This window comes from Pelophylax lessonae (genome assembly GCF_965119305.1).
Source record: "Pelophylax lessonae genome assembly, chromosome: 1".
Taxonomy (NCBI): domain Eukaryota; kingdom Metazoa; phylum Chordata; class Amphibia; order Anura; family Ranidae; genus Pelophylax; species Pelophylax lessonae.
The window spans coordinates 304125226-304269404 of record NC_138768.1 but is presented as its reverse complement, the minus strand read 5'-3'; positions in this window follow the sequence as shown (position 1 = coordinate 304269404).

The window sequence follows — 144179 nt, the reverse complement described above, 5'->3', positions numbered from 1 at the left end:
TGTACTTTGCTTTGCTGAAGAAAGCTTAGTTTCCTGACTTTTGAATAAGCAATAAAGATTGTGTTACTTTCACAAATGGCTGGCTGGTGATCTCAGCTCCCCGTATTAGAGGTCAAAAGTGCAAAGATGGTTGGGACCACATTGATGCATAGATGGTTGGGAGAAGCAGCAGGGGACAGAAAAACTGGGTGTAATGTGCCAACTGGTAGGTTTTAACTTTGGAAAATTCCCCCCAGGAAAATTCCAGAGAGAGCAAAGATTGATGACCTGCTGTTCACATGGTAGAGGCTCTAGTAAAGCACTGATGTACCTAAGTCCTAGTAATTTTCTGTCAACGGCCCTAGGCTTTATCAGACCTATCTAGAGCATGAAGTGCTTACAGTAAAAATCTGGAGAAATTCTCTCTCTGCCATAGTATGATCACTATCTAGAAAAAGCTTTCCCTCAGTTCCATGGCCATTGCCTTGTGAACCCCTTGTGATATGTGTTAAACCCCTGTTAAATTAAAGATGCCATAACAAGGTACTCATAAGTGGGTTCCGATCATAGAACCTGCATATCTAATGGTGTACCTAAGTTATTATTAATGTCACCCTAAGGCACCCCTAAGTGGATACTGATCATAAGAAGCTACATTTTTTAACAGTGTGTCTCAGTTACATGTCAGTCTATTTGTCAGTGTATTACATACAGTACTTTCAATGAACGGCATGGAAAACATGTATAAAGTCACATCAAAAATAACTTTCAGGTAAAATTTGCATACACTAATAAATTGCAAAATGTATTCAATGAAGAATAGGTATAGCAATTGGTAAAAGTCGCCCTTAAAATCTGTGTAGATCAGTGAATAAAATAATCAAGGGATATATGTGGTTGCTTGTGTTCTCATGTTAGCATGGACATGTGAGCTTTCTCTGTCCCTAATCGTTGCTCAGAAGCCACTAAAATCCTTGTGTTTTTTCATTTTAGCACTGTAAAGTGCTTATAAGCAGAGAAAGTTATATTAGCATATTGTATTCAGCTGAAGGCAATCATTTTGTGGTTCGATTAAATATGACTTTTGTCAGGGACAAGAGAGGCCGAAATGTACTTGTAGATCCAAAAGATAATTTGTTGTTTTCTTTGTTAAGCATCAAAAGCAGAACAAAAAGCCAATAATTCCAGACTTACCATGATGTTTATATAGTGTGTTTAAATAGATAGACAAGGAAATATCAAATATAAAGGCACAAATGTAAATGGAAAGTAACACAGAGATCTAATTTTAGGTATGTCAACAGTCCTTTAGGAGTCTGGCCAGTAGTGGCATCTGTAAGTGGCCACTATGTAAACAAGAGACACAAGGAAACAAAGTAAGGTTCTTGATTTAGCGCTGTTCCCTTTTTATTAATCGTTGCACAGACTATACATGTCAGAAAACAAATTAGTCATTCTGAATTTACCACCCCTTCTTTTTCCTGCATATTTTTAAAGAGACCTATGTTATCATAGACATGCACTACTGTCCACTCAATTTTGTGAATGAAATCAGGTTGAAGGTGGTTAAAATTGCCTCAAAATTGCCATGGCTATTGTTAACTTCAGAAGGTATGCCTACGTGTATCCAAAGATGCTACACATTAGGTGCTGTGAGATATTTCTGACTGCTTTGCATCAATCTTCACTTTTCATTGGAGCACATAGTTTGTGTACACAGACAGACAATGATCAGGTTACCCTATGGGTATCAGTTGACTTAAACTAAACAGATCACAATAAGGACAAACCCTAGAAAGTGGGTAGTCTTTTGCTAGTGGGCCCCTGAATGTTAGAAAATGTGCCCATGCCCATCTGTGTCCTCATAGAATTTTCCAACCACATCTCAGTATGGCAGATTTGTTGAGTATGTTGAACACTTTTTTAAAAAAACTTTATTCTTAAAGTTTTTCCAAAAACTTTAACAATCATCCAACCAAGAGTATGCAGAGCTGGCTTTTGGAAATATGGTTTATAATGGATTACAGGGTACCCGCAAAAGCAGGCTGCAAATCACACGATACCATGGTTTATACACTACTTAAAGCGGAACTGCACTTTATCTGAGCACTACATACCAAAAACGCTATTTCATTCTTTTTAATATTCAAAGCAAGCTCACCCATCCATCCATGTCTCTATGCTTTATTCACTTTCACAACACCCATTAGCATTTCCAGCCATGGCCATCTTGAGTAAGGGCAGATGATTAATTTACTATTTACTTTCTGGGACCCATCTACCCTTAGCTACGAAATGCAGGGTCTACTTAGCTGAGAAACCCCCCCCCCCCCCCTACCCTCCTGAAGACTCCTGGGATGTATAACATCATTTGCCTAGGCCTGGAAACCAGGAAGTAACAAAAGAAATGTAAAAAAAAATTAAAATAGGTAAATATGATATACTTTGCTATCCATTTACTAATGCTAGCAGCATAAGGACAGAGTAATTGTGCACTTTCTGTTTTCAAATGTTTAGTTTCAATGTGCTGCTGTAACCCAAAAAATAAAGAAAAGAAAAAAGTAAAAGGGTGTGGGGGTAAAACAGAAACACCTAGCATACATAAGTACATATACAGTATGTCTGGTATTACAAAAAAGGCTTCTCAACCTATCTCATGCCTCCTTAGTGCCCCTTTTCTGGTCTGTCTCATTCCAGAATCATCTCTGGGTCTAAGTGCAGGTTTGATATACTGAACACTTGTTCACTGGAAGCATTAGTTTGGCAACATGGACTGTCTAGCCTTAACCACTTGCCTACTGGGCACTTTTACCCCCTTCCTGCCCAGGCCAATTTTCAGCTTTCAGCGCTCTCACACTTTGAATGACAATTGCGCGGTCATGCTACCCTGTACCCATATGAAATTTTTATCATTTTTTTTCACACAAATAGAGCTTTCTTTTGGTGGTATTTAATAACCTCTGGGTTTTTCATTTCTTACAAAAAAAAAAGAAAAAAGACAGAAAATTTTGAAAAAAAAAGTTTTTCTTATTTTATTAGTACATTTTGAAAATAAATACATTTTTCTCCTTCACTGATGTGCGCTGATGAGGCGGCACTGATGGGCACTGATAGGCGGCACTGATGGGCACTGATGAGGTGGCACTTATGGGCACTGATGAGGTGGCACTTATGGGCACTGAGGAGGTGGCACTGATGAGAAGGTACTAATATGCCGCACTGATGAGCACTGATAGGTGGCACTGATAGGCGGCACCGATGAGCACTGATAGGTGGCACTGCTGGGCACTGAGAGGTGGCACTGCTGGACACTGAGAGGCGGCACTGATGGGCGGCACTGACGGGCAGCACTGACGGGCTGCACCGATGGGCACTGAGAGGTGGCACTGATGGGCACTGAGAGGCAGCACTGATGGACACTGATGGGTGGCACTGATGGACACTGACGGGTGGCACTGATGGGCGGCACTGATGAGCACTGATAGGCAGCATCATCAGTGCCCACACTCAGTGCCCATAGTGCTGCTAGTCAGTGCCCATCAGTGCCTAGATGAGCAGGCACTGATGGGCACTGACTGGCAGTACTATGGGCCCTGATTGTGGGCACTGATGGGGGGCACTGTGGGCAGTTATGGCATTTTTTCCCCTCTTGTGTAATCACGGCACTGGTGATCAGTGCCGTGATTACATTCCTCTGTGTCCCCTTACCGCTGATCGTTTCTCCTCTTCCTCACACTGCAGTCTCTGTGTGAGGAAGGAGAGCTGGCGATGAGAGATGATCTCATATGTTTACATTTGAGATCATCTCTCATTGCACAGTCCGATCACGTGGTAAATGGCCGCTGTGATTGGCCATTCACCACGATCTGTGATTGGCTGTGTCCAAGGGATACGGCCGACACAGATTTTCCCCGATTCGCGCTCGAGGGAGCGCACAGGGAGCCTGTTACTGGGAGGCCGTTTAAAGACGGCCTCCCGGAAATTAGAGCCCGTGCTGTAGCCATCTTTCGGCTATAGCGCGGGTGGAAGGTGGTTAAAGTGTAACTAAAGGCAACATTTTTTTTTTGTAGTTTTGGATAGAGTGGAGATGGATTATAACACCTGTCATTGTTTATTGCTGTCTGTGCCCCCAATAAGGAGATTTGCCCTCTCTATTTGTCCTGTTTACCATTATAATCGAAAGTAAAATTAAAAGTAAAAGAAAATCCCAAATTTTGGGTTGTCCCCATAAAAATAATAGAGGAGAAATCTTCCATTGGGCACACTAGTTCTGGTGACCTGGGGGTCCCCACAAAATTCCCTTATTTTGCAGAGATTTTCCTCCACTTCCAATTTGGCTATGGGACAGGAAGTGAATGGAAATCTCTGCAATGAAATAGAGATGACGAAAAAAATCTGACAGGGGTTATAACCCTCCCTTGCTCTATCCAAAATGGAAAAAAAGTTTTGTCCATAGTTCTACTTTAAGTAAACAATTGTACTCTTGTACTCCTTGTAATGGTATCGTGCATTGGCACCCTAGTTTGTCAGGCCGCCATCTCGTTCAAACGCTGTCTCAAGCATCCATCTTGTATGTCGAGCTTAGTTGACAGTGTTACAAACCAAATGGGTCATTCTTACCAGCCTCATCCCCCCAGCCTTTTGGCAGTGTTAATGACCCCCTGGGTCACTGAATGCCAGGTTCCTGCACAGCTGACACTTTTCACACCTTTAATATACACAAGCAGACTGACCGCCCAGACATTCCGTCTCCTCGTCCTTAGAGTTAATTGGTAATCTGAACACAGCATATGGCTCCTAGGTCTAGGACACAGCTAACCCCAAACTTCATAATTTCATACACAAGCAAGATATGTCTCTAGAAAGTAGATATTTGGATGCCACATAAAATACTGATCGAATCAAGATCAAACATGAACACCTTCATGCCTAGGAGAGACAAGCTAGTGGTCAGATGCCTTACAGGTCAGAGGTTATTCTGAGATAACCCATGTTTAGTGTCTAAAGATAGGACATGCACGGCCGGACAATAACATATCAGTTTCAGGCATGTAACCAGATATGAGTAATTTTAATAATCTGTCTAAACGGGATGTGTCTTAGCATGTGTGAGCTTCCAGGGAAACCGCCCATAGACTCAGAGCCTATTGGCCAAGTACTTTTGGTGACACCCCCTGGGAGGTCAGAGAAAAAAGACAGGAACTGATCGAGAGCTCAGTTCTCATCCTACCATCCAAGCCACAACATCGCTCAAGGGGAACCAATCATACCTGTTCAGCTTCTGAAATTAAGGTAATACCAGGACCGTTTTAATGCAAGTATTTTCACTCTTCATATTCATATTTCTAAATTGCTGTATTGTGTCTCTATTTCTTTGTAACCCATTTTTCTGTATATATTTTTATCTGCACCAATCTTAACCTTTCTTTTAATTAAACCTTATTTTGAAAAGTGTTAATTCTGTCTCTAAGCTCTTAAACGCAAACTGACCCAAAGAACCTGTCTCCTGAAAGCTCGCTACTGTTTAGGCTAACCTATCTGAAACATTCTTGTCTGAGGTGACAGTGTGTGTTACAGACGGTTATTCTAAAGTCATAATTGATATTTGTAAAATCATGAGCGTCCTCTAGGCTCATTATAACGTAGAGGTGGTGACAGAGAAAGGGTTAATTGTTTAATTAGCTGTGACAATCGCTCTCAGTCTGCTGGCATCTAGATTGTGGTCCCGCAAGCTAGACAATCTGTGTGCCGGGTGCAGATGAGATTGGCATTGTTACACAAGTGACGGCAGGGTGTGAGATTGCTTGGTCTTTGGTCACGAGGTGGATGAGAAGGCCAGGGGTCTGATACCCGCCACTGTCACACTCCTAACTTGCAGGGATTTCCTTCCACTTCCAGTTTGGCTATGAGACAGGAAGTGAAGGGAAATCTCTGCAATGAAATACAAGTGACAAAAAAAAATCTGACGGGTTATAACCCTCCCTTGCTCTATCCAAAGTGAAAAAAAAAAAAGTTTTGTCCATAGTTCTACTTTAAGTAAACAATTGTACTCGAAAAAATATTCCCAGGGTTTTTGATCACTTCTACTATAGTGCTTTATTGATTTTAGTCCCAAAAAAACTGTAATAAAACATATGGAAGTGCAGATAAAAAAAAAAAAAACAATTAAAATTTCAAACAATGAAGAAAGAATAGTCCATCATATAAAGTAAAACACAAAGTCCAGAAACCTGCAGCAGAGATCCTCCACGTGTGGAAGCAGAAAACACAAGAATGTGTGACAATCCCTCCACCTTAAAGATGCCTTCTCACTCACCTTATCAAATGGACCCCTGAGCAAACAGGAAGTTAATAGCGCATGTCCCCATTAGGGTAAATAGTGGCCAAATCGTAGATAACGATCTCCAAACAATTCCCCCTGACACATGCAAATAAAAATAGCATCTAAGTGCTCACTGATTAAAACTCTTGTATCTTTAGTGAATGTAAAGAAACGTACTCACATGCATAATGATAGGAATAAGCACAAAAGCATACAGAGCACTGTGTACCATTCGTCTCACAGGATGACAGTGGGTGAGGTCATCCGTACGGAGCTACAAGATACAAGAGTTTTTATCAGTAAGCACTTAGATTGTGATTGAGGAACTGGTGTAGAAAGTAGGGGTTCGGGTTCCTGGAGAGCTGGGCCGACTTTTCAGTTGGTTAGCGGCTCTTTAGAAGGGACGGACTGCACCTAAATGGGGAGGGTTCAGCCAAACTGGGAGAGAAATTGGGTGAAAAGTTAGAGGGGCTTTTAAACTAGGTGATGGGGGGGAGGGCAACAACAAAAAAGGGGCGCAACAACCTCATGCATTAGCACTAAAAAGGTTTATTAAAATCCAAAAACAATATAAATTGTACTCACAAATGATGATTGCACACATATAACACAATGTAACGGGTCATCTTCAGAGTAACCAGGGAGCCCCTGTGCTAGATGACGTGCTGGTGTCCTGCAAATGTCTTGCTGGACTGACGTGTTTCGAGGGAGAACCCTCTTCCTCTGAGCCAAAAAGTGCTACTGGATCGGAGGAAGAGGGTTCTCCCTCGAAACACGTCAGCCCAGCCAGACATTTGCGACACCAGTACGTCATCCAGCACAGGCGCTCCCTGGTTACTTTGGAGACGACCGGTTACATTGTGTTATATGTGCGCAATCATCATTTGTTTGTGAGTACAATGTATGTTGTTTTGGGGTTTTAATAAACCTTTTTAGTGGTGGTAATGCATGAGGTCGGTGCGCCCTTTTTTTGTTGTTGTTTTTCAGTGTATTTTGGATACTCTTGGTCCTGAGGGTGCGGCAAGACCTAAGTGGTGCATATAAAGACCATATAAGAATACTCATCCTTTGTCACATACCACCCGAGCGCAGGAACATTTTGTTTGATAGGGGGGAGGGTTCAGATGTAGAGCTAGCCAGCGAGGAACAAGGTTCAGCAGGCAATATTGGGGGCATTAGTGATCGGGTGACCAGAGATCCAAAACCCAAGGTAGATAAGTTGACAAACGCAAAATTCAGCCTCATAATATCTAACAAGGGTATCGTATGCGACCGGATAAAATTAAGAGGTTTGTATGCTAATGCTAGAAGTCTGGCTAACAAGATGGGAGAACTGGAGCTGCTAAAGTATGAGAAGGATTTTGATTTTGCAGGAGTTTTAGAAACTTGGTTTTAAAGCTCTCATGATTGGATGGCAACCATTCAGGGGTATTGCCTTTATCGCAGAGATAGGAAGGGTAAAAAAAGGGGGAGGAGTATGCCTGTATATCACAAGTGAATATCACTAATGGAGCTAGGAAGGAGGTGGAATCCCTAAGGGTAGAGCTTCAAAGGGAAGATAGTAAGGGGAAAGTAATATTGGGCATATGCTATAGCCCCCCAACCAGAGGGAGGTGGGAGAGGCAGACCTCCTATCACAGCTTGGAATGGCAGCAAGGATGGGAAATGTAATTAAAATGGGGGATTTTATTTATCCAGATATAGACTGGGCAGAAGGAACCGTACATTCATCTATGGCTGGCCATTTCTTAAATGTTTTGCAGGACAACTTCATGGGTCAGATGGTGAACACACCAATGAGAAACAATACGTTACTAGACCTACTAATTACGAATAATACAGACCTGATTGTGGATGTAGAAATATGGGGCAACGTAGGAAACAGTGACCATAGGGCAATTAGTTTCAGTATAAATCACAGAAATTGGAAACATAAGGGTAATACACAGACAGTGAACTTCAAAAGATCTAATTTCCATAAACTGCGCTCTATGCTAGATGATATTAATTGGGATAGAATCCTGGGAATAAAGAACACTGGGGAAAAATGGGAGTGCTTTAAGAACATACTTAAAAAAGGGATTGGCCGTTGTATTCCGACTGGGAAAAAGTTTAAAAGAGCTAAAAAAAAAACCCTGGGTGACTAAACTCCAATGTAAAAATTAATATAAAAACAAAAGAAAAGGTCTTCAAGAAATACAAAGCAGAGGGGGCATTGGCAACATTCCGGTACTACAAAGAATGCAACATGAAATGTAAGAGCGTAATCAAGGCGGCTAAGATAGAACACGAAAGGAACATAGCGGAAGAGAGTAAGAAAAACCCCAAGAAATTCTTTAAGCATATAAATAATAAGAAAGTGATGCCAGAACATAGTGGCCCCATAAAGGATGATGAAGGGAATTTGGCTATAAACGACAGAGAGAAGGCAAGGGTTCTAAATAAATTCTTCTCCTCAGTCTTCACAAAAGAATTGGGGGGGATACAGTAACCTAGACTGTAATGTTAAAGTTAATAACAGATCACACTTAACAGAAGACAGACTCAGAACTAGACTCGAATAACTTAATACAAATAAGTCACCGGGACCAGATGGCTTACACCCGAGGGTCCCTAAGGAACTCAGCCAGGTGATAGCCAGACCATTGTTCCTAATTTTTAAGGACAGTCTACTGACGGGAATGCTACCAAATGATTGGAGAAAAGCCAACGTGGCACCAATATTTAAAAAAGGGCCGAGATATATCCCTGGGAACTACAGGCCGGTTAGCCTAACATCAACGTCTGCAAGCTATTGGGGGGATGATAAGGGACTATATACAAGATTTTAGTTATAAAAGCGATATCATTAGTAGTAATCAGCATGGATTCATGAACAATCGTTCTTGCCAGGCCAATCTATTAACCTTCTATGAGGAAGTGAGCTGACATCTAAATAAAGGAAGGTCTGTAGATGTAGTGTAAATGGACTTGTCTCGATTGTAAGTTTACCTTTGCTTCTGGTATCAACCAACCAAAACAATAAAGAGGGTGAATCACAGAAGATAGCAATATAAATCTGACAATAAGTTATTTTCGCTCCCTGCTCATTATAAAACAAATGATACACTTAATAAAGTATATTTTTTTAAAACAATCAGTGTGCTTATTATTGACTTGGTAACCCATAATAAGGACATTTTTAAAAACAATTAGTGTACCTTTTGTTGACTTGGTATCAGCCTTTTATAATCCTAAGTACAGCAAAGCTCAGACTGCTAGAGGTAAAAGGAAAACTGGGAGCCAATCAGTTGTATTGTGGTGTTTATGTGCCAACACGGGGCACGCTGATAGTTGTAGAAAGCAGAGTGACAGAGGTAAACGTATTGAACAGCAGCTTCCCCTTCACTGTCCAGTTTTGAGCTGTGTGTAAGCAAAAAACCTTGTTGTATTACTAAAGGGCAGAAGAGAAAAGGCTGGTTGTGAACTGTGGTAGGGCCAGGGCTTTTTTTCAGCGAGAACGTGGGGGAACACAGTTCCAGCACCTCCAGAACTGAATGTATGTTATAGCAGGGGGTGTAAGTTGTACTGTAGCGTCTATTGATGCTGGCTGCTGGGGGATCTATTGTCACTGGAGGGGATCCATTTTTGTGTGAGGGTCTATTGATGCTGGTGGATGATTTATTGTTGCTGGGGGGTCTCAAGTTGCTGGTAGGGATCTACTGTTGAGGGACAGGTCTATTGTTGCTGGCTGCTGGAGGGTCTATTGATGCTGGCTGCTTGGAGATCTGTTGTTGCTGCTGGAGGGGGGGGGCTATTGTTGCTAGAGTGGGGTCTATTGTTGCTGGGGTGAGGTATTTTGTTGCTGGGTTGGGGTCTATTGTTGCCTGGGGACATTTTTTTGGATGTGGTCTATTTTTGCTGGGGGAGTCTATAATTGTGCGAGGGATCGATTGTTGCGGGGGTGGGGGTCTATTGTTGCTGGGGAGATGTATTGTTCCTGGCTCCAGGGGATCTATTTTACTGCTTTTCTTGGTATTAGACAGGAACAAATCCCATACAAATTATTTAGAACCACAAAATAATATTTGTAGTAGTACTGGGAGGTGGAACCAAGGGACGGTCTTCAGAGGAGGGCAGGGGGCGGAGACAAGAGGGGACTCAGAAGGGGGAGTTCCTACACCTACAGTATTCTCTGAGAAAAAAAGCCCTGGGTAGGGCTGTGTTAATCTCAGGAATAAAGGGACAGAAATACAAAATGTTTGGCAGATTAAACAGCTCGCTTATATGTCTGTCAAGCTTTTGTTCAGGAATTCAGCTTTAGGCCCCTTTCACACTTGAGCAACTTGTCCTGCGACTTGGGACTGCAAAGTCGTACTCCATGATTTCCAATGAGTACCTCTCATATCTGTGCGACTTCAAGTCACAATGACTTCAAAGTAGTCCCTGCACTACTTTGGGCCGATTTTAATGCATTTTGAGGTCCATAGACATAGGCATTGCTTCAAGTCCAGTCAAAATTGCGTCAAAATCGCAGTAAAATTATGGCAATATCGCGATAAAATCGCTTGACTTTTAGTTCGCATAAGGCGCCATTCACAGATAGGCATCTCTCGAATTGCCACGATTCTGCCCGCAATCCCATACTATTGCAAGTCGCGGGACGCCCAAGCGATTCCCGTGACTTGCAATGGCACCCCAAACGTAGCGCGATTTTGACGCGATTGTATCGCAGTAAAATTGCGCAAACAGAATCGCGGGACCAAATAAAGTACAAGAACTTCTTTTGGGCGACAGCCGTCCCTTGATTCTGTTTGCACGATTTTACCGCAATTCATCGGAGCGACAATCGCGGCAAAATCACAGCACGTTTGGTGTGCCATTGCAAGTCATGAGAATCGCTTGGGTGTCCCGCGACTTGCAATGGTATGGGATTGCGGGCAGAATCGTGGCAATTCTGCCCGCGATCCGAGATGCCTATATGTGAATGGAGCCTTAGTGTGAAAGGGGCCTTAGTTGTTTCTCTAATACAGAGGGAAGTATTTTGTAAATGATGATGAATGAGTGTTTGTGTCGGACCATGCAGAAAAAATGGCCCTTATATAATAAGAATGTGGCCCTCATTTTTATTCATGCTCTTATTTTTTTTTTTTTTTTTTTTCATTTCTTTGACACCATTTTCAGTATATGATCTTGTTTCATTTGTGTGCCTCCTTCATGGACAGCCAGCCACCAAGACTGCAGACTGTTATGATTGGTTTACACTGCAGTAAGTTCATAGAAGAGAAGTGAAAGGAAATATTTCCAGTGTCGCTCACTAACATGAAACATTGAGATATCCAAGGCCCAGAACAAGACAGAGATTTCCAAATGTTTCTCATTTTTGCTGATTTTGGCAGCGCTTGAAGGAAACCTGAAACAGAGGGAATTTCAATAGCCTGGCAATTAAGCATAGTGCTGTAGAGGCGGGTTTCATTCATTTTTCCCAACCTATCACAGTCTCCTTTTCTCTCTCTCCTTCTTTCTGCTTCTCATCTTACTATTTCCCTTTCCTTTCTCTGTGTGCCTTGTTTATTCTACAGGACTTTTTTCCTTAATTTCTCTTTCAGTCTTGAGTTTCATTCATATTAATAGCATAGTACTGTTTTTTTTTTTTTTTTTATAATGGAAACCAGCATGTAACTAATTAAGCACACACATTGATATCAGCAAGTGATTGATATCCAATTAGCTTAATAAATGTTCATGTGTTTAGACATTGGTTAAAATATATTTCACTGCTTTAATCCAAAAAATTGGTGTAAAAATGTGAAAGTAGATGTACAGTAAACCCAAATAGAATGACATTTAGTTTTTTTAAAGCCCTATGGGGTTGATTTACTAAAGGCAAATATGATGTGCACTGCAAGTTCACTAGCTCCAGAGCTTAGTAATTAAGGTAAAGCTTCACTTTGCAAAGAATACCCAATCACATGCAAGGAAAATACAAAAAACAGCATTTTGCTTGCATATGACTGGATGATAGAAACCAGCAGAGCTTCCCCTCAGATCTGGAGCAACTGCACTTGCAGTGCACGGTATAGTTGCTTTTAGTGATTCAACCTCCCCGTATCATAAACAAATGCCACTTTTTAAGAACGAAACAAATTTGTTTTAACTTTTTTTTAAATCCTTGGTTGCATTTCAGTGCTCCTACTCTCCTGTGGCCTTTTTGTAACCACTTCTTGTGCTCCTTCACTCCAGCAATGGCTGCATGGCATTTCCCCGGTAAGGTTCATGAGGGGGATAACAGTGGATTATGCCTGTACAATGTATTTTGAAATTTCCACTTGTATTTAAAAGCCTGTGTGTGTAATGTTCTGGTACCTCTGGTACCCTTGTTCCATATTTTTCCTTTGCTAATTGCGTCCCATCTTGTGTAACAAGAGACGCATATACCTTTAAGACCGGATGACATCATTGCCGAGCGCCGCTATGAGCGGCTATTTCAATCGCCGGCTTTCTCTCACTCATCGCTCGTTCAAACCACATGTTCACCGCACCTTCTCCTGTGAAGTCGGAGCTGCTGACATTTCCTTTGCTGAACTGACGCCGGAACCTCGCCGCTGATCCGTATCTCGCTACGGGATCACCTCTCTATCTATGGACATTGTTACTACTAACCTATCTAAGTGATAAGTACCCCACAGGGGATTCCTTACTAACCAATCTCCTACTCTCATCTACTGCAAATACCAGGACTATCTATCTATCTATTCCATACCATCTGCATAGACTGTTAGCTCTTGGGACTACCTTCAACTATCCTTGCACTAGGTTACTCTGTCTAAGTATACTCCATCTGTGTCCTCTTACCATCTGCATTATACTAGACATCAGAACCTATCTGCTTTACCATCACCTGCAACTCTCCTAATATTACTCCTAGTAATCACCATACAACCTGTCTCTCATCTATACATTCTCATATGTTCTATCCCTCCACTAAAACATCTGATTGAGTATATGTATATTGCATAACAGGCTGTACACCGTGATGAAGTCCTGAGAGTTGGATAGGTTTAGTCAACAGTATCTCTACAAGGCTACTGAGTGTGGTAATTCTGCAGCTGAAAATCCATCCATTAACAAAAACGCATGAACGTTACAGTGTGACAGGGTGATGTAGAGTTGCCACTCTATAACAGGAAATAAGAAAAAGTGGTTGAGGAAAAAACTTCAAACACTCGCCCAGCGCTCGTGATATCAGAGATATTCCATAAAACTTAAAATCAATTTAAAACATCATATGGTTCACTGATAGCAGCCGCTGTAAAAATTAAGAAATCTCAATAAAATGCAATAAATATTATAAATAAATTATTTAGCACCAATAGCATTCAGCAGCGCTCAATATGTAATTGTATATTGTTAATCATAAAACATTCTCATGAAATAAATGAGTCACAATAGGAGGCACAATAGTGTAATACTGTTTTCTAGTTTTATTCCATAAATCAATGTACACACACCAAAGTAACCCCCCTAATCCAATCTGCTTACATCAAAAATGTAAAGAATTCTTATGAACCACCACCACAGAGGGTTCAAACATATAATAGGTTTGAGCCTCTAAGAGTGGAGGAAGACTACCCACATAACTATCAGCAGCCTTTTTTATGGAGAGGTTGGAGGGGGAGAGGCCGAGGGAGGGGCCGAAGACCAGGGAGAGGAAGACCATGGAACAATTCCAGAATGTCGAGGGACGAAATGGAACACCATCATCAACAAGGAGCAAGAAACAATTTAACAGACGAGTATTAAACAGAGGATGCAGAGAAGGACGAAGGGTCCAGGAAAAGAAGACGAAAGATGGATTAAAAGGGCATCTATAATCTGGCAGGAATCGAACTAAATAAAAAAGAAGTGAACATTTTGAACGCAGGTTTAAAATGTGGAATAAAAAAACCTGTGAATAAATTTAAAATCAAACCAACCAGAAACGCCAACCCAAGATATATCCAAGAGGGCATAGAATCTTTAGAGAAAAGAAAAGACTTGATAATCCGGTCCGCGGATAAAGGGGGGGGGGGCGTGGTAATTTTGGAAAAGAACTATTATCACAACCAATTGATGGGAATGCTTGGTGATTCTGAAGTATATGGTAAACTAGATCACGATCCCACCCTCTCATATAGAAAAGATTTGAACCTTCTAATCGAAATTAGGTTTCAATAAAAGGGTAATAACTAAAAAAGAAATGAAATATCTAGTTCCAAGTTTTAGCCGTATCCCAGCGATATACACACTTCCGAAAGTGCATAAGGACCAGGTTAATCCCCCAGCTAGACCAATTGTCAACAGCATTGGTTCAGTATCCACAAGGGTAGGGGAATACCTGGACCATTTTTTACAGGAAAGTGTTGTACAGATACGTGCATATTTAACCACTTTACGTCTGCTCACAGTAATACTACTGCGGCAGAGTGGCTCGTTATCGTCTGACGACGTAGTATTAACGTCGTCAGACACTTCCCCTTCTGGGCGGCGCTTGCGCGCCGCCGGAGGCGCGCTCCCGCTGTTTTCATTCACAGCGGGAGTCGGGCCAGGGGAGGAGCAGCGGCGATCGCTGCTGCTCTGCCCCGATCGCCGGGGATCTAGTGTGGAGATCCGCCCGCCTGTGTAAACACAAGCGGACGGATCTCCATAGTGACAGGGAGTGACAGATCGGACTGTTCAGCATAGCTGGACATCCGATCTGTCCATGACTCACTCAGTCACCTCCCCCCTACACGTCAGTAAGCACCAGGCATACATTAACCCCTCCCTCTCCAATAAAATTAACCCCTTCCCTGCCAGTGTCATTTTTACAGTAACAGTGCATATATATAGCACTGATTACTGCAGTAATGTCACTGGTACCCCCAAAAGTGTCAAAAATGTCAGTCAAGGGTCCGATCTGTCCGCCGCAATGTCGCAGTCCCGCAAAAAAAATCGCAGATCGCCGCCATTACGCGTTAAAAAAAAAACACCAAAAATGACAGAAATCTTTCCCTTTGTTAGTAAACGCAATAACTTTTGCGCAAACCAATCAAAATACGCTTATTGCGATTTTTTTTACCAAACATAGGTAGCAGAAAACAAATTGTCCAAAAATTTTTTAAAAAATTGGTTTTTACATCTTTTCTGGGGGGAATTTCATATAAAAAAATGTTAAAAATATTGTTATTTTTTCAAAATAAACGCTCTTTTTTTGTTTATAGCGCAAAAAGTAAAAATCGCACAGGTGATCAAATACCACCAACTGAAAGCTCTGTTTGTGGGAAAAAAAGGACGTAAATTTCGTTTGGGTACGGCGTTGCACGACCGCGCAATTGTCAGTTGAAGTCGCACAGCGCCGAATCGCAAAAAGTGGCCTGGACGGAAGACAGCAAAATCCTCCGGTGGTAAAGTGGTTAAAGGACATCAAAGATTTTTTATGTGTTTTAGAAAATTTGATCCTGCCAGATGTATCGGAAATATATCTAGTGACTGCTGATGTATCATCGCTGTACACGATTATTCAGCATTAAGATGCAATTTTATCCTTAAATTGGGCCTTGAGCCAGCGCACAGATCTACCTCATATACAAAAAAAGTTTTTAGGAATGGTTTTAGAGTATTGTTTGTCCCATAATTATTTTTGGTATGGGGGACAATTTTACAGCCAAAAACGAGGCATTGCGATGGGTGCAAAGTTTGCACCCAGCATCACCAATTTATTTATGGGTGTATGGGAAGACAGAAGCATTCATGCAAACCGGAAGAAGGAGTTTCTATTGTACAAAAGATATATTGACGATATGTTCTTTATTTGGGCCGGGGATGAATCATCCCTGATGGAATACATGAATGACCTTAACAGCAACAAACAAAATATTAAGCTGGATTTTACATGGAGTTGCAAGACTCCATGTAAAATCCAGGAAAAGAAGACGAAAGATGGATTAAAAGGGCATCTATAATCTGGCAGGAATCAAACTAAATAAAAAAGAAGTTAACATTTTGAACGCAGGTTTAAAATGTGGAATAAAAAAACTTGTGAATAAATTTAACATCTACATGGACATTCAAAAGTATATCAGAAAACTGAATATGAAGAAATATTTTCTAAATACCAACCCTACTCAGAATAGGGTGGAAAATATTACCAGTAGACCTACCACTATAGGGGTTAATAGGGGTTTAAAAAATAATTCACTTTTCAACCCACCACAAACATCTAATCATAATATCGATGTATTTAAACAATTGTTGATAAAAGATCTGGATAAAATCAAACCAACCAGAAACGCCAACCCAAGATATATCCAAGAGGGCATAGAATCTTTAGAGAAAAGAAAAGACTTGATAATCCGGTCCGCGGATAAAGGGGGGGGGGGCGTGGTAATTTTGGAAAAGAACTATTATCACAACCAATTGATGGGAATGCTTGGTGATTCTGAAGTATATGGTAAACTAGATCACGATCCCACCCTCTCATATAGAAAAGATTTGAACCTTCTAATCGAATTAGGTTTCAATAAAAGGGTAATAACTAAAAAAGAAATGAAATATCTAGTTCCAAGTTTTAGCCGTATCCCAACGATATACACACTTCCGAAAGTGCATAAGGACCAGGTTAATCCCCCAGCTAGACCAATTGTCAACAGCATTGGTTCAGTATCCACAAGGGTAGGGGAATACCTGGACCATTTTTTACAGGAAAGTGTTGTACAGATACGTGCATATTTAAAGGACACCAAAGATTTTTTATGTGTTTTAGAAAATTTGATCCTGCCAGATGTATCAGAAATATATCTAGTGACTGCTGATGTATCATCGCTGTACACGATTATTCAGCATTAAGATGCAATTTTATCCTTGAATTGGGCCTTGAGCCAGCGCACAGATCTACCTCATATACAAAAAAAGTTTTTAGGAATGGTTTTAGAGTATTGTTTGTCCCATAATTATTTTTGGTATGGGGGACAATTTTACATCCAAAAACGAGGCGTTGCGATGGGTGCAAAGTTTGCACCCAGCATCACCAATTTATTTATGGGTGTATGGGAAGACAGAAGGATTCATGCAAACCGAAAGAAGGAGTTGCTATTGTACAAAAGATATATTGACGATATGTTCTTTATTTGGGCCGGGGATGAATCATCCCAGATGGAATACATGAATGACCTTAACAGCAACAAACAAAATATTAAGCTGGATTTTACATGGAGTCGCGAGACAATTAATTATCTAGATGTATGCATATCTGTAGTCAACAAAAAGATCTGTACAAAAGCATACTTCAAACCCACCGATCAAAATGGATACTTACCGATCCAAAGCGGACATCACCCAACTTGGTTGAGAAATATCCCGAAAGGCCAGATGCTTAGAATCCGCAGAAATTGCACAAATGATGAAGACTTTCTGACACAATCAGCCATAATCACAAATAAATTTGTAGAGAAGGGATATAAGGCAGATATTATTGATCAAACAATTCAGGAAGTATATGGTACCCCCCATACCGAATGCCTAGTAACAAAAGATAAAGTGACCACTGAAAGGCACCGATGGGGTTTCATTACAGAATATAACGTGCAATATAGAGAATTTGAGGAGATTTTTAAGCAACACTGGGAAATTTTAAAAATGGACAAAGTTTTAGGACTGGTTTTACCTGCTAGCCCTGTATTTATTGATCGTAAAGCACCCACGATTGGTGATAAAATTGTGAAAAAAGTTTTAGATCCACCTAAAACACCAAAGATGTTTTGGAACACTCCTGGATTCTACTCATGCAGACGATGCAAAGCATGAACACCCACTTTAGGAGGTTGACAACCTTTACCTCAAATGCAAATGGTAGATCTTTTGAAATCGAAGAGGTGATATCGTGTATGTCTACCCATGTGGTATACGGTATGGAATGCCCATGCGGTCTGATATATATCGGCCGCACAAAAAGGAAGTTGGGCGTACGCATTTCTGAGCATATATATAAAATCACCGCGGGGTTCAGAGAGCATAGTGTCCCCTTACATTTCAGAGAGAAGCATGGGAGGGACCCGTTAGGTCTGAAATTTTGGGGAATAGAGAAAATGCCCCATTCCTGGTGAGGAGCAAATAGAGTAAGAGAACTCTCTAAAAAAGAGACCCAATGGATATATTTGACCAATGCTTTGACACCTAATGGATAAAATATTGACCTGGATCTAAACTGTTTTTTAAGCAATTATTAATGGGGATTATTCTTTTGGGTATTGCTTCTTAACAGTTTGTATCAGTCCTTACTTTTCTCTCCGCTTTTATTTACTACCCCCTTTTTTTACCTTGGGATGTTAGCATACATATGGTATGTGGTTTTATTAGGGACATTTTTATCTCTCATATTTATTTGTTTTACTTATATGAGGTTATTGCTTTTATCATATAAGTTTATCATCTGAATAACTAATATTCTTTTAGATATTAAATATCCGGTATGGAGTATTGGTACATATATGTATACTCTTTAGTTTGGTGCACTATTTTTGGTTTTAATGATAATAAGTTTTGGAAAATATTTTAACTTATTATTTTAATTATGTGATGCTATTTGGTTTTTATATATGCACTGTTTGCACCTTATCTGCTGTGTTGTGTAAATGGCATGCTTGTGCATAATTCGGATTCCGCCCCTGATATTAATGACATCCCGGAGTAGTCTGCCCATTTGTTTACTATTGGGTATATGAGAATATTCCGGACAGCGATGGCTTCCGGTTGGGGGCGGTACTAGGTGGACGCGAAAGCGTCATCAAAACTTTACCAACAATTCGCATCTACATCCGGGGATGGTCTCCGGGTGTAGGCGGAGCAGTAGAAGCGGAAACGTCACTCTGTTCCGCCCAGGGAAAGACGTCTCACAGATGTAGAGAGCGGAATCCGAGTTTGCCGGGTATAAAGTGGAGCGCAGCGCAGCGTGCTTACGTCCTCAGTTGAAGTCCTCTGTGACAAAACGCGTCAGGACGTAGGAACGCTGTCTCCTTGGCAACCTGAGTCGTCACGGCCGGAATCCGGAACTCGCCGCGGACAAGCTGTGGGAGGGTCCATCAGCAGCGGTGAGCTGGCCAGAACGCCGTGGTTGCCATTTTTACGATTATACTGCTTTATCTTTACATTTTTGATGTAAGCAGATTGGATTAGGGGGGTTACTTTGGTGTGTGTACATTGATTTATGGGATAAAACTAGAAAACAGTATTACACTATTGTGCCTCCTATCCTATCTTTATTGGTATGGTCCGATCTCTGAGGAACACCAGAGAGCAGTGGTCATCCATTAGGAGCGTTCCTGTTTGAGGTTATCAAGGGTGCAAGCAACCTATGCTTACAGGCGAATGATCATTGATTTTCTGGTGAGTGCCCATTCTTAAGGGGAGCGGTTATGGTGTGGTGAAGGCGGACGCCAGATCTGTGTGTGGAGCACTGGGAGTACCGACGTTTATTGTGGAAACCTGTTTTGCCAGCAAAAGACTGAACTTACATAGACTCATTTATTTCATGAGAATGTTTTATGATTAACGATATGCAATTACATATTGAGCGCTGCTGAATGCTTTTGGTGCTAAATAATTTATTTATAGTATTTATTGCATTTTATTGCTATAACAGGAAATACCTAAACAAGGACTTTCATGGCAGGATCAGCAGGCAGTTTTTTAATAAGTGAAGATTAAAAACTATTGACAATTACTTTTAAAATGACATTAACATATTAAAACTTTTATTCAATTTTTTCACTTGGGTTTGCATAAACTTTAACCTCTTCCCACCATTGGTACGCATTTATGCAGCCTCTCGGTGGGTGGGCTTTTTATATGTGTCCCTATGTAAACACTTTTCTGTGCTGATAGCAAATGCCATTTTATTTATATTGATGAGGAAAAGGGAAGCAGCCATTTTATTTATATATTGATAAATAAAATGGCTGCTTCCCTTTTCCTCATCACTTGCCTCCGCCTATGCTTCGAGCATTTAGAAGCTCTTAGGGCCGAAAGGCAGTGATGGGAAGGGGTTAAAACTGTGTCTTGCACTCAAAACATTATTTAAGTTTAGAATTAAAGTGATTGTCAAGTCTGTTTCTTTTAAAAAAAAAAAAAACAAACATGTTATACTTACCTGCTCTGTGCAGTTGGTTTTGCACAGAGTGACCCCGATCCTCCTCTTCTCAGGTCCATGGCTGGAGCTTCTGGCCCCTCCCTCCTGTTGAGTGCCCCCACAGCAAGCAGCTTGTTATGGGGGCACCCGAGCCGAGCAATAGCTCTGTGTGTCCATTTAGACATGGAGCTGTGACCCAGCTCCGCCCCCTCTCTCTCCTAATTGGCTCCTGATAGAATACATTAAGATAAAAAAACCTTCTGCCTTTACAACTTCCTTAATGATTGTTTACCTTTGATTATCTTTCAACATTTAACATTTTTGTGTTTCTTTCTGATTGGCCCTCACACAGGGCACTTTTATAACATATATATCAATTATAATAAAACAATTGAAATATATAAATTTTGAAGAGATATTGCTAGAGATGAAGTAAGAGGCACCACATCCCATAAATTGAGTAACTACAATAGAGGGGGGCAAGTGGGACTTTAACGGTGCTTAAATGATGGAGAAAAATCTGAATTCTCAAAAATTGTACATTTTATTACACATAGAAAGTGAGGACAAGACAATACATCAATATAAAATGATAAAATCAAAAAAAAAAATGCACTCAAAATATCAACTCTACATGTTTTCTCCATCTTCATAGTAGCTTCTTCAGGAGTTTTCATAGACATTTCTCGAGAGTGAACATTTCTAGGTAACAAAGGGAAAAGACATAAAAAACATAGCATGTGTATGTATATAGGGCTTATCTCAACGGTCCTAATGTTGAGTGCCCAATTGATTTGCATAATTGTAAAGACAATGATACCAATAAAGTACCTTAAGATGACCTGAGCCCTTTCTTATGCCGAAGGTGGAGGTAATAGAGGTGACGCCACCAAAGCAAGCACAGAGGGGGAGGGGAGCCGAGACCTTCAGACTCCTAGAGTTGACCCATAGAGAGGGTGACAGCCAGGCTAGAAATGATAGGTAGAGATAATAAAACCAGAGCATAGAAATACATTTCAACCAAAATTGCTATGTCTCCAATTGGTATAAGGTTAAATATCAGGTAGAAAAGTTACCAAGATAATCACCTGATTATGAGTAAATGTGCAGTTGATTCCCTAGGTACCTCAATGTAACAAAGACAGGAAGGGAAAATGAAGTCCCCTTAATATCCCCCAAATGGGAGGTATCCCTTGAAACAAAAAGAAATGGAATTTGTTGAAGATAGTAATAAATATAATGAGGGTCTGTCAAGTTTTGAGGGTATAAGCACTTACCCAAAATTGACAAGATTCAGCACCTAAATTGTCATGCAGTATTCAAAAATTCACCGCCATTTCAATTCAGCAAATCTTCCAGTAGTACACAAAAAATGAAGGAGACTGCACGGGAAGAGAAAGAAAAAAGCAAGGAAGGACATCATCAGCGTTAAAATCTACCAGAGATATATGGAGAGAAGCAGGGTTTGAAAGATTTCATTTACCGCAAATGGTCTTCAAAGATCATGTATCGTTCCCCGGTGGTCTAGTGTAATACTGACCTTGTGGCGCCGGCATTTATACACCCCCTCCACTCCCTCGGCGTCTGACGTCACCGAGGGAGTGAGAGCGAGGTACGCCCAGTGGTCCAATGGAGGCCAAGAAGGAAGTGCGTCATTAAGACGCGACCGCATCACGTGATTCCGCCGGAACCGGAAGGTCGGGGATGACAACATCCGGTCCGGACGAGAATGTAAGCAGAGGAGGTAACAGATTGCCGAAGGGCAAAAAAGGAATCCAAGATGAAACTGACAGCATCGCCAAAGACCGAACTTCAAGGAAATATATCCGCAATGCCTATACAATGGGAAAAGAATCCAAAGACACAAAAAGGTCATAAACAAAGGAAATTGCCCCATCTAATAGATAAATCAATGTATGTGATACAGATGACAATTAAATAGAAAAGAGATGTTAGTAAAAACTCCATAACAGGACAACTGGGCATTTTGAGGCGGTGCTGCTACTAACCAGGTTGGACCATTTTTCCTGGAAAATAAATGTAGGGCACCGCGGGTGCCCATATGGGCAACCATAATAGAGGCTGAAAATAGGCTCGAATCCAAGAGGTCCCCCAATGTGCCTGCCCCGGGGTGTGCCACCTACAATCGCATCCACACAACGGCGGGGGTCAGGAAAAAATATAATGGACAATTCACAGAATATTCTTGTTCTTTAAACGGTAATTGAACCACATCTACAAAAATAAACGCATGTAGGCAATTTTGCCAAAATATATAAGATGTGCCAATGAAGGCACCTAGAAAGAGAGGACTTTGTAACCAGAGTACAAGATCCAAAATGCTGACCAGCTACAGAAATCCTGTGCTGAATCAGCAATAAATACAGATGACATTATCTAGCCTAGAAAGGGTTTGAAACTAATGGATTCGTTTATACCTGGATACTGAATAGCTGATAAGTTAAATATCCACTTGGTTTCACGTTGCAATAAGTTTCTATCTACACTTCCACCTCTTTCATTCAGTGGAATGTGTTCCAAAGCAAAAAAAGTCATCATCCTATCATCAAAGCCATGGTATAAACCCATGTGTCGGCTAATGGGACTTGCGAACTTTTTGTTTTTGACAAGTTTGACATGGTCACGAATTCGATTAAAGAAAGGCCTTTTTGTTTTGCCTATATAGAAGGCTTTACAACTGCAATACATTATATAGACAATTCCTACTGTTTGACAATTCGCATAGAAATTCGGTCTATACAGTTTTCCATTTGGGAGAATAATTTCACTTACATTAGGTAGATATCTGCAGAAATTAAATTTTTTGCAAGAATATGTGCCTGTGAGTGTTTTTTTGGGTTTGTTTGAAGGAGCATAATGACTGTGAACCAATTGGTCCCTTAAAGAACGAGATCTTTTGAACGTTATCTGGGGGCGGACATCAATAAATTTGGATACCTTTTCATCTGCCTCTAGGAGGTACCAAAATTTTTTAAGAATTGACCGTACCTGGTCATATTGACCAGAATATCGTGTAATTAGACGTACCCCATCAGTATTGGTTCTATTCTTCTTCTTGCCAAAAATCAAATCAGTCCTGTTCCATTTTTTCGCTCTATGGTAAGATTTTTTCAAACAGGCCCTACTGTAGCCTCTTCCCAAGAGTCTCCTCTGTAAGCTCTTAGCTTCTCTCTCGAAATCCTTGGATTTCGTACAATTACGTTGTAATCTTAAATACTGGCTGTATGGTATACTAGACACTAAAGGTTGAGGGTGGGAGCTGTCTGCCCTCAATATAGTGTTGCCTGCAGTGGTTTTTGCGGAAGAGGGTGGAGCCCAAAATGCCATCTTCATCTACATAAATGGTAATATCCAAAAAGTCCAAAGACCTTTGGCTATAAGTGTGGGTAAATTTGAGATTGAAGTCATTGACTTTCAAAACCTCAAAAAATCTCAAAAGCATACTCAAAGGACCTGTCCAAATCATGAAAATGTCATCAATAAATCTTCTCCAAAGGAGTATATGAGATAAAAAAGACACCAGGTTGACCCTGGAAAAAAGGTCACGCTCCCATCCCCCCAGGTGCAGGTTGGCATATGAGGGGGCACACTTGGTCCCCATAGCCACACCCTGCACCTGGAGGTAATGGGAGCCATTAAACAAGAAGACATTGTTGGACAAAATAAATCTAAGAAGTGAGATGACAAAGGCATTATATTCCACTGAAGAACCTCCTCTTTCTGATAAGAAGCCCTCCACAACTCGGACCCCACAATGATGTGGGATGGAGTTGTAGAGGGCCTCTACATCGATACCCACTAGCCACGCCTCCTCAGGGACCTGGATGCCATCAATGGCTTTGATGAGATCACTGGTGTCCCTGATATAGGAAGGTAAGGCCAGTACATGGGGACGCAGATAATCATCCACCAGTTGACTCGCTCGTTCCGTTAGGCAGCCATTGCCCGAGACTATTGGTCTCCCAGGGGGTTTTTTAAGATTTTTGTGAACCTTGGGTAAGGCATACATAGTAGGGGTTTTGGGATCCTTGATATTCAAAAATTCCCAAGTTTTCTTGTCTATCAGGGCTCTTGAATAGGCTTCAAAGATAAGCTGACGATATTTGATGATTATTCTTGCTAGGAAACTTTCAGAAATTTTTCTATACCAATCTTTGTTATTCAAAATATTCAAAACCATAGCTTCATAACCTAATGTGTCCATTACAACGACATTTCCACCCTTATCTGAGGGTTTAATTGTAAGGGAGGAGTCGTTTTGAAGTGATTGAATAGCCCTAATTTGGCTATCACTGAGGTTGGAGGAATTCACATCTTTCCACTTAGTCTTCTGAATTTCCCTAATCACTTGTTGGGTAAAAGCCCAAATGTTAGGGTTAGATTGCAATATAGGAAAAAATTGGGATTTGGATTTGTATGAAGATGGAGGAGGAAAGATGGGTTCCACTTCACAATTTTCTGAAGTGGCCATCTGATCAATTAGTTCATCAGAAAACGGCCAACCTGATGAGTCTCCTTCTTCCCAGAGTTCCATCAAATCATTGAGTGCCTGCATTTCGGCCAGAGATAATTCCTGGTCTTGTGCAGGTAGACAATTCGATTTGGTCAGTTGATCTGCTATGGATTGATTGTCTTTGTCATAAATTACTTTAAACATCAATCTACGAGCAAATAAGTGAACATCCTTAATTAGTTCGAAGGTATCAATTTTTTGCGTAGGACAGAAAGTTAGACCAAGGGATAAAACATATATTTGAGTTTCATCAAGTTTTTTACTAGATAAGTTGATAACTTTTAAGGCATCAGAATCTGAAGTCTGAAGCTCAGAGAATAGTTGCTAACTAGATGGGTTTTTTGAGGGCTGAAAAATAGGTGCAGTGCGAATTTCATTGTTCACCACTGTGCTGTGATTCATCTTAAAGGAATGTGTAGCATTGAGACTTGGGGTAGCAACTGAATTTTCAATGGCTAACTCACCAAGATTTTGTGATGAGTGGGAAGGGGATTGGTGAGATTGTTGGTGATGTTCCGAAGGGAAAAGTGGGGTGCGTTTGGAAGAAGTGTTAGATTCTTTTTTATTTTCTATTTTACGTTTGTGAGAGCCATTCATTTTAATGTGACATTGCGATTTAGTATGGGAAGATGATGTAGATGATTGGGATGATAAGTCCGAATCACTCACATCATTAGTGTGAGTTTGTGAATGAAAAGAGCTAGAATAAGGATTTTTGAATGTATTTTTTGTTATACGTTTATTATTTCTTTCTCTGGTCCAGTGATAAGCTTCATCCTGTTGGTATGCTTGCTTATCTCTGGCAAATTTCTTTTCTTTGGTCTTAATCAAATTGCCTACGAAAATTTCTAATTGTGGTTCAATTACCGTTTAAAGAACAAGAATATTCTGTGAATTGTCCATTATATTTTTTCCTGACCCCCGCCGTTGTGTGGATGCGATTGTAGGTGGCACACCCCGGGGCAGGCACATTGGGGGACCTCTTGGATTCGAGCCTATTTTCAGCCTCTATTATGGTTGCCCATATGGGCACCCGCGGTGCCCTACATTTATTTTCCAGGAAAAATGGTCCAACCTGGTTAGTAGCAGCACCGCCTCAAAATGCCCAGTTGTCCTGTTATGGAGTTTTTACTAACATCTCTTTTCTATTTAATTGTCATCTGTATGACATACATTGATTTATCTATTAGATGGGGCAATTTCCTTTGTTTATGACCTTTTTGTGTCTTTGGATTCTTTTCCCATTGTATAGGCATTGCGGATATATTTCCTTGATGTTCGGTCTTTGGCGATGCTGTCAGTTTCATCTTGGATCCCTTTTTTGCCCTTCGGCAATCTGTTACCTCCTCTGCTTACATTCTCGTCCGGACCGGATGTTGTCATCCCCAACCTTCCGGTTCCAGCGGAATCACGTGATGCGGTCGCGTCTTAATGACGCACTTCCTTCTTGGCCTCCATTGGACCACTGGGCGTACCTCGCTCTCACTCCCTCGGTGACGTCAGACGCAGAGGGAGTGGAGGGGGTGTATAAATGCCGGCGCCACAAGGTCAGTATTACACTAGACCACCGGGGAACGATACATGATCTTTGAAGACCATTTGCGGTAAATGAAATCTTTCAAACCCTGCTTCTCTCCATATATCTCTGGTAGATTTTAACGCTGATGATGTCCTTCCTTGCTTTTTTCTTTCTCTTCCCGTGCAGTCTCCTTCATTTTTTGTGTACTACTGGAAGATTTGCTGAATTGAAATGGCGGTGAATTTTTGAATACTGCATGACAATTTAGGTGCTGAATCTTGTCAATTTTGGGTAAGTGCTTATACCCTCAAAACTTGACAGACCCTCATTATATTTATTACTATCTTCAACAAATTCCATTTCTTTTTGTTTCAAGGGATACCTCCCATTTGGGGGATATTAAGGGGACTTCATTTTCCCTTCCTGTCTTTGTTACATTGAGGTACCTAGGGAATCAACTGCACATTTACTCATAATCAGGTGATTATCTTGGTAACTTTTCTACCTGATATTTAACCTTATACCAATTGGAGACATAGCAATTTTGGTTGAAATGTATTTCCATGCTCTGGTTTTATTATCTCTACCTATCATTTCTAGCCTGGCTGTCACCCTCTCTATGGGTCAACTCTAGGAGTCTGAAGGTCTCGGCTCCCCTCCCCCTCTGTGCTTGCTTTGGTGGCGTCACCTCTATTACCTCCACCTTCGGCATAAGAAAGGGCTCAGGTCATCTTAAGGTACTTTATTGGTATCATTGTCTTTACAATTATGCAAATCAATTGGGCACTCAACATTAGGACCGTTGAGATAAGCCCTATATACATACACATGCTATGTTTTTTATGTCTTTTCCCTTTGTTACCTAGAAATGTTCACTCTCGAGAAATGTCTATGAAAACTCCTGAAGAAGCTATTATGAAGATGGCGAAACATGTAGAGTTGATATTTTGAGTGCATTTTTTTTTTTGATTTTATCATTTTATATTGATGTATTGTCTTGTCCTCACTTTCTATGTGTAATAAAATGTACAATTTTTGAGAATTCAGATTTTTCTCCATCATTTAAGCACCGTTAAAGTCCCACTTGCCCCCCTCTATTGTAGTTACTCAATTGAAATATATGTTTACAATACTGGCTAGTCAAATTTCTTCTGCTTTAACCAGAGAATAAAATAAGATACCTAATTGGTGGTTTTGGAAAATGTTCTACTTGTTCTGTCAGCCCCTTGCATATAGGACTTGTGTAATTATATATAAATGGAGGCAAACAAATCATACATATCAAGATTGTGCTTCCTATTTGGTAATATTTCAGAGTCAAATTATTTTCATTTGTTGTGCCCCACTGCCAACAATTGAATTCAAAACTGCAAAAAAAGAACAGTGTAGCCAGTTTAACTATAAACATATATGAGGCCCTTTATGTCTATGTCTATGGTTGACTAGTAGGATTGCTAAATAATATTCTGCTAATGTATGGTTAGACTCTAAAAGGAAAATCAGTCTGATAATAAATCTGATGTAAAATATAATATCAAAATATGGAAACAGCTATTTCGCAATTAAGGTGTAATTAACATATGATTTAATTTTTTCTTTTATATTTTGCAGTTTTCATTTAGTATACAGTATATATATATATATATATATATATATATATATAAAATAAAAAACTTTTCCAACAACAGTGTAACCATAAAAGGTTGAAAGAATGAAAGAACAAATTACAAATTAACTAATTAACTAATTAAAATTTACATATCGTGAAGTAGCCTATGGCGATCTATCAGAATCAGAGGATAATTATATACATTGTAAAGATGTGGAGTTTTTGCTTCCCAGCATTTAAGCCCTTAATGATTTATTTTTACAGATTGTGGAGCAGATGAAGGGAAAAGACTCTAGAGACCCACAGATTATTTTTATTATGATTTCAATAATTTGGTAAATGAGGTGGAATGGTCATAAAAATTAGGATTACATTTGCCGAAATCTTATATTTGTGGATTTTTTTTATCACTTTAAACGGGTTGATTGGACATTTTTTTTAGGTCAACACAGAGGGCATAGCAACTTAGTTGTCAGTCGGGGGGGGGGGGGGGATGTACATTACTCATAGATCAGCCCAGTTCCGTGTTATTGATTACTCATGGTCATTACTCAAGAGTCTTGCGTCTGCTAGCACTGGACTGGTATATAGACCATCCCAGTTGGATACTCATGGTACATAAGATGCTTCTGTCTGCTAGCACTAGATTGGTATATTAATAAACCACCCTAGTTTCAACAACAACTCATTGGGGACGTGTGGTACAAAAGAGTCTGCTAAAAATGAACTGGTAGAATAAAATACAGACCCATTTTTGTGGAGACACCCTCTTAAAATATGTGCCTGGTGCAGTAGGAAATATGGCATGGTACCTGCATGACAGATGTAAGAAAAGGCTTGCCAATATATTGGATTACTCCTCTGGACGGCCTTCTGTGCAAAGGATAAAACATGTTCCCTTTCATACTCGCAAGAATTGAGCACTGGCCAATGCATATGAGCATACTCTCGTGAGCACACTAGCCCTCACGCCGGCGCTCGTGTACACCTGTGATAGATGTTGGCTCCAAATGGGCTATTAAAACTTGGCCAGTGCTCAGGATCAATGCTGCTTTGTCTTCAGCCTCCTGTGTATTCTGAGACCTGTGATTCTGTATCCTGATTCCAGTTGTTGACTCGGCTTGTCTTGACCACTCTCTGAAATGCTTCTGTCTACTCAATTGGCTCCTGCTTTTCTGATCCATTCCAGACCCGGCTTGTTTCCTACACTACGCACCTGCCTGTGCCCTGTACCTGATCCATCCTGTCTGTGTATGACCAGGCCTGCCTGACTCTGCTACTCTAACTGCTGTCTCCAAAATTAGCTGCCCACCTGCTTACTTGAGCCATCTGATCAATTCTCCTGCCCAGTATGGACATCTGCCCTACTACTAGCAAGACCCGAAGGCACTCGAGCCACTCTGTACTCCTGCGCCTACTGTCTACTCTATCAGGGGCCCCAAGTCAGAGGTGTAAGAGAGCCTTTTTCACTATATCAGATTCTGCTTCCAGGTACGTGATAACAGATCTGTACTCTAGGCACAGGATTATTAGACCATATGCATAGTATATCACCTTTCCTGCTCATATTTTGTAGTAGAAGTTGACATCACAGTGCAAGAGCATATTGGGATCCTCACCATTTTCAGGAGCTTTCTGGAAGTTTTGTGACATAACCTTTGCTTAATCGCTGCAGACAGCATCTGAGAGTAAGTTAAGTATATTTTCAAACTTTTAAACCACTGGTGATTATACATAAAGAAAGGTGGCGGTTGGCGACTTTAATAAACAGATCTTCCTTTTCCATGCACAGTTTGCTTTTAATACAGGTGAATCTTGGCAGATTGAATCACAGGAGAAATCCTAGCAAATTTCTGGTAGAGCAGATTTGTAGTCGTCGCCAATTGTGAATGTAAAATAAACACACATTTACATAAACAAATTCATCAGCCAGTTCTGGAAACATAAGAAGTAGCTCTTTGTTAATGGAGCACATCTCATTAACGCTTTATTATAATTTCTGTGGTTTACTGTTAAAAATGTAGGCACATTTGCAGACTCCGTGTTCTCGGTTCAGCCTCAATCAGACATATTTTTTTACATTTGATTTATTTAAATTATTATAAATATATTGTTACACAGACAAACCCAAATCTTGAATCTGAAGTTTTGTTAGTGGTATTTTACTTCATTGCAGCTCTTTTTCAAAAAATGAAAACACAACATGGAAGCTCTTTAAAGCTCATTTATTTATTCAAGTGCATTTGAACGCAAATAATTTTAAACGTTATTAAACTTGTAATGGCAATAGAGATTACTGAACACTGATACTGAACACTGATACTTTATATCTGGTACCCAAGGACACAACTTTCCGGGCTGTAATTCCCATATTTGCACTTGTGTCCAGTGTCTAGTGCAACAAGGTAAGAGTGATTATTTTTTTCTAATCTTGTTGCCCCCTTCTGTCTCCTTCTGTACATGTGTGGCTCTTGAAAGCAGTCAGAAGACTCGCTATAGTTCAGGTGACATGAAACCATCTCTTCTTTCTAGTATGTGCAACTAAAAAGTAGCTGTGAATATAAAACTGACAACAAGTTGCTCCCAATAGTATATTTTGGCTACTTTTGCTAAATTATTAATGATAAAAGGGACAAGAACTGTACAAAATGATATTATCATTCAGGTCTTCCTAGGATAGTGTAATGGCTAAATACAACCCTTTGGCCACATCTTATATTCACACTGCCTGTAGTGTGTCACTGCTGCTCCTCAAAGAGTCTGTGTAAAAAATGACATAAGAACAATAGGTTATCCATGTACAAAGCACTGTAATATGGAGGCAGCGTGCCTGTCTTTCCTGTTAGTAGAAGTTCAGGTCTTTCAATGGGCACTAAACATAGGGTTTGGGACTGTATACATTAGCAGTATGGCTTTTTATTTTTAGTTTGGATAAAGTGGGGGAAGGGTTACAACCTTTGTAAAGTGTTTTTGCTCCCTGTTTATTCATTAAACATATTTAATCTCACTATTTATCCACAGAACCATGGACACTGCGTAAGAAAATAATGGGAATCCAAATTTTTACAGCTGGAACCAGAACAAATGTAAAAGAAATATCTTCCAGTGGGTGACAACAACAATAAGATGTTTGATTTCCTCGCATTTTAGGGAGATTTCACTTACTTCCTGTTTTGTCTCTGGGTATAACCAAAACCCTCACTGTATAGCACCTACTTTTACCACCCTGGCTGCTATACAATATAACATGCTGTTATAGGTTTACACATAATCATCCACCATTGTTTTGGGCTTGGCCCATCTGTGGCTGCTAAAGCAGACCTCATTCTAGATGGTCACAGGACCTCTTTCAATGAGCTAGAGGTCTGCACAGGCAGAGCCAATGATTTTTTACCTGTAAACACAAGACTTCTCACCTCATGCACTACTGCAATACACTGGTTTCAGTTGGACAGATCCTGAAGCATCGGATGGAAGGGTATCTAACTCATGAGGATTTGGAAGCATGGTATATTTTAGGGCAGGAGTGTTGAAAGATAGTGGCATACAAAAAAATGATCAAAATATGGTATATTCAGGGCCGTCTTTAGCGTGGGGCAAAGGGGAAGCTGCCCAAGGCCCAGCCATTGTTGTGGGGCCCAAAGCAGCTTTCTCTGAAGCCTGCGCTGCCTGCCAGATTTTTTTCAGCCGGAGTTTTGCCACTTCTGGGCTCTGGAGCTGGTCAATTGCTGGCTGCTGATCTGCTCACTACTGTCACTTGTTGATACAGAAGCGCTTCTTCTGTTTTTAGAAGTGACAGCGCTTCTATCCCGGCGGCCGTTCAGAACCCTCCCTGCTATACACATCGATCTCTATACAAGAGTAGAGAGAGAAGAGGAGGGAGGGGGCAGGGGAACTACACAGACAGAAGCTCCTCCATGGACATGCAGTAAGTTGCAGCTGCTCTTCTGCAGCCCCACTTTGATGTTTTTTTCAGTGGTGGTAGAGGATTTGGTGCGGGAGGAATGCTCTGTAGTGAAAGGGGGGGTGGGAAGGGGCGGTGAGCTCTAAACTGTAATCTGGGGGTAAGAGAGCCCTGTACTTGGGGGGGGGGGGGACTTCAATGTACACAACACACCCCTAGATCCGGCACTCTGTACATAGCACACCCTTCAACTCTGTACTCTTTACGTACCGCGTCCCTCAACCTTACACTCTATACAAAGGGCACCTCTCAACCCTGCACTCTATAAAAAGCATACCTTTCAACCCTGCACTCTGTATGTAGTGCACCCCTCAAACCTACACTCTATACCAGTGATGGCGAACTTTGGCACTCCAGATGTTTTAGAACTACATTTCCCATGATGCTCAACTACACTTCAAAGTGCATGAGCATCATGGGAAATGTAGTTCCAAAACATCTGGGGTGCCAAGGTTCGCCATCACTGCTCTATACAAAGTACACCCCTCAACCCTGCACTCCATACAAAGCGTACCCCTCAACCCTTCACTTTGTACATAGCGCACCCCCCAACCCTGCACTTTGTATGTAGTGCACCCTTCAACCCTGCATTCCATACAAAGCATACCCCTCAATCCTGCACTCTGTATGTAGTGTACCCTTTAACTATGCATTATGTAGAGAGCAAATTTTCCAATGATAAGGGCTGTTCTCCAAAACTTAGACTGAGAGGGAATATTGACATCGATGAACACAGAACAGAAATGGGAATTCTTCAAAAAGACTGTATGTGAACACACTGCAAAGTATATTCCAAAGTTTAAAAGCCTGAAAAAAAAAAACCTATGTGGCTCATGGCCAAATTTGAAATAGCTTTAAACAATAAGAAAAGAGCTTTTAAAAAATATAAAATTGAATGAGCACAATATCGTTTAAATGTTACAAAGAATATAACAGAATATGTAAAAAGAAAATTAAGGCCGCAAAAATTCAAAACAAAAGACAGTTTGCAAAATATAGTTGGACAAACCCCCAAAAATTCTTCAAATATATTAATAGTGAAAAGGTCAGGTCTGAGCATGTAGGCCCTTTACAAAATAATCTAGAGTGAGTGACTGGGGACAAAGAGAAGGCAAATGTATTAAATACCTTCTTTAGCTCTGTGTATACAAAGGAGCATGGGGGAGCTCATGTCCATATTGGGGATGGTATTTACACAGCCCCAACTGATCCACTGATGGCTCAAAATGGATATGGACAGAATAAAGGTGAATAAAGCACCTGGACCAGATGCATATACCCACAGATCCTAAAATAATTGAGCTCTGACATTTCAAAGCCATTGTTTCCAATTTTTAGGGACTCCTAAATGACTGGAATAGTACCACTGGATTGGCGTAAGGCCAATGTGGTGCCTATATTCAAAAAGGGATCAAAGAGAGTTTAATAAAATACTACATAGATGAGTTCTTGCTGGAAAAAAATATTTTAGCCAACAGACAGCATGGATTCATGAAAGACAGAAGTTGCCAAACAAATCTTATTTATTTTTATGAGGAGGTAAGTAAAACCTTGGACAGAGGGGTGGCTGTGGACGTAGTATACTTAGATTTTGCAAAAGTGTTTGACATAGTTACCTACAAACGGCTAATGTGTAAGTTAAAGTCCAGTAGTGGTTAATGATTCTTACTCTGAATGGTCTAAGGTTCTCAGTGGTGTACCCCGAGGTTCCGTGTTGGGACCCTTACTTTTTATTATATTTATTAACGATATAGGGTCTGAGATTAAAAGTACAATTTCAGTGTTTGCAGGTGACACCAAGCTTTCCAGTGTGATAATGTCCTTACAGGATGTCTCCAATTTACAAGCTGACCTCAATGCACTGTTTATTTAGGCATCTATGTGGCAGATGAGGTTTAATGTTGATAAATGTAGTTATGCACTTGGGGGCTAAGAATGTGCATGCATCATACATACTAGGTGGAATAAACTGGGGGAATCAATAGTGCAGGAAGAGCTGGGTGTTCTGGTAGATCATAAGCTTAATAATAGCATGCAATCCCAAACTGCAGTTTCCAAAGCGAGCAAAGTCCTTTCTTGTATTAAGAGAGGCGTGGACAGCAGAGGGAGGGATTACATTTTACCCCTGTACAAATCATTAGTAAGACCTCATCTGGAATATGCAGTTCAGTTTTGGGCACCAGTTCACAAAAGGATATTGGGGAACTGGAGAAAGTGCAGAGAAAGACTACCAAACTGATAAGAGGCATGGAGGAGCTCAGCTATGAGGAAAGATTAGAGGAACTTAATTTATTCTCTCTTGAGAAAAGAAGATTATAGGGGGATATATATTTAACATGTATAAGTAACATAAGTGGTCCATATAGTAAAGGTGGTTTTGAGTTATTCATTTTAAGGTCATCACAGAAGACAAGAGGGCACTCTTTATTTCTAGAGGAAAAAAGATTTAATCCCTAAATACGGAAAGGTTTCTTCACAGTAAGAGCTGTGAAAATGTGGAATAGACTCTCTCAAGAGCCGATTCTGTCCAGCTCAGTAGGTTGCTTTAAAAAAGGCCTGGATTCTTTCCTAAATGTCCATAATATCTGGATACTAACATTTATAGGTAAAGTTGATCCAGGGAATATCCAATTGCCTCTCTGGGGATTAGGAAGGAATTTTTTCCCCTGCTCGAGCAAATTGTAGCTTGTTATGCAGGAGTTTTTTTGCCCTCCACTGGATCAGCTGTGGGTATAGGATTGTGTATACAGGATTGTATGATTTTTTTTTTTTTAAACAATATTTACAAGAGAAGAGATTTGAGACTTTAAATGAGGCGTGTGCCACGACCAATGAAATAAAAACATGTTTATTGCAGCAGAGATAACAGTGAAAATAACAATGCATATGCAGCAGAGATGACAGTGAAAATAACAATGCATATGACAAAAATAAAAATAAATAACAGACTTGAACTGAATGCGTATGACTGAATCGCATGATGACACAACAGGTTCAGACAATTTGTGTAGAGGAACAGACAATGAAGAATACTGAGATTGCATCAAAGTAGACCCGATGCGTTTCTGTGGACTGCATTCCACTTCATCAGGGGCAGATGTATAGTGAATGTCTGTAAAGGATATATAAGTAAATATCAAATATACAGAAATGGTATATAGTGAAGAAAAAGGGAGGAAGGTGATTCAACCCTCATCAACTTACAATGCAGCTCAGATCTACTGTTGCATACTAATATGGTTAACCGGGCCTGGCTGGAAGTGCGTCTCTCCCAGGAGCTGAGAACATATGCAGACAAGGCATGAGGCGACAGGAACTAGAGAAGAAAGAGTAGAAATGAATGGGGATGAAAATGAAAGTGAGAGATTTACAGTGGTAGGGAAAGGGAGTGAAAATGAGGATAAGGGGCTTGTAGCCACAAAATGATCCAATATGGAGTTACATTGGTGTATCTATATATATATATATATATATATATATATATATATATATATATATATATATATAGCAATCAGTAATGCTATTGATATGTGACGTGTTATCCTAAAGAGAAACATAATGAAAAAGAGCATGCAAGGGAATGGAAGCAGTGCTTGAAGATGAACATTGGGATGAAAGCCCACAATGTAAAAATATGGGACGATTTAAGGTGCAGGGTGTAGGAAGAATGGAAAAAACCCAAGGGTGTTGGATGGGAAGGATGTGAAGGGACTGAGACAAAGTGACTTACCATTGAGAGGGACACCAAGCATCCAAAGGGAAAAGTGTAGGGATGGAGAGCAAGAGTCCAAAGTCCAGGAAAACAGGTGTCACACCAAGCCAAAAATGTCCACATAGTGCCCCCAACGCCACGTAATTGTGCATGAAAAAGGCAATCCCTCACGGGACATAGGCGCCATGTGGCAAGCCACTCCCGAGGGGATGCCTTATCCACACAAGATGGTGATCACAGCCAATTGCACGGCGCCAGTGAATGACGTCACGCGCATGGCGTGTGGCGTGGCGCCGATGCTCAGCGGGAAAACCCGCCCAAGCACCAGGGCCGCTAAGCGGGGGGGGGGTGGGCAGGTCACAGGTGAGCATCGCAGCTCCCGGGAGTGAAAGACCACCAGACAGCCCAGCCAAAACATACGTAAGCAATGAATTCTGAGTAAAAATGTGAAGCTGTATTCAGAATACCTGTCTGACAGTCTCCAATGAAGGAGACTGCCAGACAGCCCAACGAACACAATTGTGGGTAATGAGTTTGACAAAGAAACAACACAAAAAAAAGGGGCTAGTGTATTGTATATAAATGGAGTACATTCAATGAATAAATATATTGGGAGTATCACAATTGAGTGTTTCAACCACCTCCTTATAAACAATAAAACAATATTTCCTTTCCCTTTTATTGGTTGAACTAGATGGACATTTTTTAACTAGATGGTGTCTTTTTTCAACCAGAATAAATATTTCAGTATGTAACTCTGTACGTAGCTCACTCCTGAACCCTATAAACTGCACGTAATGCACCCTTCAACTCTGCATTCTGTACGTAGTGCACCCCTCAACCCTGAACTCTGTATGTAGCGCACCCTTCAACTCTGCACTCTGTACGTAGCACACCCCTCAACCCTGCACTCTGTACATAGCGCACCCTTCAACAATGCACTCTGTACATAGCTTACCCCTCAATCCTGCACTCTGTATGTAGCTCATCCCTTAGTCCTACACTCTGAATGTAGCGCACCCCTTAACTATGCACTCTGTGCGCTTCTCACCCCTCAACCTTGCACTCTGTACGTAGCTCATCTCCCAAAGCTACACTCTGTACGTTGCGCAAGCCATAACCCTGGACTCTGTATGTAGTGCACTCCTGAACTCTACACTTTGTATGCAGTGCACTCATCAACCCTGTACTCTGTATGTAGTGCACTTCTAAACCCTGCAGTCTGTATATAGTGCATTTCTGTACTCCTGGCATGTAACATTGCCTCACTGTTAATGCAGCTTGGCCACACCCACAATTTGATAAAGAGGGCTGTTCCTGACCAACCCCCCCCCCCCCCCCGAAGTGGGAGGAGGTTGAGTTCCTACACTTATTCTGAGAAAAAAAAGCTCTGCTGCCTGCAAACAGTTTTGAGACTTTTGCTTCCCAGAATGCACACTCCTCAATGAGCAAACACACAACACATCCAGCCTCCACCCTGGGAGTCTACAGCATCCTGCCCTATCAGCAGTGGCCCCATGGTAGATAGACAAAGCAAAGAGCCAATGAGAGTGGTGGCCTGACTCACATAGCAGGATGGCTGCATCCAGTATTGGCAGGGCTCTGGAGTGCTGCTGTGCCTGGCTGGGGCTGCACTTACTTGTGTGGGTTAAGCTGGTGGTGGGGAAGGAGGGAGTGCCGGAGGAGAGATAGGTGCTGACTGCCTCTGGACACCTGAAAATGAGTTGCATCAGGAGGACGAACTAAGTTTTACTTGTCCTGTGAAACTTCTCTATTCCGGGCTGGTCTTTTATACTGCAGGTGGCATGACTAGTCATTTATTTCTGGCAATCTATCGTTTGGGATGCTGCTCACATTGAGCTCTGTTCCTACCTGCACTCAGTTAACCTTCAAAGCTGTGTGTGCTCTGCTCTGTTCATTGCTAGTAGCAAGTTCTAGGAGTTTTCTGTCTGTTGACAGGTTCCATCACTTCCACAGTCCATGGTGTGCAGGCAGTAAGGAGATGATGTGCTGTAACCAATCAGTGAGCTGTAATAATGTGTTGTAACCTCTAGCAACCAATCAGTGAGTGGTAATAATGTGTAGTAACCTCTAGGAACCAATGAGTGAGCGGTAAGCATGTGCAGTAACCTCTAGCAACCAATCAGTGAGCAGTAATGATGTGCAGTAACATCTAGCAACCGATCAGCAAGCGGAGATAATGTGCTGTAACCTCTAGCAACTAATCGGTGAGTCGTAATGTGTGCTGTAACCTCTAGAATCCAGTCAGTGAATGGTAATGATATGCTGCAACCTCTGGCAACCAATCGCAATTGCTGCCTCATCTAATACAGTAAAGTGAATTTGAGTCCAGCTGCTATTTATTATATGTCTCAGGAGCAGGGGAAGGGGGGAAATTGGGGGGCCCAAAAAAAATGTTTGCCCGGGGTCCAATCAATATTAACCTCTTCACGCCGACCAAACACAGGTATGCGGCCTCTCGGCGTGTGGGGCGTCAAGCTGAGCAGCCACATTTATGTGGCTCTGTTTAAAACACTTACTGTGCTGTGAGCGTGCTGCCTGCGTGCTCTTGGCAAGATAGCCTGCAGTTACCAGAAAGCTCCCGATGCATACTAGCTTTCGGGAGCTTTCCAATCATGTGATCGCTGTGACAGCCAATCACATCAGTCACATGACTAGAATGCCGGTCTCCGCATCCCGGAGCTTAGAATCCTTAAAGGGCCAAGAAGCGGCTGGTGGGAAGGGGTTAAAGACAACCCTGGGTATATTATTATGATTTATCTTTTAAAGGTTTGGGACATTTAAAAAGGCACAGTGTCAGTGAGAATCTATGCTGACTTCAAGCTACCATACATCATCAGTGGTGCTTTCCCTTTTTTATGGCACTGGATGGCTACTAGAAGAAGATCATGGATGCAGTGCTGCCCAAGTCTTGGTGGTACAGTTACTCTAGAAGGTCTACACATACTGCAATAAATCTAATATGAGGCAATTTTATATAGCTATGAAGTTTATTTTTTTATTATTTACTATAGGTACTGATATAGGGCTATCAAGTTTTTGAGGCGCTTTACATATATATTGTACATTTTAATCAGTCCCTGCTCCAAAGGAACTTACAATTCAAGATTCCTAATTCACATGCATACATACACATACTAGGACCAATTTAGGCAGGAGCCAGTTAACCTACCAGCATATCTTTGGAGTGTGGGAGATAACTGGCTCCCCTTCAGGAAAATCATGCAGGCACAGGGAGAACATTCAAACTCCGTGCAGGTAGTGCACCACAGCACAGTTTGGTTGCCATGTCCAAAGCAGCAATACTAGACCTTGATTCTAATCAGGAAATGTTTAAAATATGGTGCAGTTGCCTAGAAGATCTACAGTTAGCTTAGATAGGTAGGCAGAATTGTTGTAGTAACTAATCAACTTTGTCTCTAGTGGCTAATCTACAAATCTCTACATTTAATACAGTAACAAAAATGTGTAAGCACAAGATGTAGAAATGTGAAAGTCACATCAAATTTTACTGTAAGGTAAGTAAGGTAACACTACAAAAATAACTCAAAATGTGTTCTGAATATCCTAAAAATATGTTATAATTTTCCATCAAGGCCCATCAAAAATATATGCTTTTACTGAAAAAAAAAAACAGTACAAGAAATTTAAAGGCAATGTAAATTCCTAATTGATTATTTTTTTTTTTTTTATTCAATGTAAATTTTTTTGTTGCAATATCTATACATTAAATGAGGGCACCAACATTTTATTTTCACTGATAGCCAAAAAGTAGCCATTTTTGGTAAATTTGATTTTCAGTGCAATAGTATTAATCATTATTATATTCATTTTTTTATGATAATTTACCAAAATACTGTAACACATGTAGAATATGTTTTTTTTTTTTTTCCCCATATAAAAATCAGTGATAAAAATGCTGCATATAGCAATGTGAGATAGATGAACGGGACAGGCGCATGACTTTGGTTATATGGACGAGTTCTCCTACTTCAGGGTTTGTTGCCCCATTTACAGTATTCATTAAAGCCATGCCACTGTAATATAAGTTGTCCCCATTGCTTGTACTTATTATTCTCAGCCTGTGATAATATGTAATCAACTAATCTTCTATTGCTTGACGCCTGCTACCTGTATACCCAGATTGTGTACAGTTGTTGTGATAAAACTGGACATAGCAATGTTTCTACTATTATTGGTCATCCTTACCTAAAAATGGTGTTGGTGCTGGAGAATTGGGGCTGATAGCCCACAGGCTTGTTCTCAGGGACTTCACTCCCTATTTCATGTAATTACAAAATTTCCATGCAAGATGAACTGCTGCTATAGGCATCTCCGCACATACAAACAGCTCACCCTTTCATCACCCAAGCCTGATCTAAGCATGTTCCTAACGTGAAACACACCATAAATCTGTGGGTCTGGAAAGTTTTACCGTACAGTGGGGAGGGAAATGCCTTTAGATGAAGCACCTTCTTTCAGCTGTATATTTCGGATCACTGTGAGGTGGGAAGATTCCCAGACCCCTTCTTTCCTCCCCCTTTCCTGCACACTTGCATGGAGCAGGAGACCAGATGTCTCACACTTTATAAATATTGCTCTTCTGAGACACCTTGATTTGCACTCCTCTCACCATTTGCCTTTGCTGGTGACCCCTTTATAGGATATTGCAGAGTATCGAATAGTCTATTCTATGATGAAGAGTCCTGCAGAGCATCACTGGATATTTGATCACCTAACGGTATATGTCTTTTGCAGATTATTGCACACAGACATACTCTGGATTCCTCTCTTTAAAGCCTTGTAATATGTAGCTGGAGTTGTCTGCTGATTTTGAGACCTGTGTTAATGATGTTTCAAGCTTGTGTCTTAAACTAAATGTAAAGCTTTTTTTAATTTTTTTTTAGATAAGGATAGTGATGATGGATGAGAACCTCTGCCAGGTTTTTGTATTTCTGTCCCTTTTAGGGAGATTCACTCTCACTAATTGTCCTGATCACCAATGTCACCGGGAATAAAAATGATAGTGAATCCAAAATTTTTCATTACCGTCAGAACAGGAATAGAGGGAAAAGCTTCCAATGGGGACAGGTGCTCCTATGACAACTGTCTAAGAGGGGATTTCCATCACATTGAAAGGCTATCCTTACATTTCCTGTTAAGTCCTTAGGACAGGAAGTAAAGGGAAATCTCTCTTAATAAGGCTGACAAATGAGAGGTGGCAAAAAAAAAAAAAAACCCTTCCTCTCTCTGTTCAAACTGGAAAAAAAAAGTTTTTGACTTTAGATATACTTTAACGAAATTGAAGCATTAGCTGCCTAGACAATTTATTACCAATACAAAATTAGATAGATTGATGGAACTGTGTGGTTATTATGTATTAGCAATGATGATGACAACCCTATGAGCCACATCCACAGGATGGATGCATGTGTTAGTGTACATTATTACATTATAAAATCCATTTGCAAATGAGCATAAAAATGTTTCATCATTTAAGAAAGGCACGTTTCAGAGCAGTATTCAAGGAAATCAACAATGAGTAGAAATGGGGATGAAAATATAAGTCCGGAGCCACTGACTGAAAAGAATAAAAGTGACAAAAACACAAGCCTGAACTTAAATTAGGAAATTAGACTTTATACCCCGAGGATCTAGAATCTAGAGGAAGTTTGACTGTTGGGGAATTACATGGCATTGAAACAAATGAGTTCAGTGCAAAATCTGGTCAAGCTGTACATGGTAGCGAATTAGCTTCTAATATCAGCATGTTCAAATAACTTTTTTTTATTTATTACAGGTACTTATATAGTGCCGTCAATTTATGCATTGCTTTACACACACACATATATATATATTGTAAATTCACATCGGTCTCTGCCCTCAAGGAGCTTACAATCTAAGGTCCCTAACTTGCATTCATACACTAGTGCCAATTTAGGCAGGATCCAATTAATCTACCAGCTTGTCTTTGGAGGGTAGGAGGAAACCAAAGTACTCGGGGGAAACCTACACAGGCACAGGGCGAACATGCAAACTCCAGGCAGGTAGTGTCTTTTTGACAACAAAACCTGGAAGTTGATTGGTTTCAATGCAGAGCTGCACCAGATTTTGCACTCTCCAGTTTTAGTAAATCAACCTCAAAGTGTACAAATCTGAAAGCGAGATCAAATTAACTTTCTGGCACACATTAAAAAACTTGTCATCACTAATTCCTACAGGAACATGCTCAATTCTTCTCTGTCCTTGGCCACTGCCTTCCATCTGTGACTTCCTATGTTCCTTGTGGCCCTATTGATTTCATCCAACCATTGTGTTAAGCTTATATATATTATGTCATTTTCCATCCAATATTCCTACTGGATCCTCTTTGGCATTCATTCATCAGTTATCCATTTGATATAACAAACAATCAGAATCATTGCTGATAATGTTCCATTTTACTAATAGTCATAATGTTTGTTATAGTGTCTAGATTTTCATCATCCCTTTTTTAACCTTTTTTAAAAACCCTTAGATGTATTACCCTATTTATTGTTATTCTCAGCAAGCTCAGTGGGATAAAAGAAGTGACTGGCAGTCTCTTTAAAAGACTTTTAATATAATAAAATTATTATTACAGAGGTGGTGGAGTAACAGTAACACCACATACAATGGAGGAAATAATTATTTGGTCCCCTGCAGATTTTGTAAGTTTGCCCACTTACAAAGAAGTGGAGGATCTATACTTTTTATAATAGGTGTATTTTAAAAGATAGAGACAGAATAACAACCAAAAATCTAGAAAAAACATATAAAACACATTTTATAAATTAAGTTGCAGTTCAGTGAGTAAAATAAGTATTTGATCCCCAAGCAAAACATGACTTAGCACTTGGTGGAGAAACCCTTGTTGGCAAGCACAAAGGTAAGACGTTTCTTGTAATTAGTAACCAGGTTTGCACACATCTCAGGAGGGATTTTGGTCCACTCTTCATTACAGATCTTCTCTAAATCCTTCAGGTTTGTTGGCTGTTGCTTGGCAACTCGAAGTTTCAGCTCCCTCCATAAATGTTCTATAGGATTAAGGTCTAGAGAATGGCTAGGCCATTCTATTACCCTAATGTGCTTCTTCTTGGGCCACTCCTTTGTTGCCTTGGTGGTATGTTTTGGGTAATTGTCATGCTGAAAGACCCATCCATGACAAATATTCAGTGTTCTGACTGAGGGAGGAAGGTTCTCATCTAACATTTTATGACACATAGCCCCATTTATTGGCCCCTCAATGCAGCAAAGTCGGCCTGTACCTTTAGCAGAGAAATAGCCCCAAAGAGCCTAAAAGCATCATGTTTCCACCTCTGTGCTTGACTGTATTGATGGTGTTCTTGGCTCAGCATTTTTCTTTCTCCAAACACAGTGAGTCAAGAGCTCAATTTTGGTCTCATCTGACCACAGCACTTTCTCCCAATCCTTCTCTGAATCATTTAGATGTTCATTAGCATGACTGAACATGTTCCTTCTTGAGGAGATGGACTCACTATGTTTGCAGTAAGAAAAATGCTGACTATGACCCTAAGAACACCATCCCTACAGTCAAGCATGGAGGTAGAAACATTATGCTTTGGAGCTTTTTCTCTGCCTAAGGTACAGGCTAACTTTGCTGTATTGAGGGGCCAATGGATGGGGCCATGTAATGTAAACTTTTGGATGAGAACCTTCTTCCCTCAGCCAGAACACTGAAGATGGGTCATGGATGGTTCTATCAGCATGACAATGACCCAAAACATACTGCCAAGGCAACGACGGAGTGGCTAAAGAAAAAGTACATTAGGGTAAAAGAATGGCCTAGCCAGTCTCCAGACCTTAATCCTATAAAAAAAATTAATGTAGAGAGCTGAAACTTCGAGTTGCCAAGCAACACCCAAGAAACCTAAAGGATTTAGAGTAGATCTGTAAAGAAGAGTGGACCAAAATCCCTCCTGAGATGTGTGCAAACCTGGTTACTAACTACAAGAAACATCTTACCTCTGTGCTTGCCAGCAAGGGTTTCTCCACCAAGTACCAACTCATGTTTTGCTTGGGGATCAAATAGTTATTTTACTTACTAAACTGCAACTCAATTTATAACATTTGAATTGTGTGTTTTTTCTGGATTTTTGGTTGATATACTGTCTATGATATAAAATACACCTATGATAAAAATTATAGACCCTTAATTTCTTTGTAAGTGAGCAAACATACAAAATCTGCAGGGGATCAAATAATTATTTTACCCACTGTAAGAGTAAATAGCAGAGTCAAAGGCAGCTGTAAATGAGAGTCATGTTTATTGTCAAAATACAGTACATTTATGTACATCTCACTTTCTTGGGCATTTTTGTTGCATACGCTTGCAAATCAATGGGGGAAGCCACACTGCCATGTCTGATAAATGTGGTCCCCAAGGCTAAACTATTTCAGTTTCCAGCTATGAGACAAATATAGCAATGCAAAAACAGAAATTGGGCTCGCTTGGATGTAGCCTTTTTCTCTTTAAAAGATGCAGCGACACATCTGAAGCTCATTTCCTTGGTACTTGGTTTTTTATCCTAACTACAAAACCCATTCTTTAAATCTGATTTTTTATTTTTTTTGCTTTTTTGTTTATTTTCCAAACAAGAAAGAAATACAAACAAGACATAGAGTATTGTGCAAAAGTTTTAGGCAGGCGTGGAAAAAATTATTTTAGAACTAGAAGTGTTAAAAGTTTGTTTTTATCAATTAACAAATTGGAACATAAATGAACAGAAGAGAAATCCAAATCAAATCAATATTTGGTGTGACTACCCTTTGTTTTCGAACCATCATCAATTCTTCCAGGTACACATAGTGCTTGTTCACACAGTTTTTGAAGGAACTTGTCAGGTAGGTTGTTTCAAACATCTTGGATAACTTACCACAGATTTTCTGTGAATTTAGGTTGCCTCAAATTCTTTTGTCTCTTCATGTAATCCATTCCCAGGCAGACTCAATGTCTAAGGTAGTTGTCCTGATGTGGAATAAATTTGGGTCTAATCACACGCCTCCCTGATTGTATAGCTGATGGCTTGAGGGATAAGTATCTGCCTGTATTTCTCAACATTGATAACACCACTGATCCTAAACAAATCTCCAACTCCATTTGCAGATATGAAGCCCCAAACTTGCAAGGAACCTTCACCAAGCTTCACTGTTATCTGCAGACACGAATTATTGTACCATTCTCCAGCCCTTCGGCGAACAAATTCTTCCTTGCTACTGCTAAATATTTCAATTTTGACCAGACCAGAACACCTGCTGCCATTTTTCTTCACCCCAGTTCCTATGTTTTCACACATAGTTGAGTTGCTTAGCCTTGTTTCCACATCGAAGGAATGGCTTTTTGTCCACAGTTCCTCCATGAAGATTTCTTCTGGCCAGACTTCTCTGGACAGTAGGTGGGTGTACTTGGGTCCCACTCATTTCCATCAGTTCTGTGCTGATGGCATTGCTGGACATCTTCAAATGTTGAAGGAAACTAAGCATGATGTGTCTTTCATCTGCTTTGTTAACCACTGCTTCTATGGTCTTCCATGTTGCTTGATTAATAGTGTCCTCAATGCTGAGAAATACAGGCAGATACTTATCCATCATACCATACCATTGGGGAGGCGTGTGATTGCTTTCAAATTTATTCTGCAGCAGGACAACAACCCCATACACTCAGTCAATATCATTATGAACAATTTTCAGTTTGAAGAAGAACAAGGAGTCCTGGAATTGATGGTTTGGCCCCGACAGAGCCCTGTTCTCAACATCATTGAGTCTGTCTGGGATTACATGAAGAAATAGAATGATTTGAGGCAGCCAACATTTACAAAAGATACGTGGTTAGTTCTCCAAGATGTTTGGAACAATCTACCAAGTTCCTTAAAAAATTGTGTGCACAAGCACTATGCATACCTAGAAAATTGATGCTGGTTTGAAGTCAAAGTGTAGATACGCCAAATATTAATTTGATTTTGATTTTTCTTCTGATCGCTCACTTTGCATTTTGTAAATTGATAAAAATAAATTAATTAATATATATATTTTTTAAAGCATTCTTACTTTACAGCATTTCTTTACACCTTCCTAAAACTTTTGCACAGTACTGTGAATCTCAGATTCTCCATTTTGTCATTGGATACAGTATTGTTAACTTACATCAATGTGTCAATACACAATATTAGGGCCAGTTTACATCAAAACGCGGTGTGGGAAACCCACATTCATGTGCATTTCCCACACTGCGTTAAAAATGCACTGTGGTTGTAATCTGCAGCGGGTGCCAATATAAAATTATTGACACCCCAAAGAAGGTTGGAAACGCAATGCCTTTGCCCGCACTGGATCGCATGGTACAGAAGTACCATGCGACGAGGTTGCAATGAGTTTCCAAAAGTACGGCATGCACTACTTTTGATATGGTGTGGTGTGATTTCAGCCCATTCAAAGTGAATGGGCTGAAATTGTATAGCACAAGCTGCATGTGAATCGCACACGAACACAAAGCCCTTTTCCTAGACAATTCCCGGTGTGAACCGGCCTTCACAACAGGAATTGAAATCTGTAAATGTATAAGGTATATAGAAATTTTAAGCTACACACAAGCCATGAACAAAAACTATAGCTCGATCTATCCTTGTAATACTTTATCAACTTTCTAGCAATTAGAGATGAAAAAGTGCTGTATTGTGATTGCCCTTTTGTCTCATATGTTTCAAGTGCCTCGGTCTATTATTGTAGTACCCCTGTATGATAAGAGATAGGTGCTAAACCAAGGACAGATAGCCGTGGGTTTTACCGTTTCCCAAACTTCTAAGAGTAAGCCCCTGGAGGGGGGAGAATTAACTTGATTTCCTTACTCCTCTACCATTGGTGGATTTAAAGATACCCATATTTGGCAATCACTTTACATGCCAAAAACAGTAATTTGATGTTAGGAACATATACAATATGTTTAAAGAGATATACTCTTCATTTAGCATTCCCAACAAACATATACATTAATCTAGTGGTATTGAAATTTAAATAATATCCCACCTGTGGAGTTTAGAAAATCACCATAGGCTTTCCTCACATCCCTTCTTTGCTGGCACCCTAGTCTGTTGCTGTATTTTACAGTATAGCATAGTATATAATTGGGAAATAGGACAATTTTTGTTTGAGCTTGTGATAGATGTTTTACCAGTGGTATCCATACTATTGATAACACCACTGATCCTAAGATGAGTATGAGCTTGGGTTGCCAGGGCATGTCTGAGCTGTAGGTATTGAAAGAGATGCAGTGTTCGAAAAGTTTTTGTGTACAATTTGTGGGTACAATACACTTCCTGTATATACCAGAGCTCAAACCCTTAAAATGTATTAAGTGCTTCATAAAATATGTTATTCAATATTGGAGTATATTGCATATATCCCTCACACTACAGGAGGCACTTTGAAGTTTTCCTTACGCTTGCTAGTATCAAGAGCCCCTTAATTGGATCCTCTTGGTCAACCGTATCCCAACCTGCCAGGTGCACAACTCCGCCAAACCTAAGTTCTTGCTGAGAAAGATAGAAGTGTGGGTTCTGGGCAAGTAACCCAGCCCGAAAAACCTTTAATTACTACAGAAACATTAGGTGTAAACCGAGGAATCGCACCTTAGCGCCAGAATACCAGCTCAGTCCTGATAATGACATACGTGGAAACCTGAATGGGTGCCATTCAGTATTCTTAGAGCAACATTTGTTTCAAAAATCGTACATTGGAATGTACATACCCTGTATCAGTGTGGAAAACTTACATGAGCCTTTTGCGAATTTGAGAATTATAAACTTGACATCTTCGGCATCAATGAAATGAAATGGTCTAGGAGTGGTAGGATCGGCGGTAATGGAAATATGCTTTTACGCTTGGGCCATGAAGAACGTCATCTGCACAATATTAGCCTGATAATGGGCAAGTAGACATCCCATGCTGTGATGGGATGGAATCCTGTGACCGTTTGCATCATCACTGTGCATTTCCAGTCCAGACACACACAGGCAACCGATATACAAGAGATGCAGACAAAAGTGAGAAATCTTATCTGTTACAAAGAATCTTAAAGGAAATCCCCAGTTACAACATAAAACTCCTAATTGTCAATTTTAAGGCTAAAATTGCCAACAACTGCCAGGGTCTGGAGCATATATTTGGGAATTATGAATAACCCAAACAAATGAATGACAATGAGATGTGCCTACTGTTTTTCTCAAATGAACAACATTTGTACTGTAACACAAAAAGACCTAAAGATCACCATTTGGAGTTACCAACAGTCAAATATATTTCCATCAATAGATGTTGTGATCTACCGCTGCTGGATGCAAGGATGTACTGTGGATCAGACATTGGGGCTGATCACCACCTCTTATGATCCTCCTTTGAACTTCATTTCAAACAGAAGTGAGACCAACAACCCTCTCTCCCATACATGGTGAAAAAGTTAAATACCCCAGAAATTGAACAACAATTTTAACTTGGCCTGAGAAATTGGTTCTAACTACTAGAAAATGTTGCTGACACTGATGACCTATGGGCCCTCTTTAAACAAGCAGTTAGAGATAGGAAACTGGATGTTTCAGAGGAACACAAAAAGGATACTGGATAGAGGACTTGAAATGTATGGAATTAGCCAATACCAAAGAGACAGGCTAAAAAGAAAAAAGAGAAATGCATTGCAATAGCCAAAGACTGAGATCTAGATAGTAAAGGTGAACGAAGCTGTCGGTCTGACAAAAAAAGATAGACTTGAGTGAAAAACAAAAGAAACTGCAAGCAATAACAAGATGCTGTAAAGAATCTGTAATATATAGTTTGTGAACTAACAGCTTTGAGAAATAACTCAAATGACCTGATAAAAGATAAGCACAGATGGATTTTGTTTAGCAAAGAAGAAGATATGTGATGGGTCAAACATTTTGACTTCAGTGCCATTCTTCTTGAGGTTTACCTAATCTTAAGGTTTACATGGGTATAGTTCTTTTTAGTTATCACAAACTAATTTTTTTTTTATTTCCAGATGCTATTTGCTTGCTCAGTATTTTAGAAACTGCAGCCTGGCCATACAGACTTAAGATCTGTAGGGTGGTGTAAGATGTAAGGTGGTGTCAAACTGTAAAATTTTGGTCTTATCAATTTCTGAACCAAGACACACATTTTTCCAGTTATAATATGCCAGCGCAATCCAATCACTCTGAAATTGAAGCCTGTGCATACAATCTTATTACCTGTGGTGTAAGTCTCTAACATTTTTCAATACTCTTAAAATAAATAATTAACTTTTTATTTGAACTTGCAATGTTATGCAAACTGTTTTTGGTCATCAATCCATAGAAATAGACAATTTTTGTAGCCATGAAATCTGCCATCTCTCTCCCTCTGAAATAACGGACTATCATAAAGACTTAAACAAAACTGCTGCAAATATGTACTATTTTTTGGTCTTAAGTCTCAGAAAAAAAAGACACTGTTATTTGTTTAATCAAGATTAAATATGGATGTCCTTTTCCTCTGACATAGTATCTTAGCTAAAAAGTACGTACTGCCCAAAAAAATATTTTCATATTTATTACTTGTGCTTCTGGAAAATTTCACACCTGCTAAGTCTTTCCATTTCCATTGTGACCTAGAAAAAAGATTGATATGGCGTCCAGTGTGTTTGGAAAAAAATTCTGGCAGAATTTTTTTTTCAGAATAACATATGCCTCATCACTTCCTCTAATGTAGTGGCCAAGTATAACTGGTTGCATAATATGCAGCAAGTCTTTACAATATTTATGGCTGCTGTCTTTGGAATATCATAATCTGTTATTTATTGTTATCAATTGCTGCCTTGAGCCTCAAATAAACTTCTTACATATTCTCCTGCCGCTGTGCTATATGTTTGACTGTTGTTTCTGAAACATGAAACTATCATTTTTCTTTGGTCGCCTGAACAACTGCCTTATCTCTGGAGTGTAGGTTTGTTCTTTTCAGGTGTTTTGGTGCACTCTGGGTTGACATTTTGTTAAACTTTGTACACAATGCTGTGTGGTACTGAAAAGAAGATAACAAGCTATGCTTTGTGCCTTTTTTCACAATCTTTGGTCATTTGTATGAAGTTGATAGCATTAGTTTTATTTTTTAAAGGATATAAGGGTATACTTCGCAATAGAGATTTTAGCTGCTACTCCTAGAGCTCTGGTCTATCACTGCTGCACCAAATGATCACTTTCTTTGAAAAACAACCTAATCATTTTTTTGTTTTGAACCATTTCGGGTTACTGCTGCTGCTGTTACTGTGTGTGTGTAAGCCGATAAATAACATAAGAGTAAATTAAATTATTAAGTATGCCATTTATATGATGCTAAGATATAATGTTGCTGGTGCTCTCCCTGAGGGTTATAAAGTTCTGTGAAACCACAGGCAGCTTTAAGGCTTCCCTTAAGCATATAATTTAATGGATTTCTGTATTTTATATATTGCCCCGTAAGTCCACTAAAAAGATCCTCTCCCCATTAAACAATAAATATAAAATGTTTTTTTTTTTTTTTCATTGGTATGCATATCTCAGGCCACTTCCAACTCCCCAGGACCTTTGTTTGGCAAAAATTGTCTATAAGTCCAGAAAATAGCAATTATTGATTTCTAAGATTCAGCTCCCAATGACTTCAGTGGGGGTTGGGCCCATGATCTGAACCTCATCATGTTCGCTGAGAAAGATCTTATCTTAAAAAAAAGGACTGGTACACAAAGAAAGCTATCGCAACCTAGGTGTAGATCATACCTTTAAGCTTTATTTTTTATGTTACCCTTTTTACCTTCCCTGTCAGAAAGCCTTGAAAAATGTATCATTTTTATCCAAATAAAAATGGGATCCAAAAAATAGCTAATTGGTTGTACGTAAACCAAGGAATGAGTTACTAAAAAATGTCTTGCCCTTTAGAAACACTTTTAAGTGTTTGTTACCCTAAAAAAAAAAAGAAAAACATGGATCCTGTTCCCTTAAAGCATGGTATACAGCACAGTGCTTGTGCCGTGTAATTTGGCCCCCCATATCACCTGAAATACCTGGCTGATCCTGCCTGGTTCTGCCCTTCCCCCTGTAAACTGACAACAGTTTTTCATGGTTGCCGAGCCCTGACACGGGGGTCAGTTTACATGCCTCTGTCATTCGCAGCTATCCTCTCTGCTCTCCTGTGTCCTCCTCTGTCAGCTCTGTCCACTCCACCATCCTCCCCTTCTGCTGCTCTCATATCTATAGTATAAGCATGCCATCCCCTCTGTTATATAACGCAATGTGTCCCTGTGCCTGTGCTGTATAAAAAAGATGCTGACTATACCTTATATCAGAGTGTCTCACTGCACTCACGTGACTCTTTGGATCTCTCTCCTCTCTCCCCCCCTTGTCCCATCCTCCCTGGCTGAGGTCAGCGGCAGTGCTCAGCCCCGCCCACTATAGCTGTCAGCCGGGCAGAGGAGAGAGCCAAGGAGTCTCGTGAGCACCGGGAGATGCTCTGATATAATGTATAATACATTTTTTGTATACAGCACTGGTACAGGGACACATAGCGTTATATAACAGAGGGGATGGCATGCTTACACAACAGTGGGTTAACAACCACTTTAATTTCTGATGCACTTCTAAAAGGCACCTACAAATAGTAGAGAACATTTTTTGGATGAGGAAATGTTTGTATGTGTATTGTCCCCCTGCAACATCCCCCAGGAAAAACAACTGTTGTTTCCTTAACACTGTCTGACACTGTCTACAACCTTCTATAATTTTTCATCTTCATGATCATTTTTAAGAAACTTTGAAAGTATTTCTAAGTTTTGTAAACAGTTCTGGTGCCCAATAATAATGGCAGATATTGTTTACAAGTTCAGAAAGCATGGAAAAAGACCATCAATACATTTCATTGCAGCTTTTGAAGTACCAAGATTCTGTTATGAGGGTTGGTATTGTTTCTGTAGCCTTTGCCAAATATCATGGTGGACAGTCACAGCACATGATAAAGCAAGGCAAAATTGTCAGTTTACTTTAGAATAGAATTGTGTTTTAATCCATCTCTTGCATCTGTGTGATTCATTTCATCCTGTTTAATCCCACCACCTCTCCAGCTGCAGCAGTTTCCTCCACTGTCTCCAGTCCTCACGAGTGCAGTGCCTCTCTCTCGCTCTGGGCAGCCCCACCCTCCATATTTATAGAGTGCGGCACAGCAAGCAGATCACTCCACCAGTCTATTAACAGTGGCTTTGGGCGGCAGCGGCCAGATCTATAGACTAGCCATTGTCAAATGTGGCCCCTGCCGCGGCTGGTGTTTGTAAAAAAAAAAGGACAAAGCTGCTGGCAGCTGTACTGCTTATTGAGACACAGACATTTGCAGTATTTGCATCTTTTGCTTACTCCATGTGGGCAGAGAGTGACAGGGTACAGTGGGCCCCCTTGTCCTTGGGGCTCATATGCTCTGCACACATGGACGATATGCCACTGGTCTTCTTGCACATGTCACTTCTCTTCTTGATCCTGAGAGGACCCCACAACTTGACAGTCAATAGGAAGTGTCCACATCACACAGACAGTGATGTGGACTCCTAAAGATAGGACCCCACTGGGAACAGAAGGAGAGTGAAGGATTAGTACCTGAAAGTCAAGTTTGCTAGGAGGTTTGTTTTCTGGGCTTTAGAGCGTTACTAAACCTAAAAACGTTTTTTGCATTAAGGTAAAAAAATTTCCCTGTTCCCTGTGCCTCCCTTCCAATGTGTGAAGAGTAAGAGAGGGCAGAAGAGATCAGCGATGTGTACGGCTGCATCTATTCTCCCCTTACTTCCTCTTCACACAGCATATAAGAAGCAACAGGAGCCATTGTTAGAACTAATTTTCAAAAAACGAACACTCGGCAGTGAGAGCAGGTGATTGTGCCATCATGTAATGACTGATAAATCATTTAATGGACATAAATGAATCCATTTTTTGTTTGTTTTTCACGTATACCTAGTGCAAACAGTTTGGACAAGAAACACATAAACCTTTCAATTTATCGTTCACTCGGCACAGAATTTCCAAACTGTTCCTTCGTTTTTTTGGCTCAAAAACATCACAACCGATTACCAATTTGTGCCCATTAACTAGCTGAAAAACGAATGAACTATTCAAATGACCGAATTTTGGCCAAATTTTCGTATAGTGTATGGCCACCTTAAGTCTATGGAGCGCGGCTCCATAGACACATAGGTTGGGAGTGCTCAGACTAAAGCCCCGTACACACGCGTCGAAAATTGGCAGGGAATTTTCGGCCAACGTCCGATCTGCCGATTTTCGGCTTGTTAGTATGATGCTTCCGACAACCAACTCCGACTTTTCGGCCGAAAAAAATCTGGTGTGCAGACTATAAAATTTTTGTTGGCCGTCGTGCAGTCAGTACAGATTTCAACAGGGAAAAATCTGATGAGCAAGTCTGGGCATGCTCAGTGAAGAAAAAACACAAAGAAAACAAACCAACACATGACATCACTTCTGAAGTAGAATTTTGTTGGCCGAGAAAATTTGTATGCAGTCTAGGCACATTCCAACCAACAAAACACAACTTGGACAAAAGTCGGACGATCGGTCGGCCGATAATCGTTGCGTGTGTACGAGGCTTTAGTTTCTCCCCATAGCAAGCGGTTAGCTATGGTGGACATAAAAAGAAGAGGAGGAGCCAAGAATGCCACCGGGCACTCCAGAAGAGGAGGATCGGGGATACTCTGTGCAATATCACTGCACAGAGTAGGTAAGTATAACATGTTTGTTATTTTAATTTAAAAAAAAAATGACTTTAGTAACACTTAACGTTCAATTTCAATTTAGGACAAACTTGACAAATTTCTGTCACAAACTTTTTCTTCAAATAGCATTTCAGAAACAGAATAACATTAAACTTTTAATACAGTGCTTTCAACAGAAAAGTGTGTTTCGTTATACAGTATATGATCCAAAGTTTGGAGAAGTGCCTCCAGACAAGGTATGGTTAATTGGCTGTACTACAGAAAAAAAATGTTTTTGGACTTAGCAGGCAGGGATTTCACCTTCAGCGAGAGGGATCACAAAAATATCTCTTTGCTCTAAGTGAACTTTTGAACTTTACACTCATCCAGCAGGCTGTAGAAAAGCTGTGCTGTCAGTCACTGTTCCTTCCATGGATTCTTGCAAATATGAGAAACAGATACAGCTTACACTGCTCTGTGTCTGACACTTTGGACATTTCATGCTCTTTATCCATATCCTTAGAAAGGCATTGAGCTTCCATGCTTCTCATTCTCCAGTAACCCACACGCCATACTTCTCACCTGTTCCCAATGCATAAACCTTGTGACACATTAACACTTACAGGGGCCATAGATGGAAAACTTTTATAAGATTAAACAGTTAAATAAACAATAATCAAAGTGTTTTTTTTTTTTTTTTCGAAGTAAAACTTTTACAACAGCATGTTGGAATTTTTGGCAATAATCAGTTAAAATACATGTCATCTATGCTAGACAAAGCAACAGGTTCACTTATGGGCCGTACACACTATAAGATTTTCTGAAGACTTTTTCCTTTAAATTTACCAAAACCATATAATATGAGGTCAAACCTAAACACTTTCAATTTGTATGCAATCTGGCAGGCCCTTGCACTACATAGAAAAGGTAAATCTGAAGGAAAAAGTCTTCAGAAAATCTTATAGTGTGTATGGCCCCTTAGCTTCCCCTCTCTGCAACTTCATGTTCTTACCTCCCTTTTGTTCTTCTACCACCCAAAGTTTGGAGCAATTTTCTCACCAGTCTTAAGTGGGGTACACACTAGTAGAAAATCTGCCGAAAATTCCCGTCCGAGGTAAAATCGTATGATTTTCGGCTAGTATGTACACAACTTTCAGCAGCCGATGCCGACATTTTCAACGAAAAAAAACGGAGGGACAAACACCAAAATCTTTATTGTCCGTCCCCAGATGACCAATTTTCGTTTAATGTGTATGCAGTACGTCCATGAAAAATCGGATACGAAAGACCGCGCATTATCTGAAGTTGCTGACAACCCGGAAGTCTAGGAACAAATGTCCCAAAAAAAAAAAATCGGACGAGAAATTACGTAAACATTTATGCACTGTCAACTAAAAACGGTTATGAACGCTGAACAAGAGAGAGAAAAATCTGAGGATATTTCATCCAATTTCCATCAAGTGTATACAGGCCTTCAACAAATTTAAGAATGTGTTTTTTAAAGCATATGTCATGGACAAAAAAAAAAAAAAATATATATATATATATATATATACACACATATAGTGCATCCAGAAAGTATTCAGTATTCACAACGCTTCACTTTTTCCTATATTTTGCTATGCTACAGCCTTATTCCAAAATGGATTAAATTCATTATTTTCCTCAACATTCTTCAAACAATACCCCATAATGGCAACATAAAAGAAGTTTGTTTGAAATCTTTGCAAATTTACTGTAGCAGTATTTCCAGGTCTTATGCCTGATGTGGGTCTGCCATTGTTACCGGTGACACCTCCAACACATTTGAGTTGTGACCCCAGGTGTGAGAATTGAGACAATGACCATTCCGGCATCTTTGGTTTGCTTTGTTTTATTGTATTTGGGGATGGGAGAAGGGAATGAGTGGGATACTCCTGTGGCTCAACTAGGTACACTTTGCGACTCTTGAGGGAAAATGCCTGTTGGCGCTGTCTTGACGCCAGCTGAATGCCGACCATCGCTTCCTGACACCAAAGATACTGTAGTACTGAAACTTTGCTGGAACCTCGACTTTAACAAAGAAGATCCAGGACTGTAGAACACTTGACTCCTACACTCTGTTTTAGGTCAAAATTCACTGAACAGCTCCCTAAAGCCCTGCACTGGCTGAGGTAGCTCTGTGTAGATACTTGTGCTGCTGCAACTCTTAGCCTTGTACACTTCCCACTGTACACTGACTCTTCAGGGCCCAAAACTTCTCCAGAGTGGTCCCCTCTGACACTAGGTAGACCCCAGGGGCAATCCACAGTACTCACGACCTTTGTAGGCTTTCCTGGAACTGGACCCCTCTCTCTCCGCTGGTCCTCGACACACCGGATCCCCTTCAGCTCAACCCAGAACCCTCTGGATTCTCAGGTAGCACCCAGAGACAGGAGGAGAGACAGCCGTACTCTCCCTCCTGGAACTCTGCCTTCCGCCAAAGACGCAGAGTCATGCACTCCCCTCAAACCCACTCCCAGAATCCTCTGCCGCAGAATCTGCCTTCTGGGGTAGTTACAAGTCTGAATGTGTCCCTGATTGGGTTTCCTCCACTGCCCTATGAGAAACCTCTCACAGAGCCAGTGGGGAGACTCCCCCCTCAGTAGACACACCTGAAAGCCATGACACCCTGACCAAAAAGAAATCATGGCCCTGCTGTTAGGCAGACAAGGCCCACTATGCATTTACTTAGCAACTACCTGTAGGGTGCTACAATTAAAAATAAAAAATGAAAAATGTACATATATGTAGCAATATTTCCAGGCATTGTTTATTTTGTAATGGGGATGGGAAAAGGGAATGATTTGGATACTCCTCTGGCTCAACTAGGTTCAACTGGGACACTGTACAGAAAAATGCCCGTTAGCGCTGTCTTGACGCCAGCTGAATGCCGGCCAACGCTCCCTGGCGCTTGAAGATACTGTTCTGCTGAACTGTGCTGAAACTTCGACTTTAATACTCAGATTAATTCAGAAGATCCAGAACTGTAAGACATTTGACTCCTGACACTCTGTTTAGCTCAAAAGTCCAGTGAACAGCTCCCTCCAGCCCTTCACTGGCTGAGGTAGCTCCTTGTAACTACTTGTGCTGCTGCAACTTTTAATACTGTACACTTAACACTGTACACTTAACTCTTCAGGGCCCAACTGCTGGTGCCCCCTCTACACTTCAGGGTCCTCTCGCTAGGCACCCCCTCTCACGCTTCAGGGTCCTCTCACTAGGCACCCCGTCTAACACTTTCTGGCTCCTGGATCCCTGGGACCTTCACTGGAGTGGTCCCATCTACACTTCAGGCAGACCCTCAGGGGCAATTCGCAGTACTTGGGCTACTTTCCTGGAACTGAACCCCTCTATCTCCACTGGTCCTCGGCACACCAGATCCTCTCTGCAGCCCAGCTCAGCTCTCTCTCTGGACTCTCAGGCAGCCACCCGAGATTCCCGATCCTTCTGAAAGGAGGAGAGACGGCCATACTCTCCCTCCTGGAACTCTGCTTCCCACCAAAGATGCTGCGTCTTTAAGTATATAACCAGTAAAAAAGCGAGGCCAGAACGCATTGTCCCCATAAAAGACGATAAGAGAGTTTTGGCCACAGAGGACAGGGAAAAGGCAGTAGTGTTAAATAATTTCTTCTCTTCAGTCTTCACAAAAGTATTGGGGGGCTACACTAACCCAGCTTGTAAGGCCAAACTAAACAACACACCACAGGAAATACCGCCATGGCTAACAGAAGATAGACTTAGAACTAAACTAGAGAAACTTAACATAAATAAATCACCGGGACCGGATGGCTTGCACCCGAGGGTTCTTAAAGAGCTCAGCCAGGTGATTGCCAGACCAGTATTCTTGATCTTTAGGGGTAGTTTACAGATGGGTATGGTGCCAGCTGATTGGAAAAAAGCAAACGTGGTACCAATATTTAAAAAGGGGCCAAGATATATCCTTGGTAATTAAAGGACAGTCAGCCTAACATCAGCAGTCTGCAAGATTTTGGAGGGGATGTTAAAGGACCACATAGAAGACTTTAGTAATGAAAACGGTATTATTAGTAGTAATCAGCATGGATTCATGAAAAATCATTCTTGCCAAACCAATCTATTAACCTTCTATGATGAAGTGAGCTGCCACCTAGATAATGGTAAGCCTGTGGATGTGGTGTACCTGGACTTCGCAAAGGCCTTTGACACCGTTCTCCACAAACGCTTACTGTTCAAACTAAGGAAGGTAGGTATGGACCATAAGGTGAGTACCTGGATAGAGAACTGGCTCCAGGGGAGGTTGCAAAGGGTGGTGATTAAAGGTGAGTACTCAGATTGGCGGGTGTGGAAAGTGGGGTCCCCCAGGGTTCTGTCCTGGGGTCAATCCTGTTTAATTTATTCATAAATGATCTAGAGGAGGGGATATCGAGTAAAATCGCAGTATTTGCGGATGATACTAAACAAAGCAGGCCAATATCTTCTGGGCAGGATGTTGAAACCTTACAAGTGGACCTGAACAAAATTATGGGGTGGGCAACTACATGGCAGATGAGGTTTAATGTTGAAAAATGTAAAGTAATGCACCTGAGTGCCAGAAACCAGAAAGCAAGCTACTCACTAGGGGGGAACCTCTGGGTGAGTCTAGGATGGAAAAGGACCTGGAGGTACTGGTAGACAACAGGCTTGGCAGTGGCATGCAATGCCAAGCCGCTGCAAGCAAAGCCAACAGAATATTGGGATGTATAAAAAAGGGGATTCACTCCAGAAATAAAGAGATTATTCTCCCACTCTACAAGACTCTGGTCCGGCCACATCTGGAGTATGCTGTCCAGTTCTAGGCACTGGTCCTCAGGAAGGATGTGCTGGAATTGGAAAGAGTCCAGAGAAGGGCAACAAAAATAATTAGGGGAATGGAGGACATCAGCTATGAGGAAAGACTACAAGCACTGAACTTATTCTCTCTGGAGAAGAGACAATTGAGGGGGGATATGATATCAATGTACAAATATTTACTGGCAACCCTAGCATATGGAAAAACCTATTCAGAGAAAGGAAATACAATAAGACACGTGGCCACTCACTAAAACTAGAGGAAAGGCGGTTTAACCTTAAAATACGCAGGGGGTTCTTCACTGTGAGAGCAGTAAGGATGTGGAATTCTCTTCCGCAAACAGTGGTATCAGCAGGGAGCATTGATAGTTTCAAAAAACTATTAGATGGGCACCTTAAAGACCACAACATACAGGGGTATACAATGTACGGTTAACAGCAAACACACACACATCATAGGTTGAACTGGATAGACTGATGTCTTTTTTCAACCTCACTAACTATGTAACTTTTCGAGTATGATGCTACAAGCTTGGCATATCTATTTTGTGGGCAGTTTCTACCATTCTTCTTTGCAGGACCTCTCAAGCTCGATCAGGTTGGATGGGAGGCGTCGGTGCACAGCCATTTTCAGATTTCTCCAGAGATGTTCAATTAGGTTCAAGTCTGGGCCAATCAAAGACCTTCAGAGAGTTTCCCCGTAGCCACTCCTTTGTTATCTTGGCTGTGTGCTTAGGGTCGTTGTCCTGTTGGAAGACTAAATTTTTCACCAAGTCTGAGGTCCAGAGTGCTCTGGAGCAGGTTTTCATCAAGGATGTCTCTGTACATTTCTGCATTCATCTTTCCCTCAATCCCGTCTAGTTTCCCAGTTACTGCTGCTGAAAAACATCCCCACAGCATGATGCTGCCATCACCAAGCTTTATTGTAGGGATTATTGGCTATGTGAGGAATAGTGCCTGGTTTCCTCCAGATATGACGCTTGCCATTCAGGCCAAGGAGATCAATTTTTGTTTCATCAGACCAGAAAATGTTGTTTTTCATGGTCTGAGAGTCCTTCAGGTGCCTTTAACTGAGGAGTGGCTTCCGTCTGGCCACTCTACCATACATGCCTGATTGATGGAGTGCTGCAGAGATGGCCGTTCTTCTAGAAGGTTCTCCTCTCTCCACAGAGAAACGCTGGAGCTCTGTCAAAGTGACCATCGGGTTCTTGGTCACTTCCCTGTCTAAGGCCCATTTCCCCTGATCATTCAGTTTGGTCGGACCGCCTGCTTTAGGAAGAGACCTGGTGGTTCCAAACTTCTTCCATTTACAGATGATGGAGGCCACTGTGCTCATTGGGACCTTCAATGCTGCAGACATTTTCCTGTACCTCTTGCCAGATCTGTGCCTCGATACAATCCTGTTTTGGAGGTCTACAGATACAGTAGGGATGGGCCGGACACCAGAAAATCTCAAACAGGGGAAAAGTTCTAGCGAACATGCAAACTCTATTAAAGTCTATAAGAAACAAACATTAAAAATCAAAAGTCACCATTTTAAAGGCTTATATGCAAGGTATTGCCAAAAAAGGGTATGGGGACCTGGGTACTGTCCTGAAATATATGTATCAATGCAAAACATTTTTTTTTTTAAAACAATCATTTTTAAAGGAGCAGTGGTTTTAATAATGCTTAAAGTGAAACAATAAAAATGAAAAATTCCTTTAAATATCGTGCCTGGGGGTCTCCTTAAAGCGTTTGTTACCCTATAAAAAAAATGGATCTTGTTATACAGAACAGTGCTTGTGCTGTGTCATTTGGTCCCCTGTATCACCTAAAAAACCTGGTTGATCCTGTCAGTTAACAAGGGGGCCCCCAGGTCCGGCCCCCCATGTGAATTGGTATTGGGTACTCAATACCCATTCAAAAAGGGCAGGGGCCTGGATCTGGGGGCCCCCTTGTTAAAGGGGGCTTCCAGATTCCGATAAGCCCCCCACCGGCAGATCCCCACAACCACAGCCCTGGGTTGTCGGGGGTGCCCAAAAGCACCCTCCTCGTGTTGAGGGCAAGTGGCTTGGTATGGTTCAGCAGGGAGGGGCGCTCGCTCTTCCCCCCCTTTCCTGGCCTGCCAGGCTGCATGCATGGATAAGGGTCTGGTATGGATTTTGGGGGAGACCCCTTGCCATTTTTCTTTTTTTTTCAATTTTGGCATGGAGTTCTCCTTAAAATCTTTACCGGATCCAAAAGGTCTGGTATAGATTGGGGGGGGGGTCCCACGCCATTTATTTATTTTCTTTTAATTCTGTCATAGGGTTCCCCTTAACCACTTAAATACAGGGCACTTTCACCCCCTTCCTGCCCAGACCAATTTTCAGCTTTCAGTGCTCATTGGCATCTATGGGAAATATTGGTCAGCTTGACATGGCACAGCTCCCAGTCTTTAACATTGGCGTCTATGGGAAATATTGGACAGCTTGGCATGGCACTGCTCCCGTTCTTTAACCACTTCCATACCGAGTCATGTAAAATGACGTCGGCAAAGTGGTTGTCTAGATCCAGGCCGCCGTCATATGACGTCGGCCCGTTCTAGCTGCTACTGCGCGCCCCCAGCGGCGCGCAGCGGCGCGATAAGGGATGAGGCTCGTCCCTGGGACATAGCCCATCCCTGATCAAGGTAAACAGCCAATAGAAATTGGCTGTTTACCACGTGATCGGCTGTGTCAATCACAGCCGATCACATGAGCGGCTCCAGCACGAGCCGCTCGTTCTCTCTGCAATGCGCGCCCCCGGGGGCGTGCAGGGCAGCGATCGGGGACGAGGCTCGTCCCTCGGACAGAGTCGATCCCCGATCTAGGTAAAGAGCCAATGAAATTGGCTCTTTACCACGTGACCGGCTGTGTCCAATCACAGCCGGTCACAAATGTCAACAGAGAACACGGTAACTAGCTGTCACCGTGTTCTCCTCCTCACACACTGATCCTGTGTGAGGAGGAGATTGTGGTAACAGCTAGTTACCAACTACAGTGCACCCTAAACACACTGATTGCCCCCCCCCCCAATAAAGAGCACCTGTCACTAGCCCATCAAAGTACCCGAGTACCTGTCATCAGCCCATCAGGTACTCAGATGACAGGTACTTGGGTACTCTGATGGGCTGGTGACAGGTATTCGGGTACTCTGATGACAGGTACTCAGGTACTCTGATGACGGATACTCTGATGACAGGTACTCGGGTACTCTGATGACAGGTACTCGGGTACTCTGACGGGTACTCGGGTACTCTGATGACAGGTACTCGGGTACTCTGATGACGGGTACTCGGGTACTCTGATGACAGGTACTCAGGTACTCTGATGACAGGTACTCGGGTACTCTGATGACAGGTACTCGGGTACTCTGATGACGGGTACTCGGGTACTCTGATGACGGGTACTCTGACAGGTACTCGGGTACTCTGATGACAGGTACTCGGGTACTCTGATGACGGGTACTCGGGTACTCTGATGACGGGTACTCGGGTACTCTGATGACAGGTACTCGGGTACTTTGAGTACCTGTCAACGGAGTACCCGTCATCAGAGTACCTGAGTACCTGTCACCTACCCATCAGAGTACCCGAGTACCTTCCACCTGCTCATCAGAGTACCTGACGCCTGAAGTACCCAAGTACTTGCCGCCTGCTCATCAGTACCCATCACTACTCATCAGTACTCATCAGTACCTATCACGTATCAGTACTGATCATCAGTACCCATCAGTACAGTATCACCTATCACCTATCAGTCAGTGAGTACTACTCATCAGTACCTATCACCTGCCTGTCACCTGCCCATCAGAGTACCCGAGTACCTGTCACCTGCCTATCGGAGTACCCGAGTACCTGCCACCTGCTCATCAGTACCAGAGTACCTGTCACCTGCCCAACAAAGTACCCGAGTACCTGTCACCCTTCATACAGCCACCATGTCCAAGTCCAAAAAGGTTTATATACGTCCTCCGTTTAAACCTAAATACCTGTGTTATGGCAGCAGATAGCTGCCATAACCCTGGTATTTTTTTAAACGGTGGACGGTTGGCTTTCCGATAAGGGTGGTCCCAGCGGCGGATTCGCCGTGGGATCACCCTTCCGGGATGGCGGAAGAGGCGCCTCCCCCTCCCGACGCGTTCCGGTCCTTTTCCCCGCTTACCGGACCCGCCGACAGCAGGGAAAACAATCTGGTCCCGGATCCTCACAGACAGGATGTTGAGTGAGGGCAAGCTTGCCCTCACTTGACTCTATGGTCTTGGAGGACCGGAGCTACGGAAAATGTTGTTGCCTAGCAACCGGTTTAAAGGTCCTTTTTTTTTTTTCATTTTATATTATAATTATTATTTTTTTTTTTTTTTCTATCTTTTAGTGTACTTGTGAGATCTGAGGACTTTTTGACCCCAGATCTCACAAAAAAGAGGTCCTGTCGTGCCTATTTCTATTACGAGGAATATTTACATTTCTTTTAATAGAAATAAAAATGATCAATTTTTTTTTTTTAAACGGTGTAAAAATAAAAAATAATAAATAAAATAAATAGTAAAAAAAAAAAAAAAAAAAAAAAAATTAAAGCGCCCTGTCCCCGTTAGCTCGCGCGCAGAAGCGAATGCATACAGAAACCCCGCCCACATATGTAAACGGTGTTCAAACCACACATGTGAGGTATCGCCGCGATCGTTAGAGCAAGGGGAATAATTTGAGCCCTAGACCTCCTCTGTAACTCAAAGATGGCAACCTGTAGAAATTTTTAAATTGTCGCCTATGGGGATTTTTAAGTACCAAAGTTTGTCACCATTCCGTGAGCGTGCGCAATTTTGAAACATGACATGTTGGGTATCTATTTACTCGGCGTAACATTATCTTTCACATTATGGAAAAAAATTGGGCTAACTTTACTGGTTTCTTATTTTTTAATTAAAGAAAGTGAATTTTTTCCAAAAAAATTGCGTTTGGAAGACCGCTACGCAAATACGGTGTGATAAAAAATATTGCAATAATCTCCATTTTATTCTCTAGGGTCTCTGCTAAAAAAAAAATATATAATGTTTGGGGGTTCTAAGCAGTTTTCTAGCAAAACAACTGATTTTAGCTTGTAAACACCAAATGTCAAAAATAGGCCTAGGCAAGTGGCTAGGATGCATGATGATGCTCCTTGGATGTTAGGCCCCTGTATATGGCTAGGTTGTGAAAAAGTCTCACACATGTGGTATTGCCATACTCAGGAGGAGTGGCAGAATGTATTTTGGGGTGTCATTTTTGCTGTGTACATGCTATGTGTTAGGAATATCCTATAAATTGACAACTTTGTGTAAAAAAAAAAAGTTTTCATTTTTTTCCCACATTTTCCAAAAACCTGTGGAAAAAAATGATATGTTCAAACGACCCATAATGCCTCATAGAATATACGTTGGAGTGTTTGCTTTCCAAAATGGGGTCATTTTGTGGACTTTTCCATTGTATTGGTGCTCTAGGGCCTTGAAAAGTGTGATAGGTAGTAAGAAAGTTTTATGTGTATTTATGCTCCTAGAACGCCTGAATGTGCTTCTTGGACGTGGAGTCTCTTTTTGTGGCCAGGCTGTGTAAAAGTCTCACACATGTGGTATCACCATACTCGGAAGGAGTAGCAGAATGTATTTTTGGGTGTAATTTTTGCTGTGTACATGCTATGTGTTAGAAATAGCTTATAAGTTGACAACTTTGTGGGAAAAAAAAGAAAACAAATAATTTTTCTTAATTTTCCCAATAATTGTGGGAAAAAATTACAACTTCAAAAAACTCACCATGCCTCTTACTAAATACCTTGGACTGTCTACTTTCCAAAAAGGGGTCATTTGGTCGGTATTTGTACTGTCCTGACATTTCAGGGCCTCAAGAAAGGAGATAGGCAGTCAGTACATCTGGTGTGATCAATTTTCAGTAATTGGTACCATAGCTTCTAGACTCAATAACTTTCACACAGACTAAATAATATACACTAATTTGGGTTAATTTTACCAGAGACATGTAGCAGTATACATTTTGGCCCAAATGTATGAAGAAAAATTTATTTTTTGCAAAATTTCATAATTGAAACTAAAAAAAAGTGTTTTTTTTTCAAAATTTTTGCTCTTTTTTTGCATATATCACGAAAAAAAAACTCCAGTTGTGATCAAATACCACCAAAAGAAAGCTCTATTTGTGGGAAAAAAATGATAAAAATTTTGTTTGGTTACAGGGTAGCATGACTGAGCAATTGTCATTCAAAGTGTGAGAGTGCTGAAAGCTGAAAATTGGTCTGGGCAGGAAGGGTGTCTAACTGCTCTGTATGGAAGCGGTTAACATTAGCATCTATGGGAAAGTTTGGTCAGCTTGACATGGCACAGCTCTCCATCTTTAACATTGGCATCTATGGGAAATCTTGATCAGCTTGACATGGCATTGCTCCCTCTCTTTTACATGGCACTGCTCCCTGCCTTTAACACTCGTGTCTATGGGAAATATTGGACAGCTTGACATATCACTGCTCCCAAACCATAAGTGTCAGGGACACCAAACTTGGGGAGCACCAAGAGGGGATCCAGAACTACAACATATCCATACTTTTTAAAAGTGGAGTATGCCTGTACACTACACTGATTGCACTGAACTGACTGAACTCACTATCCACTAACTACCTGCCTAATCTCTATTGTCACACACTATACACAGCTGCTGTGTAAGCAGCAGCCTTATATAGTGTGGGGCGTGGATAAAGCCCCTGAGCCATGATTGGCTAAAGGCACCCTGCTTTTGGCCAATCATGGCTCTGACAGGACATTGTGCTGTGATTAGCCAAAGCATACATTAGCCATACCAATCCATTTTGGAATAAGGCTGTAACATAACAAAATGTGGAAAAGGTAAAGTGCTGTGAATACTTTCCAGATGTACTGTATATTTGTATATTTATTTATCTCTGTGTGTATGTAAAATAAGTATTGAACATGCCACCATTTTTCAAGGTAAATATATTTCTAATGGTCCTATTGACACGAAATGTTCATCACATGTCGGTAACAAACCATGCAATCCATACATACAAAGAAACCAAAACAAATAAGTTCAGAAATTAAGTTATGTGTAATAAAATTGAATGACACAGGGAAAAGGTATTGAGCACGCTAACTGAAATTTATTTAATACTTCGTACAAAATCCTTTGTTGGTAATGACAGCTTCAAGACGCCTCTTGAATGGAGAAACTAGTCGCATGCATTGCTCGGGTGTGATTTTGGCCCATTCTTCCACACAGTCTTCAAATCTTGAAGGTTCTGTGGGCCTCTTCTATGAACTCTGATCTTTAGTTCTTTCAATAGATTATCTATTGGATTCAAGTCAGGTGTTTGGCTTGGCCATTCTAGCTGCTTTATTTTCTTCCTTTGAAACCAAACCTGAACTGTCCACCATTGTTTTATCTTCCTTATCCTCATAGAAGGCAGCAGATTTTTATCAAGAATGTCTTGGTACATTTTTCCATTCATCCTACCTTCAATAATATGAAGTTTGCCTATACTGTATGCTGAAAAACAGCCCCACACCATGATGTCCAACCTTTAAACTTCACTGCTGGTATGTTGATATGCACTGCCATTTGACCTCCAAACATGGCGTGTATTATGGCAATTTTGGTCTCATCTGACCAGACTATATTCTCCCAGTATTTCACAGGCTTGTCTAAATATTGTGCAGCAAACTTTAAACGAGCTTCAACATGCTTTTTCTTCAGCAATGGAGTCTTGCGTGGTGAGCGTGCATACTCTTTAAAACAATTGTACCTGCTAATTCCAGTTCTTTCTGAAGCTCTCCACAAGTGTTCCTTGGCTCTTGGACAACTCTCCTGATAATTATTTTTTTACTTTTTTTCTTTCCACTTTCAGATTTTGGCCCCAACAGTTCTCACTCAGAAGTTTGGAAATCCTTCTGTAACCAATGCCATCAGTATGATTTGCAACAATAAGGTTGTGAAAGTCTTGGGAGAGCTCTTTGCTTTTACCCATCATGAAATGTTTCTTGTGTGACACCTTGGTAATGAGACCCTTTTTATTGGCCATCAGTTGAGACTGAACCAGCTGATTTTAATTTGCACTGAGAAGGGGCAGGATTGCTTTCCAATTACTGATAGTTTTCAGCTGGTGTCTTGACGTTCCATGCCTTTTTGCACCTCCCTTTCTTCATGTGTCAGACAGCCCCTGCCAGTGGTAGATGGTGTGTCTGCCACACAGATTTTGAAGTTCATGAGGTACATTGGTGGCAGTGAGAGGTCTGTAGTAGGAGGCTGTAGCCTAGCTTTTGCTTAGGCTCCGTTCACACCTGAGCATATCATTTTCTGGGGCTTTTTTCAAAAGTTTTTTGCAGGTGTTTGGAGGCAGGTATTGACATCAAACATAAAGGCTTGTAATCTGCCAAAAAAGAAGCTCATGTACTTTTGTGAGCTTCAGGCGTTTTGCTTCAGGCGACAAAATGCTCATATGTGAACAGGGGCCATTGAAATTAATAGGAATTTGCTCGTTGGGCGTTTTGAGACTTTAGAGATGAGCGTTTTACAAGCTGAAAAACGCTCAGGTGTGAACAGGGCCTTAAGCACTGGCTGCAACTTGCTCCCCTCCTGGGGTATAATTTGCCTTTCTTGGGTTAATCAGGGTTGGTGCTGTGAAAGGAAACAAGCAGGCTGTGAGGGGACATGTCTGCATGACTGAAGCAGATCAAGTGAGGTCTATTTATTACCCAGGAGGCTTAAAATTGTTTTACCTGAATTTTGTTGTCCAGGCTTAAAATTGTTTTACTGAACTTTTGTTTTTTGGACTGTGTTTTTTACCCCTAAACAGGAATCCTTTTGTTTGTTGTACATGCTGACCAACACGGGCAGGAAGCCCTTAACCTTACATGTGGCTTGGATCACTCTGAGAACTAAACCCCACAATATATATTAATTACATTACATACTTTGCAATAAATTAGATCATTGTTAGGCTTTACATACACTTTAACCACTTTACGTCTGCTCACATTGCTGCTACTGCAGCAATGTGGCTCGTTATCGTCCAGCGACGTAGACCTACGTCGCTGGACCCCTCCCCTTGTGGGCGGCGCGCGCGCCTGCCGGAGGCTCGCTCCCGCTGTGTTCAGTCACAGCGGGAGTCGGGCCAGGGGAGAAGCAGCGGCTGCTCTTCCCCGATCGTCGGGGAATCGAGTGTGGAGATCCGCCCGCTTGTGTAAACAAAGCGGGCGGATCTCCTAAGTGACAGATTGCAGGGTTCAGCATAGCTGAACATGCGATCTGTCCCTGTGTCACTCAGTCACCTCCCCCCACACATGTCAGTAAGCACCAGGCATACATTAACCCCTCCCTCTCCAATAAAATTAACCCCTTCACTGCCAGTGTCATTTTTACAGTAACAGTGCATATTTATAGCACCGATTACTGTAGTAATGTCACTGGTACCCCCAAAAGTGTCAAAAATGTCAGTCAAGGGTCCGATCTGTCCGCCGCAATGTCGCAGTCCCACAAAAAAATCGCAGATCGCCGCCATTACTCGTTAAAAAAAAAACACCAAAAATTACAGAAATCTTTCCCTTAATTAGTAAACGCAATAACTTTTGCGCAAACCAATAAAAATACACTTCTTGCGATTTTTTTTTACCAAAAATATGTAGCAGAAACCAAATTGGCCAAAAATTTAAAAAAATTTTGATTTTTACATTTTTTGGGGGGGGGATTTCATATAAAAAAAACGTGAAAAATATTGTTATTTTTTCAAAATTTACGCTCTTTTTTTGTTTATAGCGCAAAAAGTAAAAATCGCACAGGTGATCAAATACCACCAAAAGAAAGCTCTGTTTGTGGGAAAAAAGGACGTAAATTTTGTTTGGGTATGGCGTCGCATGACCGCGCAATTGTCAGTTAAAGTCGCACAGTGCCGAAACGCAAAAAGTGGCCTGGACGTAAGACAGCAAAATCCTCCGGTGGTAAAGTGGTTAAGGGTTCAATGGATTTTAAATCCAGAGGGTCATGGAAGCCTAGTTCAACTATTCTGGACCTAACCTCCAGAAACAGCCCCTCCATTCGAATCCCATCACTCCTGTTGGAAGTACCCAGTTGGGTTCTTCTCCCTGATGATGTTAATTTCAGATTTACCATCTCTATACCTTACTTCTTTATTTATGCATTCTCATAACTTACTGTTGAAAATATAATGATAAATTGTATCTCCGTTAACATTTAGATTATACCTCTTGGAAAGTTATTATTTGAACCCCAGGCTCTGGGTTTACCTGGAGAAACATTTCTTTTGTCATTATTTGTATTTCATTCTTAAAATTTGAATAAAATATGATTGAATAAAAAAACAGCCCCTCCTTAGCCTTATTATTATTTTACATTTTATCACAGAAAAAAAAAAAAGTAAAAGTAATGTAAAATAAAAGATGTAAAGTACAGTACATAGTCTGCTCATCCCCAGTTGTTAGGCACATAGCCTAGGGAATGGCAGATTGGATGCAGAGATAAGATTCGCTTGCCGATTGCTGATCCATTTCACAGTTTGCTAACCCCTACTCAGGACACAAAATGTACATGTATTTATATCTTCTAAATAGATGGAAATCTCCACACTGAAATAGTGCAGGTTTATGCACATCATCAAGGACATATGTTTGTATTTGATAGCATTCCTGGTCGTATGACGTCCATAGATTTAGGTTTTCTAATGCCACCCTTTTCTGTATTGTTTCCAGAAAAGAAGTGGTGAAATAGATTTTCAGTGGAATGTCTGACAGGGAGTGAAGCGATTCTTCCAGCGTCTTCCCAGGAAGCTGTCATCAGCTTAGCAGGGGCTACACAAATATCTGAATCACATTTCCTAAATGTTCCCTTTGAAACTAAAAGAAGAAACATTGTGTGGTATCTGCTAAAAGCGGCAGACACATTTCTAAGAATGTGCTGCCTGCTTTTAGCCTACATGCTTTTCTATTAGCTTTAATTTTTGCAGAGGCAATCATGAAAAGCTGGATTTCTAGAAAACAATAGCTGCATTTTTAAATGTGTTTGTGTACATTAACTGTGTTATCCAAAATGATGTATAATTCTGTTTACCCAGTCTTGTGAAGCAGCCACCTCTGCCAGACAGCATAGCTAGGCTGCTAACCTCATTTTTCTACAAGGATAAGCAAACACATGTGCAGAATTGGTAAATCGTTTTTTTTTTTGTGAGAAAATCTTTATTACTCTTTTGACCATGCAGGGAAAGCAACAGGTTTTCTTAACTGTTGCCCTCTGCAGGTTCACATTTCCCACACTTTTAAGCCTCTGGAATTAAGAGAAGGATCCACATGCAGCCAGGTAGCCAACCTGAAGCTGAAACATGGTAGTGAACACTCTCCTTGTCTTTAGGTGACAATGTCTGGGGACTAAGCAGCCAATCACCAAGCTCTAGGCTTGTCATGTGGAAGGGAGTTGAGCCACATGCTCCATATACTCAGAAGTACTGTGTGTCTTTGCTTCCAGTGGTCCAAAGATAATACTGTATGCATACGGCTGGGGAACCTAGTGCTTTGCTCTGAATGCTAATAAAGGTGCACTTTAAAGTGGTGTTCCAGCTGTGGAAAAAAAATTAAAAGTCAGCAGCTACAAATTCTGTAGCTGCTGACTTTTAATATATAGACACTTGTCTGTCCAAGGAGCCCGCGATGTCAGCACTGCAGCCGATTTTCGGATCGGCTGCCGGGTGCTGCCGCCGCCATTCACTCTAAGGGAAACTGCCAATGAGGCCTTTCGGGCTTCACAGCTGGCTCCCTACTGCGCATGCGCAAAGCGCGCTGTGCATTCTCATTGGCTCAGCGGCGGGGGAAGGAGAGAAGGGGATGTAACTTCCTAGGGTCGGCCTCACGGTGCTTTCTCCCGGACCTGGGGAAGGGTTCCTGTCAAAAGCAGGTACCCGTTCACCCCTCCCCCCTGAAAGGTGCCAAATATGTCACTGGAGGGGGGGGGGAGGAAGCAGATGAGTGGAAGTTCCACTTTTGGGTGAAAAGTATTTTTTCAGTGAAAGATCGGTAAAAGGCTGCCACCAGTTTTATAACTGTTAAAAAAAAGTTAAACAAATCCTATTTGTTCTTTTGCGTGCTTTGGAAGTCTCATGCATTGATATCTAGACGGAAATATATCTTATGACTACAAAAATGTTTCATCGCTGTCTTTCCCATATTGAATTCTCACACTTATCTCTCTGGACTCTTGAACAATCTTCTTGGTAACACAGTATAAGGGATCAGTGTTCTGCGATGATGCAAGTAGGTCTGGTTTGAAGTTATTTTTGGCTGTTGGCACTTACATGACCTTGTTTTCTGGACTGCTAATTTGCTTGTCTGGTGACTGGCCAAACTGACCCCATAGTGAACCCTCTTCGAGGTCTAGGCTAACATGAAACCACTTCTTTTTTGTGCTTATGTTGTGGACAGCAAGCTTATAATTATTTTCATTCTTGGTAATGACTGACATTTTTTATTCTTTAGTATGACTGAAAAATAAACAGTTTTAGCAAATTTCCCAAATAGTGGTTAGGCATACGGCCGTAATGTTACTACACACAGCCCAACATTGGCAAATACTGGATATACTCATTTTAGAGTTTTAAATTCTCCAAATTATTAATGAAAATCTGGAAATTTTGGTGAAATGTTGTCATTTTTGTAAATAACAGAGTCCTTTGGGAAGAATGATGTTTTTTTGTTTTTTTTTGGGCAGTTTTGAATAGAGCTCATGAGGGTTAAAGAAGCTCCTTTCAACTATCCCATACATTTTCTTGTTCCAAAAGTGTAAATTCCTCTCCCTCATGATTTTTAATTTTTTTCTTTTTCACAGAAAGAAAAAAACAACCTGAAAAAAAATTAAAGATACAGCATACAAATAATGATCAAATATACAAAAGAAGAAAGAAAAATACAAAAAACGCTAACTAAAATATGCTAACCTATCATTAACACTCTTCTAAATAAAAACACATGTCCTTAATGGAGAAAAAAATAGATTTTGCCCAAGCAGCTCAATGAGCAAAATTGAGAGGTTCGGCTTCAGCAAAACTTTGCCAGTTTAACTGCAAAATCAGTTTAGCTAAAATCATTCAACTTATCTAACTTATCCAATTAATGATAACTAGAAGTGTGAGGGTCCTCATTTGGGCAACACTGTGCATGTAAAAAAATGTCGGAAGAGCTTGTTTTTACATGTGAAGGTTTCCAAGTTAGGACCTCAAAAGAAAAAAAAATAGAGAAGTGGCCCCATGGTATTGTCATCCCATCCCCCATTTGTCTTTTAAATAAATTTTAATCTTAATAGAGGGCTATGATGATTGTTAAGTACATGTCTCTCTGTCAAACAAACATAAAGCAGCACTCAGATAACAGTCCAAAGTCCTCCAGTGAAGTAGAGCGTATATATGTGACAGAAGGTTGGATCCACGACCAAAAGGGAGATACATACTGACTCTTACCAGATCCAGGTAACTACTGGGGTTAGCAGCAGTCAAAAACGCTTGTATGACCAAACGATCACTAAGTCCAGATCCCTTAAATTCGTGAGAAGTAGCTCCAACAGTGTATATACATGAAAATAAAAGCAAGCATCGCTAAGACCAGTTTATTGATTACTGAAATCACAAAAAATCTATGTACACAGTACTCACAATAAATCTAAGAACATCAGGCAGAGTCTCAAACAGATTGTAGCTGTAGTTTGTTTCCAACTGATATCATGGCCGACCTCAAGTTGTGCATTTTCTTCACGACGCGTTTCATCATATTTGATGTCATCAGGGGCGTGGCCACGTAATGTACATCCATTCCTTTTATACTGTCACCAGCCTGAAATGGGTAAAAAATACTAATCGTATAATATTATAAAATTTAATCCAAAACAGATGTAACATGAGAGGATAACCACATCCGTCCTTTATCACATGTAAAATTGTTAAAAAGCATACATCTCTCTGTGGCTGCTTTGCTGGTTCTTTCTGTTTTGTGTTTCAGATGACAAGCTGCTTGCTATTGCTAGGAAGATTAAGCACTGGATTAGTGACAAATCTTTTGGCGGGAAACAATTTTTTGATCAATGAGTGTGACCTTTTACTTGTACTGTATATCCTCTCCTGTTACTGGGCAGAGTCAGCAGTTACCTCAGGACTGTCAGCCAGACTCACCATTGGATTATTTTCAATCTTCCTTTTGGAACTTTTGGATGGCTCCATCGTTCACCTACCCTTTGTTATTTTCTTTTGTCATTTTCCTTTGTCACAGTCCGCCTTTATGTGGGGTAATGTCCAACACTTTGTGGGTGGACAGTAGTTGGTAAGCTGTTATTTGGTTGGCGTAAGATATTACTGTTTAAATCTTGGTGACTAAGCATGCTGGTCTGTTAATGGTTAACAGTGGTTCTGTTTGGTATTAAAGGTTAAAGGTAATTTCATAATTCAAATAGACCTAAACCCAATAAAGAGGCCATGGCCTAAACCTTTCCACAATCCTTGTCGTGTGTTTACTTTAATATTTAGGTATGTTGTTACAACATGACAGGTGTTCATGGAGTATACAATCCCATGGAAAAGATATCTTCATCTAATGTGCTCCAAACTAGGCTGAACTGGGCTTCAAAAGAATGTGCAGGTCTCCCATTGCCCACAATTTTTTGGTACAAGATCTGCAGGTTCAAGTTTTATCCATAGTACATGCAGCTCTGCCTGCTGATATCTACTGTAAAGAGCTAGAATTCACACTTCAAACTAAAATTTTTTGTAGTCATATTTTCATGTATTTTATTTGTTATTTTGAGGCATTGTGAAGGCCCCGCTGGGAAGGCTACTTCATCAGTGCCTTCCTGGGAGATCTTTTTCCTAATCTGTGAAATCTAGTAAGATGTCAGTGGAAAAATCATTTTCCACAGATGATGCACAGTAAGCTCAGGTGCAGGTGTTACCAGTGTGTCGTCAGACAATAAGTAAGAAGAATGAATATATATACAGAATATAAATAATATAAATATATATATATATATATATATATACACAGTATCCCACAAAAGTAAGTACACCCCTCACATTTTTGGAAATTTTTTCGTATATCTTTTCATGTGACAACACTGAAGAAATGAGAAATGACACTTTGCTACAATGTAAAGTAGTGAGTGTACAGCTTGTATAACAGCAGGTGTGTTAGATTTGGTGTTATCGCTCTCACTTTCTCATATTGGTCACTGGAAGTTGAACATGACACCTCGTGGCAAAGAACCCTCTGAGGATCTGAAAAAAGAATTGTTGCTCTTAATAAAGATGGCCTAGACTATAAGAAGATTGCCAAGACCCTGAAACTGAGCTGCAGCATGGTGGCCAAGACCCTACAGCGGTTTAACAGGACATGTTCCACTCAGAATAGGCCTCATCATGGTCAACCAAAGAAGTTGAGTGCACGTGCTCAGTGTCATCTCCAGAGGTTGTCTTTGGGAAATAGACGTATAAGTGCTGCCAGCATTGCTGTAGATGTTCAAGGGGTAGGAGGATCAGCCTGTCAGTGCTCAGACCATACGCTGCACACTGCATCAAATTGGTCTGCATTGCTGTCGTCCCGAAGGAAGGAAGAAGGAAGCCTCTTCTAAAGATGATGCACAAGAAAGCCTGAAAACAGTTTGCTGAAGACAAGCAGACTAAGGACATGGATTACTGGAACCATGTCCTGTGTTTTGATGAGACCAAGATAAACTTATTTGGTTCAGATGGTGTCAAGCGTGTGTGGCGGCAATCTGGTGAGGAATACAAAGACAAGTGTGTCTTGCCTACAGCCAAACATGGTGTTGAAAGTGTCATGGTCTGAGGCTGCATGAGTGCTGCTGGCACTGGGGAGCTACAGTTCATTGAGGGAACCATGAATGCCAACATGTACTATGACATACTGAAACAGAGCATAATCTCCTCCCTTCAAAGACTGGGCCGCAGGGCAGTATTCCAACATGATAATGACCCCAAACACACTTCCAAGATGACCACTGCCTTGCTAAAGAAGCTGAGGGTAAAGGTGATGGACTGGCCAAGCATGTTTTCAGACCTAAACCCTATTGAGCATCTGTGGGGCATCCTCAAATGGAAGGTGCAAGGTCTCTAACATCCACCAGCTCTGTGATGTTGTCATGGAGGAGTGGAAGAAGACTCCAGTGGCAACCTGTGAAGCTCTGGTGAGCTCCATGCCCAAGATGGTTAAGGCAGTGCTGGAAAATAATGGTGGCTACACAAAATATTGATACTTTGGGCCCAATTTGAACATTTTCACTTAGCGATGTACTCACTTTTTTTGCCAGCGGCTTAGACATTAATGGCTGTGTGTTGAGTTATTTCGAGGGGACATCAAATTTACACTGGTATACAAAGCTGTACAGTAACTACTTTACATTGTAGCAAAATTTCATTTCTTCAGCGCTGTCACATAAAAAGATTTCATAGAATATTTACAAAAATGTGAGGAGTGTACTCACTTTTGTAAGATATTGTGTGTGTGTATATATATATATATATATATATATATATATATATAGTGTGTGTGGCATTTAGTTATAATTGCATCTTCACTTACAGTTTTCTCCTTGTCCTCCTTCAAAGGCCCACAAATAACTACTGAGCCTATAGGTGAAATCCACCTAATGCAGATTCCTGTGATGGCGTGGCAATGATGTTGCAGTTCTCCTAAATTCAGAGCAGAGTTGCCACTTTAATGTAGGCTAGTTAAACATTTATCAGTTTATCCAGTAGTGCCAGCAGTGCCTAGAATGGGATTTGTGACATTACCTGGAGGAAGGAAGGAGATCGTGAGAGGGCTGAAGTCCGTTTGACTCACCATGTTAAGCACAGAAATATAGTGACGTTTTATGAATGGTATGAGACGAGTAACCATCTGTGGCTTGTCATTGAGTTGTGCACAGGAGGCTCCTTGGAGACTGTCATTGCCCAGGATGAGCACTTGCCTGAAGACACAATAAGAGAATTTGGTGTTGATATTATTTCTGGACTTCATCATATTCATTAACTTGGAATTCTTTTCTGTGATATGACTCCCCGGAAGGGGTCATCTGAGAGGTGCTGCCTTTAGGAGATCGGAGGAGGTACAGGATTGCCCGTTTAACCCGTCAAGTTTCTACCTATGTGGGTGTTATTATCTTTGAAGAGATCTACACATGTATAATACCTATTCCCATCTGGTAAGAGGCTTGATTGAGTATATGTTTCACCCATGTGCAGTGGTGCACCTATCACTGTCACATCATAGGAGGTAACTTGAGTGGAGCTATTTGCACTTAACCATATCCGTCTGGTAAGAATATAACTTGCAAGGTGGTGGGATTTTTGCACCAACCACGTGGATAAATGGACTTTCGTTATTGAACCAGCATCACGTTTATTCACATATATTTTAATGATTATATGCACCGGTCACGTGGATAAATGGACTTTTACTTCTGGATTATATCACGTTTTTTCAAAATTTACTTTGAAGTTATACAGTATCACATGAACTTTGGGATTTGTCACGTTGCATATCCACGTTTGTACATAAGTTATCACTGAGTTTGTAACACACATTTATGATTTATATTTGTACACTAGGACAATTTATTGTATTTAGCACACCAGACCCTTTTTTACATACTTCTTCATTGTCCAATTAGGTTATTGGATTTTTGGGAGCAGCTTTATTATTGAATCAGTGCACCTTTTTCTATTTTCAGTGCCTAGAAACCCTCTAACTGCATGACTGCTATGACAAGCAAAAGCTGGTTGGTGGAAGAACGTTTCAGTTCACAGTAACCTCTAGAATGGACATCCCTAGACCTACCCTCACAGCCACCCATGTTGCTGCTCCCTATCCCAACTGACAATCTTGTTCATAAGAGGTAAGACCTACTATATAAGTGCACCCAAAAAAAAACCTACAAAAAGCAGAAGTGACATACAGTAACTTACAGTACTTACTTAGTAGGATGTGTCCCTGTTAGGTGAAATCCATTGATGAAACCCCCCCAAAAACACCACTGTCGGAATCTTTTGGTGCAGCGGAGTAATGGAATTGATGCCGCTGTCACATGCTCTAATTACAGTGTCCACCTTTCCCACACAGCTCATGTGCCCCTTTCATGCCCCTTGTGCTGATTTTTGTGTTTCTTTTTTTGGCTGCAGGAAAGTGCACTTTTTCCTATGTTTTATGTCTTTAAAAGATTGCAAGTACAGAAAAATACCTAAGTACCTGATGATCTGTCAGAAACCTAGTAAGCTCCTACCTTTCTGTTTAAGCTAAAAACACAGTGCCTTTGCTACACTGAAAAGATGTTTTTTACCCTGACCATTTTTTTTCTGTGGACTATATAACACCATCCCCTCTCCTCATTTCTTTAATATAAGGGGAAGACGATTGGTTGTCCAGCTGACACCGCTTGGGATTTCAGTCTAGCAGAGGCAGAGGACACAAGCAGTAAAGGGCCATACACACTATAAGATTTTCTGAAGACTTTTTCCTTCAGACTTACCAAAACCATATAATATGAGGTCAAACCTAAACACTTTCAATTTGTAAGCAATCTGGCTGGCCCTTGCACTACATAGAAAAGGTAAATCTGAAGGAAAAAGTCTTCAGAAAATCTTATAGTGTGTATGGCCCTTTAGATTCACAATGGATTTCTGGAGGGACAAACAGCTATTTTTCTGTATTCCCAGGAATTTCTAAAGAGAAAAGACATAGGGAAATATGCAAGTATTGCATAGGTGCATTGAATGTGTGTTTTAATATATTGCCCTGACAATACACTTAAAGCAGTAAGACAGCTTGATTGTAGCAGCTAAACTTATGAAAGAGTAAGCATTAAAAAAAGGTAAAAGTTTAATCCAAAACATAAATAATGTAATATTAACTTTAACTTAACTTTCCCTTTCCCTTACCTGTGTCACACGATAAAACAAGATTTTATATACAGAACTGTCTGCCAAGTGATAAATCCTTTATGGCAGTGTGTTCTTAGATATAAGAATATTATTATAAACATTAAAGTCTACAATTGTGTCCACAAGGATCAAAAACATGGAAGCCATTGCTAACTTTACTACACCTGTTGTGTTTTCTGAAATAGGTGGAATTGTCCCTTTTCTCAGACCTCCAACTACCAAAACAGCCAAATTATTTAGCAGGAAAGAGAAGCCAAGGCTCCAAGGATCCCAGTTTTGGGTCACATGTAAATTTATGCAAAGTTAGCTTTTCATGTCTGCAGCATAACAGCTATGCTGAAGCAACCAATCAAACCCTGTACAGAAAAGGCAAATTTGTATAAATAAGGAACCACTACATAGGAACTCCAAGGATAGAGTTTTTCTGGATTATTTTTCAGGAGTTCTTCAATTTTACAGTTTCCATGTATCTTTGGTATATCCAGCATTCTTGATAACATCCTAGTATCAGCTTGGCTTGTCATTTTTGGCTATGGGACTTGACTATTTATCTTCATACTGCTTATCTTAGTATATTCTGCCTGACTGTGTTTAAGAACAATGACCATTTGTTGCCTACCTTGACTTTGTCTTCACCTACTGACTGTGATCCTGTGTCATCTTTGGCTTCACCTGCTGACCACCACCCTAGGCCACCTGCACTGATCTCATATCCATTACACTTCTGGTATACCTGTAATAAGCTCACCATCTCCTCAGTGAAGTATTGTTTTGGGAGCATCAAACAGCTAAGCACATAATTCCTTGAGGGGTCCCAGGTGAATACCAGATACTGCTTAGATTTAAGACTTGGGTGAACCAACACTACCTTCTGATGACATAACATAGAAGTTTTCAATCAGTTTTAAAAAAATATGAAAGTGATTACAATCATTAATGTGGCATGTACCATTTTCATTGCTGTTTAAAGTTACATCTTTACAGTTCCTGATTATTGCAAGTAATATGCTGCAACCAATCAGCCTAACCCAAAGTAAGCAATCAGAAACAAGCTTAGAACAGCTAAGTTACAAAATAATTGTTTAGCTATTAACATTCCCCAAAAACATCAGCCATAAGAAAAGATATTGAACTCGTAGGTTAAAAGGTATTTTAGTTAGACACCTGGAGGGGGATTTACTAAGATTGGAGCAGTCCGAATCTCGAGCCTACCTGCTTCTTTCATTTTGAAAGCTTGAAGTTGGAGGCTGATTGGTTACGATGCTGCTCCAGATTCTGTCTGCTCCAGTTTTAGTAAATTCCCCTATTATGTTTACCTAGAAAACAGTGTAATATCACTGTTTATCAACTGCAATTCAATGCCAGTGTTCTGTAGTTTCATTCCTTTTACTCTTCTTTTGAGTATGATACTTTATAAAAACAATGTTCTTTAAATATTATCTTTAAATTGAACCTGTTAGCCATTTAAAAATCTTTTTTCTTTAAAACAGGTACTTTTTATTGAAAAAGATTTTCCATGATTTACATACAAACAAGACACCGCGTTTCAGAAATGAAAGAAAAAGAAAAAATTCAAGAAAGACAAACAAGATAAATAACAAAGGTCATATATCCAGTATACAAAAAAGGAGGATATTGTGCGAACCAGAGTAGTACAAAATGTTAAAGCATATCAAAGCGAGAGCGATTTCAGGACCCACCACCAAAAAACGAATGCACACACGGGTGTTAGTTATTAAAATACAGGTAATAATACAGATATAAAGACCGCGATGTAACCTACAGTACAGGCAGAGTGACTCTCTATCCCTCTAAATGAGTATCTACAAGTGGGGAGGTAGGGATTGATTCAGTAGAAGACAGTCATGTAGACCACTTCTCCCAGAGCCTGGGTCCACTGAACATCATCTATAGACTCTAAGTCCTTCCTCCATAATCAACCACTGTAAGTGAGCTCTAGCCGTCTGGAGTGCAAAATATAGATCACCTATCAACCCCCGCTCGGAACAAGATGTAATTACAGCCATAGTAAGAATTGAGGAAGGGTTATACTTTAGGGGAAAGACACAGATTGGTTTGCAGGGCATGTGTCATGTACTGGGGGGGGGGCCCGAGGTGCTGAGAGGACTTCCCTTGTGGCTTAGTGCAGGGCACCCCTGAAGATGATAACAGAAGTGCTATGCCCAAAGAAGCAGGAGTTGCCAGCTGCAACAGGCTGAAGTGATGAGATGTCTGCTGGATGGCGGCTGGACGAGCAGGATGCACTGCTGGGCAGGAGTCCCTCAGATGTACCACATTATACTGGCAGAAGGGAGAGTCGAAAGCAGGGTCAGCATCCAGGCCAGTAGTCATACACAGAATATCAGCAAGAAGTAAGGCAGCAAGCAGAGTCAGGAGGAAGCCAGGGTCATACACAGATCAGCAGACAGAAGCAAGTAAAGGGAACAAACCGAAGGTCAAAGCCAGGAATGGAGATAAGACAGGGAAAGTCCGGTCAGTAACAGGAAATTCAATAAAAACAGGAACAAGAACTCAGGAACACACGGGAGAGCTAAAGAGCATCCAGCAAATCATGGCTAATGCTGCTGGGTTTAAAGAGGGCACTGCGTGCAAGAATCTGTCACGCATACGTACATGCACTTCAATTTTAGTGACCATTCATTCTCGCGCGCGCATGCACATTTGCAAATTCTTGTGTGCCAATCTGCATTGCTGTTGGGCATTAGCAGATGTGCGAGTTCTTCTGCGAACCATTCCCTGACAGCATGACGTAAGAAAGAGTGTATCTTCGTAATGGGGACAAAATCAATAATTGCAACCTGACGGGTACAAACCCCTCACAATTCTGATTAAAACTAAAATAAACATTTTGACTTTAAATACATTTTAAAAAAATCATGTTTAAGAACAAACAGCACACGTTGCCTAATATTACATTTATTGACCAGAACACTCCACTCTGTGTGCTCCTGTGATACTAGTTTAATGGTTGACAAGAGCTTGTATTTCCAGACTTAAGAGCTAAACTCTACAAATGCTACCACTTTCTTATATTGGTAATCTCATTAGACACAGAAATAACAGCTTGCTTATAGCCCTGAAGCCTTAGGGTCCTTTCAGAAGGGCTTTCAAACTGTCAATTTTTTAGGTGGACCTGATTGGAAGCTCCATCTAAGTCTATGGGCAAGCAGATGTAAATGGATGTATGGCCATTTACATGTGCCTACCTCTGAGTCAAGGCTTGGAAACAACACATGAAAAGGACTGTTTTCCTGTCCTAAACATGACGGATTTGGAGATCGACTGATGTAAACAGACACAAGTCCTTTTACACTTGGCAGTCCATAGATCCAACATGGGTCTCCAAATCTCCACTGTTAAAATGCAGACATAAAATGAACAGATATCACAAAAGTGACATTTATTCTGCTCACATTCAGAAGGTCATCTGATTACAGACCCCCCACTAAATAGAGTGGAGAAGGCCCATGTGAAAGGATCCAAAACCCAAAAATAAAAATGTAATATATTTCAATCCTTAAAGTGGCTTCATTCATTTTCTGATTTTATTTTTTTTCTCCATTATTTTGATATGGTGACCCAACCAGTAACACACTTCCTATTTTTAAGTGCCCCCCCTATCTATGGAGGAGCAATGGAGTCACCCTTGGAAAGGAGCTCTGTCTAGAGTGATCTTGTTAAATGGACAGCTAGATTAAGATGGACTTGACAACAAATTAAAGCCTAACTCCAAATGGCACTTTTCAAAGATTTGGACAAACAGGGTTTTTTTTCCTTTTTAAAAAACGGTTTTAAAAGAATATATGTTCAAAGAAGTTGAAAAATAACAGCAGGATCAATAGGCCAAAGAATAGAGATGGCTTTGCGGTTCGCCCGGCGGTCAATTCATGGCGACCTTTGCTCATTCGTAGCCCGCCGATTTTGCGAACATATGGCGTTGTTCGCGGCGGCCATATTAGTTTACATTGGGGAGAACTTTGACCCATGACACAGCCATCAGGTGGAACGGGACAGCCAATTGAGACATTTCAGCACATGGACATACCCCCTACCTTTTAAATAGACCTGACCTGGCGGCCATTTCACATTCTGCTTTTTGTCAGTGTAGGGAGAGGTTGGCTGTGTGCACCAGGGACAGATTGTCAGTGACACAAATCGCTCTGTTAAGGTCCACAAAAGTCCTTTTAAGGGCTGGTATTTGGTAAAGGGGTATTGTCTCTTTTGTCAGTGTAGGGAGAGGTTTGCTGTGTGCACCAGGGACAGATTGTCAGTGGCACAAATCGCTCTGTTAAGGTCCACAAAAGTCCTTTTAAGGACTGGTATTTGGTATAGTTGTACTATTCTTTGGTGTGCAGTGCACTATATAGGGGTGTACAACACTTATAATATACTTTCTAATATAAAGAGCATATTATAGTAGATCTGTATTGTGCACTGTGCAGCAATGTGACTGGTGTGGTGAGTGTTTCTGCAGCAATACTACAAACAGTGACAAAAGCACTTTTAAAAAGTATTATAACTGGTGTGATAGACCAGTGGCCCCCCAATACCACATATTGAAGTGGGGTGTTATCTGAGTATACTTTTATAAGTGTATTTGTGTCCTGCAAAAACATTGCCTCTTTTGCTGCGTTAACTCTGCTACACACAGTGCCAAACTTACTGGCCAATTTTTTGTACAACTGGTGTGATAGACCAGTGGCCCCCCAATACCACATATTGGAGTGTGGTGTTCTCTGAGTATACTTTTATAGGTGTATTTTGTCCTGCAAAAATATTGCCTCTTTTGCTGCATTAACTCTGCTACACACAGTGCCAAACTTACTGGCCAATTTTTTGTATAACTGGTATGATAAACCAGTGGCCCCCTCAATACCACATATTAAAGTGGGGTGTTATTTAACAGTATACTTTTATAACAGTGTATTTTAGTCCTGCAAAAATTTGGCCTCTTTTGCTGCGTTAACTGTGCTACACACAGTGAAAAAAGTTACTGGCCATTTTTTTGTAGAACTGGTGTGATAGACTAGTGGCCCCCCAATACCACATATTGAAGTGGGGTGTTATCTGAGTATACTTTTATAAGTGTATTTGTGTCCTGCAAAAATATTGCCTCTTTTGCTGCGTTAAATCTGCTACACACAGTGCCAAACTTACTGCCCAATTTTTTGTAGAACTGGTGTGATAGACCAGTGGCCCCCCGATACCACATATTGAAGTGGGGTGTTATCTGAGTATACTTTAATAAGTGTATTTGTGTCCTGCAAAAATATTGCCTCTTTTGCTGTGTTAACTCTGATATGCACAGTGCCAAACTTACTGGCCAATTCTTTGTACAAATGGTGTGATAAACCAGTGGCCCCCCCGATACCACATATTGAAGTGGGGTGTTATCTGAGTATACTTTTATAAGTGTATTTGTGTCCTGCAAAAATATTGCCTCTTTTGCTGCATTAACTCTGCTACACACAGTGCCAAACTTACTGGCCAATTTTTTGTACAACTGGTGTGATAGACCAGTGGCCCCCCAATGCCACATATTGAAGTGGGGTGTTATCTGAGTATACTTTTATAAGTGTATTTGTGTCCTGCAAAAATATTGCCTCTTTTGCTGCATTAACTCTGCTACACACAGTGCCAAACTTACTGGCACATTTTTTGTACAACTGGTGTGATAAACCAGTGGCCCCCTAATACCACATATTGAAGTGGTGTGTTATCTGAGTATACTTTTAGAAGTGTATTTGTGTCCTGCAAAAATATTGTCTCTTTTGCTGCATTTACTCTGCTACACACAGTGCCAAACTTACTGGCCAATTTTTTTTACAACTGGTGTGATAGACCAGTGGCCCCCCAATACCACATATTGAAGTGGGGTGTTATCTGAGTATACTTTTATAAGTGTATTTGTGTCCTGCAAAAATACTGCCTCTTTTGCTCCGTTAAATCTGCTACACACAGTGCCAAACTTACTGGCCATTTTTTTGTAGAACTGGTGTGATAGACCAGTGGCCCCCAATACCACATATTGAAGTGGGGTGTTATCTGAGTATACTTTTATAAGTGTATTTGTTTCCTTCAAAAATATTGCCTCTTTTGCTGCGTTAACTCTGCTACACACAGTGCCAAACTTACTGGCCAATTTTTTGTACAACTGGTGTGATAGACAAGTGGCCCCCCAATACCACATATTGAAGTGTGGTGTTATTTGAGTATACTTTTATAAGTGTATTTGTGTCCTGCAAAAATATTGCCTCTTTTGCTGCATTAACTCTGCTATACGCAGTGCCAAACTTACTGGCCAATTTTTTGTATAACTGGTGTGATAAACCAGGGGCCCCCCAATACCACATATTAAAGTGGGGTGTTATTTAACAGTATACTTTTATAACAGTGTAATTTAGTCCTGCAAAAATTTGGCCTCTTTTGCTGCATTAACTGTACTACACACAGTGACAACAGTTACTGGCCAATTTTTTGTAGAACTGGTGTGATAGACCAGTGGCCCCCCAATACCACAGATTGAAGTGGGGTGTTATCTGAGTATACTTTTATAAGTGTATTTGTGTCCTGCAAAAATATTGCCTCTTTTGCTGCGTTAACTCTGCTACACACAGTGCCAAACTTACTGGCCAATTTTTTTTACAACTGGTGTGATAGACCAGTGGCCCCCCAATACCACATATTGAAGTTGGGTGTTATCTGAGTATACTTTTATAAGTGTATTTGTGTCCTTCAAAAATATTGCCTCTTTTGCTGCGTTAACTCTGCTACACACAGTGCCAAACTTACTGGCCCATTTTTTTGTACAACTGGTGTGATAGACCAGTGGCCCCCCAATATCACAGATTGAAGTGGGGTGTTATTTAACAGTATACTTTTATAACTGTGTATTTTAGTCCTGCAAAAATTTGGCCTCTTTTGCTGCATTAACTGTGCTACACACAGTGACAGCAGTTACTGGCCAATGTTTTGTAGAACTGGTGTGATAAACCAGTGGCCCCTCCAATACCACAGATTGAAGCGGGTTGTTATATACCTTGTTCCACATATACTGTGCTTCTCTAGAGACTTTTGTCACAGGGTAATTTAAAAAATGACAGTCAGAGGAAGAGGGGTGGTAGGGGTAGGGCAAGAGCAGTAGGCCGGAGCCAAAGTGTGAAGTTCCCGGAGGTGCATTCGATTACGTCAAAGGACGCACCAGACTTGGTTGAGTGGCTCACTCAGCCTTCCTCTTCTGCACCCTCCTCATCCTCTCTATCTGCACCCTCTTCACTCTCTGCTGTGTTCACACCAAAGACACCACCACCAACACCACCACCACCACCACCATATACCCTCCGCTTGAGTCACTGGATTTATTTTCCGATCCATCACAAGACATTTGCGATGCCCAGCCATTCTTGGTATCAGATCAGGAAGAGGAGGTAGCAACAGCCGCCACTCAGCAGTCTGACGACAATACCCAGATCAGCCCAAGGAGGTTGGTCCCCGCTGTTGCAGCCTACTCCGAGATCTCGAATGTTAGTGGTGGGGAAGGTGATGTCAATGATGACGTGTCTATAGACGTCACATGGGTGCCCACAAGAGAGGAATAGGAGGGGAGTTTAGAGGGAGAGACGGACCAGCAGATAGGGAGGAGAAGCAGGCGGAACTTGCATTGCACAGGAGGGACAAAGCAGACTGCAAATGTATCAGGAGCGAGCCAACAAACATGTACTGTCAGATCTGGTGCTCCCAGGATGCCGGCACATGGCTCCGCAGTGTGGGCTTTTTTTAATGTGTCCTCTGCTGACAATAGTGTTGCCATCTGCAGCCTTTTGCAGTCAATGCGTAAGCCCAACACTCACCTAGGAACAACTGCCTTAAGATGGCACCTGGACTCCCATCACCGAGCCCAGTGGGATCAACGCCATCAGAACCCACAAAGCCACACTCCAGGCTCTCACTGTCCAGCCTCTTCTTCTTCTCCTCCTTCTCCTCTCTCCTCACAATTGTCCTCCACTCTACCTTCTATCATGCCATCCTCACATTGTTCTGGAAAAAGGCAGGCTTCCGTGGCCCAAATGTTGGAGCATAAAAAAATGATGATGCCGGATAGCCCTCTTGCCCAACGTTTGACTGCTGGCTTGTCAGAACTGATAGCCCGCCAACTACTGCCATATTAACTGGTGGACTCAGAGTCCTTTCGGAAATTTTTGGCCATTGGAACACCACAATGGAAGGTTCCAGGCAGGAAATATTTCTCGCGGAAGGGCATTCCAGATCTGTATGGCCATGTTCAGCGGCAAGTGAATGTATCTCTGGAACACAGTGTCGGTGCCAAGATACATCTGACCACAGACACATGGTCTAGCAAACACGGGCAGGGAAGGTATATAACTTTTACTGCCCACTGGGTGATCCTTCTGACGGCCGTCAAGCATGTAACCCGTGGCACCCGTGTAGATTTGGTTGTACCTTCACGGATTGCATGCAGGCCTGCCTCTTCTTCTCCTCCTCCTCCTCCATCCTCCCTCTCCTCCTCGGCTGACTCCTCCTTTTCCGCTGCTACCGTCTCTTCGGCTGTGCCGCCCAAGATCCCCAGAACCTATTCCACATGCCAGGTGAGACGTTGCCATGCTGTGCTGCATCTTTTGTGCCTTGAAGCCAAGAGCCACACTGGTCCTGCACTCCTTTCAGCTTTGCGTTCACAGGCAGATCAGTGGCTGACACCGCTCAATTTGACAGTTGGTAAAGTGGTGTGTGACAACGGTGCCAATCTGCTGAGCGCACTGAAACAGGGCAAAATTACACACGTGCCATGCATGGCACACGTCCTGAACATGGTCGTGCAGTGATTCGTTGCCAAATACCCTGGGGTCCAGGACGTCTTGCGGCAGGCCAGGAAAATCTTGGGCCATTTCAGAAGATCTTACACAGCCATGGCTCGCCTTGCTGATATTCGGCGGTGACACAACCTGCCAGGAGTCTTATTTGTGACTGCCCGACGCGATGGAACTCAACGTTGTATATGCTTGATAGGCTGCTCCAGCAGAAACGTGCAGTTAACGATTACCTGTACGAACTCTGTGGCAGGTTTTTCACCTCGCCAGTGGCTGCTCATGCGCGACGCATGCAGACTTCTGCGGCCATTTGATGAGATCACCAAACTGGTCAGTCACGGCCAGGGCGCCATCAGTGACATTTTACCTTACACCTTCTTTCTGGAGCGTGCATTGCGTCGTGTCATTGATCAAGCCGTTGAGGAGCAGGAAGATGAGGAAGTCACAATGTTGGATGAATTCCCAGGGGGTGCTACTCCATCTCAGACAAGTCAACAACAGGAGTCTGAAGAGGAGTCAGAGGAGGATGGTGTCGGGGCGGATGAGGAGGAGCAAGAAGAGCATGCTTTAAACCTTTCTGGGATCCCTGGTGTTGTCCGTGGATGGGGGGAGAAGAACAAGGACGACATTATCCTGGATGATGAGCTGGAGCCAGGCCACTACACCGCATCCAGTTTAGTGCGAATGGGGGCCTTCATGCTCCAGTGTTTTAAGGAGGATCCCCGTATAAAAAGCATAAAGGGCAAGGACCAGCACTGGGTGGCAACGTACTCAGACCCCCGGTACAAACAAAAAATGGCGTAAATGGTACCACCATCACAGAGGGCGGAGAGAATGCAGCACTTCCAGGCCTTGCTGCGAGAAATGCTGCATTCTGCTTTTGCGTGCGCTGGCAGAGGAATTTCCACTCACAGAGAAACAGTTGCGGGTAGCAATCCAACAGCGCCTGCAAGAAGAGGGCGGTTTGAAGATGTGTTGGTCACTTCAGACATGAGATTCTTCTTTCAGCCGACCCATCGACAGCTGTACTCCGGATCCAGCATCAGGGAATGCCTAAAACGACAGGTGTCCGACTATATCTGGTTAACGACCAATGTGGCCGTTCTGAGGATTGATGAACCCCTGGACTACTGGGTGGGCAGGCTTGACCTCTGGCCAGAGCTTGCACAATTTGCAATGGAACTGTTGGCTTGCCCCCGTCCAGTGTCCTGTCCGAAAGGACTTTCAGCGCAGCAGGGGGGGATCGTGGCCGATAAGCGCACTCGCCTAGCTCATGACAGTGTTGACTACCTCACATTTATAAAAATGAATGAGGCATGGATCTCTGAGGAATTTAACACATGTGACCAGTAGACCATGTTTGATTACAATTCCTCATGACAGGCCACAAATATCCGCCAGACGGCCATCCACCCACAACAATTCATGGTCCTTGTCTTCGGTAAATACAGCGGCATAAAAGGCATTTAATGTCCACTGAATGCCTAATTTTTGGGGCCTTTCATGGCCGACAATTATTTTTTCTGTCAATGCTTAATGTACCTCCAGCCACAGAATACAACGTTCTTAGCTGTCAGGTAAACCCATGTGGGCTAATTTTTGGGGCCTATACCGGCGGACACTTACTTCTGTATCCTGTGCATGCCTAATGTACCTCCAGCCACAGAATACAACGGTCTTAGCTGTCAGGTAAACCCATGTGGGCTAATTTTTGGGGCCTATACTGGCCGACACTTACTTATTTATCTTGTGAATGCCTAATGTACCTTCAGCCACAGAATACAACGTTCTTAGCTGTCAGGTAAACCCATGTGGGCTAATTTTTGGGGCCTATACTGGCCGACACTTACTTATTTATCCTGTGAATGCCTAATGTACCTTCAGCCACAGAATACAACGTTCTTAGCTGTCAGGTAAATGCATGTGGACTAATTTTTGGGGCCTGGAATGGCCGACACTTACTTCTTTATCCTGTAAATGCCTAATTTTTCAGACTGGAATTGAAAATCTAAAAAAATATAACAAAAAACTGCGCTTGGGTCTATTAAATAAAAAACAGCTGCTGCACATATGCTGGATAAATATGGACTTTATATAGCGCTGCTTTTCAATTTTATACTGGAATTGAAAATCAATGGGTCTGTAAACGTTCCGCCAAATTGTGGAATGAATGCGGACCCATTTTACAGACGTGTGACTGGACCCTATATGTATTTGACATGTATTTACCAGCTGCTGTCAGTTCTGGCTGATTTAGGAAAAAAAAAAAGATTTAGGGCAACTTTTTCAATTGCAATACTTCTGTTATGACAGTGTCCATGTGGTGGGACTATTTGTGCACAGCTAGTAAGTATTTTGTGGCTGCAAATATGACCTAAAGGTTTTTAAAGTTCGCCTCCCATTAAAGTCAATGGGGCTCACCGCGAACTTGCGGTTCGCAGACATTTGAGAAAATTTGTAGCTAACGTTCGCGAACGGCCCTGGCCGATGTTCGTCCATCACTACCAAAGACCTAAGTTACAGTAGGGACTCAAAGACTGCTTTGTTATTGCTAGCAAAAGGCTGCATCATATATGTAATTTTTTATTTTGCCTTTAATACCATTCAAAATGTAAATAGCATCAGAGGGATGCAAAGAATTGGATATCATCCTAACACTAAAACCTCTCACATAGTTCCCCCCCTCCCAGGACAATTTCCGTCCAGTGTGGGGCACCAAAAAGGATGTGACGAAGTGTCTGCTCTGTGTAGGTGTACTGTTTACAGTCAGTATTACTACCCACTAGGAAAAATATTATTGTGAAAAGACATTTAAATAATTTATTAACAAACATAGCATCCTTTATTAGCTATTTAATTTACATTTAAGGCTCGTACACACCATTAGAAAATCGGTTGAGAATTTTCATTCAAAGAACTTTCGTACAATTTTCGTATAGTGTGTACACAATGTTCAACAGCTGATTCCGACTTTTCGTACAAAAATTCCCGAAGGGACAAACTCCAAAATATTTCTCGTATGGGAATAGAAGGAATGATTTGTGTTTAACGTGTACCGTTTTCGTACGATTTTCCTACAAGAACAATCAGAAAAGAAAGACTGCGAATGATCAGAAACAATAAACAACAACAAAAAAAGCCTTTGTGGCAGTGGCAGAACTACCAAGGTCGCAGCAGTCGCACCTGTTACTGGGCCCTGGCGTTCTGCCAGTTTGGGGGGGCCTGCCCGCTGCCGCTTCTAGGCAATAATTGGGACATTATGTCCTGACATAGTGGTAAACTGTGGGGGCAGGGGCGCCACCCGCCGCTGCCCGCTGCCGCTAATTACAGGCATCATGTCAGTGGGGACAGTATACACTCACTGTTACTGGCACAGCGTTCCTCCCAGTCCTCCAAGCAGATACATGTCGGGTCAAGGAACCTGGACGGGAGGAGAAAGTCAGATGATGGGCCAGTAGAGTGAAGGGGGAGGAGCTCTTCCCTGCGTGAGCCGATGTGAAGACAGAGTTTCTATGTTGGGAGAGCTGCTACTAGGGGCACTGTGAAGCTAGGCTGAGAGCACTGAGCAAAGAGGGGGATCGACTGACACTGAGAACAGGTGAGTTCCAGTGTCACCATCCCATCCCACCACCATCCCTCTGCCACTGATCCCATCTCCCACCACCATTCCTCTGCCACTGATCCCATCCCTTACCACCATCCCTCTGCCACTGATCCCATCCCTCTCCCACTGGTTCCATTCCTCTACCACTGATCCCATCCCCCACTACCATCCCTCTGCCACTGATCCTATCCCCCACCACTATCCCTTAACACTGTTCCTATTCCTCTGCCACTGATCCCATCCCTCACTACCATCCCGCTGCCAATGATTACACCCCCCTACTACCATCCCTCTGCCACTGATCCCATTTACCCCAACACCACCATTGATCCCACCACCACCACTGATTCTATCCCACCACCACTGCCACTGATCCTATGCCTCCCTCCCACCACCACCACCACCACTGCCATAGATCCAATCCCCCCCCCCCCCACAGCCACTACTGCCACTGATCCCAAGGAGGCACTCAGGAGGATGTAAGGGTGCACTTTGTGGGTACTGTTTTAGTGCCTCCAGAGTGCTCCCTTACATCCTCCATAATGCCGTTAGTAAAAGTAGGGTCAGTGGCAGAACTACCAGGGTCTTAAAGGTCGCACTTGCAACTGGATCCTGGCATTCAAACCATGTGGGGGCCTCAAGATGGCAGGAAGGGGCCCACTGCAGAACATGAGAAAGGGCCCCAGGATGGAGTAAGGGTGGGCCCTTCATGGTTTCTTGCACTGGTGCCCTAATGGTTGTAGCTATGCCTCTCCTTTGTGGTACGAGAATTTTCATACAAATTTTTGTTCATCGGTTTCGATTTGCTGTGAAACAACGAGGTAAATTTGACGATCATTCACCCAGTTTTCTTATAGTGTGTACCCCACTTAAGTGATATTGCTTACGTTTTTTAACTGTTCACGCTCTATAATTATCTCTCTGCAGACAAACCTTTCCTACATGTGGAGTATCACTTATTAAATAATTAATTGATTAAATCTATTTAATACACTTTAGTGACATAACACGTAAAATGATGCATGGAGATATGCTATTGTGGATACTCAGTATAAACTTTTAGAGCACTATACTCATCCCTAGCCAAATAGCTGTTGTGTTTTTCAGAGCAGATCTTTTGAGCATAAAAGTTATCTAACAGCAGCTCTTCCAAAGCTTACTATCCAATAATTAGTAGCCATACAGATACATCGACTTGGCCTGGGTCATATTAATCCACCACTGAAACCTCATATGAAGCTGTACATTGAGAAGGCAAAGAATGTGCTGGTCACAGCTAAATGGAAACAGATTCGGATATCAGGGAGAAGACCTAGGGTTCTTTGCGCTTGCTCTCTATTCTACCTTAAGCACATCTTGAGTAAATTGAGTTTGTCCAAATTTCATCCAGCATTTAAACATTAATGGGATTTGATCCTCCTTAATGAATGTCATGCGTGGAGGAAATGGATACTTTCCCTTTAAAGGCCCGTCGCTCCGAGGTGAAGGGGAACAACAGTTGTTGTAATCTCAAAACTGGGATTGAACCCAATTAATCAATGCTAGGCTGATTTGAATCATGTGCTATGGTTGGTCACCTCACTTATATCTTATCCATGCTCCCACTTGTGATGGATGGGAGACGCCTTGAGAGAATGTCAGGGAACTCTCTCTTGCCACTTTAGACAGTGGAGCATAAATTAAATCTGACCTGTTTCTTGCAGAGAGATCATTTTCAGCAGGGCTGTGATCACTCAGGAGAGGTTAAAAGCTACACTGCTATCAGGTCACCACTTCAACTAACACCTGGTCACATTCATGCAAACACTTGAAGATTTTAAAGGTGATAGAATAAAAAAAGAAAAAAAAAGAAAACAAACTGTCATTTTGTTTATTCATAATTTTGTAAAATTGCATTCTGTATGTAGAGATACGATGAAAAGTGAAATCCTAATTTATTGATCTGGCTGTACAAAAAAGTTCATTATTATAAAATTGCAATATCTTTTTTACCCGCTTAAGGCTCATAAATGAATGAGAAGGAACACATTACCTTTCTGGGTAATAATGAAGCCAAGAGAAAGCACATTTTTTTTGCAATGGAACACCATCCAACAATTTTTTATTTTAACAACCATCTGACCACATTGACCATAAAAAGATTGTTAACTTTTTACAGGAAACAGAAATTTTGATGAAATGTGTAATATTGGTTGAAAAGAGTCTTAAAGATTAAAATTTAAGGGTTTACAGCTGCTTGTAGAGGTCTGAACCCAAAATATTCTACTGTTCTTCAAACTCTTCCTATTGTATGAGAGATAATAGGTGCTAACGCACAATAATAAACAGAAAGGTATAATGCATGTTGTATGCAGAGACCGTATTGTGGTATATGAAAGAGATCAGGATTTTCTAAGTGAGAAGATGAAAGTACAAGTGTACAAATCAGAGAAAAGTGCATTTAATTTGATCTTTGGGAACACTAAGGGGGTCTATTTTTTAATGTTCATCCTTGAGTTAGGAACCTTAGATTGTAAGCTCATTGAGGGCAGGGACTGATGTGAATGTACAATATATATGTAAAGCGTTGCGAAAATTGTCAGTGCAATATAACCTATAATAATAATAATAATTCATACAGTTTTAACATAACTGTGTTCTATGGATAATAGACAATGTTATTTTTTGGTAAATAAAATGTAGTCACTGGCGAGAGGTATAATACTATACAGAGCCATCTCTCCAAGCCACGGACGAGTATGCCGTCCTATCGATAGGCACTTTAAGACTACAAAAAACATTGCTTTATAGAGGGATCACTTCTCCAACAAAAGAGGCATTTGTGACAGCTTCATTTTCAAATATAGACATCCCTCCTTCTCACTATCTTAGCAGCTTCCACAACACTGCATCAGAATGGAATAAAGGTTTTAGAGGATCTTAGCCTCTGGTGGGGACTAAATACCGCTACAAGGCTCTTTACCACTATATAATTAAATATCAATACTCCCCGCTTTATTTGGATGGCAAGACATAAACTCTCTGGAGGCATCTAGCTTTGAGGGCTATATCTTTCTTCTTTTTGATTTATTCTTGAGATACATCACAATAGGTTAAGAGATCCATAAATAAAAAAGTTACACCTGACTCCAGCTTTCAGATCTGGGAACTTAGGTGTACCTTCTAGGGAAAATTCCATGGGGTGCAAGCTCAGCAGGAGTGGATACAAAGGTCCCTGAGGAAGATTTGTATTTGATAAATTTCGAAACGCGTTGGATTTTGATCACACTCCTTTTACAGTATCATGTTGATTATACATTATATTTATGGAAATGATAAACCTGTGAATGTTATGCAATATTTGATGTAGTTATATGCTCAAACACTTTATGAAATATTTGTCGACATCATCATGTGTTAAGAATTCCTATATTTGAATCAAAATAAATCAAATCAATTTTAGATATATATTTTCTTCAAAATACTTTATTGTTACCTCTAAAGTCCCACCAAGCCAAGGGGTTTTTTTTTCTAAAACCAGTTCAGGATCATGGTAACCCACTACCTCTAGGCTTTCTACATACTTTGTATAATACTATACTATACTATACTATACTAATACTATTCACTGGAGGCAATTATTAATTTTGTCACAAAAACTGAAAACATATGTAGCAAACAACCAGTTACTAACAAAACAAAAGTGAACAGACTGAATAAATGGGAAAGAGTTTTGAGAAGAGAGAAGAGAAGAATTCCAAAGAGAAAGAAGGATAAAATAATGTGAGCGAGTGTATTTCACATTGTATTAAATAGTTAACAACTGCTGGTCCCTTAGGCTGGGTTCACACTATTGCGAATCGGATGCTGGGAAACCCGCACCCAATTTGCATGTCAGGAGATTGTGACTGGCTCTCTATGGAGCCTGTTCATATATATCTAGAGCGGCTCTGGTGCGAATTGCACAGAAGTCCTGTGCATCTTCTGGTCCGTTTCAGGTCCAAATTCAGCCAAAAATTCAGACTGAAATCGTACCTGAAACGCTGAACAGGGACGCCCAGGACCCCTGCTGTGAGCTGCTCAGTGCGGCAGTGTGAACCCAGTCTCAATCTATTGCACCACAATCCTTGAGTATAATACATAGAAATAACTCATTACTTGTTGGGATTTTAAAGTGCTAAATGCAAACATGTAAAACAAAATTGTCCAAAATGTCAATCGATTTATTCACAACATTTGAAAATTCCCTTGAAAACATCATAAAATACATACGCATACTCAGCCTCCTCAGGACTTTTTTGGTACTTCATGTAACTATAAAGCAAGTAACATCACCATTGAACACTAATTTGCCTACACAGAGCCTTAGTGAACCACACCTATAGACCATAACCATTCCTTATCAATCCAGATCCATATTATTTTCTATTGGTGTCACTTTTGTCCTGTATGTTCATCATTTGATGTCTGCAATGTGTTTTATGGATTCCAAGACCTACTTAATCAGGTATCTGTGAGGACTTTAATACTGATAGCATTGAGCAATTGATCAAAGGATGGAAACCTCTACCTCTTCAAACTATCTCCCCAGGGGGAGAGCAATTAAATGGTACTCATGTGATGATCAACCTATTGAGGATTCAATATTAGACCATGGTGCAAAATACACTTATAGGGTGAGAGCATTATTGTTAGGATGTAATAGTGCTGCATGTAGGAGTATTGCATGTAGGAATGGCATCCCGGGGCTGCTTTGAGTATCTCTTACGTGTGGGACCCTATGGTGAAAAAGTGCACAAAAGCACAGTTTTATTCTGCACAACTCCCCGTGGGCTAGGCCTTTTGGCCGAGGCTGGGGTCATTTTTGTTACCAAGCTGGAGGGTTTAGCCATTGTCTCACACATTGGCACTTTTTAATTATTTCTCTGTTTGTGTCTCTCACCTCCACATTTTTTGTGTGTCACCTTTCCACTCATTAATGTTGGGTGTGGGTCTTCTGGCCTACCTTGAAGTATAGGAGGAGAAAGCGTGTGGCCATCAGGTTACTTCCTCCCATGCAGGGGGGTCTTTCTTTGGAAGAGCCTCCCACCCAGTACTCGTTGGTTGGCTATTGTTATATATACAGATTCCATCAACTATGTAGCTTAAACCTTTTATTTATGCTCTGATCTAGTAAGACAGTGTATGTTGTGTTCTGTATAATAAGAACTTTTTCACATGTGTGTTCTCCCTGCATTGACTATCCTTTCTACTCCACTGCCCTAGCAACCTTTTATCAGAAACTACTGTATTTTATGTAACATTAATAAAAAATAGTCAAATATAAAATCTTCTTTCTTGTTTAGTTTATTTTTCTAACTGCATTTTTAAAAATCAATGCACAGTGGTATGTTTGTGTTGCTAGATTTTAAGTAGTAGCATTTCTCATATATACAGTTTTTTTTTTTTAACAATGTGCATATTCTTTAAAAAAGAGAGCCTGAAAAAAAACAGCTTGATGTGTCCAGTCTTGCCCTACCTTTAAAAAAATCAGACTGCATTGGGGAATTCTTATATTTTGTCAATTTTATAGTAATGTGAGTTTTTCAAATTCTTTACAGTCCATTAGCTTGTGTAAGCTGAAGTCTTCTTCATTGCTAAAAGATTTTGTGCTCTTTAAACTTTTGGTAACACATGGTTTACACAGACACAGCTCACAGCAGCTGATCATTTATGATCGCAAATGAGCAGTAACAGTTAAGGGAATAGGTAATGAAAATGGGTTCAGTTTGAGAGGATCAAGGGATGGGTCTAGGCACCTGATCTGAATCCAGGCTGGGTTTTAAATAGATTCCCTATTTCAATATTAATATAGGGGATAAATACAGTGACAGTTTCTGAGTTACTGCACTTTGTTCAAAGCTACTTATTTCAAACTATGTAAACTGGTTCTAAAGCCTAAACATTTTTTACATTTATACATTCCTTCAATAAGGTAAAAAGGATATAGGTAAAGAGTATCACCCTCTTACCCTCCACAATATTTACCTGAATCCTCACTCGATCCAGCACTGTGTCCATCTGCAGTGGTTCTCTCCTCTCACTTCCTGGTCTAACAGGTATTGCTGAGGCAGCAGGAACCTTTGGAAAGGGGTAGGGCTGAGCTGCGCTGTCAGTGTCTATGGACAGGATCGGGTTTGCAGATGTGCCACAATAGGAAGCAGCTTCCTATCATTGCACAACAAGAAGAGGAGGAGCCATAGGTGCCTGTGGAGGATCTGAAAAGAGGAGGTTTGGGGTTCAGGTAAGTATATGTAGCCTTAATCCTGTAGTAGCCACAGTAATTACTTGTCCAGGTCTTCCTAACTTTAGCCTGGCAGCCAGGCACACAACAGGTTCATTTACTCTTTCTCAAAAAAACTGTCTAGGGGATGTTGTTTTTGTTGTATTCATTTTTGGAGAACTTGGATAGGGATGAGGGATGTGGTGGGATACTCTAAGATAAGACCAATGTACAACTGAGGACCTAATCTTCCTTTCTGCTTTACGTAGTAGTAGAACAAGTAGAGCAAAGTCCCTTCTCTTTAGTGGACAATATCTGGACAGAGCTCTTCAGGACACCAGCCAGTGTCCGCTTTAATAGATCCACAGCTGACAATACTAGGCACCACAGGGGTAGCTAGAACACAAGGTCTCTAAGATCTACCCAATGTCTGTAGTCACAAGACCGAAGGACAGATTGATGCCCCCTTCCGATCTTACAAGGGATGGCCTCCAGTGATACCAGACAGATCTGTGTCGGACAGCTCCCCTCAGTCAGCTTCTTGTAAGCACCGGGGTCTCTGCTTTCCTCCCTCTGGTTGCCCATCTAAAGCCTCCACATGGCAGCCTGTGCCTGAGAGGGCAATTTCCCGCCTCAAGCTAGACTCCTCCACTCTGGGACAAGACCCCGAGCTCAGGGTGCTCACTAAAAGAAAATACATAAATCTCCCAGCCCACCTTTAGAGCCTGCGTCTCTGGCATAGGTCAGGGCTGTATCAATATTCATGCTGCCATCTGCATAGCTTCACACCTACTATACAGAAACTTCTCAAGTCTCCTAGATACAGAGGAAGCTATAAACCAGACTGGACAAAAGGAGTTCATATGACCAAAGGTGTAGTTGCCATCTTCCCAATAAATATCTACAAATTGGACTCCTCTATCTGGTGGGATTGTGAAAGGCAACTAAATTATACCACTAAAGCATTAGACAAAATAATAATAATATTACTAAAAATGTAATGTTTTATTTAAACCACATATTGTAAAAAAACAAACAAACTGGGGTGTACATCATAAAAATAGTATTTGTTTTTTTTTTTTTTTTTATAATATGTGGTTTAAATAAAACATTACATTTTAAGCAATAATATCATTATTTTATCTAATGCTTTAGTGGTATAATTTAGTTGCCCTTCACAATCCCACCAGATTGAGTCCAATTTGTAGATAAACCAACTACAACAACTAACTAACTAGATCTAATTAGATTACAGCTTCAATGGGTACAGTGAGCAGAATATGCTTTTGCCTACCAAATAATAGCAGCCATCTAACTATTCTAGCACTATACATAATTTTGGATACTTTTTGACAAAAAAACTGACCCTCCTATATTCAGTTTATCGGCTATATCAAAGTCCATGTATGTATGTAACTACTTTGTGTCAAATGTAAGTGCTCCTTTGATAGAACTTTTTTTTGGGACATTTTGGGATTGCCCACAGATATTCCATGTTTCTTCCACAATACTTTTAACAACTGAGGAATTTACTTTTGGTATTTTGGATGAATAGCTCAATGTGCACTCTTGTGGAATGACTGATTCCGATGTGCATGTGAAGGGCCATGTCATTCCCTCACTGGCCAATCAAGAGGCCAAACCCAGGACCCAGAAAAAGCTCAAGGAGAAGATGCCCATGGTCAGCGAGGACTGTACCTGTCGCATTACTGAAAGGCATGGGCAAACTAAAAAAATCCTGCTAAGAATCAGCTTCAAATGGTAGTGCATTAGGGACACTGTCACTTGCTTAAATCTTCTTTTTAGGGCTTCAATTGACCATTTATTAAAAGAGAGTTCAATAAATTACATGGTTTTGCTATACAAGGTTTTTACAGTATTTATCAGCCACAAAATGAATGAACTTTAGCCTCCCAGCTTATACATGCAGCACTGCTGCTCTGGCCTCACACTTCAGAACCTTTTGTCTTTATCCTTAAGAGAGTCTTTGTACAAACTCAGTGCATGTACATGGCAGCACCTTGTTGTAATCGCTCCCACTTGTCTCCTAGGTGGAGCCTCCTGACTCCTAGGCAAAGAGCTGTCTGCTGGAGTGGAGCCATGAACCATTGCCATGCTTCTACTAAGAGCTCTGCACAAACTTGCCCAATTAGTGTGCTGGTTGTTCACAAAATCTGTACCCAGAATTGAAGACTTCATCATCTCTAAATATCTACAAAGTCTCTGGACTCCAAGTCCCAAACTGAATTTTACAACTGCTGAGGAAACTGAAAAACCAGTATCATCTTAATAAAACAAGCACCCTAAAACCCTTCAACCTGCCTGGAAGAGAATCCTGGGTGATACAAAAGCCTTTTTACACTGTGGCAGGGCACAGCACTTGCACAATCCCCATGACAATGTAGATATGCTTTTGACATCCATCCATCTTTTGCTGGTAGCTTGTTACACCAGCCCCGATTTACTATTGCTGTCATGAACCAGGGCTAAAACAACTCGTGGACATCTAAATGGATGTGACGCTCAAGCTCTATATGGCTATCGATAATATGGCATACAGTAGAAGTTTAGCATGGAAATACCAAATTCATGATAGCAGTTTAGAGTGTGCCTGCAGCTTCCGAGAATCCATGAACTATGTAGTAGCAATTGACTTCCAAAAACTGCAAACTTTGTATGCCGATTCATTGCCTTTTAACCATAGGATTTATAGGTATTGGATTAGCAAGATGGTATACAGCTTATACATTTAAATTACAGTTCTTTTTAGTCTGAAGACATGATTTACAGACTTGAATCCAACAGAGTTATGGCAGAAGCCAAGATGGAAAAGTCACCATGTACAGTACATGTGTGCTTGTGAGGCTGCAATCTTGCAACATCCTTCCTTTTCCCCATGCTACAATAAAGAATTAGAGAGCTACCACGCTATAGCAATCCTTAAATTCAGTTGAAAATTCCACCAAACTACAAAGTTAAAGTGTTTCCCCAATTCTGCAATTACGCTAATTCTGAAAAATTTTTAAATGTAGTCCATGTCCCCATTTGTAAAGTGTCCACTCAAATTTCCGCCCTGCTCCTGCTGAAAAAAAGTCCTGGTAGTAATACTCCATTTGCCAGACTTTAAACCTCTGCAGCTGGGCACAGCTATTCCTGATATGTTCTGTATGCCAAACTCTGCTCCTCTGGGCCTCTGTAGCTGAGTTCAGTTTTTTCTGGTATTTGTTAAACTCTAACCATCTGAGTCCTTGTATCCAGGCACATCCAAGCATATCTCTTCAGCTTTTCAACCTACTTCCTCCATTTCCTCACAAGTGGTTTTCTGGCCATCATTGCCCGTGGTCCTATTGAATCTTCCTGCTGCATCTGCCAGTATCTTATAAAGTGACCTAGGGTTGGATAGGAGTTAAAACCCCAGGAGGGTGTCCCCTGTGAATACCACCAGTATCTCAGACTCTGCTCTTTGCGAACACATTCGTAGTCAGAGTAGGTGTAAGAAAAGCCCAGTGCATAATGGAACAAAAAGACTATTGCATGCTCATATTTCCAGCAAAGGCTTACTGCAAGACATGCATTAGCAAGCACGTGCAAATGTATTAGCATGCACGCTAAACAGCCTACACGTGAATGCCCACACTGACCGTAGCCAATTTAAGCTGGAATGTGACATGAACAGACTACTGGTCTTCAGCTAGTTCCTGCTTTACCTGTACTGACCTGCTATATTTGCCTTCCCATGCACAGCCTTGCATGCTTCTGACCTGTCTTTCGATTCTTACCTACCTGTTGTGACCTTGGCTCGTACCCTTTTTTCTGCTTCTGCCTTACGTTCCTGTACCTTGTTGCCCTGATGTGAACTTACAGTGGCTTGTAAATTGACTCTGCCTCTGCTTGATGTTCCTGTACCTTGCTGCCCAACTGTTGATGACCTTTTGGCTTGTGTCCTGACTTCTCTCCTGTCTGCTGATCAAGTGTCACCTTGTATTGGTCTCTGGTTCCTGTTTGGTGATCCACAGACATCATTCCTTGTGCCACTCTGTGTCCCCACACCACCTGTCACCAACACCAGGGGTGTTGGAGGAGAGGTGCAAGAGAAGCCCCTTCTGCAGCTCAATCTCCACCAGATATGTGACAGTAGGTCTCTGTTGGCTCCTTTTAGTTTGGTTTGTGACACGCTAATTGTTATTTTCCTGAATATATTTAACCTTTTTTTTTTTTTTTTTCAACAAAGTACAGAAAGTTGGCTGTAGTCTTCAATTTAAACAAAAAGACATTTCCAATCCCAGAGTGTGTGTGTGTGTTTAAATTAAATTTAACTTTGTGTTAAGTAGACCGGTAAAAGGTCCAAAAGGTAAAATGTGAACCAGGCAAACATTTTAAGAAAGAAGGCCCCCAACCTAAAAATTCTCCTTTTGATAAAGGACATATACATTTGGAAATTGGTGCAACTTAATTCACTCTCCCTTTCAGCCTTCCAAGAAGGAGGGCACAAATACATGAATATTCAAACCCTAAATCCAGTCATCTAGTAAATTTATTGAAATATTCTAGAGAAGTCTTTCAGAAGCCTGTCTTTGAGTCTCACCAACAGTGGATATTTTGCAGGTAATCTCACATACAGTATGCAAACATGTAAAGCAAATATGTACAGCTGGTGGAACTTAAAGAGAGAGTTGGTAAACACTGTTCTTGCCAGTGGTCTGAAGACACTTCAGGAAACAGCATCACCAATTTAACAGCCAGCTGGATTAAAGTACTTGTTCTTGCAGCAAAAAAATACATAGAGGCCTGCTGAGTTTCAAGATCATTTTGTACTATTCTGTCCAGAAAAGGAGAAGATAATATATTATGCTGGTACTTTGATTTTAAGTACTAGGTCATGTTGACTTTTGTTACAACTTGTAGGTGTAAGCGGTGCTGCTGGAACCTCTTAGGGAGTATAATGCTATCGTTCTGTGAACATTTTATCTGTACATACCATATACAGTATATGATAAAAAGGCTTTGGTGAGGGGCTTAAAGATTTTTTATTCTCTCTCATGAAGATCGAAGTACTTCCTCTGTCCTCTTCACCATCTTTTGGTAAGGCACTATTCAGGGATTGAATCTACTTCCTGGACTAAGATTATTAAGCTTGGTACACATGGGTTAAATATCAGCCGCTTCAACAGTAACTGGCAGAAAATCTGCCTGTGTGTACAGCAGCCTGTCCAGCAGAAGCCAGCCAAATGTCTGGCTTCTGTTTAAAGGGAATGCTGGAAAACAGCTGCCAATCAGTAGCCAGTGTTTTCTGGCAGGGGGCAGTCCCCCTATCAGAACACAATAGCTCAGCAGGGAGAAAAAAACTCATAGTGTGTACCCTTCATTACTCTTAATGATTACATAATCATGTAAATACTGGTGCCTGTGCTCTTCTTTGCTGTGTTCCCACATGTAGGCTGGTGTAGATCAGCCCCTGCTCCATCCTCTTACCTACTGCAGTAGCCTGATCACTGAAGGTGAGAAGACTGAAGAAGTGCTTTACTTGACACAGAAAAATATTACATTTCAGTATTTTACTTTTTTATATATTTTCATTGTTTGTATCAAACATTCAAAAATGTTTACAGGAAATTCAGAATAAAAAAGCAATTGTTTTCAGATTGATTTAGTTTTTAAAATAAACAATTTTCCGTTATAGCTATAAGATATAATGATTAGTGGAAGTTCTGGGAGATATTTCAAAGTCTGGTTTGCCCATTAGGGTGTGAATTTTAGTTACATTTTGTCCACCTCTTAAATACTGTTCATATACATTTATTTTATATTTATATTTTATTTAGTTTTGGATTCCTTGTTAAACTTGTTTTCCATTCAAATGCATTCAAAGTTCTTGCATAGCTCTGAATATTAATGAAGAGAAATGTTTAATAAAGCCCTTTGTGTTTTGCCTTGCTGAACTTTGGGCACTTTATTACACATTTTTCTTCATTTGCAGTCTATCGTGTACGTCTTTGACTTCTCTTATTGTGTTTTGTGAAGTTGCACTGTGGCAGTGATCTTCCTTGGCTGTGTTCCAGCTGACTTCCATTCTCTTGTTATTGAATTAATTTGTCATTTAAAAAGACAATTTATTAGTTGACTTATTTTCTGCATTTTTACCCAAACACAAGCATAAGAAACTTACGTGTATTCAGATATACTGAATACTTTATTTTTAAGTTGTCCAACAGCTCAAAAAAAATGTGATGTAGAAAAAGGCGGTGATAGACATTATGTAGTGTGAAAGCCAAGGACATGTGTCCAAAGGTTAGAAGCCTGGCTTGAGCGTGCACAGGCTGTACAATACACTGGCCCTCACAAAGTTCACTGACTATTTAATTGTTGGCATCTGTGTACTGTACAAGTTAGGACACATAAAGGACACAAGTGGCCAGATTGCTGCTCTGGGGCCTGGAATTCCCAGCTCACCCATGGACTAGAAGAAAATGTCTGAATCCCCGCAAGCCGAAATGAATTTACATTGATTTGTTTTCCTGTTCTGAGTCTCCTACAAATCACATTTACTCCTTTCATTTCTTTTCCTCGTCCGCTGCTGTTTCTGGCTCTGCAAGCCTGGCCATTGTCAATCAACGGCGGGGGCCTTTTAGAATCTGGCTCCTATTGTGCTCTCCCCCAGTTTCTGCTTAATTGTATTCCCAAATGGATTTACCTTGATAGATTTACTTCCTTTTATAATTTCCAAGCTATGTACACTGGTTTTGCTTTCTCCGCAGTTAATGTGGAAAGAGTAGCCCCTAATCCTTGGCTCTCAGCACAATGTATTTGCTTCCAAGGCTTCTGTCATAGTCTAGATGGAGCCGTGTTCTTCTTGTAGCATTTCGTAGCCATTTCTTATACTAAACATAATCTTCGATACAAGCATTCCTAAACATTGGTCGTGGGGAAATATGTAACAATGATTGTATGCATTCTTGTAGATTTGCTTCTCTTGTACCACTCAGCTAGAGTTATACTTTTTTTTTTTCATTCTGTGAAAATGAGTAAATTCAAATATTTGTGCGAAAATATCAACACCTTGCCAAGATTTTGCTTAGCTAAACTGGAATTTGTGTTTGGAGAATTATTTTTTCTTTCTATGTTATGGTCTCCAAACTTAGATAATCCTTAAAAAAGGTCAAAATATTATGCTTAAACATTGCATCATAGAGGCTTGTTTGTTTATTTTCCCTTGCTTAACACTCTACATTGAATATATTATATATGGTTGACTTGAAATGCTATCATCATAATTCTTAAGTGGTAGGAATTTATATTTGTACTCAAAGTATTATATATACATTTAAAACGTAATTAAAAATCTGATCACAAAACCAAGTTACCACCTATTAAGTAAAGGTTTGCATATTGTTAAAATGGTTTATCTACTATTTGTTGCAGGTAATGGTCTCACTATTTAGTATTGAGAACCACCAGATTTTGCAGTGTTGTTAGCAACAGCTTGGTACATGTAAATCCAAACACTAAAATTTCCTAGAAGAATTAACAAGTTACTGTCATTTAAAAAGTAATTTTTGTCATTTGTAAATCTACAGTTTTTAAAAAATATAATACTTTGTTACCCTGTCATGAATATCTTTACACAGCCACTTTCTGGTATAGAGTGACAACACTCCTGTACCTGTCTCCAAACTATGTCTCTATGTTGTCACCCTGTCAAATAAGCTTGCAATGGAGTATGTATGTATGCAGTTTTCTCAGGCTCCTTTCCTTAGCATACTTACAGGAGTAGAGAGCAGTGTGCTAATATTTCTTCATTAGAAGAGGAGGACCCTCACCTTTCCAACATCCAAAATATCATATAGAAATGGAAGGAGAGAATAGATCCCTATTTCTTATAAACATGGACTGCCTCATGTTGTGCCTACAAAGTCCGCCATGTTTATGAGAAATAGGGAACTATTCTCTAATTCCTTTTTAGCATTCCTTTATTGTCCATTCACAGATTAGGGTGAACTGTTGAGAAAGCTGTATTTCCTAACTGAAGAAGTGGAAAAGTTAGCTCCCCAGCCTAGTCATAGACCATAAAAGTGGCAAGACAGAATTACAAATATTTCGGTAGGTGAGACAGTTGGCATATATGTATTTCAATTGTTTATCCTGCTTCCCTAAAACAAGGCATTTTTGATTAGTCTGTATTAACCATATAGGCCAGGTTTTACTAGTTTTAGGATAGCGTGTTTCATATATATATCAGATAATTTCAGACCATAGGAGCCTTGGAGTCACTATTTTTTATTATAAATATTATTTCATCTGTGTATTTACCAGTAGCTGATTGCCAAACATTCAGCTTTAAAAACATTTTGTTGTATATATTTTAATGGAATGGGATGAAACACACCTACTATTGCAACTTCTTAAAGTAGAACTTCACTTAAAGTGTTACTAAACCCACAACAGTAAAATCAGTGTGTATATGCAGTAAAGCATGTTTGCTATGCTCGCTGTGTAACCTAAGGGGTTAATCCTCTGCATTGTGTAAAAAAGGTATTTGATCCTGTCTTCTCTGTTGCTCCCCTTCTTCCACAGTCCCCAATCCATCTCCTGATAGAACAGAGGCTAAGGGAAAAGCTGCACATGCTCAGTTTGGTGTGTATTGCTAGAGAGTTTTTTTTAGGAGAGTGCATGTGATCAGCACAGGGCCAATCAGCCCTTTCCAGACAGAGGGTCAGGGGTCCTGCAGCCTTATAGGACAGTTTGAGCTCTAACTGCTGATGAGAAAAGGTATTTAGCAGTTTATATTTACTAAAACAATTGCATTTACACTTACCTAGGTGGATGCAGCATCGGGCGGCTCTACACTGAGAACTGAGCGATCGAACACCGCCAATTGCTTGGTTCTGACAGCTCCCTGAGCAAAGAGCTGCAGCCTGTCAGTCAGCAGCTCTCTGATCTGCACTCTCCTTGCTCACTGGAGCGCTGAGCTGGGGGGGGCAGGGAGCGGCCAGCTCAGGCTTCTAGCCGCTCGAGGATCACCTGGTGGATCCCAACTCTGTGGTCACAATGACACGGTGCCTGGACCGACTTCTGTGATGTCAGCAGAGAGCGGACTTCAGCCCACTCACTGCTGAAAATGGGTCACAGGAGTGCAGAACAAACTGCACTCCTGCGATTCATTGGAAATGTACAGCCAAACAAGCTTAAAAATACCACTAAAAGAAAGCTCTATTTGTGGGAAAAAAGATTATCGATTTCATGACTGCGCAATTGTCAGTTAAAGTAATGCAGTGCTGTATCGCAAAAAATGGCCTAGTTATGAAGGGGGCTGGAGCTGAAGTGGTTAATTAACATTTCTGAACTCATATTAGAGTTTTGTAGCTGCTTCACATTCCATATTTCCCCAAGTCTATGGGCACAGTTTACTCATATGTGGTCTAAACAGCACATTACTGTGTAATGCACATAAGTAGGTAGGTCAAGAGTGTAGTTGAGGTTCAAGAAGTACTAAGAAAATTAAGTTATGCTCTGCTTTTGATCAAAAGCAAGACAACAACAAGTTAGTCAAATAACTTTTTTTTCAGGGCACAGTACGGGGTTTGTTAATTGTCCCAGACAAGGGTTGGGTGAGGGATTGGGTAAAGTCAAAATGGTATACCAACACAGAAGATGTTTGGCCAAATGTGTGCAATATACCTAAACAATAAAGAAAAATAGCACATAGAAACATTAAAGCTGGGTTCACACTATTTTAATGGTTGGATGTGGGTTTCCCCGCATCCAATTTGCATGTCAGAAGAGTGTGGCCGGCTCTCAATGGAGTCAATTCACACAGCTCAGGGACGGTTGCAGAGCGGTTTGCAGAAGAGTCCTGTGCATCTTCTGGTCCATTTCAGGTCCGAATCCAGCCAAACATTTTGGCCTGATTCGTCCCTAAAGCGGAGAACATAAAAGCACTGGACCCCTGCTATGAGACGCTCTGCACAGCAGTGTGAACCCAGCCTAACATCAGTACCTGCCCTTGAAGAGCTTATAAGCCTACCACAAGCACAGAAAGCACACGCTTAGCAGAATTCTTTAAAGTCAAAATGGAGCAAAAGTATTCCAAGCAGACACTGTCCACGGTAGGAATATGATATACAACATACAAAGCTCCAAGGTACTGTGCTTCCACAATAGTAATACAGAAGGTGTACTGGCGGCAGCATGGCAATGTATAACTCTGCCTTGTGGTCTGGTAAATTTTATTAAAATATTAAAGGTTGGCTCAATGTTTTTAACTGTTTAAGATTTTTTTTTTATAGTTTCCATTTTTCATATATAATACATAATTATAACAGTTATTATCATTAATATTATTGCCTGTACATTTCACAATAAACTATTTTTGCAACATTATTCTACCAAGCTGTGTTATTCTGCCTACAGAATTCTACCCCCATCTTTTATATTTAACCATAAAGTTTGAAGTTGGTTTTCTTTAGAGTGTTTTACAAAAGTCATCAGCAATGTCCCTGGTATGTATCAATTCCAAAAGAGTTATACCTGGTCATATACAGGGGAAGATTATGAGCAACTAACAACAAGGAAAAACTTTTTTTCTATTATTGGATAGAGGGGAGATGGATTACAATACCAGTCAGTTTGTATTGCTGTCTGTGTCCACGTTGGGAGATTCACCCTCTATTTATCCTGGTTTCCATTATCAGTAAACGTGAGTAAAAGTAAAATATAATCACAAATGTTTTGGTTTCCCCATGCAAGTAATCGAGGGGAGTAATCCAATGAGGACACTAGTTCTGGTGACCTGGGGGTCCCCAAGAGGTTCCCTTAATTTGTAGGGATTTATCACTTCCTGTTTTGACTATTGGACAGCAAGTGAAGATAAATCTCCCCATTTGGATGGAAAAAATAAACCTTACAGGGGTTATAACCCTCTCTTAGTTTTGCATATAGTTCTACTTTAAGAGTTGATTGATATTTATTTTTTCACACAAGATTCACATAATTTTCACCCAGGATTCACACAATTTTTCAAATGAATAAAATTGCAAATATGTGAATTTTGCATGAAAACATTTATAAATTGGCCCTATAATGTAGAAAGTATAAGTACTCTCCAGGGACCATCATCACACCTAAAGTATATCTACAGCTAAAACTTTCTAACTTTTGCTTTCTTTGCCTCATTAGGGAGAAGTATATCTACAGCTAAAACTTTCTAACTTTTGCTTTCTTTGCCTCATTAGGGAGATATCCCTTCATTAGCCCTCTTGTAGACTCAACAGAAAAGTGAAAATTATATTTTTCAAAGGTGAGGGAAATTACTTTTTCGATTGTTGTTACAGAAACAAGTGTTCCCATCAGAAACTTCCCCCTCTATTCCTGTTCTGGTAGCTGCTGAACAAATTTGGGTTTAATTCCTGATAACATTTATGATCAGGACAATTTCCCTGACCGCCCAATTAGCAGTGAATCTTCCTAACAGGGACAGAAGCAGCAATACAAGGTTCTATCCCATGGTAGTGTCTAATGATGTTTTCTTCTACCAATAGGTACAAAAATTGTGTCCAAACCACAACCATTATTAGCTGTCTGTAGGTTGTCTGTAGGTACCTAAGATTAACACAAACAGTGAGAATAAAGTACAATATTCACACAATCTACAGGAAGAGCTTTTTTGTTTTGGGGCTTCACATTTTTTGGATTTGAATTCGGATTTGTACACATCTGCACAAAAGAGTCTACAAAATGAATTAGGCTTTGCTTTATTTAATATTTATGTTCTTTTTTTTATTTCAGTGTAGCACTCCCATGACTCTGGCCTGTTTACAGCTGGTTTGGACAAGCCCACCATTATATAAATGCATATCTTGATTAATAGAGGTCTAAGCAGCACTGTCTTCACATTTTGTGGCAACAAAGATTCTAGACAGGTGCCATTATTTCTCCTGGGTCCTGTATGGAAATGCACCGTGAAAGAGTTAAGACTCTATAAATCATCTTCAAAGTTTCTTTCCTTTCCTCCCTCCCATACTGGAAGACCAAAAGTTACTTTATCTCTGTAGTTCTAAACTCAAGCCTTCACTTGTTCTCTGTCACTCCAGTACCTCCAGATACAGCCATAATCAAGGATCTGACTCCGATAGCTGAAGACAAAATGAAACAACAAATTACAAGTTCTTCTATAATGTGGTAACACGGTATTCTTCTTAAGAAAACACCCTTTTTTGTTGCTTTCATGATGTACATCTTTACATCTAACACTCTGAGGTGTGATGAACAAGCCATTTCAAACTTGTCCAGCAAAAGATGTCCAAGATGTATTTGGCACCAGGAAATATTTATTTAAATGAGGTGTACATTCTGGGGAATGCGTTTGCTAGGAGACAGAGTGACTCCTGGCACCCTCCTGCATAGAATCTGCAAAGAGTTCTCTGGCAAACAGATGGCATCATTGACAAAATGAAATCCTAGGAAATCTCCAGAAGTGATGGAGTTAAGTGAACGCAAAACACTTTCCAGATGTAACTGTCCCTTTAATAGACCAGGATCTGAAAGCCCTTTAATGTCCTTTTAAATACAATAACTGTTTACTTGTATTATGTTAACATTGCTTATCCTAAGGTATAGAATACTGCAAAGGGTTTTATAATGTCTGTAAATGTTTATTCAGCCTGACAGAGACCCAAAGTGCACTCTTACCTCGCGTGAGACCAGCCCTTGGTGTGCTCCTGTGCAGGTCTGATCTACCACACAATTGTACATTTTATTTTTCCTTGATCCATAATTCGACTAGTATGAGATAGTCTCCAACAACTGCAATATCTGCTACTAGCATATTAAATGTAGGTTTTTACAGACAACATTTCCATAGCTGTATTTTATATGATCCTTGCCAGTAATTCAATGAATGGTATCTTAGTCTATTGATTTCTAATAGTTGTTCTTAAAAGCTATTCCGTGAACCCTCAATAGTTCTGTAATAGGTTCTTAGCAAGCTTTACACCCTCATGGTATGGTTACAATGTCACAGTTCATCACTTTCTCCTTCTCTCTAGAATTGGGAGTTTCACACATTTTTCATGTCAGGAATTGCATGACATGACAGCTTTCTTGAAGTGATAAGGGTAGTTTTCATTGAGGAATTTGTATCACTGTAAAACTGTAAGTGTTTTTGTTAACAGATTACATTGATCTTTTATTTCACATAGCTCCAACGAAATGGGAGGTGCAGAAGATCGTCATTATGCGATTGTATAACTGTAAAACTTTTAGTGTTTATGTTAAGGGATTATATCGACCTTTTTTTCACATGGCTCCAAAGAAATGGGAGGTGTAGAGGATCATCAAAATCTAGTATTGTAAAATGAAGTGATTGCACTCACCTGCCAATAAAGCGGAGTTCTGGCCAAAAAATATACATAATCGATTTTGTGGCCATCTGCTTGCTTTTCATCACCTGAAAAAGAAATGGATAGTTAGGATTTTTGTTTTTTTTTACTTACCTTGTTATTGTAGAAAAATATACTCACCTTTCTTCCACCTCCTCCCTCGGCGGGCGCGGCCCGCGCCGTCACTTCCGGTTTGCAATGATTCCTGGGAGCTGAACGTCATCGCTCCCAGGAATCAATGCAACGGCACCGGCCCCGCTCGTCACTTCCTGCTAAACAGCTTCTGGGCATGCCTGCGGCGCCGCTCCGGACGTGACGAGAGGGGCCGGTGTCATTGCATTGATTCCTGGGAGCGATGACGTGCAGGCGCATTCTGGGAGAAGAGGACACGGAAGAGGACGCAGAAGAGGATCGCGCTGGCTTCAGCTGCCCACATCACAGATGGCAGCGCTGGAGAAGAAGTTTTAAAAGTGAGTATTTCTTCTTGCAGGTAAGTGCAACTGGGACAGATCAGAGGCTATCCATTGTGGAATGTACTAGCCCTGACTGTCCCGGGGGTATTTTCATTGAAAATGTTTTTTTGTGGCTGGAACTCCACTTTAAGGAGGGAAATATAAAACTGATGTTTTGGAAACTATCAGCATTCATCAAAACCATGAGGTTAATTTACTAAAGGCAAATAGCCTGTTCACTTTGCAGGGAAATTTTCCCTTAGCTTAGTTAATGTAGTGAAAAGTCACTTTGCAAAGAATATCCATGCACCCGCAAGGAACATTTTTAAAAAAGTTTTTTTGTTCGCACATGATTGGAATAATGGAAGTTAGCAGAGATTCACCTCATTCAGTAAGCTAAGGAAAAAGTCCCTTGGAAAGGGAAAATTCCCCAATAAAGTGGACATCATATTTGTATTTAGTAAATCAACCCCAATAGGTTTGGTTTACTAAACTTTAGTATACCAAATGTATGGTATTGTTCAAATAGAATCATTAGACACAAAATGAAAGTTCATTTAGATTGCTGAATAGGGAGAAACTATGCTCACCCTGAACTCATAATCATGTGCAGGAGAATTTTTAAAAAGCATGATTTTTGCTTGCATGACTGAATGGCTGACCTGAAAACAGCATCACCTCAATCCCTGGGGTTGATTTACTAAGACTGGAGCTTGCAAAATCTGTTGCAGGTGTACATGATAGCCAATCAGCTTCTAACTTCAGCTTGTTTAATTAGACTTTAATAGAAAAAGCTGATTGATTTCTAGGCAGAGCTGTACCGGATTTTGGACTATCCAGTTTTGGTAAATCAACCCCACTATGTTAAATGAGCATTCACTTTGCAAAGTAAATGTGTCTTTAGTTAATTACCCTTATGGGTTTTCATCTCAAAACAGTGAACATGTTTTTGATAAATCCATCACAATTGTTGTACTTTACAAGCATAGACAGACAAAAATGTAAGACCCACTATATACATTAACATATCACAATATTACGAGATACCTAGTTTCAGTTGTACCATATTTAATTTCTGTTTTTGTTTCTTCTTTTTTGCTTCTTGAATTTCACCATGGAAGCATTTATTCAGATAGAACTGAAGGTGAATAAAAACTGATTCATGAAAAGGTTATCAATTACATATTTTATGATCCGCATTCAGAGGTGTTCATGGACTGACAACACTTGGTTTGCAGACTGCCAGTGGTCAACCAGTGGTTGAGGAACACTACTATAAAATACATTAGTTCCCAAGTGGTGCTTGTCTAAGAGCCAGTGTGGCTGTGAAAGACACTGTGATTTACTTTCCCCTTCCTCATTGCACTTTAAAATAAGCAATTGCTAATTCAGCTCCTACCATTAGCAATATAGTGCTTTCACAAAGGACAGCATATATCTTTTATAAGCAGAATGACAGGCAAAACAAACAAGACATAACAAGAGATTTAGACACAAAGAGATATGTGGCTCTCTTAATTCTTTGATGAAGATCCTTACTTATTGTATGAGATGGATAAATTGACATTTACTTGAAACATGGAAGAAATAAAAGAAGTGTTTTCAAAGCCACAAAGGCTGTGGAGGTCTCAGTAAATAGGCGATTGGTGGATCAGAGGATGAACTATTCTGAAGGCCATTACCTTTAAGTAATAAGGATGGTCATTAAACAATGACATCCTTCACTGCTCTTTAAATAGAGTTTTTTTCTTTAATTGTGAGACCCAGAGCATATGTAGGTGCATATTCTTGCCACACTCAGACTATCATACTATCTTTATCTAATGTGATGTGCTAATTATGAAGAGGTTGGAGATTTGAAGCATAGGACAGTGGATGCAATTGCAACAAAGGCCTTTAAATCAGAAGCTCCATACATAACTGATACTCTCTCCTAATTATCAGCCATGTGCTCACTTTATATTATTTTCCAAATAAAGCAGCATCTCCAGTGTTATCAAAGCCAGTAGTGTGGCAGTAATCAGGGACACTGAGGCTGGCTGCATGGTCTTGAGTAACTGCACTGGTGTGGTGGCAAACAGCGACACTGTGGCTGATTGCACTAATCTGGTGACACTGTGTACTGGTGTGGCAGTGATCAGAAACACTGTGGCCGGTATGGTTAGCGATCAAGAACACGGTGGCTGGCTGCACTGGTCTATGACACTGTACTGGTGTGGCAGAAATAAGGGACACTGTTGCAGGCTTACACTATTTTGATGACACTCTACTGGTGTGGTGGTGATCAGTATCACTGTGGCTGGCTTCACTGGTCTGGTGACACTGTATCGGTGTGATAGTGATCAGGGACACAGTAGCTAGCATGATTAGTTATCAAGGATGCTGTGGTTGGCTGCATTGGTCTGGTGACACAGTACTGATGTGTTTGCAATCAGGGACACTGTGGCAGGCTTACACTAGTTTGATGACACTCTACTGGTGTGGTGGTGGTCAGTATCAAAGTGGCTGAATTCACTGGTCTAGTGACACTGTGAACTGATGTAGTATCGATCAGGGACATAGTAGCTGACATGGCTACTGATCAAGGACCCTGTAAAAAACAAAAGTTAGAAACCTGGTGTTAAAAAATGTAAAACTAAAATGTAAAAGAAACAGCTGCTGGCAACTAGATAGCAAGACAAAACTATGTAACAGTATATAACATGTATGCTGCCGCGCTAGAACAGTGATATTGACTACTAAATAAAAAGTCCAAGCAAAAGTGAAAAGAAGGGATTGTTTAGTGAAAAGTCCAAAGTGGGTGCCTTGGCGACAAAATGCCCCAGGTGATGTTGAACGACAGTCGCGCTAATCCATTGCTGTAATCCCCACGTGAACCGTCAGCAGTGTACAAAAGGCAATCTTACCAGATTGAATTGACTCCACTACAGAGTCAAATTTGCCTGTTAAGAAAAAGGGGGCCATCCAATTTACATCTCTTGGTTACAGTTTATCAGACTGACTCACTCTCCAAGATGTATGAAATCAATAAGGACCATATGTTACGGGCATCCTCATGGAACCAAACCAAGGGAAATCACATCATGTAAATCCGGTAAAAAACATTATTATACATACACAGTACAAGTTCTACTCACGTGCAAAAAACGAATATGCGCAGAAAACACAATTTCCAAAGCTGTACAGCAGCAGAGATTCCAAGTTTGGCGTGGCGTGGCGTGGCTTTGCAGTGTCACATGCTTATTTCACTTTTGTTTGGACTTTTTATTTAATAGACAATAACACTATTCTAGTGCGGCAACATACATGTTATATCAAGGACTCTGTGGCTGGCTGCACTGGTCTGGTGACAAAGTACTGTTGTGTTGGTAATCAGGGACAGTGTGGCTGGCTTACAATGATCTGGTGATTCTGTGCTGGTGTGACAGCAATCAGGGATACTGTGGCTGGTTGCACTTGTCTAGAGACACTGACTGGTGTGGCGTCGATCAGAAACACTGTAGCTAGTTGCAGTGGTCTGGTGACACTCTGTTCTGCTGTGGTGGTGATCAGTGACACTGTGACTGGTGTAGTTGGCAATGAAGGACACTGTGATTGGCTGCCCTGGTCTAATAAAACTGAGGTCAGAGACACTATGGCGGTCTTACACTGGTCTGGTCCTGACTCTACTGGTATGGCTAGCGATCCGGGACACTGCGGCTGGTTTGGATAAATTGTGAAAAAAGCTGGTGACACTCACACTCACGTGGATTGGTGTGGAAGAGGAAACAAAGCACAAGCTTCAAAATGCATTGCATTTGTTTACATTTGTGACCAATCACAGTGATCATGTGATACAGGGAAAGTGTATTTCAACATTTTCAGGCTCTGTACCCTGCTCTATGATCTACCATGTTCAATGGACACAGAGCACCCTCTAGTGCGCACAAGAGCACTGGAAAGGAGAGGCCTTTTTTAAAAGGACCTCCTGTCCTCAGAAAGCCACTGTCTGGCTGTTTATGTACAATAGCTGGTTAAAGAAGGAACTGAACTTTGAAAGCTGTGCCTAAAAAGGTTAATTGAGGACAAATGACTAGACACTAGTATTGCCTGTGGGGTAGCAGCAGCTAACATTTCCCCTTTACTTACATACCATGCCTTGTTTCTGCATTGTATCTCTATGTGGAGAAGGCCATCTTGTTAGATGCAGGGTTTTGCTGCCTCGTGTCACAGCCTCAATAAAGAACAAATATGAGCAGCACAGTAGCGGCATCACCACCATATCTCAATCCAAATATCCTGAAAGTAGACATAGGAGGCAGTAGCACCTTTGTTCTTAAACAGCAGATATACAGCTATCCTCATATTGTATAGCTCTGCACAAATTGTTAGCGCTATATAAATCCTGTATAATAATAATAATAAGGCTGTAGGCAAACAGTTGACTCACATACCAGGAATCAAATGCAATGTTACTGAAGGAATTCCATTCAAAAGATACAGTTTCCAGAACACTTTTAAGTACAATTAAAATTTTTAAATGTTCCCTATAACATAGCAAATCTTATCTTATTGAGCTCAGGGCCCCTAGTCTCATTTTGTCATAGGCCCCTGTCAGTGTTAGTTTGTCATCTTCGGAAGTACTTACAGTACCTGACAGTGTAGGACAGCATGAAAAGGCATGAAAGTAAGGAGAATAAGGGGCTCAAATTAAGTAAAAGTGTATTTGGAGACAAAATTACCTTGGGCACAGTGAGCCATGGTGGAGAAAAAGTTCATTAACCACCTAAGCCCCGAAAGATTTTACCCCCATTCCGACCAGGGGGTTTTTTGAGATTTTTTACTGCGTGACTTTAACGGATAATTGCGCGGTCGTGCGACGCTGTACCTAAACGAATTTGACGTCCTTTTTTTCCCACAAACAGAGCCTTCTTTTGGTGGTATTTGATCACCTGTGCAATTTTTACTTTTTGCGCTATAAGCGTAAATTTTGCAAAAATAACAATATTTTTCACATTTTTTTATATGAAATTCCCCCCCAAAAAAATGTAAAAATCAAAATTTTTTAACATTTTTGGCCAATTTGTTTTCTGCTACATATGTTTGGTAAAAAAAATCACAAAAAGCGTATTTTGATTGGTTTGCGCAAAAGTTATTGCGTTTACTAACTAAGGGAAAGATTTCTGTCATTTTTGGTGTTTTTTTTTGTACCGCGTAATGGCGGCAATCTGCGATTTTTTTGCTGTACTGCAACATTACGGTGGACAGATCGGACCCTTGACTGACATTTTTGACACTGTTGGGGTTACCAGTGACATTACTGCAGTAATCAGTGCTATACATATGCACTGTTACTGCAAAATGACACTGGCAGGGAAGGGGTTAACTTTATTGGGGAGGGAGGGGTTAAGTGTGTCCCTAGGGGCGTGCTTTCTACTGTGATTGGCTGTGGCTACTAGTGTAGGAACAGTGATCAACGGTCCTACATAGTAGAACCGTCTGATCACTGTTTCTAAACAGGGGAGAATGACAGGCGGCTTGTTTACATCAGCCACCTGACTTTCTCCCTCTGTACCGACGATCGGCGAGTGACCGGAGGACATCGGGTCCACCGGTCACACGCACTAACTTCCCTGTGAACGAGCCGTGGCGCGCGCGCGCTCGCCCGCTATTGGCTCACAAGGAAGTGACAGGCAAGTGACGTACTGGTATGTCACTCTGCCTGGCCGGGGCTGACCGCCGCAGTATATAGTCGTGCGGCGGTCGGCAACCGGTTAAAATGTATTCTCTCTCTCTCGCTCTCTTTTTCTATTGTTTGTATATATATATATATATATATATATATATATATATAAAATCAATTTTCCATCTACTATATTATAACATAAATTTATTTTTTTAACATTTATACATATGTCCCAATGCATTACACCTTTGTTTTCTTTGTATCAATTTTATTTTAAAAAATTAAAGTTACAATGTACTGATTAAAATCAAAAACTTAGCAATTAATGTTCTAGCAACAAAATACTTGTAATTACATTTTGACTGCACAGAATAGTATTTATTACGTACTATGGAAACTATTTGTTTTACTTGATGCAACACATTCTGCTTTTACAATTTGAAATTGCAATTTACAAGCACAAAATGACTACTTGCACTTACATAATATATAAATTCCTTCTGGACTCTTTGTGACTAAATGTTACTGTAATATTTTTTTGCATATCAAATTGATTAAAAAGTAAAATGTACCTTCTGTCTGCACGACTTGATTTTCACATACAGTGCCATTGCCATGCAGATTAAAGCGCAAAGGTGTTTACTGGGGAAACCGTCACAATATATGTGAACATTGCGCGTCTGATCGTTAATGCACTCTGGCAAGCTGTTGTCCAGCAAGTCTCATCATTATGGCATTGCCCTTTTAATGGCCACCCAAATGTTCTGTAATATCAACATTTTATTTCACTTTTTTCCTCTCGTTGTTTATTTGAAGCTTTCAACAGGGGCAAGTACTCTAATTCTTGGGTAATCTTGTGAAAACACAGAGAGCGTAGAAAGGTCACATTAAATGGGAGTGTGGAGAAAAAGCACTATTCAGGCTTGGACATAAATCAAGGCACTTTATGTACAGAAAATGTGTTGTGGGGTAGCACAATCCCCCCAAACTAAACCAGTGACATTTAGGACTTTTGTAAGTCTTTTTTAATCATGGGGTAATCCAAACTGCAACTTCTAGAGAAGTCTAAAGCATTAACCCTGAGACCTGATATATTTCTCTCAAATCAGCATCTGGTAGTCATATAGGAAGGGGGTTAAATTCCTTGGAGACCCCTTCAAAGGCTTCTCTACTGACTTGTTTATAAATACATAGATATGTCCATAAATATATATGTATGTTAATGGAGGCTGTTCTAGACATCATGGGACAGACAGCCATAGTAGTTTTTTTTTTTTTTTTTTTCTTGTCCAGCCATATTGAAACCACTCGTTCAGTCCCTTGTTAAGAAAATGTGCCGTCAGTTATTCAATTATCTGTCAATAAATCCATGGGCAGACTTTCTACACAAAAAGGCATTGAAAGTACAGGGTTAGAGTGTTTGATTGAGGAGCAGCGTTGGGAAATAGGCAGCTGCAGCAACTTTTAGGTAATTGCTTGTTTTCCTGTTTGTCTGGGAAATCCAAATTAAAAGCAAGTTTTACTGGAGCTTGGAACCCAGGGAAATGAAAATATTGTAGTGAAATAAGGCTCCCAAATGGTAATTGTCATGATATATTTGTGCTCCAAAGAATACCTTATTTGTGTGTCTTGGTTCAGCTCATTAATAGCCGAGCTGTCCCTTTTAGCCTCCACAGCCCTGTTTCCACAGTCTCATGGGTTAATTTAGATCAATATAATCCCGCCTGCTTCTGATGATAATCCTTTTAACCTATGAACTTCCCCAAAACCCATGTTTTTAAGACCAGCGTTAGGGAATTTATGAATTGGAAGCCTCTCAGACGGTTTTACTGTTAAACTGTGAATCGTACCATTTCTCCACTCATGTCACTTGCTTAGCTGATGAGAGGATTTTTCTGATAGTAAATGAAGGCCAGACAATGGATCTATAGATTTCTAATCAACTGAATCTCAAAATGTTTTTTTTTTTTATTCCAATTATATTGTGGAAAATATCACAGTGGGTTTTAAGATAACAATATAATAATAATAATATTGAAATTAAAGTTACATAGTTACATAGTTAGTCAGGTTGAAAAAAAGACACAAGTCCATCCGGTTCAACCATAAAAGAAAAAGAAAAAAACAGTATTGAAAACCCTACCATACATTCCCATATACACAATCCTATACCCGCTGTTGATCCAGAGGAAGGCGGAAATAAACCCCAGCTAAGCATGATTCAATTTGCTACAGCAGGGGAAAAAAATTCCTTCCTGATCCCCCGAGAGGCAATCGGATATTCCCTGGATCAACTTTACCTAAAAAAAAAATTAGTACCCATTTATATTATGTACACCTAGGAAAGAATCCAGGCCTTTTTTTAAAGCAATCTAGTGAGCTAGCTAGAACCACATCTGGAGGGAGTCTATTCCACATTTTCACAGCTCTTATGGTGTAGAAACCTTTCCGTATTTGGAGACGAAATATGTTTTCCTCTAGACGTAAAGAGTGCCCCCTTGTCCTCTGTGTTGACTTTAAAGTGAACAACTCAACACCAAGTTCACTATATGGACCTCTTATGTATTTATACATGTTGATCACATCCCCCCTTAATCTCCTCTTCTCAGGAGAGAATGAATGCAGTTCCTCTAATCTTTTCTCATAGTTGAGGTCCTCCATGCCTCTTATCAGTTTGGTAGCGACAAAAACGGGTATATTGGCGCTCCCGGACAAAATGGCACAAGGACAAAATGGATGCTGCTCGGGATCTTGAAACATTAAACTTGTTTATTAAAATCAGTTAAAATAAGCTCCTTGACAGAAAAAAACAGTGATGTGCCCAGGGTGCAGCAAGCAGCAGTCAGATGTAAAACCGGTAAAGATACCTCAAAGCAAGGAGGACCCAGGAGTGGGGAAGCGACATCTAACCTGTGAAGCCTGGATGGTGTGGCGCTTGTGGGTGGAGTGACAGCCTCGATCAAACCGGGAAGCTTCTCTGCTGATGTGCCTCCGGACTGGATGATGCCTGGGATGTAGAGAAGAGGCAGGGGGGGGGAGTGAAGTACTCAACCCCCACAGACAGCTCCGGTAACGGATGGTGCACACCCGAGGCGGCGGCGGCCGCTGCTTCGTCGGACCCGACTACCGTGGCGCCGGATGATGACGTCACCGAGGGCTGCTGCACGGATGTAGCTCTACGGCCGCCGGAGGGGTGCAGAAGCAGCTCACCGACGGCTGTGCTGTGCAACTGGCTATTCAACTGGCGGAGCTGATGTGGATAGCCACGGATGGAGGGGATGACATGTTTCGGGCCAAGCCCTTCTTCAGATCTCCTGTGGCTGTCAGGCAGGGGGCAAATTTAGTGGGTGTAAAGAGGAAGAGGCGTTGCCCCCCACTCTCTGGCTCCACCTTGCGCAAAAAACACACAATGATGATGTTGCATACAAAACAAGAGAGAGACGTTCTGGATTTATAAGCTTAATACCTTGTCCCCGCATGGGTTGAACGAAGAACTCCACGCTCATACTGTGGTTTAACATCCATTCTGTTGGGGTTGAGGTTTTAATAATCTAAACAATCCAATCTTTTCTTTTGTTCAATTGACACCTTCCAACATTTTTTGGTCTTTATGTTTGATTTTCATTTTTTACCTTTTTCTTTTTCTTTTTATTTATTTATTTGTTTTTTCATTTGTATTTATTTAGTCATTCGTTTATTTACTCCTTATTTATTTTTCATCTTTTATTTTATTTTTATTATTATTATTTTTTTTTAATTTATTTTTTTTAATTATTATTTATTATTTATTATTTTTTATATATATTTTTTATATTTTTATTTTTATTTTTATTTTCATTTCATTCTTATTTTTATTTTTATTTTTATCTTTCCATATCATCATTATATTTTTTTCCCATATGTTCGCAACACCCATTCATATTTTGATCTTTGATCTTGGTTGTTTTGTCTTTGTCTTTGTTTTGTATGCAACATCATCATTGTGTGTTTTTTGCGCAAGGTGGAGCCAGAGAGTGGGGGGCAACGCCTCTTCCTCTTTACACCCACTAAATTTGCCCCCTGCCTGACAGCCACAGGAGATCTGAAGAAGGGCTTGGCCCGAAACATGTCATCCCCTCCATCCGTGGCTATCCACATCAGCTCCGCCAGTTGAATAGCCAGTTGCACAGCACAGCCATCGGTGAGCTGCTTCTGCACCCCTCCGGCGGCCGTAGAGCTACATCCGTGCAGCAGCACTCGGTGCGCATGTCTCCGCCACGCGCCCGGTGACGACATCATCCGGCGCCATGTTTGTCGGGTCCGACGAAGCAGCGGCTGCCGCCGCCTCGGGTGTGCACCATCCGTTACTGGAGCTGTCTGTGGGGGTTGAGTACTTCACTCCCCCCCCCCTGCCTCTTCTCTACATCCCAGGCATCATCCAGTCCGGAGGCACATCAGCAGAGAAGCTTCCCGGTTTGATCGAGGCTGTCACTCCACCCACAAGCGCCACACCATCCAGGCTTCACAGGTGGTTAGACGTCGCTTCCCCGCTCCTGGGTCCTCCTTGCTTTGAGGTATCTTTACCGGTTTTACATCTGACTGCTGCTTGCTGCACCCTGGGCACATCACTGTTTTTTTCTGTCAAGGAGCTTATTTTAACTGATTTTAATAAACAAGTTTAATGTTTCAAGATCCCGAGCAGCATCCATTTTGTCCTTGTGCCATTTTGTCCGGGAGCGCCAATATACCCGTTTTTGTCGCTACTTTTCTTCTCAGTTGGGATCTGGGTTTGGGTAGGCTGCAGCCCGGACATGGACATGTAACTCATGGTGGACCTCTTTGGGCATTGTCCGACCTTACTGTTCCATCCCCGCCTTCTGATTACCGGTACCACAGCGCCAGGATTTTTTGTATATACTCTTATCAGTTTGGTTGTCCTTCTCTGCACTTTCTCCAGTTCCCCAATATCCTTTTTAAGAACTGGTGCCCAAAACTGAACTGCATATTCCAGATGAGGTCTTACTAATGATTTGTACAGGGGCAAAATTATATCTCTCTCTCTCTGGAGTCCATGCCTCTGTTAATACAAGAAAGGACTTTGCTTGCTTTGGAAACAGCAGCTTGGCATTGCATGCTATTATTAAGCTTATGATCTACCAGAACACCCAGATCCTTCTCTGCTATGGATTCCCCCAGTTCTACTCCACCTTGTATGTATGATGCATGCATATTCTTAGCCCCCAAGTGCATAACTTTACATTTATCAACATTAAATCTCATTTGCCACATAGTATAAATACTTTTTTTTTTTTATTAATATTGGGTGACAAGTCACATGAGTAAAGAGCTAAATGTCTGTCCCTGTTGTCCAGTAGGCTCATGTAATCATAAAATGTATGTGGAATTAATTCTTGTTACAAAGAAAATATTATGCTTTGTGCTTGGCTAACCGCTTGCCGAACGCCGCACAACTATTTACTGCGGCGGTCAGCCCCTCACAGGCAAAGCGACGTAGGACTATGTCGCTAGCCTGTGAGGCTCTAGGGAGCGAGTGTGTGCCGCTGGAGGCGCGCTCCCGCTCCTGCGCAGTCACGGACCCCCCCGCGCGTGTGCCCGGCGGACCCGATGTCCGCCAGGCACTCACGATCTTCCGTTACGCCGGAAGAAAGGCAGGCGGCTAATGTAAACAAAGCCGCCTGTCATTCTTCCCTGTGTAAGAATGAAGATCACACGGTTCTACTATGTAGGACCGTTGATCTCTGTTCTTACACTAGTAGCCACAGCCAATCACAGTTAGGAACACGCCCCTAGGGACACACTTAACCCCTCCCTCTCCAATAGAGTTTACTCCTTCACTTCCAGTGTCATTTTTGCAGTAGCAGTGCATATGTATAGCACTGATTACTGCAGTAATGTCACTGGTAACCCCAAAAGTGTCAAGAATGTCAGTCAAGGGTCCGATCTGTCCGCCGCAATGTTGCAGTCCCGCAAAAAAAATCACAGATCGCCGCCATTACTCATTAAAAAAAACAACAAAAATGACAAAAATCTTTCCCTTAGTAAACGCAATAACTTTTGCGCAAACCAATCAAAATACGCTTTTTGCGATTTTTTTTTGACCAAACATAGGTAGCATAAAACAAATTGGCCTAAAATGTTAAAAAATTTTGATTTTTAAATTTTTTTGGGGGGAATTTCATATAAAAAAAATGTGAAAAATATTGTTATTTTTGCAAAATTGATGCTGTTTTCTTGTTTATAGCGCATGATCAAAAAATCGCACAGGTGATAAAATACCACCAAAAGAAAGCTCTGTTTGTGGGAAAAAAAGGACGTCAATTTCGTTAAGGTACAGTGTCACACGACCGCGCAATTTTACGTTCAAGTCACGCAGTGCCGAATCGCAAAATAGGCCCTGGTCAGGAAGGGGGTAAAATCTTACAGGGCTTAAGTGGTTAATATGGTCTCCTTCCTAAAGTTAAGTGCATCTAAACCCAAAAACAAACACATAATATATTGCAATTTACCTTTCCTTAAAGGCATATTTAACCTTTACCAAAAAAAACTGTCTATGCAGATAAGGGGTGCCTGTAGATAAAAGCAAGCTGTGCACTTTGACCAAAGTTAAATAATGCCCTTGCTATAGGTATAGGCCATTTATGTATCACATGAAGCCTGACTGGAATTCTTCAAGGACGTTGCTAAGGACCATTGCTAAGAGAAGCTTAGTGTTACTTCTCACCTCCACCATCACAGGAGTGAGCTATTTCTCTGATTCAAACCCCCTCCCTTTCTCCTTCCTGATGCAGTAGCTGTGAGCTCAGCATTTGAGAGCTGAGATGGTGGAGGTGAACATAACATTAGGCCTCCCTTAGCAACTTCCTAGAAGCATTCCAGTCAGGCTTCATGAGGTACATTAAAGCTGGTTGATGTAGAGAGAAGGCAGATGAAAGAGGCCGAAAGGAGATATGCAGCACTGAAAAGTGTTTTGCTTATTGATTCCTTTAAATACCTTCGTATTAAATTTTACTTTCCCCTTTAACTGTTAAACCCAAGAATTCAAAAGTAATATCTTGCAGCTTGCTAGGCTTTAGAAGTAATGGCTGTATTTTTTTTCCTTTATTTTCTGCTTGGCGATACTGCCAATAACACACTTCCTGTCACTTACTTGTTTTGCTTTTGTATTAGCCAGTTTTCAGGATGTCCAGAAGGGAAGGGGTCCTCCAAACTCAGCACTTTCCTGGGCATTGCTGGACTGTGCCCTCCACCCTGGGTTGTATATAAACAGGGGGAAGGCTCAGCTCAGGGAAGTCCTTTTACTGTGGTCTGGATGGGAAGTGAGACCAGAGACAATGAAAGAATGTAACCTACAGCTACCCATGAGCCCCCCCAAGGGAGAACACCTGCGTTAGGACTCTGCCGGATTGCGGACTTAAGAACACTTAACTTGGGAAGGTACTGTTAGTTAGGAAATAACCTTGCTAAAAATGTGTAATATACTGTTGGCCTGTATCTCCCAGTATGTTCAATAAAGTTTTATCAAGTAATTAAGTATCAGTAAAGTTTCATGCCTGGTCTAAAATTACTCAACTTACTAGCTCAAAAGTACTAACATGTAGTTACACGGCGTATCAAAAGAAAAGGGTCTGTAAGCATATACGGAGTGAAGAGGAAATGACAGAGGGCCACCAGGAAGGGTTAAGATGGGAAGAGTGTAGTTGCTATGGGTAACCATCAACTAGTGGAAATGTAATAGCATCCAGACAGAAAAATGTGGCACCAAACATGCCCCTCTAAATGCTACATTCTGTAAGACAAGGTATGCACTGCATATTGTTAGCTGCACAAGGTGTATGACTCACTTCCAAATCTTGGTTCCACACAATGTTGACCTCCACATGACTGCCACAACTGCCTAGTCCTGGGAACTAGTAAGCGCACACACAAGAAGAAGTAACCCCCATGTATAGAGCGAACGGGCCCAGCCCACATACTGTACTTACTGTATTGACTTTATGGAGTACCAGCATTGTCTCCTGAGCACATGACAGCAGAACATCTCCCCCTCTTCTCTTCTGTATAAAATACGGGGGGGGGGGGGGGTTGTTGTTTACAGGGCTGATAAATCTTCTTAGAATTTCAGTACAAAGGAGGTGGTGTGTCACCAACTTACTGCAGAAAGTTGTGAGCTCAGTGGATTAACAAATTGTAGGGACAACAGAGTTTTTGGACTTGGCTAGCAGATATAATATGGGCAAATTTATACATATTTCTTGCCTTCTGCTGTCCTCCTCTTCCAACACATTCACAGTGTACAGGACTAAAACTCATAAACTAATTTGCCACAGTATTATACCTTTAGAGCAGAGACAGAATTGCAACAATAATGACACACTCAGAAACAAGTCCACAGAGACACAAGCAGAACTATACTGACACACCTGAAACATGCTGACAGAGAAACAACGAGTGCCTAACTGACACAAGCAGAAATGTGTTTTTTACACATTTAAGAGGAGATGCTGGTGTTACTGGGATTAGAATATTGTACAGAAGTAAAGATACAGAGAGCAGTGTTCCCAACCACCAATAAATTTACGGACAGTTTGTAAAAATCTGTGATTTTTACAACTGTCCGTAAATGTCCGTAACAGACATTTTCTGCTAGAAAAAAGCAGGGCCTTTTGGCGGAGTACTAATAGGCACCTTCACCAGAAGACACTGGGAGAGTTTGGTAGGCTCCAGCTGCAGAAGAAGTAGTCTGATGCATTTGCTGATACTGCTCTTCTAATCCCAGCTGCAGCTCTGTCATGGTGGAGTGATCTGCCCTTTGCCTCTCCCGCCAACACAGCTTCACTTCCACAGGGGCGCTGCTACTGCTGTGCCGACATGTGGTGGGAGTCTGGGGCCTAGGCCCCTGCTGTCTGATTTCTTGTCCCCCCCCCCAGCCCCCCTGTGACAGTGCCTGATCACTTTACAGCACGCGCCCCATGCCGCCCTGTGCCCATACGGGAGAGCCAGACAGGTTTGTTGCCTGTAGCCACAATAACATTTAAGCTTTCAGCTCCCAACTTGGAAACACATTCATGAATTGGATACTGTATTATTAAATAAGCTTAGGCAATGTCTCATCCTACGTGAACCTGTACCTGGGGGGCAGGAATGCGACCTTAGTGATGAGTTTCTCTTTGTACCTGTGCCATATTTTATCATGGCAGAGGTACATAGATGACATTCTCAGACTCCAGGACAGATCAGATCACGGGAACTTTTGACCATATTTATTAAATTTCTAAATAGAAATGATTACAATTTACAATTTACTATGACATGTGATCAAAAACGGATTTTCTTTTTGGATATTGGAATATTCATCAAGTCGGACTTTTCCCTGGGAACAACTCTTCGCAAGCCCACAGCAGGGAACATCATTTTAAAAGCAAACAGTGGTCGCCCACACAGTTTGATAAAATGTATGCCCTATGGGCAATATTTTCACATTAAACAAAATTGGTCATCACAAGGGGACTTTCAGAAACAAGCTAACAAACTGAAAACTAGATTAATGGCCCGGGGGTACTCCAAAAGAACCTTTAAGAAGGCGTAGCAATGAGCCAATGAACTTAAAAGGGAGGACCTCATTTTTCAACAAACAAATAGGAGCCGCAAATCTAGTAACTTCAAAATGACCAAACGTATTATAAGATACACTAGACAACAACATCAGATCAGACACATTGTAAATAAAATACTGGTGTATATTGAATGCCGATCCACAAGTAGCAGAATGTATTAAAGAGCAGTAAAGTTCATATTCCCATCACACACCTTCCTCGTATATAGGCACTTCTATATTGGGTGCTGAAGCAATCACCAGCTGGACACTGGATCAGTCAAGTAGATACATAATCGCAGCACACCATGGATCTTGCAAAAGCAGTTGAAAAGCTTTATTGCAAAAAGCATCACATAAAAAAAATCAGTGCAGAAGTTGCACTGTTTTTTTTTTATGTGATCCTTTTTGCAATAAAGCTTTTCAACTGCTTTTGCAAGATCCATGGTGTGCTGGCGAATATGTATCTACTTGTATTAAAGAGCAGGCTGATATAGTAAACTGAAAAAATAACTAAATTCGGGATCATGTGGTACATAGCCATTTTGATAGCATGGGGACACACGATAGATGCAAATAACCCGGCCTTCCCAAATGTGGTGGATGTGCATACTGCCAGTTTGTGTGGCCTGGGATAAGAGATACATTAAATAAAAACAATAAGTGAAACGCTGCACTAAGAGCCCATTCACACTAGCACGACTTGTGAGGCAACTTGTGTAGCCCCAGCTCGCTTGACATAACAAAAGCAATGTTAATCAATCAGTGCCGTCTTAATTGGCACTACTGAAGTCGCTCCGACTTCAGAAAAGGATCCTGTACTACTTTGAGGCGACCTGTGATCCGACTGTCCCATATACTTCAATGGGAGTCGCCTCCTTATCTTAATTGACACGACTTGTTATCAGACTTTCCAGGAAGAAGAAAGAGATTAGCCAGGCATTCCCCACAGACAAAGTCGCCTGTCTCTTCAAAGTAGTGCACAAGTCTCTTCCAAGTCTCTAAACAAGTCTCTTCAAGTCACGGGGCGACTTTCTGGTCGTGGTAGTGTGAACCGGCTCTTATATTGTTTTTATTTATTGTTTTAGGTTTTTCTTGTTGGCCCATGCTAGCAGCTGTTTTTTTCACTTGATTGTTATTTATTTCTATATCTAGCGTGGATTTTCCTTTTAAATTTATAAGATATACATTACCAAACAGTTAGATCCACCAGTCAAAACATTTTGTTAACTGTCAAACAATGGGCATCGTATACCTTATGGTCACGACAGATTACTGGGCGGATTCATGACCGGCAAATTCAAAGCTGCGGTTTGGCATCAAATTACTCGGATGACGTGACAACGCTAAGTGTGCGCACACATGGACCCAGGGAGACGCACACACACACACATCCTCCCCAGAGGCAGTGCTCCACACTAACATCTCTTTGGACTTTAGTATGGCAACAAGGTAATTGAAACTATACTTGAGCTAATACTTACAATGAATCATCTCTGGGACTAGCATTAGACGATGTACTTATCTTAATTAGAAATTATATTTTCACCTTTAAGGCTGCTCCGTGTTCAAGAGGGTCATAATCCCTAAATATATTATCTATGGACTATATATAACTAACTTGATAATAATATGTTTGGATAACAAAATCTTTTAATGGGGGCTACTATTGATTAACCCCCGTAAGGGGCCACATATTATATTCTCAATTTGGGGAGTAGGGGTGTAGTTGGGAAAGATGGGGGACACCAATATTATAGCTGTTACTCCATAGTTGATGAAAAGGATGGGAAACAATACACAGACTGTTACCCATATTCACATTTAGTACTATCACTTTCTCTTTTGATTTCTTTTCATCCTAAACAGGACACAGTATCAGTCAGTATACAAGTCGGGTCCCTCATGCAGAATTTGCAGTAAAAAAGCTTAGAAGAAATTATTAATTCCTCCCAAGGAATTGCAATTGATGGTTATCATTATGTTCTTCATTTCCTATAAGGGATGATAAACCTGTTGGATGCAACTTTATTATATGGATGTGCTGACAAATGTATTTTCTATAAATGTAGAGCTTGACTGTAGATATCTTCCTGATGAAGCAGGCATGGACCTGTGAAATGCGTCAAAGTTACAGCAATCTGTTGCCCAATGGGGTGAAGATGATGATTAACAACATATAAAAAAAATAATGGACTTGTAATGTTGTATTGTTGACATGCAATATTTTTGTCCTTTTATGTATTATATATGTTTTTTAACATTTGTAAAATAAAATATTGACTTTTTATATATGTGTGGTACCTTTAAAGTCCTCCATTTTCTGGTTATTTTTTTGATGCAATTTCTCAGCATGAATTTTTGGTTAAGACTTGTGTATTGTACAAGTGTACTGGCAATTAGTTATACAAACAGCAAGTGTAAATCATCTCAGCAATACTTTACTGTTTACAGGAGAGCTGAAGTGGAACATAATGGGCAAACTTAAGTTCCTCCACCATGTTTTCCTTTTTATCAGGGTTCCCTGTGATCCTTTTTACATTAGGGTCCGCAGAGTTCCCCCTTACACTGTAAGAGAGAACCCTGCGGACTCTGATGTCAAGGGAAACTCTGTGGATTCTGATGTAAGGGAGAACTTTGTGGACTGTGATGTAAAAGAGAGCTCAGTGGACTCTTGTGTAAGGGGGGCCCTAAGGTGACCAGAGACCCCCTTACATCAGAGGTTCCCATTACACAGAGTCAGAAGCATTCCCCCTTACATCAGAGTCCTTATAATTCTCCTTTACATCTGAGTCCACAGTGTTCCCTTTTACATTAGGGTCTGCAGAGTTTCCCCTTGCATTGTAAAGGGAACCCTACAAACTCTGATGTAAGTGGGAACTCTGTGCTGGGTTATATTAACCTGATCTTCCCGTAGAATGTAACATATTTCAGCTACGTGTTTGTAGTTTAAATATGTTAATGTTTGCAGTGAAAATGGTAATGTTGGCTAATTTTGAAGTGTGTGTGTCAGTAAAATATTGTTGCTGTCAGTAAATTTTAGGCATCCTGTCAGTACATGTCTCTTTGGGAAGTTGGCAACATTGACAGAGAGCTATGTAAAACATGTAAAACTGCAGGCAGTGTGTGCATCCATCTACATGATGTGCTAAATGTAGTGCTTTATAATTATATTATGTAAAATTCAGCAATAGCCCAGGACAGCACCATCAACAAGAAACAATGCTTCAGTCCACAATAATCACAATGCTCAGATGCACAAAGTAAATATTTTGTTGATTGCTTCTTGAGCTTTCCAGCAAAAAACAGTATATAGTACATGTTAAGAAGCTGTGCTGAGCTCCAAACTGTCCCTGATTTTGAGGGACTGTCCCTCATTCGGAAAAAAGTCCCTCTGTCCCCCTTTCCTCCTCATTTTGGTCTGGTCTATATAGTTGTATATAAAATACACTACTCATCTATCAAAAAGTGTTTTACAGTGCTAAACCTTTCATTCAATTCAACTAAATTGCTGTAATTGTAAATACCAAAAGCCAATTTAAAGGAAGAGCAGTGGTAAAAAAAAAGCAATTGTGGGTTTAACTAATAATTTTTTTAAATAAATTTTCCTTTAAGGGGGCATGGCAGAGGGTGTGTCCTGTGCCTATACACAGTTTTGCTAATAGGTGTCAAGTACTATCTTAATTCCATCAATTACAAGTTCTAAGATGTATAGGTAGTCATTGATAGATAATTTATATTTACAAACTGCCAAGATCCAAATATCAGAGTTCATAATCGCATTTGTGAAAGTATTATGGTTTGTCACCACACTTATTATTAGACGGTGTAGAGGACTACAGATAATCTAGGGCAATGAAGCATTTTATGAAATGTTATCGTTTCTTAAGAATAGTGTATGCCTTTACAAGTCAATAAAACATATCAGTTCAATATGCCTATTAAAGCAGAAAAACACAGGGAGAACTCAGAACCGTCAGAACTCTAACTAAAATACACAGGTACCATTCATTTTCAAGGTCAATAAATATTTCCTAAAATGTAAAAAAGAAAAGAAAGCTGTATTGCCATTTATGACCACTGGGTGGAAAGTCTGCATTTGCAAATCCTATGTATTGTACAAAGTACTATTTAGCTTTTGCTGCTATATCCTATATATACCACAGACAAGCCCCAACGATATAATATAAAACAGTGTTGGCAAAGTATTTAGGTATATATCAATATGATGTAATACAGACAAATGTACTTTTGTTATATTTAATTTATAAGTGGCCAATTTCTAAATATATTTCACCCAAGATTCACATACTTTTCCTATTTGAAAAAAGGTTATGTACCTGGGTTAAAGTTGTGTTAATCTCATATAAAATGGTTATGAAGATAAATCAACTGTTAATGCAATAGCAAAAATATTGTCAAAGTAATACCTTGACTTTTCACCAGCTGTTTATAGCTGCTAATTCACTTGTTTTTTTCTAGAAAATGTTCATATATTTGCGTGAGTTTAATTGTTATCATCATATGTCTTGGACAGGCCAGAGTGCAGATGTCACAATCTGCCATGAGGAGCAAAGTGAGGCCTGGCCATTCTGACCCAAACGGGAAGCTTCCTGAAGAAGTACACATGGTCCCTACTCTCTCTCTCTACTCCACCAGAACCTCTCCCTACTGCTGCCACTGTTCCTGACAGACAGGGAACATGTCCCTAACCTGTCCGCTCACATAAAGCATGCAAAACCCAGGGGTCAGAGTCATAACCACTAACAGACTGCCCACTACGTATTTACGTTGGTACTTTGATGTTAAATACGGGTGGTCCCAGTGGTGGATTCGCCGTAAGATCACCTTTATGGGCCGCGGGAGAGGTGCCCCCCCCCTGCCGCTTCCCGGTCATTTTGCCTGCTTACCGGACCTATCGGTAGCAGGGAAAATGATCCGGTCCGCTGTATCCTCAGGCAGGAAGTCGAGTAAGGGCAAGATGGCCCTCACTTGACTCTATGGCCTTGGAGGACCAGAGCAACATCATACGTTGCTTCCTAGCAACGGATTTAAAAAGCCCATTTTTTTCATCATGACCCCAGATATCCCTTTAAAGAGGTCCTGTCATGCTTATTTCTATTAAAAGGGATGTTTACATTCCTTGTAATAGGAATAAAAGTGATCACAAAAAAAAAGTGTAAAAGTGTAAAAATAAAAAATATCAAAACACTGCACTGGTGAGGGGATCTGCTAGCACTTGGAATAGCGACACAGGCTTCCAAAAAATAAATAAACAAATAGTGCAGCGCTAATAACAGTAAGGCCCCATGCACACTTAGCGTTAGAAAAAATGTACGTCAAAGTTAGTTCTGACGCCGGAAAAAGCAGCTGGAAAAATGTGCTTTCAGTAGCTTTTTCCATTGGCGTTATTGCACGTTTTGCCACGTTGCTTTTAGCAGCGTTTTTTTTTCTTCCATTCAAAATCAATGGTTCCCTATGGGAGCCTATTGATTTGAATCGAGGTCGCACCGCAACACCGCAAGTCGGACTTGCGGGGCGACTTGCGCTGTGGGAATCTTGAGGGGGAACTCCACGCCAAAATGGGAAAAAAACGGTGTGGGGGTCCCACCCAAGGTTCCAAACCAGGCCCTTCGGGTCTGGTATGGAATTTGAGGGTAGCCCCATGCCGAAAAAACGGCGTGGGGTCCCCCCAAAATCCATACCAGACCCTTATCCGAGCATGCAGCCCGGCAGGCCAGGAAAGGGGAGGGGATGAGCGAGCGGCCCCACCCCCCGGACCACACCAGGCCACATGCCCTCAACATGGGGGGGTGTTGGTGCTTTGGGGCAGGGGGAGCTCTGCACCCCCCCACCTCAAAGCACCTTGCCCTCATGTTGATGAGGACAAGGGCCTCATCCCCACAACCCTGGCCGGTGGTTGTGGGGGTCTGCGGGCAGGGGGCTCATTGGAATCTGGAAGCCCCCTTTAACAAGGGGGCCCCCCAGATCCCGGACCCCCTCCCTATGTGAATGGGTATGGGGTACACTGTACCCCTACTCATTCACCACATAAAAGGCAGTGTATGGAAATAACGACAGGAGACGTTTTGGAAAGTTTATTAAAAATCTTCATCCGACTCTTCTTGTCTTCTCCTCTCCGGGGTCTTCTGCTCTTTTGCTGTCCCCTCTTCTTGTGTTCTTCGCTCCGGGGTCTTCTGCTCTTTTGCTGTCCCCTCTTCTGCTGTCCTCTCTTCTTTTCTTCTCCTCTCCGGTCTTCTGCTCTTTTGCTGTCGGCTGTCGTCTCTTCTTCCTCCGGTCCTCCGACGACGACGTCTCCGGTGATTATGCCGGTCTCCGGTCTCTGCAGCTTATTATATAGCCATTAGGGGCATGGCCCCGATGACATCATCGGGAGGCCCCGCCCCCTCATGGAATGATCAAGGGGTTAAATGTGAGCCTAGGGGAGTGATTCTAACTGTGGGGGGCAGAGCTTCTGAAATGACCATAGAGACATGTGATCCTATATAGAAGGATCACATGGGCCCTATGATCATGAGAGCGAGTGACGTCGCTTTGCCCAGTATATCTGCCACCAGTATATCTGCGGTGGGCGGTCATAAAGTGGTTAAGCTTATGGTCTAACAAAACATTCAGATCCTTCATTCCCCCAGTTGTAACCCCCCTAGTATGTATGATACACGCATATATACTTAGCCCCCAAGTATATAACTTTACATTTATCAACATTAAACCACATTTGCAACATAGTTGTCCAATTAAACAGTGCATTGAGAACAGCTTGTAAATTTGTGACATCATGTAAAGATAATATTCCACTGGATAGTTTGGTGTCATCTGCAAACACTGAAATGGTACTTTTAATCCCAGACCCTATATCATTTTTAAATATAATAAAAATGAGGTGTCCAAACAATGAACCTTGGGGTACATCACTAATAACCTTAGACCATTTAGAGTAAGAATCATTAACCACTACTCTATGAATTTGATCTTTTAGCCAGTTTTCTGTCTATTTAAAAATTGATCTTTCCAAGCTTGTAGACTTAACCTTACACATTATCCGTGTGTGGGGAGCTGTGTCAAAAGCTTTTGCAAAATCCAAGTATACCACGTCCATAGCCACCCCTCTGTCCAAGGTTACACTTACCTCCTCATAAAAAGAAATCAGATTTGTTTGACAACTTCTTTCTTTCATGCATTTTCCTCTTCCCACACCACTGCATATCTACAGTATCATTGAACGAGAGGGTGGGTTGCGCTTTTATTTGTTCCAGCACAGCTCTTGTGACTGGCCTGGCCTTCATTCCAACCACAAACTGATCCCTCAGTAATTTGTGGTGGTTATATCGGGTCAGCTGTGTACATCCGTTTTTTTAGATGTTTCTACAGATTCTGGAGGGCTACCTCAAAGTGGGTGAGGCTTTGATCCTCTTGTTACCTATGGACAGAATTTCTGCTTTAACTCTGGAACTTTCACGTTCTCTCTAAACAGGCCCTCCAGATGTGCTACAATTTGTTCCAGGCTAGACTGTTTATACTTCAATAGCACCATCACCACTCAACGGGTGTCATCCTCCAGGGAGTTAATGGCCAGCTTTGCGATCAGCTGGGCAGGAACCGGATACAGGCATGCAGCACTTTCCAGTCTCTGCTCCCAGTCAGACAGGGAGATATTGGACCCTAACGTGCCATGATGGTACCTGCTCTTTTTTTTTAACCACTTGCCGACTGCCGCACGACTATTTATGTTGGCAGTCAGCCCCTCAGGCAGAGCGATGTAGGGCTACGTCGCTAGCCTGTGAGGGTCTAGGGAGCGAGCGCGCGCCGCCGGAGGCACGCTCACGCTCCCGCGCGGTCACGGGCCCCCCCCCCCGCACGTGTGACCGGCGGACCCGATGTCCGCCGGTCACTCGCGATCGTCCGTTAGAGCGGGAGGAAGGCAGGCGGCTAATGTAAACAAGCCGCCTGTCATTCTCCCTTGTGTATGAATGGTGATCATACGGTTCTACTATGTAGGACCGTTGATCACTGTTCATACACCTCAAGCCACAGCGAATCACAGTTAGAATCACGCCCCTAGAGACACACATAGCCCCTCCCTCTCAAAAAAGTTAACCCCTTCACTGCCAGTATCATTTTATAGTAACAGTGCATATGTATAGCACTGATTACTGCAGTAATGTCACTGGTAAACCCAAAAGTGTCAAAAATGCCAGTCAAGGGTCCGATCTGTCCGCCGCAATGTCGCAGTACCGCAAAAAAAAATGCAGATCGCCGCCATTACGCGTTAAAAAAAAACAACAGAAATGACAAAAATCTTTCCCTTAGTTAGTAAATGCAATAACTTTTGCGTAAACCAATCAAAATACGCATTTTGCGATTTTTTTACCAAACATATGTAGCAGAAAACAAATTGGCCTAAAATGTTAAAAAATTTTGATTTTTACATTTTTTTAGGGGAATTTCATATAAAAAAAATTTGAAAAATATTGTTATTTTTGCAAAATTGACACTGTTTTTTTGTTTATAGCGCAAAAAGTAAAAATCGCACAGGTGATCAAATACCACCAAAAGAAAGCTCTGTTTGTGGGAAAAAAAAGGATGTCAAATTTTTTTGGGTACAGCGTCGCACGACCGCGCAATTGTCCGTTAAAGTCACGCAGTGCCGAATCGCAAAATAGGCCCTGGTCAGGAAGGGGGTAAAATCTTCTTAAGTGGTTTAAAGACGGGCATATTCTGCCAATTGCAGCTAAGACTTAAGTAGGTGCAGAGTGGTGCAGTAGTGAACTCTTACAGTCCTGGTTTGCAGAAAAAAAACATTGTTTCGAAACAGTTGATCAACAGCACAAACAGGCCCAGTGGAAGGCTCACCCATCTGGTGCCACTTACAACCACAAAGCAAATAAACAGCAGTCAGAAGACTCAGGGATGCCAATAGCATCTATTATGATGAGCGAAGTGAGAAACGAGAAGTTTCCTGAAGAGGTAGACATGGTCCCTGCTCACTCCCTACTCTTCTGGAACCTTTGCCTGTCACTGCCACTGTCCCTGACAGACTGGGAATCTGCCTCTAATCTGTCCACAAGCATAAAGCGCGCCAAACTAAGGGGACAAAGTCTTAAATAGACTATGATTGAGCTAAGATTGCCACCTGCGTGTAAGCCAAGCTAAATTAAAAAAAAATTCTGCCACCAAAAATATGTTGCCAGAGTAAGCTGTCACTGGGGCTGTTAATGAAAACCATACATTCCCCTGTACAGTTTTTTTGGGTTTGCCCAATTTCAAACAAGATTTGCAGAACCCATCACTAATCAGAATGGTATACCTACTGTAAGTATACCTAAGTGTTTTGTAGGACAACTCTCTTCCCAGTGTCATGTGACTACATCACATCTTGCCAACTATAACCTCTACAGTGATCCCTCATTTTAGACTGCAGAGTTGAACCAGGAAGTAGGATAGGGTGTTACCTAACTTAAAAAAAAAAAAAAAAGATGCTATGTTACTTCCACAATTTATTCTCATAAGAGAATTGGGCCTTGCACTACCTCCAAAGTAAGGCCTACATCGGCGGCAGCAGGGACCTGTAAACAGACCTATATTGCTGAGTTTGTTTGCATTCCTTTGGTGGGCTGTCAACTTTTTACTATAAGTGATTTAGGAGGCCCCTCTGCCTGACTCACCCCAAAATCAAATTAATCCAGATCTCTGCTGATCCTCCTGAACACCTGGGATGCACAAGGTGGGCATTGCGCTAATATAACATGAAATAAAAAATTGTAACTGCCACCAGTTTATTCTCCAGTGCCTCTGCTTTCTAGAAGTAAAAAGGGTTAAATGCATGTACTGTAGAGAGGTTTCTTTACTGAACTCTTTCATCTTGTGATTTGACTTCCCCAATTAGATTAGGGTTAGGCTTATGTATTCAGATTAGGGTAAAGGCACTTGTGCTGCAGTGCTTATGCGTTAGCAAGGGGCATTCCGATGGTCCAGTAAAAAGCTTGTAAGACCCTTTTAGGGCAGGTCAAGCTTTTTGGTTGCTGATTAACAGGCTTGCCACTCTAGGCCCTTGAAGTTATGATATAAATAGACAGGTCCAAAACAATACGGTGATAACACCTTTCTCCTGCGCTTAGAATCCAAGCTCCCCGGCCACACTTGCCACGGGACTCACATAAGGCATCTCGGAAGGCTAGAGTCTTGCTGCCCACAAAAGGACTGGGGTAGTCCAACGGTACTATAGGCAAAAAGAAACAAAAAAAAAAAAAAGGGCGCACCGACCTAGCGCATTATCCTCAATAAGGCTTTATTGTACAACATATAAAAAAATGGCTACTCACAAACAATGGTAGAAAATAGTCATATCAAGCTCAGTCGCTCAGCCTTATTGAGGATAATGCGCTAGATCGGTGCGCCCTTTTTTTTTTTTTTTTTTTTTTTTTTTTTCTTTTTGCCTATAAATAGACAGGTGGCTGAAGCTAAAAAAAAAAAAAAAGAAAAGAAAAGAAAAAAAGATGTGCATGCAAAATAGAGAGCTGAGGTGGGATCTCCAATAGTGGGCAGAAGATTGGACTATGTGGCATTATGTAAATGGCCTAATTGGGGTCCCCCTTGTTGGAGCAGTAGAGAAACTATCAGTAGCAATGTACCATTATGGAAAGACAAGTTCAGGCTTCAAGATTAAGCCTAACTCTTGTAACTAATTGAGCACCAGAGTTATCTGTTAAAGAGGAAATGGCATGGACAATGTTGTACCAATAAGCTGTAAAGGTTTTGGTTTGATACTGGAAAGACTGTTACGTTTATTTGTGGAGTTCCCCTCCAGTGACTGTGACTGTGTTGACAGAGTGTTTCCTGAGTCACAAGTCAAATCTCTGACCTCTTAAAACTGAAAAAAGCCCTGAAGTCACTAGGAGTGTAACTGCCAGCCCTAAACCTATGGGAAGCAGACCTTTCAGGCTAGGGCACAGGCAAGATAAGAGTTACTTAAAATATAGAAAAATCAGGTCTTCTTCCCTACCAAACAGGGCTGTGCTGTATGGCAGAGCTGAGAAATAATAGGATTGGATAGAAATAAAAAAATCCTTTAGTATTTAATACAACTCCCATATATGTATTTATTCTGTGTATGAGGTTTTCTGCCTGGTTGTTCAGGTTTAAGTTTAACTGTATGTTTGGGTAAGGGGTTAGATTTTCCAGGGGGTTTAATTTGTGTGTGTGATACAAATGATTTAGTTATGCTTTTTTTTATTTTATGGGTGCTTGACATGCCCCTGATTGTGCCTAAAAATACAATGTTGTAGTCACCATGTAAAAAAATGTACTGCTTAATGTATTACTGGTGAAAGGAATGTGATATTGAGTGCAAGAGTGGAATCAGGGAAGGCAAAGTTTCCATTTATACCATTGTAAAAGTGATTGAGCACACTGACTGAGCCTCTGACATCAGTTTTGCAGTTCGTTCAGAGCTTGGCTGTGAGATTTAAGTTCAAGCTTGTTTAACCTTCTGATGCCATGATCTAGCATAGGCCTTTGTCACACTAGCTGGCAATAAAAAGTGTAAAATATTGCTTTCCTCCTACACCTTTATTAAACTAGTGCAAGCACCATTATGGTGTGTTAAGTAGTTAATTGGGCTATCTACTTGCAAGTTTGTTATACCCTGTAAGGAATTTATTTGTATGTTCAGGAATATTAATACTGATTGTGATCGTTTGTGACTATGGTTCGCTTTTTGCACTGAGACCAAAAAGGTTTAGCATTAGGGATGAGCTTCGAGTTTGAGTCGGAGGTAAGTTCGACTCGAACATCGCTCATTCGATCGTTCGTCGAATGACGAACAAATGTGCTTCTTCGCGGTAAATTTGCGTTTCCCATAATGCACCTTTTTGATTATTGATCAGTTCAGATATCATTCAGAGTATTCATTGTTCAGTCGTGGAACATTCTATAATTTTCACAGACCTATTTGATTATAGATTACTTCAGATATCATTCAGAGTATTCATTGGTCAGTCGTGGAACATTCTATAATATTCACAGACCTATTTGATTATAGTTCAGTTCAGATATCACTCACAGTATTCATCGGTGAGTTTCTGGAATATTTCATAATATTCACAGACCTATTTGATTATAGATCACTTCAGATATCAGTAACAGTATTCATCGGTCAGTCGTGGAACATTCTATAATATTCACAGACCTATTTGATTATAGATCACTTCAGATATCATTCAGAGTATTCATTGGTCAGTCGTGGAACATTCTGTAATATTCACAGACCTATGTGATTATAGATCAGTTCAGATATCAGTCAGATTATTCATTGGTCAGTCGTGGAACATTCTATAAAATTCACAGACCTATTTGATTATAGATCACTTCAGATATCAGTCAGAGTATTCATTGGTCAGTTATGGAACATTCTATAAGCATCACAGATCATCCATCTATAGGATTATAGATGACATCAGATATCAGTGAGAGTATTGTTAATCGGTCACTTGCGTACATCCTATAAGCAGCACATCTCATCTATAGGGCTATTTATTACATCATATCAGGTCATTGAATGTCTATTGGTCAGTTGCGTATACTCTATGTTGATCTGTATCAACATCATGTCCGAAAGGCCAACAAGGAGCGGCCGACGCTCACAGGCCACTAAAAGAGGGCAAGCAGCCTCTGTGTCCATTGTGAAAAGTTGTGGTCACAGTTGACATAGTGCTTCCTCTGCAGGCGGGGCATGCCCGTCCTTTATTTCCAGTGCCTTCCGTGCTATTCATCCACAACATGTGGGAGAGTTGGTGGAGTGGATCAATAAGCCGTCCTCATCCTCCTCTTACTCTGACACCCACACTCCCAGTAGTTTGCCTTCCACCGCAGCTGCCAAAGTGGCCCGTTCCACAGGCTCCTTCTCCACAGCTACTCCTTCAGTCGCCCCACCAAGATGCACGGAGAAGTCACCTGAACTATTCGATCATAGTGTCAGTGACATGCTCCTGGAGGATGTGTAGCAATTTGAAAGCTGTGATGTTGGTTCCCAGGTTGATGAAGCCTAGATGTGAGCCTAGAGAGAAGGGGTGACAATGACAGACAAGAAACCAGCAGTCATGTTGCCACAGCTGAAGCATATTTCCAAGTTTGCTCCAGTGACGAGGAGGGAGGGGATGATGAGGTCACTGACTGTACTTGGGTGCCTGACAGGATAGCGGAGGAGGAGGGGGAGGATGAGGAGGACGCACAACTCCAACGAGGCAGGATGTGCTCCAGGGGCCACCATAGCAGTAGCCAACCTATTGCGTCACAGCACAGAGCTCCACAGGTGCAGGGTGCTGCAAAATCCCAGTGGACTCCAAAAGTTTCATTAGTGTGGGCTTTTTTCAGCATCTGTGCAGTAGACAGCAGTGTTGCTGTTTGTAACATCTGTCTAAAGCAGATGCTTGACAAGGCATATGATGACCTGCCATGCAGTCCGTTGGCAACAGCACCTGAAAGAGGCACCAGATCAAAACAAGCATACATCACCTTGCTCCTCATCTGCGATCTGTAACCCTACTATACCTCATGCCTTCTCAAATACCAGCATTGAGAGGGATGATGGTATAGCAATGAGTGGTGCAGAGACTTGCACCCAATCTGCTAGCAGTACACCACCGCTTGATTTGAGCAACAGGCAAATTTCTCTACCCTAGTATTCGAACCGTAGAAAGAAATACTGTCCCAGCCATCCACATTCTCAGCGTCTTAATGCTAGCTTGGCCAAATTGCTAGCATTACAGTTGCTGCCTTTTAATCTGGTAGACTTGGCTCCCTTTCACAAATTTGTGGAATGTGCTGCACCACAGTGGTAGGTCCCAAAAAGGCATTTCTTTTTGCGTAAGGCCGTTCCGGCTCTCTACCGTCATGTGGAAGGTAGTGTTTTGGCCTCGTTGGACAAAGTGGTCAGCAGGAAGGTGCACATTACTGCTCACTGTTGGTCCAGCAGGCATGGATAGGGACGTTACATTTCTTTCACAGAGCACTGGATAACTCTGCTGGCAGCTGGGAAGGATGCAGGACAGGGTTCGGTGTTGCAGCTTGTTTTGCCACCATGCCTCCAAAAAGCTGGTGCTGGTTCTGCCACATCTGGCTACTCCACCACCTTCTCCTCCTCCTCCATGTCCTCTTCTGCTCAATTGTCCTCTATAGCAGCAGTGCTCCCTAAGCATTCAAGGGGCTACGCAAGCAGTCAGGCTGAAAGATGCTATCATTTGGTCTGTCTAGGGGATAGGAGTCACACCGGTGCAGAGATTCTGTGAGCTCTGCAGGGGCAGGCTCAGAGATGGTTGACGCCACGACAGCTTGAGCCAGGAATGGTTGTATGCGATAATGGCACCAACCTTCTCTCCGCCTTCCGACAGGGACACTTGTCACATGTTCCATGCCTGGCACATGTTATGAATCTGGTTTTGCAGCGTTTCTTGAGCAGATACCCGAGCTTCCAAGATCTCCTGAGGCAGTCCAGGAAAGTCTGTGGCCATTTCCGCCATTCTTTCAATGCCAGTGCTCGCTTATCTGACATTCAAGGGGAATTCAACCTGCCCACCAACCGCCTCATTTGTATCATGCCCACCAGGTGGAACTCAACGTTGGCAATGCTGCAGCAGGTGCACATGCAGCAGAGGGCCAACAATCAGTACCTGTGCGAGTAAGAACAGGGTCAGGGAGCTTGGTTTTTTTTCGCCACGCCAGTGGCTTTTGATTAAGGATGCATGCATAGTCCTGTCACCATTTGAGGAGGTCACAAGGATGGGACGTCCATGCATGCATCAGTGACATTATCCCGCTAGTCTACCTGCTGGAGCACATCATCTGGACAGGGCACTTGAGGCAGAACAGCGGCAGGAGGAGGACTTCCTTTCCTCACATGGCCCCTTTATGCTGATATCATTCCTGCAGGGCCACAAAACACACAGGAGGAAGAGGAGGAGGATTTCCGCAGCATGGATGTAGAGGAAGAGGAACGCATTCAGCAGTCTTCAAGGGATGGTTTTGATTCCCCAGAAACCCCAGGAGTTGTACGTGGTTGGGGATAGGTTGCTGCTGCTGACAATGTCACCCTTAGTGACCCAGAGGACTCAGAAGCTCATGCCTCCTCCAACTTACGTTGCATTGGGATCCCTGATTCTGCAAAGCCTGCAAAAGAACCCAAGGATTCTTGCTATCAAGGAGAGGGATAATTACTGGTTGGCAACCCTTCTTGATCCACGTTACAAGGGTAAAGTTGCAGAGCTCATCCTGCCTTTGCAGAGGTAGCAGAGGATGAACCATCTTGAGGAGGCTTTGAAAAAAAATGTGTGTACCCCCTTTCTAGACACTGGGAGGTCAACATTCTCTGGACGTGTTTCTGAGGCATCGTTCAGCCAAAGGAGGAGCAGTGGAGAAGGCGGCCGGCTGTCCGATGCCTTTAAACAGTTCTTTTGTCCTCAGCAGCACCCAGGGCTGTTAGGTTTAAGCAACCATTGGCAGTGTCTCCAGCATATGGTGCATGATTATCTAGGCACAAGAGCAGACTTGGAGACCTTTCCAGCTGCACATCCACTGGCTTACTGGGTCTTGAGGATGGACCACTGGCCAGAACTAGCTCAATATGCAATGGAGCTACTGGCCTGTCCTGCTTCCAGCGTGCTTTCCAAACGGACGTTCAGTGCTGCTGGAGGTTTTGTGACGAACAAAAGAGTGCGTCTGTCCACAGACTCTGTTGACCAGCTTACTTTTATCAAAATGAACAAGTCCTGGATAAACAAGAGCTATCAGGCCCCTGATGCTGATGTAACTGATTGATTTAGCTAGGGGTCTGCCATCCCTTGAAGACTGCATATGCTGCCTATCCTATTCCGCTACCTTTATTCTGCTAGTTTCCAACAATATTTATGGTTTAGGTCACTACCAACCCCCAAGGCCTAATTTTTCTGCACTTGTATGACAGATGCATACAATTTAAATGTCGTATGTCATTTTTAAAAGCAGGCCCTGTCCCTGTGCCCTGCTAACTGTGAGGGTTTACAGTGTTCAGGTACCACCAGCACCAAAGGCCCAATTTTTGGCATCTGTGTAGTACATGCAATTTCAAATTTGCATGGAATTCTTACCAGCAGGTCCTATTCCTGCGCCCAGCAAGAGTAACTGCAAGGGATTGGTTATGGTGTTCAGGCACCACCAACAGCAAAGGCCCAATTTTTGGCACCTGCATAGCTCATGCAATTTCAAATTTGTATGTAATTCTTCCCAGCATGTCCCGTTCCTGCACCCAGCAAGAGTATCTGCGAGAGCTTGGTTACGGTGTTCAGGCACCACCAACAGCAAAGGCCATATTTTTGGCACCTGTATAGCTCAGGCAATTTCAAATTTCTATATAATTCTTACCAGCAGGTCCTTTTACTGCACCCAGCAAGAGTATCTGCGAGGGCTTGGTATTGGTGTTCAGGCACCACCAACAGCAAAGACCCAATTTTTGGCACCTGTATAGCACATGCAATTTCAAATTTGTATGTAATTATTACCAGCAGGTCCCGTTCCTGCACCCAGCAAGAGTATCTGCGAGGGCTTGGTTACGGTGTTCAGGCACGACCAACAGCAAAGGCCAAATTTTTGGCACCTGTATACTTGTATAGCTCATGCAATTGGAAATTTGTATGTAATTCTTACCAGCAGGTCCCATTCCTGCACCCAGCAAGAGTATCTGCGAGGGCTTGGTTACAGTGTTCAGGCACCACCAACAGCAAAGGCCCAATTTTTGGCACCTGTATGACAAGTACATGCGATTTCAAATTTGTATGGATTTTTTAGCAGCAGGGCCAGTTCCAGCACCCTGCAAGAGAAACTGCGAGGGGTTGCAGTGTTCAGGCACCACCAACAACCAAAGCCCAATTTCAGTTTCAGTTCCTGCCGATACTAACCTTCCAGGTGCCAATCTCTCCAGCCAGTTTGCATAACCGCCACCCAACCTTTGCCAGGTCAGATGACAGGCACATGGGATTTCAAATTTGTATAGATTTTTTAGCAGCAGGGCCCGTTCCTGCGCCCAGCAAGAGTAACAGTGAGGGGTTATGGTGTTCAGACACCACCAACAAACAAGGCCCAATTTTTCTGCACCCGTATGACAAGTACATGCGATTTGAAATTTGTATGTATATTTGTATTAACATTTTTTGCTTTAGAAATGTCAGTATTGCTGCAGCAGGCTACATACATCGCAGAAATGCATTACTTTACAGGCACATTCAGGGGACCCCCCAGGCATGAATTGCTGCAGCAGGCTACATAAATCGCAGAGATGCATTACTTTACAGGCACATTCAGGGGACCCCCCAGGCATGATATTTGAATGAATTTTTCATTTTTATAGTTTCACTTTAAGCCTCATTAAAATCAGTAAATCAGTGCTTCTGTTTTTAAAAACTTTTTTTTCATTGCTGCATGTTCCCCAGGTCAGGACCCGGACCCCATACACTTTTTTGGGGCAATAACTTACATTTAAGCCTTCAAAATTAGGCCATTGGATTTTCAAGGTTAGATTCCCATAGACTTCAATGGGGTTCGTTTGTTCGAACGAACTTAACCTCTGTTTGCGGTGTTCTGGTGCGAACCGAACCGGGGGGTGTTCGGCTCATTACTATTTAGCATCAATGAGGTTATACAGCAGTCACTAAAATACCTCTGGTGACTGGCATACCCATACAGATACACAATAGCCTGCTATAAAAGGTAGGGAAAATTAGGAGATTTTGGTGAATTGTTATAACAATTGAGAGAAATACATTAGATCAGGGATTCCCAAACTACGGCCATGCAGTTGTTCAGGAACTACAATTACCATCATGCCTAGTCATGTATGTGAATGTCAGAGTTTTACAATGCCTCATGGGATGTGTAGTTCTGCAACAGCTGCAGGGCCGTAGTTTGGGAATCCCTGCATTAGATTACCCAGGAATGGTAAAATGAAGGTGTTTTTAATTGTTTTTTTTTTAAGGGTGCAGTAGGTTTGAAATAGCTCCTAATGCCTAATGGAGCTCCTATCAACTATTCCGGACCTGTTCTTGTGCTAAAAGATGATCTTTCATTAGCCTTTTTTTTTTCATTGAAAGAAAGACATTGAAAAAAGTGAAATCAAACAACTGAATGGGACCGTATACAAATAACTATCAAATGCAGCAATTCTTTAAATAGGAAAAAAGGCAGATTCTGGATTATCCTTTGATACTAATGACTGCACTTTTTATACCATGTGTACTGCCCAGGTATCATTTGACCATAGCGAAGCTTGTGTTGAATTACAATAACCTAATGTCTATGAATAGTTAGAAACTGATGCATATAATGTTAATACATGCTAGAGGACAAGAAGGGATGTGTAATTGTTGTATGATGTATTATCACTATATCTCTGTGTATACATCTATAAAAGAGGGAGAGGGTGGATCTCTGTCTGCACTGCTGCTGAATGACATGATGTATCTCCTGGAGGTAAATCATATCACCTGTGGGGATTTTCCTGTATGATAAATTTCAGCTTCCGAAGTTTTTAAAATGTTTGTAGAAGATGAAAGGCTCCGGAGATTCCATGGCTATTGGATCATTCAGTTTCAACCTTGGGGCATTCCTTTACCTGTTGTATTTACATTGGGGTCAGAGTGTCTAGTCGCCACTCACTGTTAAATCAGACAGATCACTAGGATGCAAAGATAATAGAGATCTGCCCTTTTCCCTTGTATCTACTTCTATATACTCAGCGTACGTCACTTAATCTTAAAGTAACTAAAGAGAATTTTGCCGGTATTAGAGTTGTCTTGGAGATAGTGCAGGTGAGTTTGTTACTGAGCCTTCTAACCCGGAGGTAGCTCCATGCATGATTTCAAAAAGAGAATGAATTAAAACAATATTTGGATGAAATCCCAGAACGGCAACAAAAATAGGATTATGGGATCAAACAGCTCTTTATAGGTTTAAATAATGTGGGATCCGATCAGCAGAGAGAGATTTAAGGTC